The 144,179-nt window shown below is 42.9% G+C and overlaps 3 protein-coding genes across 3 annotated transcripts in view; 2 read left to right on the plus strand and 1 right to left on the minus strand.

Moving 5' to 3' along the window:
- Positions 1-48,026, plus strand: part of LOC109905060 (peroxisome proliferator-activated receptor gamma coactivator 1-beta) — a 93,773-nt gene extending 45,747 nt beyond the window's left edge. Inside the window, exons 2-12 of the mRNA XM_020502208.2 lie at positions 25,789-25,974; positions 27,227-27,397; positions 31,802-31,933; positions 38,129-39,107; positions 39,347-39,392; positions 43,079-43,143; positions 44,453-45,047; positions 46,081-46,156; positions 46,580-46,698; positions 46,841-46,974; positions 47,144-48,026. Coding sequence (XP_020357797.1) covers positions 25,789-25,974; positions 27,227-27,397; positions 31,802-31,933; positions 38,129-39,107; positions 39,347-39,392; positions 43,079-43,143; positions 44,453-45,047; positions 46,081-46,156; positions 46,580-46,698; positions 46,841-46,974; positions 47,144-47,235 — 2,595 coding nt within the window. The 3' untranslated portion in view covers positions 47,236-48,026. The remainder of the gene's footprint in view (positions 1-25,788; positions 25,975-27,226; positions 27,398-31,801; positions 31,934-38,128; positions 39,108-39,346; positions 39,393-43,078; positions 43,144-44,452; positions 45,048-46,080; positions 46,157-46,579; positions 46,699-46,840; positions 46,975-47,143) is intronic.
- Positions 48,027-55,233: 7,207 nt separating this feature from the next.
- pde6a (phosphodiesterase 6A, cGMP-specific, rod, alpha) lies at positions 55,234-77,907 on the minus strand. The gene is made up of 22 exons (XM_020503625.2): positions 77,337-77,907; positions 74,954-75,106; positions 74,779-74,868; positions 74,519-74,659; positions 74,256-74,330; positions 74,044-74,108; positions 73,814-73,880; positions 73,388-73,435; positions 72,888-73,037; positions 69,698-69,841; positions 69,392-69,457; positions 69,049-69,195; positions 68,667-68,774; positions 67,257-67,366; positions 66,890-66,977; positions 65,558-65,658; positions 61,874-61,981; positions 61,238-61,301; positions 60,798-60,872; positions 60,217-60,300; positions 59,919-60,087; positions 55,234-58,130 (listed from the first exon to the last, which is right to left on the minus strand). The coding sequence occupies exons 1-22, from the start codon at positions 77,811-77,813 to the stop codon at positions 58,081-58,083; spliced, it is 2,580 nt and encodes an 859-aa protein (XP_020359214.1). The 5' UTR covers positions 77,814-77,907; the 3' UTR covers positions 55,234-58,080.
- Positions 77,908-100,800: 22,893 nt separating this feature from the next.
- Positions 100,801-113,645, plus strand: slc26a2 (solute carrier family 26 member 2). Its single transcript, XM_020503626.2, has 5 exons — positions 100,801-100,904; positions 103,876-103,970; positions 110,370-110,982; positions 111,821-112,560; positions 112,737-113,645. Exons 3-5 carry the CDS (start codon positions 110,386-110,388, stop codon positions 113,536-113,538), a joined length of 2,139 nt encoding a protein of 712 aa, XP_020359215.1. The 5' UTR covers positions 100,801-100,904; positions 103,876-103,970; positions 110,370-110,385; the 3' UTR covers positions 113,539-113,645.
- The last annotated feature ends 30,534 nt before the right edge of the window (positions 113,646-144,179 follow it).

Raw genomic sequence — 144,179 nt, forward strand, 5'->3', positions numbered from 1 at the left:
CTAGCCGGCTACCACCCAGTACTCTTACCTGCACCTTAGACACTGTCGCTAGCCGGCTACCACCCGGTACTCTTACCTGCACCTTAGACACTGTCGCTAGCTGGCTACCACCCAGTACTCTACCATGCACCGTAGACACTGTCACTAGCCGGCTACCACCCAGCACTCTACCCTGCACCGTAGACACTGTCACTAGCCGGCTACCACCCAGTACTCTACCCTGCACCGTAGACACTGTCACTAGCCGGCTACCACCCAGTACTCTACCATGCACTGTAGACACTGTCACTAGCCGGCTACCACCCGGTTCTCTACCCTGCACCGTAGACACTGTCGCTAGCCGGCTACCACCCAGTACTTTTACCTGCACCGTAGACACTGCCTCTAGCCGGATACCACCCAGTACTCTTACCTGCACCTTAGACACTGTCGCTAGCTGGCTACCACCCAGTACTCTACCATGCACCGTAGACACTGTCACTAGCCGGCTACCACCCAGCACTCTACCCTGCACCGTAGACACTGTCACTAGCCGGCTACCACCCAGTACTCTACCCTGCACCATAGACACTGTCACTAGCCGGCTACCACCCAGTACTCTACCATGCACTGTAGACACTGTCACTAGCCGGCTACCACCCGGTTCTCTACCCTGCACCGTAGACACTGTCGCTAGCCGGCTACCACCCAGTACTTTTACCTGCACCGTAGACACTGCCTCTAGCCGGATACCACCCAGTACTCTTACCTGCACCTTAGACACTGTCGCTAGCCGGCTACCACCCAGTACTCTTACCTGCACCGTAGACACTGTCACTAGCCGGCTACCACCCAGTTATCTTACCTGCACCGTAGACACTGTCGCTAGCCGGCTACCACCCAGTACTCTACCATGCACCATAGACACTGTCACTGGCCGGCTACCACCCAGTTATCTTACCTGCACCGTAGACACTGTCGCTAGCCGGCTACCACCCAGTACTCTACCATGCACCATAGACACTGTCACTGGCCGGCTACCACCCAGTACTCTACCCTGCACCGTAGACAGTCACTAGCCGGCTACCACCCAGTACTCTACCCTGCACCGTAGACAGTCACTAGCCGGCTACCACCCAGTACTCTACCCTGCACCGTAGACAGTCACTAGCCGGCTACCACCCAGTACTCTACCCTGCACCGTAGACAGTCACTAGCCGGCTACCACCCAGTACTCTACCCTGCACCGTAGACAGTCACTAGCCGGCTACCACCCAGTACTCTACCCTGCACCGTAGACACTGTCACTAGCCGGCTACCACCCAGTACTCTACCCTGCACCGTAGACACTGTCACTAGCCGGCTACCACCCGGTACTCTAACCCTCACTGGAGACTGCTGCCCTATGTACTGTACATAGTTATTGATCTCTGGTCACTGGTTATTGATCACTGAATAATTTTACATGATGTTTATTCTTCTTAAATATTTTTTGTAGTTAGGAACAGATAAGATTAGCATTTCTGCATCATTATTTTGTTGACATTTAATTAGATCTCTGAGAAATTAAGCTAATTGGTTCCTCACTTTATATGTACATAGCTCATTCTATATACAGTTGAAGTCGGAGGTTTACATACACTTAGGTTGGAGTCATTAAAACGTCACAAATGTCTTGTTAACAAACTATAGTTTTGGCAAGTCGTTTAGGACATCAACTTTGTGGATGACAGTTACTAGAGATAAGAACTGTCCTGAAGGCAACTCAATCTACAGTTACTAGAGATAAGAACTATCCCTGAAGGCAACTCAATCTACAGTTACTAGAGATAAGAACTATCCTGGAGGCAACTCACTCTAGTTACGAGAGATAAGAACTATCCCTGAAGACAACTCAATCTACAGTTACTAGAGATAAGAACATTCCTGAAGGCAACTCAATCTACAGTTACTAGAGATAAGAACTATCCTGGAGGCAACTCAATCTAAAGTTACTAGAGATAAGAACATTACTGAAGGCAACTCAATCTACAGTTACTAGAGATAAGAACTATCCCTGGAGGCAACTCAATCTAGTTACTAGAGATAAGAACTATCCCTGGAGGCAACTCAATCTACAGTTACTAGAGATAAGAACTATCCTGGAGGCAACTCAATCTACAGTTACTAGAGATAAGAACTATCCTGGAGGCAACTCAAATCTACAGCATCAGATATTTGAGTTACTATAGAGAATTGTATTCATGTTCCTACTTCAACCCCTTGCACTGGTCTTCTATTTTATATTCCTTTCTTATGCATAGATCTCTCCCTGAATGAACCGGCAGACTATCAAAGCCATTTTTGTAAGTACTGAATCCGCTTTCCAATCAGATCCCATTTCTTTCCTACCTAGTGGAGGGAGATTGTGTGCCTGAGAGTGCAGTGCTTTTCTCCCTCCATCTCAGCGCCGCCCGCCTTTTCTTCCACGGGCCGTAGACGTCCTTGAGGCACACTTAATACGAACACTCAGATTTAGTTTGACTGCTAATCTGGAGGAATTAAGAGGGATTTAAAGGGACGTGGAGGCTGTAGTGTTTGGTGACTGCTGAGGGCACCCAAGGAACACACGGTTCCTGTAATAACTTCTCTAGGTCAGAGCACAACTAATATTGGGTCGTCTGTCCGAATCGGATTATGTTACTGTCAGCTTGTGACTGTCAGTCAGGGGTTGGATAGAGGACAGATTATGTTACTGTCAGTGAGGGGTTGGATAGAGGACATATTATGTTTCTGTCAGAGTGTGACTGTCAGTGAGGGGTTGGATAGAGGACAGATTATGTTATTATCAGTGTGACTGTCAGTCAGGGGTTTGATAGAGGTTAGATTATGTTTCTGTCAGAGTGTGACTGTCATTGAGGGGTTGGATAGAGGACAGATTGTTACTATCAGAGTGTGACTGTCAGTGAGGGGTTAGATAGAGGTTAGATGAGTGTTAAGGGATCTATTCTACAAGAGTAAGCAGAGGCCAGACGAAGGGCCCCCAATCCAAACACTGCAATGGTTATAATCCACATTTAATCTCAACAATGTATAAATAAACAGGGTTAAGAAGGTTTCCAAGACAATAGCCCCCAGTTCTACATCGTGAACAAACACAAGAAAACACTCAAAGCAAATGGACAGTTTTGCAAGTGGAACCACAATAGAACTCGCTGAGTCTTGAAAAGCCAACTGTACTGTATTCTTTCGCAAGAAGGACACAACCCAATACATTCTCACTTGTTTTATTTACTTGGCCCTGCAATGAGATGGCCAACCGAGCACTTCCCAAAAAACAATACGCCTTTCTTTATTTTCCTGGAGGCTTCTCCTTGGGTTCTCAAACAGGATGCATATCTAATTGCACCAATCGTCCTGCTGCTTCATGGGAGATTAAATGTGCGCTGAAAGTGAGCCAATGTCTGATGGGAGCGAGAGGGGCACCCAATCAATCAATCAATTGTAGGGCATAAGGACATAAAATGGCTAAACAAAGTAGCAAACTGCCCACTGGACCTATGGGGAATACTTGTATCAGTCCTACTGGGTGATCGCCATGGCAGGAACGTCAGTAATTGACTGTATATTACATGGCTGTCTCCGATCCCCCTTTAACTAGTCTACTTCTAATAATCGACCGTCAGCAGTTCATTGATATTTCCTGTTGGGGGAATGAATGGTTAGAGAGGAGACATCCTTCTTTCAGAGAGGCTTTACATGAAGAACAAATCTAATAGTGAATGACTACAGAGATTGAGGAGTATTATAGAAATGGCTTTCTGTTTGTTGTGGATTTGAAGATGACATTGGTTAGAACCTATCTAATCCATTCATGTACAGTATCAATACAAGTGTATCTCTGTGTATGTGTGTCTGTCAATCTTCCTATCTGTCTAGCTGTCTATGTGTCTATTTCCAGAGAGGACAGGCTGAATAGAGTAGAACCCATCTGCATTTGGTATGGCCACAATATAAACCCTGGCTGGCCCGTCACAAGCAGCTTGATGACAGCATTTATCTATACAGTACCTTCAGAAGGTATTCATATCCACATTCTGTTGTATTACAGCCTGAATTCAACATTTATTAAAATGGTTTTCTCTCACAAATCTAGACACAATACCGCATAATGACAAAGTGAAAACATATTTTTAGAAATTTTGGCAAATTTAAAAAAAATCTTAAATACAGTAAAATCTTATTTACATAAGTATTCACATTCAATACTTTGTGGAAGCACCTTTTGGCAGTGATTACAGCAATGAGTCTTTCTGGGTAAGTCACAAAGAGCTTTCCACACCTGGATTGTGCAACATTTGCCCATCAACATTCTTCAAGCTCTGTCAAATTGGTTGTTGATCATTGCTAGACAACCATTTCAAGGTCTTGCCATAAATTATCAAGTAGAATTATGTCAGAAATGTAATTCAGCCACTCAGGATCATTCACTGTCTTCTTGGTAAGCAACTCCAATGTAGATTTGACCTTGTATTTTTGGTTATTGTCCCGCTGAAAGGTGCATTCATCTCCCAGTGTCTGGTGGAAAGCAGACTGAACCATATTTTTTTATTTTACCTTTATTTAACCAGGTAGGCAAGTTGAGAACAAGTTCTCATTTACAATTGCGACCTGGCCAAGATAAAGCAAAGTAGTTCGACAGATACAACGACACAGAGTTACACATGGAGTAAAACAGACATACAGTCAATAATACAGTATAAACAAGTCTATATACAATGTGAGCAAATGAGGTGGGAAGGGAGGTAAAGGCAAAAAGGCCATGGTGGCAAAGTAAATACAATATAGCAAGTAAAACACTGGAATGGTAGTTTTGCAATGGAAGAATGTGCAAAATAGAAATAAAAATAATGGGGTGCAAAATAAATAAATAAATAAAATTAAATACAGTTGGGAAAGAGGTAGTTGTTTGGGCTAAATTATAGGTGGGCTATGTACAGGTGCAGTAATCTGTGAGCTGCTCTGACAGTTGGTGCTTAAAGCTAGGGAGGGAGATAAATGTTTCCAGTTTCAGAGATTTTTGTAGTTCGTTCCAGTCATTGGCAGCAGAGAACTGGAAGGAGAGGCGGCCAAAGAAAGAATTGGTTCTGGGGGTGACTAGAGAGATATACCTGCTGGAGCGTGTGCCACAGGTGGGAGATGCTATGGTGACCATATATTAGAGCTGTCCCCGACTAAAAAAAATCTTGGTCGACAGAAATTCGTCTTCGATTGGTCGAAATGCTCATTGAGCTTGTCTGATGCGTAAAGCTTACGGTTTGATGAAATAAGACACATGGCTCACAAGGGCGCCAGAGATCTAGATAAACCAGAATTTAAAAAAATTACACGACCAAACTATTCTTCTCCCCTCTCCTGCTGGCTTTCACATATTCTGCCATTTCTCTCCTGAAGTTGCTGGTAATAGGCTACACAAGGAGTCGGGAACGTTTCTCATGTTGAATGCCAATTTATCTTTCTACTAGAGGTCGACTGATTATGATATTTCAATGTCAATACCAATTATTGGAGGACTAAAAAAAGTCGATACCGATTAATCGGATGATTTTTTTAAATGCATTTGTAACAATGACAATTACAACAATTATTATTTCATTATTCATTTTAATAAATAATTAAACATGTTACATTTTTATTTTAAATAATGCAAAAAGAAAGTGTTGGAGAAGAAAGTAAAAGTGCAATATGTGCCATGTAAAAAAGCTAACGTTTAAGTTCCTTGCTTGAACATGAGAACATATGAAAGCTGGTGGTTCCTTTTAACATGAGACTTCAATATTCCAAGGTAAGAGGTTTTAGGTTGTAGTTAATATAGTATTTATAGGACTATTTCTCTCTATACCATTTGTATTTCATATACCTTTGACTATTGGATGTTCTTACAGGCACTATAGTATTGCCAGTGTAACAGTATAGCTTCCGTCCCTCTCCTCACCCCTACCTGGGCTCGAACCAGGAGCACATTGACAACAGCCACCCTTCGAAGCAGCGTTACCCATCGCTCCACAAAATCCGCAGCCCTTGCAGAGCAAGGGGAATAACTACTCACTCCAAGTCTCATAGCGAGTGACGTTTGAAACGCTATTAGCGCTATTAGCTAACTAGCTAGCCGTTTCACATTAGTTACACCAGCCTAATCTCGGGAGTTGATAGGCTTGAAGTCATAAACAGCGCTGTGCTTGCGAAGAGCTGCTGGCAAAACGCACTAAAGTGCTGTTTGAATGAATGCTTACAAACCTGCTGCTGCCTACCATCGCTCAGTCAGACTGCTATATCAAATCATAGACTTAATTATAACATAATAACACACAGAAATACGAGCCTTTGGTCATTAATATGGTCGAATCCGGAAACTATCATTTCGAAAACAAAACGTTTATTATTTCAGTGAAATACGGAACCGTTCGGTATTTATCTAATGGGTGGCATCCCAAGTCTAAATATTCCTGTTACATTGTACAACCTTCAATGTTATGTCATAATTGCGTAAAATTCTGGCAAATTAGGTACAGTCGTGCAACGATTGTGCTTTTTTTTCGCAAATGCACTTTTGTTAAATCATCCCCCTGCATTGCATCGATTATATGCAACGCAGGACACGCTAGATAAACTAGTAATATCATCAACCATGTGTAGTTAGCTAGTGATTATGATTGATTGATTGTTTTTTATAAGATACGTTTAATGCTAGCTAGCAACTTACCTTGGCTTCTACTGCATTCGCGTAACAGGCAGGCTTCTCATGGAGTGTAATGAGAGGCAGGTGGTTAGAGCGTTGGAGTAGTTAGTTAACCGTAAGGTTGCAAGATTGGATTCCGGAGCTGACAAGGTAAAAATCTGTCATTCTGCCCGTGGACAAGGCAGTTAACCCACCATTCCTAGGCCGTCATTGAAAATGAGAATGTGTTCTTAACTGACTTGCCTAGTTAAATAAAGGTGTAAAAATAAATAAAAATATCGGCCAAATTTCCGATTGTTATGAAAACTTGAAATCGGCCCTAATCAATCGGCCTAATTTCTACTGATCTGCGTGCCAGTTAAGGTTTTCAAATGCACGTTTTTGTGAAACAGTTTCATTTAATTTATAATAATGTCTTCATATCTCAAAAATCATTGTCATGTGGTTAATCAAAATTCTATCCAAATCTAAATGAAAATGATACAAACCTAAAAAGTAACTTATATTGCCATTGCCATCTATGTAAAACTAGCCTACTTAAAGCCAACAAATAAAACAAATTCAGCCTGCAGGTAGAAAATATCCTGATGAAAATAAATATCCTATTAATGACATTGGCTACACATGGCCTGTCTGCCACGAACTTGAAACATTGTATAGCCAACTTACAACATCGTATAAAATATTCTGGGCCCTCAGCTTCCCTTAACTCGGGACAGACACAGCTGTAGGCTATTTGCGCAAGGGATAATAAGCAGTGCTTGACTTAGGCAGAAGCTTACCAGAGCTGAGTACCGGCACCTCAAATGTTCTACTGCTTGAGCTCCTGTTCCTCTTATAGAATAGCTCAAAAGTATTGTCGAGCTCTTGCACCTAATTATAAACCCAAAATGAGTACCGGAACCGATTTCAGTCCAAGTGAAGCACTGATAAGATGTAATTAGGTAGGCCTATTTTATGATGTTTCCACTGGGTCAGATCATGACGTTTTTGACAGGAGCTCTCCAAACAAAAGACAATGGCTAAATTGACAAAACTCGTAAATGGAATTAAATAAACCCAAACATTTTTCTCACAAGTTTAGCATAGGTTGTGCACTCTGCAAACAATGAGAATGGGAAGACTGTAATAATAATATTGAATGCAATTCAATAATTGCCATGACCAAAGTAACAAACATTGTAGATTAGAAATTATAAGAATTAAGGGTAAATGTATTGCTGGTGATATATGTAATGGGGAATTGATAGACACTAACAATCAAACGCAAACAATTTAAACAATGAAGTTATGAAACAATGAATGTGCACAAATTGGCGTAAGAGAGCGCATTCTGGAGAAAGAAATGCATTGTGCATCTGGGTGCATGGTCAATCCGATGTCTGCATTGGCCATGCAGCATTTATGGTGATACGGCCTCAGCAGAAGTCAGGGCATTCATACTTCTTGCTCTTCACAGAGCAGTGCAGATCTGTTGTCAAGGAAGTGCGTTTGTATTTATACAGGATGTACCACCCCCACCTACTGGGGATGGTACACCTAATTATGTAAATTCGGAGCTCTACAGAGCCCTCCGCATTGCTACAACATTTACCGCATGGCGATGCGGTACAAAGCTTGATTTGGATTGAATTAAAACATTTATTAATTAAACAAAAAATACTCAGCAATCTACACAATCTACACTCATCCTGACAAAGCGAAAACAGTTACATTTTTATTTTTGAAAATGTATCAAAAATAAAAACAAATACCTTATTAACATAAGTATTCAGCCCTTTTGCTATGAGACTTGAAATAGAGCTGAGGTGCATCCTTTTTCCATTGATCATCCTTGAGTTGTTTCTACAACTTGATTGGAGTCCACCTGTGGTCAATTCAATTGATTAGACATGATTTGGAAAGGCACACACCTGTCTATATAAAGTTCCACAGTTGACAGTGCATGTCAGAGCAAAAACCAAGCCATGAGGTCAAAGGAATTGTCCATAGAGCTCCTAGACAGGATTGGCTCAAATGCATTAAGAAAGAAAGAAATTCCACAAATTAACTTTTATCAAGGCACACTTGTTAATTGAAATGCATTCCAGGTGACTACCGCATGAAGCTGTTTGAGAGAATGCCAAGAGTGTGCAAAGCTGTCATCAAGGGAGGCTATTTGAAGAATTTAAATTATAAATTGTTTAACACTTTTTTGGTTACTACATGATTCCATATGTGTTATTTCATGGTTTTGATGTCTTCACTATTATTCTACAATGTAGAAAATAGTACAAATAAAGAAAAACCCTGTTCTAAAACTTTTGACCAATCGGCCAGTTGTGACATATTATTGTTTTTATGATTATTAATAACAACAGACTGAACAACTTTTGGCCAAGGGATCCGTGGAATAAGTTAAGTGTGTAATACAATCAAAACATTTTTTGGGTTAGTATTTTACCCTCCTCTTTCTCCCCAATTTTGATCTTGTCTCAGCACTGCAACTCCCCAATGGGCTCGGGAGGTGAAAGTCGAGTCATACATCCTCCGAAACATGACCCGCCAAAACGCGCTTTTTAACACCCGCACGCTTATACCGGAAGCCAGCCGCACCAATGCGTCAGAGGAAACACTGTTGAACTGACAACAGAGGTCAGCCTGCAGGCGCCCGGCCCGCCACAAGGAATCGCTAGAGCATAATGAGCCAAGTAAAGCCCCCCCGTCCAAACCCTCCCCTAACCCGGATGATGCTGGGCCAGTAGTGCGCCACCCTATGGGACTCCCGGTCACGGCCGGTTGTGACACAGCCTGGGAACGATCCCGGGTCTACAATTTATGTTCTTAACCCTGGGCAACATGGGCCTGGGATATTGCTTTCCATTGTACTGTAACCAATTCTATATTTTTCAACTCAATACTATTCCCCCAAAATGTTTCTTTATTTTGTTTATTTTTCATCAATGGACTATAATCTTTAAAACTGCAAAGAATTCTCTCTGCGTCATGGCACAATGCGTAGAATTGCAGGATATTAGCTTTAAAGCTGCAACAACAACAACATCTCTCTGCTACATGACAAATGTATAGAATTGCAGGAAATGTCCTTGAAAGGTTAATATTTTCAAATGTTCTTTCCCCTGGCCTGAGACTTGGTTCGTCCAGCCATGCACTGTAGACGTCATACTAAAATTCCTTGTAGACTATTTTTTTGCACTTGATTTGATGATGAGGGGGTCCCTGATGAATTTGCTACCACAAAAGGGGTCCCCGGTCCCAAAACGTTTGAGAACCCCTGCCTAAGATATCAGAGGGCTCAAAGGGAACATGGCACATAGATAAGAGCCTATTAGCTAGCAAGTGCTGGAGATGAATCGGCAACCTGCTAGTTATTTAAATCACAGGACTTGGTAAGTAGTGCTGAATTTCAAGGGTTGCTCATTTTTCCTCCTTCCTCATCAGGAATTCCCAAAGGAGAGATAGTCAGGACATATTGTAACAGGAGCTCTCTCTCTCTTTCTCTCTCTCTCTCTCTCTCTCTCTCTCAATTCAATTCAATTCAATTCAATTCAATTCAATTCAATTCAAGGGCTTTATTGGCATGGGAAACATGTGTTAACATTGCCAAAGCAAGTGAGGTAGACAATATATAAAGTGAAAAACAACAAAAATTAACAGTAAACATTACACATACAGAAGTTTCAAAACAGTAAAGACATTACAAATGTCATATTATATATATATATACAGTGTTCTAACAATGTACAAATGGCTAAAGGACACAAGATAAAATAAATAAGCATAAATATGGGTTGTATTTACAATGGTGTTTGTTCTTCACTGGTTGCCCTTTTCTCGTGGCAACAGGTCACAAATCTTGCTGCTGTGATGGCACACTGTGGAATTTCACCCAGTAGATATGGGAGTTTTTCAAAATTGGATTTGTTTTCGAATTCTTTGTGGATCTGTGTAATCTGAGGGAAATATGTCTCTCTAATATGGTCATATATTGGGCAGGAGGTTAGGAAGTGCAGCTCAGTTTCCACCTCATTTTGTGGGCAGTGAGCACATAGCCTGTCTTCTCTTGAGAGCCATGTCTGCCTACGGCGGCCTTTCTCAATAGCAAGGCTATGCTCACTGAGTCTGTACATAGTCAAGGCTTTCCTTAATTTTGGGTCAGTCACAGTGGTCAGGTATTCTGCTGCTGTGTACTCTCTGTGGAGGGCCAAATAGCATTCCAGTTTGCTCAGTTTTTTTGTTAATTCTTTCCAATGTGTTAAGTAGTTATCTTTTTGTTTTCTCATGATATGGTTGGGTCTAATTGTGCTGCTGCCCTGGGGCTCTGTAGTCTCTCTCTCTCTCTCTCTCTCTCTCTCTCTCTCTCTCTCTATCTATCTATCTATCTATCTATCTATCTATCTATCTATCTATCTCTCTCTCTCTCTCTCTCTCTCTCTCTCTCTCTCTCTCTCTCTCTCTCTCTCTCTCTCTCTCTCTCTCTCTCTCTCTCTCTCTCTCTCTCTCTCTCTCTCTCTCTCTCTCTCTCTCTCTCTCTCTCCTCTCTCTCTCTCTCTCTCTCTCTCTCTCTCTCTCTCTCTCTCTCTCTCTCTCTCTCTCTCTCTCTCTATCTATCTATCTATCTATCTATCTATCTATCTATCTATCTATCTATCTATCTATCTATCTATCTATCTATCTATCTATCTATCTATCTATCTATCTATCTATCTATCTATCTATCTATCTATCTATCTATCTATCTATCTATCTATCTATCTATCTATCTATCTATCTATCTATCTATCTATCTATCTATCTATCTATCTATCTATCTATCTATCTATCTATCTATCTATCTATCTATCTATCTATCTATCTATCTATCTATATTTTCAAGGGCTTTATTGGCATGGGAAACATGTGTTAACATTGCCAAAGCAAGTGAGGTAGACAACATACAAAGTCTCTCTCTCTCTCTGTGAGAGGAGTTGAGTACTTTTAACGCTACATAGAGAAGTTAGAAGATCGACAGTACAAACTTCAGAAGAGTGACGCTTGTGGAGGTCGTAGAGAAAAACCACCAACATGTTCATGTTTGTTAGAGTCTCATTTTTCCAAAGAGGTGTCATAGTTTACAGCGGTAGTAACAGCAGTAGTAACAGTAGTTGTAGCGGTGGTAACAGCAGATGTAGCAGCAGCAGTAGTAACAGCAGTTGTAGTAACAGCAGTTGTAGCAGTAGTAACAGCAGTAGTTGTAGCAGCAGTAACAGCAGTTGTAGCAGTAGTTGTAGCAGCAGTAACAGCAGTTGTAGCAGTAGTTGTAGCAGTTGTAGCAGTAGCAGTAGTAACAGCAGTTGTGCAGTAGTAGTGGTAGCAGTAGTAACAGCAGTTGTGCAGTAGTTGTAGCAGTAACAGCAGTTGTAGCAGTAGTTGTAGCAGCAGTAACAGCAGTTGTAGTTGTAGCAGTAGTAACAGCAGTTGTGCAGTAGCAGCAGTAACAGCAGTTGTTGCAGTAGTTTGTAGCAGCAGTTGTAGCAGTAGTTGTAGCAGTAACAGCAGTTGTAGCAGTAGTTGTAGCAGCAGTAACATCAGTTGTAGTTGTAGCAGTAGTAACAGCAGTTGTGCAGTAGCAGCAGTAACAGCAGTTGTAGCAGTAGTTGTAGCAGCAGTACCAGCAGTTGTAGCTGTAGTTTTAGTTGTAGCAGCAGTTATAGCAGTAGTAACAGAAGTTGTAACAGTAGTTTGTCAGTTCTCCCTGTTCTCACTAGCCTACAGGTTGTCCTTGTATGGTTGTGCTTTGGGAGAGAGAAAGAATCAGGGACCCACACTGCACTGTGTGACTCGTTCCACTGACTTTGAAGCACCTGACTGTGACTGTGTGAGCTTTATATAACACAACACACACTATGGCGAGCTTCCATATGCTGTCTATAATTCGTGTTTTGGGGGATCGATATAGATGTTTTTGACTGAATGGATAGGAACGTGTTGCCTAAGCGAACACACATGGAAATTCAACAAATAGCTCTTTTAATGGCCTCAAGGATCCTGCTCCCTCTCTGTTTTCAAAAGGCCACTATGGATTCTGGACATTTTGTATGCAGCATATTAAGGCTGTTGGCTCTAGAGCCCAAACTAAATGGTGTTTTTTGATCAGATACCAGTTTTAGAGGGGAAATATTCACCGATAACCGATATATCTGCTAGAGGTTGACCGATTATGCCGATACCAATTATTGGTATTGTATTTATTTGTAATAATGACAATTACAACAATACTGAATGAACAATGAACACTTTTATTTTAACTTAATATAATACATAAATAAAATCTATTTAGTCTCAAGTAAATAATGAAACATGATCAATTTGGTTTAAATAATGCAAAAACACAGTGTTGGAGAAGAAAGTAAATGTGCAATATGCGCCATGTAAAAAAGCTAACGTTTAAGTTCCCTGCTCAGAACATGAGAACATATGAAACTGGTGGTTCAATATTCCCAGTTCTTCAAAATTCTCAGTTAAGAAGTTTTAGGTTGTAGTTATTATAGGAATTATGACGCGTCCACTATTTCTCTCGATACCATTTGTATTTCATAGACCTTTGACTATTGGATGTTCTTATAGGCACTATAGTATTGCCATCCTAATCTCAGGAGTTGATAGGCTTGAAGTCATAAACAGCTCAATGCTTGAAGCACAGCAAAGAGCTGCTGGCAAACGCAGTAAAGTGCTGTTTGAATGAATGCTTACGAGCCTGCTGCTGCCTACCACCGCTCAGTCAGACTGCTCTATCAAATATCAAATCATAGACTTATTTATAATATAATAAACACAGAAATATGAGCCTTTGGTCATTAATATGGTCAAATCCAGAAACTATCATTTTGAAAACAAATTATTCTTTCAGTGAAATACGGGTAACAACCCTAAGTCTAAATATTGCTGGTACATTGCACAACCTTCAATGTATGTCATAATTGTGTATAATTCTGGCAAATTAGTTCACAGGTCGAAACGAGCCAGGCGGCCCAACCTGTTGCATATACCCGGACTCTGCTTGCACTGAACGCAAGAGAAGTGACACAATTTCCCTAGTTAATATTGCCTGCTAACATGAATTTATTTTAACTAAATATGCAGGTTTATAAAAAATGTATATTTCTGTGAATTGATTTTAAGAAAGGTTGATGGTGTTGATGGTTGGGTACATTTGTGCAACGATAGTGCTTTTTTGCGAATACGCTTTTGTTAAATCATCCCCTGTTTGGCGAAGTTTAAGTAGGCTGTGATTCGATGATAAATTAACAGGCACCGCATTGATTATATGCAACACAGGACAAGCTAGTTAAACTAGTAATATCATCAACCATGTGTAGTTAACTAGTGATTATGTGAAGATTGTTTTTTTTTTAGGGCTAATACCGGGCTCTGGTTGGCTGTAACAGACATGGACATCGATAAGGAGTGCATAGTTGACATTCCTTCCTGGTTTATTTCTCCCTTGTCACCTTGGTCTTTCTGTTGATGTCACATATTTCAGAGGTGGTGGTGTAGGCTACATGTCCCCATAGCAGCTGAGGGGGAGCGAGAGAACAAGGGGACGAGGAGGATGACAGAAAAGGCAGAACACAGAAATGAAAACAGGAGAACTGAAAGGACGGTGGTGGTGTTCTTGATAGTAGGTTATGGCTGGATTAACAATGATGTGCCAGCCAACATTAGCATAATTATCTCTGTGTGTAGTTTCACACAACACATAACACTGTTTTCATGTCTCAGTTGGCAGTTTCTGATGCCACTTTAGAACACTGACTCATTTCCTTTTAGGTCCACACAAGGCAAAAATATCCACTCTGCATTTGATAGGTTGATTATTATACATAACCTCCTTTGAGTTAGCAACAATTCACACCACAGCTCATAATTACGTGCTTTAGATGATTCCTGCATTGTGATTCCTGGGCCCGTATCCACAATTTATCTCAGAGTAAGAGTGCTGTTCTAGGATCAGTTTAGGCTTTCATATCATAATAAATAAAATTATATCAACAGATCCTAGATTAGAACTCCTTCTATAGAGATTCAGTTCTGGTGAATGGCCACCAGCATGGATCCCCACAGACAGCGTGTAGTATTACTAAATGACAGAGGCCACAGCCACTTCAATTAAGGTGTTGTTGTGGTTCAGTGGTGCGGCTCTGGTTCAATGGTGCGGCTTTGGTTCAGTGGTGCGGCTTTGGTTCAGTGGTGCGGCTTTGGTTCAGTGGTGCGGCTTTGGTTCAGTGGTGCGGCTCTGGTTCAATGGTGCGGCTTTGGTTCAGTGGTGCGGCTTTGGTTCAGTGGTGCGGCTTTGGTTCAGTGGTGCGGCTTTGGTTCAGTGGTGCGGCTTTGGTTCAGTGGTGCGGCTCTGGTTCAATGGTGTGACTCTGGTTCAATGGTGTGGCTGTGGTTCAATGGTGTGGCTGTGGTATGTGATTAAATCTGCTACACGATGCATAACTGCAGTGACTGAGGGGGGAGCGGCCCAAATGCATGTCCATGTCATGAGTGGTGCAGCGATCTAAGACACTGCATCGCAGTGCTAGAGGCGTCACTACAGATCTGGGTTCGATCCCGGGTTGTGTCGCAGCTGGCCGCGATCGGGAGACCAATGAGGCGCCACACAATTGGCCCCGCATCGTCTGGGTTAGGGGAGGGTTCGGCCGGCTTGGATGTCCTTGTCCCATCACGCTCTTGCGACTCCTTGTGACGGCAAGGCGCATGCACGCTGACTTCTGTCGCCAGCTGTACAGTGTTTCCTCCGACACATTGGTGCGGCTGGCTTCTGGGGTAAGCGGGCAGTGTGTTAAGAAGCAGTGCGGCTTGGCGGTCGTGTTTCGGAGGATGCATGGCTCTCGACCTTCGCCTATCCCAAATCCATACGGGAGTTGCAGTGATGGGATATGACTGTAACTATCAATTGGATATCACTAAATTGAGGGGGAAAATAACAAAAAAAACATACTGTACATGCGTGCATATCGGTGTGTGTACATGGGTGCATGCGTGTGTGTGTGTGTGTGTGTGTGCGTGCATGCATGCACTCATGCGTGAGTATTTGCGTGTGTGCCTGACTGTTCTCCCTGTGACCTTAAACCTTCAGAGCCTAAGGATGTTTTTATTGATTGATATCCAGGCGGTCTGCTATGGAGACAAGGGAGGGGAGAAACAGGTCAAAAACACAAAGCCTGCCTGGAAATAAAGAGCTTTGTTCAAATTGATTAGCCTGGCCTCTTATTAGAGAGAGAGAGAGAGCTAAAGAGAGAGCTAAAGAGAGAGAGAGAAAGAGGGCTAAAGAGAGAGAGAGAAAGAGGGCTGGAGAGAGAAAGAGAGAGAGAGAAAATCCAATTTTGATAAACTGGGTGAAATACCACAGTGTGCAGTCACAGCAGCAAGATTTGTGACCTGTTGCCACAAGAAAAGGGCAACCAGTGAAGAACAAACACCATTGTAAATACAACCTATATTTATGTTTATTTATGTAGCGTCTGCTTCCGACTCACACTCTCAAACACGTAGATCCCCTGAACTCAGCTCACTTTCCAGCCCACTTTCCAGCCCACAAAACACATAGATCCCCTGAACGCAGATCACTCTCCAGATCCCAATCACCTGAATTCTGATCACCTGTTCACACACCTGTATGTCATTATCACACACTACTTAGTTCAGTTCATTGCACCCCATCATTGTCAGGTATTTTTTTGTTTTGAAACACGGTCTAGTCGGAGCTCTGTTCATTTCCGTATTAGTCCTCCTGTGTATCATAGTTTTTGGCCATCCTCACTAACGACGCCTTTTTGCCTATTCCCTGCCTGTACTTTTGCCTGTCATCAACCTCTTGCCTGATCTCCCGGACTACGTTATTAGCCTTTCCCTGCCTGTACTGTGACCGTTTTGGACCCCCTGTGTATGACCTTCTGCCTGTCCCTGGACCCAGCTACCTGCCTCTTCCTGTGGTCCTTTGCTAATAAACACCTGCTGTGCCCTGCTCTTGAACCAGCACTCGGTCTCCCATCGTATTAATTACAATTGAACTATTTGCACATCAGTTCAAACCTGTGTATATATATACATGCTATGACATTTGAAATGTCTTTATTCGTTTGGAACTTTGCTAAGTGTTATGTTTTCTGTACATGTTTTATTGTTTATTTCACTTGCTTTGGGAATGTGAACATACATTTCCCATGCCAATAAAGCCCTTAAATTGAATTGAGAGAGAGAGAGATATGCTCAGCAGGCTCTGCTCACACTTACTGGTCTGAGGCCAAACCACACAACTAACAACATTGGACACTTTATGGAACACAAAGCCTTCACTATCTCATCCTGGAATATCTAAGGCCTGAGATACTCTGCCTTTGGCCTAAAGAGCAGGAACCTGGACATGGTATAGAAGAGATGGACCCACTGGTTGTCCTCTAGGTTACAGAGAGCTGCTTGTCCCATCCTCTAAACTACCAGGTGTGAAACAGTGAAGAGACTCAGGGGGTATGCAAATGTGGTACAGAGCAGACTTAACTCACTCTATTAAATTAAACAAAACAGGAACATTAGAAATGATCTCAACAGAGAAAAATGTATCCCCCCCACTAGAATCCCCATACTTTAATGAAGACAGCTTCTCCATCCTGGAGGGGGAAAGCAATAATTTTCAGGCCCAGGGACATGTTCTAGTCTGTTGTGGCCTAAATGCCAGAATTGGACAAGAACCTGACACCCTCAGCACACAGGGGGACAAACATTTACCTGGAGGTGCCAGCATTCCCTCCCCCATATGCCCCACTAGGCACAACTAGGACAACATAACCAGCAAAAAACTGGTCACAACTCCTGCAGCTCTGTCAGACGCTGGGTATGTACATAGTCAATGTTAGGCTTCAAGGAGAGTCCTATGGTAGGTACACCTATAGCTCATCTCTTGGCAGTAGCACTGTAAACTACTTTATTACTGACCTCTATCCAGAGTCTCTCAGAGCGTTCACAGTCAGCCCACTGACACCCCTATCAGACCACAGCAAAATCACAGTCTACTTGATCAGATCAATACTCAATCATGAGGCATCAAAGCCAAAGGAACTGAATAATGCTAGAGATGGAAGGAAAGTAGTGTGAAAACCTAGTAAAAAACAATTAGGCAACAACAAATTCAATCCCTTCCTGGACAAAACGTTCCACTGTAATAGTGAAGGTGTAAACTTGGCAGTAGAAAAAATATACTTTTTAGGTTATCTTCCCTATCAAATCTAAAAATGTCAAACAGAAAACTGAAAATGAACAACAATGACAAATGATTTGATGAAGAATCCAAAAACTTAAAACCTAACCACTTCTGGGAAAATTAAAAAACAATAAACAAACAATAACGCAAAGAGTTATCTATCCAAAACGGAGATGTATGTTTAAACCGCTTCTCCAATCTGTTTGGCCCTATAACAAAGAACAAACAGCAAGAAAATATACATGATCAAATACAAATCTTAGAATTGACTATTAAAGGGTACCAGAACTCACTGGATTCTCCAAATACATTGAATGAACTACAGGACATACCCTCCAATCCAAAAAGGCATGTGGTGTTGATGGTATCTTCAATGAAATGATAAAATATACAGACCACAAATTCCAAATGGCTTTAACTCTTTAATAACATCATCATTGGCTCTTGCATCTTCCCCAATATTTGGAAGCAAGGACCGATCACCCCAATCCACAAAAGTGGAGACAAATTTGACCCCAATAACTACCGTGGGATATGGGTCAACAGCAACTTTGGGAAAAGCCTTTGCATTATCATTAACAGCAGACTAGTTATTTTCCTCAGTGAAAATAATGTACTGAGCAAATGACAAATTGGCTTTTTACCAAATTACCGTACAACAGACCACGTAGTCACCCTGCACACCCTAATTGACAGACATACAAACCAAAACAAAGGCAAAGTCTTCTCATGCTTTGTTGATTTCAAAAAAGCCTTCGACTCAATTTGGCATAAGGGTCTGCTATACAAATTGATGGAAAGTGGTGTTGTTGGAAAAACACAACACATTATAAAATCCATGTACACAAATAACAATTGTGCAGTTAAAATTGGCAAAAAAACACATTTCTTTCTACAGGGCCGTGGGTTGAGACAGGGATGCAGCTTAAGCCCCACCCTGATCAACATATATATCAACAAATTGGCGAGGGCACTAGAACAGCCTGCAGCACCAGGCCTCGCCCTACTAGAATCTGAAGACAAATGTCTACTGTTTGCTGATGATCTGGTTCTTCTGTCACCAACCAAGGAGGGCCTACAGCAGCACCTAAAGTGGGGAGAACAAGTATTTGATACACTGCCGATTTTGCAGGTTTTCCTACTTACAAAGCATGTAGAGGTCTGTAATGTCTATCATAGTTACACTTCAACTGAAAAATCCAGAAAATCACATTGTGACAGGTCTGTGAGAGCCGGAATTCTTACTGGTTGGTAGGTGATCAAATACTTATGTCATGCAATAAAATGCAAATTAATTACTTAAAAATCATACAATGTGATTTTCTGGATTTTTGTTTTAGATTCCGTCTCTCACAGTTGAAGTGTACCTATGATAGACATTACAGACCTCTACATGCTTTGTAAGTAGGGAAACCTGCAAAATCGGCAGTGAATCAAATACTTGTTCTCCCCACTGTAAGTCTTCTGCAGACATGGGCCTTACAGTAAATCTTAGTAAGAAAAACAATAATGTTGTTCCAGGACCACAAATACAAATTCCGTCAAGACACCATTGCCCTAGAGTACTCAAAAATACTATACATACCTCTGCCTAAACATCAGCGCCACAGGTAACTTCCACAAAGCTGTGAACGAGCTGAGAGACAAGGCAAGAAGGGCCTTCTAGCCATCAAAAGGAACATAAGATTCGACATACCAATTAGTATCTGGCAAAAAATACTTGAATCAGTTATAGAACCCATTGGCATTTATGGTTGTGAGGTCTGGGGTCCGCTCACCAACCAAGAATTCACAGAATGGGACAAACACCAAATTGAGACTGCATGCAGAGCAAGCTGGTCCTCTGTTCACAAACACAAACAGAGCCCCATGACAGCAACACAATTAGACCCAACCAAATCATGAGAAAACAAAAATATAATTACTTGACACATTAGAAAGATTTTTTTTAAATGACATTTTTTTATTTATCTTTATTTAGTTAAGAACACATTCTTATTTAAAATGACGACCAAACCCGGATGACACTGGGCCATTTGTGCACCGCCCTATGGGACTCCCAATCATGGTCAGTTGTGATACAGCCTGGATTTGAACCAGGGTGTCTGTAGTACTGAGGTGCAGTGCCTAAGACCGCTGTGCCACTTGGGAGCCCCAAAACATCTGAGCAAACTTTAATGCTATTTGGCCCTAAACAGAGAGTACACAGTGGCAGAATACCTAACCACTGTAACTGACCTAAATTTAAGGAAAGCTTTGACAATAGCCTTTCTATTGAGAAAGGTCGCCATAGGCAGACCTGGCCCTCAGGAGAAGACAGGCTATGTGCACACTGCCCACAAAATGAGGTGGAAACTGAGCTGCACTTCCTAACCTCCTGTCAAATGTATGACCATATTAGAGACACATATTTCCCTCAGATTACACAGATCCACAAAGAATTTGAAAATAAACCCAATTTTGATAAACGTTGTTTACTTTTAATTTGTATTGTTTATTTCAATTTAGTTTTATCTACATCACTTGCTTTGGCAATGTTAACATATGTTTCCCGTGCCAATAAAGCACTTAAATTGAACATGGAGGGAGAGAGGAGTGCTTAAAGGCTCCATCACCCACACACACACTCCCCGCTGGAGTCAGACCTGCAGAAAGGATGGATGGGGGAGGGCCATGTAGAGGGCATTCTCCCCATACTCTCTCCTCTTTACTCCTTCCACATCTTCTGAGATATCAAACCAGCTAGCCTGCCACCACAGCTCTCTCTCTCTGTCTCTCGCTCTCTCGCTCAGCCAGAGAACATTATAATTGAGTTGGCTTGAGTAACCAGTCCGTTGATCATTACAGTGGCACACACACACAACTGTGTTGGCCTACATCTGCAATTTATATAACTTTTATCAATTTATTAACCCCTAATCTTTGATCCAACAAACATAATGTAGAGTTGCTAACATCGCACTAAAGGTTGGTTTCCATCAAAGAGAACACAGCTTTCCTGTGATAAGTTTACAACTCACTAACTAGACAACAAGGCACCGATAGGCTAGTTTATGGCATTTCCATGTCCTGGAAATGTAATGTGTGTTTGAAAAGGTGTGTTTTTTACAGGGACGAAATTACCCTTGTTCTGCTTGTCTCAACAAGACTACTCATCTCATTGTCCACAGAAAGCGTTGTTGGAAGTGATTTCTGATGATTGGTTGTAACCAGGCTGACCCCGGACTAGTTTAATGAAATGAGTGAAATTGGATTGGATTGGTTAGTAGAGGTGGGTGCGACGTGAAACAGAGCTGGAGTATTTAGTGTTAGTCACATTTAATCAAAGATGCTTAGCTAGGGCTCTGTGGCACAGAATATTCAGCTTGTGGTTAGGCTTTGCTAGGGGCCACCTGCAAACCACATTGTCAAAGTCAGGCACACCCTGTATACCAGTGTCCCCCTCTGGCACACCAAAGACAACTATCAGAAACCAGGAATGTAACAAATGTAAAACATTCTTAACTTTTAAACTGCCATGTTTTTATTGTTTAAACAACAAGAAAAAAAATCATAAAATTACATGAATTCACAATTCCGATATGGTCCTGTGTGTGACCGCTAGGGGGCAGTGCTGTTCAATCTACCACAGTCCTGGCTAGCTACCAGAGGTTGTCACTAGTTACCACAGACACAGTCATAAAACCCACCTATTTCTATAATTTATCTTCTTAAAATGAGATTTTCAACCTAACCCTAACCTTAACCACACTGTTCACCTTATGCCCTAACCCTAACCTTTAATTAAGACCCGAAAAGCAACAAACAAACAAATATCATGATTTTTTACAATATGACCAATTTTGAATTTGTTTGTGGTAATTAGTGGAAACTCTACCAGACGGTGCTCACCTTACTGTCGCTTCCTTGCTCTCTGCCATTTTTTCAACTATTAAAGATGTTGACATTCCTGGGGGCTTTATATCCGTGACAAATAATTACAGCACTGTTGCATTAGGTGTTTGTTTAATTTAAATGTTTCCCTTTATGATGATGATTGGGACCTGTTAGTGGTAGTTTTGTATATATATATACATACATACAGTGGGGCAAAAAAGTATTTAGTCAGCCACCAATTGAGCAAGTTCTCCCACTTAAAAAGATGAGAGAGGCCTGAAATTTTCATCATAGGTACACTTCAACTATGACAGACAAAATGAGAAGAAAAAAAATCCAGAAAATCACATTGAAGGATTTTTAATTTATTTATTTGCAAATTATGGTGGAAAATAAGTATTTGGTCAATAACAAAAGTTTATCTCAATACTTTGTTATATACCCTTTGTTGGCAATGACAGAGGTCAAACGTTTTCTGTAAGTCTTCACAAGTTTTTCACACACTGTTGCTGGTATTTTGGCCCATTCCTCCATGCAGATCTCCTCTAGAGCAGTGATGTTTTGGGGCTGTTGCTGGGCAACATGGACTTTCAACTCCCTCCAAAGATTTTCTATGGGATTGAGATCTGGAGACTGGCTAGGCCACTCCAGGACCTTGAAATGCTTCTTACGAAGCCACTCCTTCGTTGCCCGGGCGGTGTGTTTGGGATCATTGTCATGCTGAAAGACCCAGCCACGTTTCATCTTCAATGCCCTTGCTGATGGAAGGAGGTTTTCACTCAAAATCTCACGATACATGGCCCCATTCATTCTTTCCATTACATGGATCAGTCGTCCTGGTCCCTTTGCAGAAAAACAGCCCCAAAGCATGATGTTTCCATCCCCATACTTCACAGTAGGTATGGTGTTCTTTGGATGCAACTCAGCATTCTTTGTCCTCCAAACACGACGAGTTGAGTTTTTACCAAAAAGTTCTATTTTGGTTTCATCTGACCATATGACATTCTCCCAATCTTCTTCTGGATCATCCAAATGCTCTCTAGCAAACTTCAGACGAGCCTGGACATGTACTGGCTTAAGCAGGGGGACACGTCTGGCACTGCAGGATTTGAGTCCCTGGCGGCGTAGTGTGTTACTGATGGTAGGCTTTGTTACTTTGGTCCCAGCTCTCTGCAGGTCATTCACTAGGTCCCCCCGTGTGGTTCTGAGATTTTTGCACACCATTCTTGTGATCATTTTGACCCCATGGGGTGAGATCTTGCGTGGAGCCCCAGATCGAGGGAGATTATCAGTGGTCTTGTATGTCTTCCATTTCCTAATAATTGCTCCCACAGTTGATTTCTTCAAACCAAGCTGCTTACCTATTGCAGATTTAGTCTTCCCAGCCTGGTTCAGGTCTACAATTTTGTTTCTGGGGTCCTTTGACAGCTCTTTGGTCTTGGCCATAGTGGAGTTTGGACTGTGACTGTTTGAGGTTGTGGACAGGTGTCTTTTATACTGATAACAAGTTCCAACAGGTGCCATTAATACAGGTAACGAGTGGAGGACAGAGGAGCCTCTTAAAGAAGATGTTACAGGTCTGTGAGAGCCAGAAATCTTGCTTGTTTGTAGGTGACCAAATACTGATTTTCCACCATAATTTGCAAATAAATTCATTAAAAATCCTACAATGTGATTTTCCGGAATTTTTTTTCTCATTTTGTCTGTCATAGTTGAAGTGTACCTGATGATGAATATTACCGGCCTCTCTCATCTTTTTAAGTGGGAGAACTTGCACAATTGGTGGCTGACTAAATACTTTTTTGCCCCACTCTATATACACAGTTGAATCTGGAAGTTTACATTCACCTTAGCCAAATACATTTAAACTGAGTTTTTCACAATTCCTGACATTTAATCCTAGTAATAATTCCCTGTCTTAGGCCAGTTAGGATCACCACTTCATTTTAAGAATGTGAAATGTCAGAATAATAGTAGAAAGAATGACTTATTTCATCTTTTATTTATTTTCAGAAGTTTACATACACTCAATTAGTATTTGGTAGCATTGCTTTTAAATGGTTTAACTTGGGTAAATCATTTCAGGTAGCCTTCCACAAGCTTCCCACAATAAGTTGGGTGAATTTTGTCCCATTCCTCCTGACAGAGCTGGTGTAACTGAGTCAGGTTTGTAGGCCTACTTGCTCGCACACACTTTTTCAGTTCTGCCCACAAATGTTCTATACGTTTGAGGTCAGGGCTTTGTGATGGCCACTCCAATACCTTGACTATGTTGTCCTTAAGCCATTTTGCCTCAACTTTGGAAGTATGCTTGGGTGGTCTCATGGTGTTTATACTTGCGTACTATTGTTTGTACAGATGAACGTGGTACCTTCAGGCGTTTGGAAATTGCTCCCAAGGATGAACCAGACTTTTTTTTCTGAGGTCTTGGCTGATCTATTTTGAGTTTCCCATGATGTCAAGCAAAGAGGCACTGAGTTTGAAGGTAGGCCTTGGAATACATCCACAGGTACACCTCCAGTTGACTCAAATGATGTCAAGTAGCCTATCAGAAGCTTCTAAAGCCATGACATCATTTTCTGGAATTTTCCAAGCTGTTTAAAGGCACAGTCAACTTAGTGTATGTAAACTTCTGACCCACTGGAATTGTGATACAGTGAATTATAAGTTAAATAATCTGTCTGTAAACAATTGTTGGAAAAATTACTTGTGTCATGCGCATAGTAGATGTCCTAACGGACTTGCCAAAACTATGGTTTGTTAACAAGGCATTTGTGGAGTAGTTGAAAAACGAGTTTTAATGACTTCAACCTAAGTGTATGTAAACTTCCGACTTCAACTGTATATATATAAAAATATATATATATATATTTTAAAAAAATCTAAACTTCAACGGTACCAATTTTGTTTAAACATCACCCCAATCAGAAAAGTACACACACACACACACTCCTCTTCTCCTCCAAGTCCTCTCCAGCTCCATAGCCTATTTCCTGTTCTGTCCCTCTCTTCATGAAATGTGTTTTCCATCTCTCTTCCCAGGGGACTAGAGTCACATCCCTTCACTCTGGCTTATTCCCCAAACCACTACCAGAGGACTGCCAGCACTGCTGCTCTGTAGTAGAATATCCCAGTTTTACTACCAGAGGACTGCCAGCACTGCTGCTCTGTAGTAGAATATCCCAGTTTTACTACCAGAGGACTGCCAGCACTGCTGCTCTGTAGTAGAATATCCCAGTTTTACTACCAGAGGACTGCCAGCACTGCTGCTCTGTAGTAGAATATCCCAGGTTTTCTGGGGCTCATTATCAGATGGTCTCAGTCTCGTGACTCTGGTCTGTTGTGACTCTGGTGCATGTTTCATCACTCTTTCCATTAGTTGTAATGAGCGTGTGCTGAGGGAGACTGTTTCTTTCATAGGGCTCTGTGTCATTGACAACCATACTCTACTGTAGTAGTCTACCCACCTCCATTAATATGATCTTGCTGACAAGCATGGTTTAAGTAGAGGCTGCTGGCCCATTACCCTTCCATTAACCATTACAGCTATTTGATATCAATGGAATTGGTGTAATGTATATTTACATATATTCGATAAGATATCAATGATATCTTCAATGTACTGTATTTCTTAAAAAGGACTTTGATCAAACAAGAGTATAACCTGACCTTTCCTCCCTCTTCACCCTCCCTCCCTCCCTCCCTCGGGTCTCTCTCTCTCTCGCTCTCTTGCTCTCGCTCTCTTTTTCCCTCTCGCTCTCTCTCTCTCTTGCTCTCTCGCTCTCGCTCTCTTTTTCTCTCTCTCTCTCTCTCTCTCTCTCTCTCTCTCTCTCTCTCTCTCTCTCTCTCTCTCTCTCTCTCTCTCTCTCTCTCTCTCTCTCTCTCTCTCTCTCTCTCTCTCTCTCTCTCTCTCTCTCTCTCTCTCTCTCTCTCTCTCTCTCTCTCTCTCTCTCTCTCTCTCTCTCTACAGTATGGGGAGGAGGAGGTCTGCTCGGACCGCTTGGACGCTGACTTCCCTGACATTGACCTCTCTCAGCTGGACGCCAGCGACTTTGACTCAGTCAACTGCCTCAGCGAGCTTCACTGGTGCAACGACAATGCCGACATCTCCCCTGCCTCCATCCAGTACAGCACAGGAGACCCCGAGCTCTTTGAGGTGAGACGCTCGGCCTGCGTGCTCAGGATTCCACTAACCTGGGCCCGAATCAATCAGGTTTTTTTTCCGAGTAGGCGTGCTGATCTCAGATCAGTTTTGCCTTTCAGATCATAATGAATAAGATTAGATGGACAGATCCTAGATCATCACTCCTACTCTGAGATGCATTGTAGATACGGGCCCATATCTGTTTGTTCTGTCTTGGAAACTGATCTGGGACCAGGATAGGATTCCACCAGGACCACCTACCCTATGTAATAGAACTACAACATAGGGACTAGAACTCTTAGAAAAAAGGTGCTATCTAGAACCTAAAATGGTTCTTCGGCTGTCCCCATATTAGAACCCTTTGAAGAACCCTTTTTGGTTGCAGATAGAACCCTTTTGGGTTCCACGTAGAAGAACCCTTTCACAGAGGATTCTATATGGAACACAAAAAAGGGTTCTACTTGGAACCAAAAAGGGTTCTCTTATGGGGACAGCCAAAGAATTTCTTTGGAACCCTTCTAAAATTGTAGGGTTGAAAAATGCCTGGGACTTTCAATAAATTCCCTGGTTTTCCAGAAATCCTATTTGGATGATTCTGGATTTCCCTCCTGACTCCAGGAATCCTCCAACCGGGATTTCGGGAAAACCGGGAATTTATTGAAAGTTCACAGAATTTTGCAACCCTACATTGGACTAGACTAGACAGATTATTGGTAAACTGAAGAGGCTCCAGTCTTAGTCTATGATAAGGTTGTAGACTCCCATTTTACAATTTTTATTGATCAGACTAATGCACAGATGTCATATAATATGTTCATAAACATCACCAACCATGGTAGTGATTGAGTGAGCTGGGCCCCACCACCCAACGCTGTTGTCTAATTTACCATCCACTTGATAATAATCCCTATTTCAGATTGATTTTAGCGGGATAGAGTAGCGATTGGATTGGGATGCCTCCGGGCCTTGTTTTGGATGCCAGTGTGGAAGCCATTGATCTCCCAGCTTAGTTCATTTAACCTTCAGATGGGGGGGCGGGGGGGGGACGAAACCTTGTTTACTTCCCATAGGCTGTCTCCGCTCTGTTATCATCCCACCACCAGACTCTATGCTCTTAGTAACATGGCAGCTGCTAAAACGAACAACACTGTGTATGGATGGATTTCAGAATTCAAATGCAGAGTGCTCTGTGTTGTAACTGACTGTGTTGCAAGTGGGTAGTAGTGTGTTCACTGATGCCCTCTCTCTCTCCTGCCCCCTCCAGATAGAAGATGAGAATGCGGCGCTGCTGGCTGCTCTCACAGACAGCCTGGACGGCATGGTGGAGGACGAGGAGGGGGGGCTGTCTGTGTTTCCCTCGCTGAGGGAGGGGTCCGAGGAGGACCTCCCCTTCCCTTCAGGCTCCCTGAGCCCAGAGACAGAAGATCCGTCTCTAGTAAGAACCCTTCCTCACTGTTTAAGATGGATTTGGATGGGCCTCTGCTCTGACTACCCCACAGCATGGGTATGATAGTCAACAAAGGTCTGAATTTTTCTCATTTTGGGCTTTTCCATTCTTTTTAGCAACCACTACTTCTAATGAGAATGCTTTTTACTGGCAGGCACAGGCAGGCAACCTGGACCACAAACATGTTCTCTTAAAGAAACTGTGGCTCTCACCTCTTTTTGACCCCCCCCCCCCCTCCCCCCATGCAGTGCATTCAGAAACTATTCAGACCCCTGGACTTTTTCCACATTTTATTATGTTACAGCTTTATTCTAAAATGGATTAAATCATTTTCCCCCCTGATCAATCTACACACGAAAAAAAGGAAAAATAACATTTACATAAGTATTCAGACCCTTAGTCAGTACTTTGTCTTATTGGGTATTGTATGTACCCCATAATGACACATTTCATTTAATCAATTTTCAAATAATAAGGCTGTAACGTAACAAAATGTTGAAAATGTACTTTCCGGATGCACCGTACCTCCCCTAACTCTCATTCAATCTTCCTTTTTTCCCTTTCCCCCATTGTTCTATTTCTCTCTCAGTCCTTTGCCATCTTAAAGGGGTGATATACTACTGTCATACCCATGTCTGACTCCTAGGACCCAGCCCAGCATCCTATAGCGCCAGCAGTTACACTGTGACCCCCTCTCCTCTTTTCACACTGTCCTTTGGGATGCCTCTACCCTCTCTCCCCTGCACCCCTCTCAGGAAAAACATGTTTTTATTTTCAACTGTTGTCCCTATCTACTCATGCTTCCTTCCTCCTGTAATATGTCCTTATTCCTCTTGTCCACAATGAAGCCAAAATACTTCCTTCATTTTCCTTAAGTTTGGAAACTTTGGAGCGGGTTTATAGAGACAGAAATCCCAAATGATCAAGGCAAGGGTTACAAAGGTCCGTGTGGATTGCAACAGAAAACTGGTATATTTTACAGAGAATACATGAATAGGATTTCATTACATTGGGAAACATTTGGCCAGTTGATATTCTGTGTGCTCGGATGAGCATGTAGGTAGCTCTGGTACAACAGTGAACTGGGAAGTCTGGTGTAATATACGCCCTCTTATTCCTCCTGTGATATGTCCTTATCACTCCTGTAATATGTCCTTAACCCTCCTGTAATATGTCCTTATTCCTCCTGTAATATGTCCTTATTCCTACTGTAATATGTCCTTATTCCTACTGTAATATGTCCTTATTCCTACTGTAATATGTCCTTATTCCTCCTGTAATATGTCCTTAACCCTCCTGTAATATGTACTTATTCCTCCTGTAATATGTACTTATTCCTCCTGTAATATGTCCTTATTCCTCCTGTAATATGTCCTTATTCCTCCTGTAATATGTCCTTATTCCTCTTGTCCACAATGAAGCCAAAATACTTCCTTCATTTTCCTTAAGTTTGGAAACTTTGGAGCGGGTTTATAGAGACAGAAATCCCAAATGATCAAGGCAAGGGTTACAAAGGTCCTATTGGGTTACAGCGCTGAGGGAAATGAGTTATCTACATACCTACATGGTCTCTACCTCAAGTCACTCTGCCTCTCAGAGATAATTACAATTACAGGAGAACATTCAGACTCTATATATACCCACTGATGGGACATTTTTAACAAATTGATGAAAATTACCCTCATGATGTCCTTAGATAGCTTAAGAATCTTAATGGGAGTTGGTATCAGTTGGTAGTGATAGCAGCAATACAACAAAATGAGTCAAAACTGGTATTCTGTTTATGTTGTTATGCATGCTAGTCAATCAGAGGTAAACGCTGTTGTGCATGCTAGTCATTCAGAGGTAAACGCTGTTGCGCATGCTAGTCATTCAGAGGTAAACGTTGTTGTGCATGCTAGTCAATCAGAGGTAAACGTTGTTGTGCATGCTAGTCAATCAGAGGTAAACGCTGTTGTGCATGCTAGTCAATCAGAGGTAAACGTTGTTGTGGATGCTAGTCATTCAGAGGTAAACGTTGTTGCGCATGCTAGTCATTCAAAGGTAAACGTTGTTGCGCATGCTAGTCATTCAGAGGTAAACGTTGTTGTGGATGCTAGTCAATCAGAGGTAAACGTTGTTTTGCATGCTAGTCAATCAGAGGTAAACGCTGTTGTGCATGCTAGTCAATCAGAGGTAAACGTTGTTGTGGATGCTAGTCATTCAGAGGTAAACGTTGTTGTGGATGCTAGTCATTCAGAGGTAAACGTTGTTGCGCATGCTAGTCATTCAGAGGTAAACGTTGTTGTGGATGCTAGTCATTCAGAGGTAAACGTTGTTGTGCATGCTAGTCATTCAGAGGTAAACGTTGTTGTGGATGCTAGTCATTCAGAGGTAAACGTTGTTGCGCATGCTAGTCATTCAGAGGTAAACGTTGTTGCGCATGCTAGTCATTCAGAGGTTAACGTTGTTGTGGATGCTAGTCATTCAGAGATAAACATTTTGTTGTTGTGCATGCTAGTCATTCAGAGGTAAACATCTGTTGTGCATGCTAGTCATTCAGAGTTAAACATTTGTGGTGTTTTTACTGCTATTATACAGACCCATAGATAATTTGGCTAGAGTAGTGGATTGATGACCAATAAGATGTCATTATATTCTATTATATTATTATATTCATCTGTTTTTAGGCAAAAAAGGCCCATTTATATTTTGAAATGTGACACATAACAGTCCACCTCCCTCCCTTCCTGCCTGTCAGTCAGTCCCTCTCCATCCCAGTGACAGACCAGAGGATTTATTGTTGTGACCCTGGGGGTAACCTCGTCGCACAGCGCAAATAAGCCTGATATATCAACCACTCAAAATTGGCCTTAGTGAGAGTGACCATAGGATTCTATGGGAGTGACCTTACTGAGTAAAGTATTTGTCATCATTTAATATTAGCGAATCACATAACTGTGAGGTGTGGCTCTGTGCTTGTGGTGTGAGAATGTGTTGTGGGAGATGATTTGTTGGTTGAGTTTCTCCCAGCTCTCTGCATTGGCTAACAAATGCCAAGTGTGACGTGTTGGTCCGCTAGACTCATTTGGGCGGAAGTGTCTGGGAACGAGATTACCCTGGGGTGTCATGACTGGTTAGTGAGTGGAGGAGCAGGCCTCCCTCTACTGGCAAGATCTGTAACTGCACCTGACCTCAGTGTGTGTGTGTGTGCGTGTGTGTGTGTGTGCGTGCGTGCGAGCGAGCGAGAGGTTGTGAGCAGCAGAGAACAAGGGCTACATTGAGCCAGGCAGTGCAGGAATTGGTCCAGAGTAGAGTAGTCTGTCATGACATGTGTGGGCCTGGCGCACCAACAGCGTTGTACATAGAGATGGAAACCTTCAGCCCCCCTTCACTTTCCTCAATGAAACACTGAGAGGCACCATTGAAGCCCCTGCCGGGTTGGCACATGCTGACAGGGATGGGCAACTCAATTAGCACTGCTCTTCTCATCTATTTCATCATCTGTTTCAACATGACATATAAGACCAGTCAGTATTAACTAGCAGCCATACATCCTGGAAGCAGGCACATCATTCCCTCACATCTACAGTCAGTATTAACTAGCAGCCATACATCCTGGAAGCAGGCACATCATTCCCTCACATCTACAGTCAGTATTAACTAGCAGCCATACATCCTGGAAGCAGGCACATCATTCCCTCACATCTACAGTCAGTATTAACTAGCAGCCATACATCCTGGAAGCAGGCACATCATTCCCTCACATCTACAGTCAGTATTAACTAGCAGCCATACATCCTGGAAGCAGGCACATCATTCCCTCACATCTACAGTCAGTATTAACTAGCAGCCATACATCCTGGAAGCAGGCACATCATTCCCTCACATCTACAGTCAGTATTAACTAGCAGCCATACATCCTGGAAGCAGGCACATCTACAGTCAGTATTAACTAGCAGCCATACATCTTGGAACCAGGCACATCTACAGTCAGCACTCCCGTGCCATCCTCAGTGTGTTCCAAAACCAGCGCAGCTTAGGGGATTGTTGTTGTAAGCAGATTTATATCATCTGATGATTTCACATGCGATGCCGCTGCCTCAATGTGTAATGAATGAAATGCGAGGGAATAAAATGTCCTTCTGAACTGCAATGCAGCAGCATTACCTCCTGGTTGAAAAGTGACTAGGAGAGCTATAGAATCACATTTCCGTTTGGTCTTATATTCACACAGCTTCCTCCTGTCAGCTTCAGTTTGAACGCTGGTCGGAGGAGCAGAAAGGGGAGGAGGGGTTTTGCGGTGGAATGGACCCTGTCAGGAGTGATGATACTGTATGTTCTGCTGATGGATGGATTGATTGGCAGACGTGTAAATGACAGTTGTCCCAACCTATGTCCCCCTCACTACAGCTGAAAAGGCTCCTGCTGTCCCCCCCTAACGTACCCACGGGCCTGGAGTCACACAAAGAGGGCAGCAGTAGCAGTGTGCATCGCCATAGCAGCCGGAGCCTGCATATGAAACCTGTCAGGCCTTTGGTTAAGGTGAGTGAGTTGGAGGTCTGTGTTCTAGAATAGAGCTTTAGCAGCTCAGAATGGGTACATGAGACACTTCAAGGAAAAATCCACCCAGAACCACTCATTCCTATAAATGTTATATAGCACTAATATGTGAGAACAATATTTTTTTGTGAACAAATGCTTCATTTTGTCGTTGTAATAAGGTTGGTAGCAACATGTGAAAATTGTTGTGGAAATCTATTGTAGCTCAAGTCGACTACAAAATCCACATTGCAATGCTCTCTCTGTGAGCTGGCTAGCTAGTTAGGTAGCAAACGTAGCTACACACAATAATACCAAAGTCAATATCTGCATGTGAAGCAGCTAGTTAGCTATAAAATCACCTAAACAAACTGCTCTACAATCTCACCATGTTCAACCTTCAGATCGATGTGCCTCACAGAGTGGAGTCTGACATTCGCAACGACACCATGCAATGCACCCTGGACTGAAGAGGCAGACAAATAGGAGAAATGTGTTAGATCCTCTGTTAAATTACACATTTCTCCAGGTAGGAATAAAAAATATGATCAATGGCTCATTCGAGAGAAGACAACCTCTCGCGTTATGACATCGGCATATGTATTGAAATCTGACGTGTATGGTAAATGTTTTCACAATATAGTGTAGTGAGAGTTTACTACCTCATCGCAATGCTGCGTCATACCTGCTGAATTTCTGCCTGCTTGAACGGCAATTGCTCAGATACACATGAAATGACCCCAGATATCGAACGTCGCTTGGAGATGCACAAAAACAATACAACATTCAAAATGGGTGAATCTTTACTTTAATGAGTGAGAGAGCGGATGCATAGGCCACACGACAGGAAAGGCTTTCTATATTATGATCCTTAGTTCTATACTATGACCTTTATTTCTATATTAATATCCTTAGTTCTATACTATGACCTTTATTTCTATATTAATATCCTTAGTTCTATATTAATATCCTTAGTTCTATATTAATATCCTTAGTTCTATATTAATATCCTTAGTTCTATATTAATATCCTTAGTTCATATTAATATCCTTAGTTCTATACTATGACCCTTAGTTCAATATTAATATCCTTAGTTCTATACTATGACCTTGATTTCTATATTCTGGTTTGCCGGGGCCGAGGCATGTGACATCTTTGGAGTGACAGATGGCTGTAGTCTTGATCAGGGGAAGGGCACCTCTTTCTCTCTCTCTCTCTCTCTCTCTCTCTCTCTCGCTCTCGCTCTTGCTCTCTCTCTCTCTCTGTCTCTCTCTCTCTCTCTCTCTCTCTCTGTCTCTCTCTGTCTCTCTCTCTCTCTCTCTCTGTCTCTCTCTCTCTCTCTCTCTCTGTCTCTCTCTCTCTCTCTCGTGATACTTGGAACTTTCGTATGCGGAAGGTAGCGTAGTGATTAGGGAGGGGAGCCAGGAACCGGAGGGTTTGCCATTTCGAATCTCAGGTCTGGTGGGAAAAAAAATCTGTCATGAAGTGAGCTGGTAACCAGCGTGCTGTTGGTATCAAATCCTAGATGAGCTGCTCCAACAGCTGCTCCACGGGCGCCCAGTGTGGCAGCCCCCTGCTCCAACCTGTATGTGTGTCTTTTGGAGGCTGGGATAAAGAAGTCAAATTTCAGATGGACCTTTTGTACATTTAATATGCATAAAGTGATTATAATCTTAATTCATATGGGGGGGGGGGGGGCTTGTATAACTTTTGCAAATTGTCACAATCACAAAGAAGGGTCTCTGTTGGTTTTGGTTGCTCATGAGTTGTTCACTCTGTACGGTATGTAGTCATGAGTTGTTCACTCTGTACGGTATGTAGTCATGAGTTGTTCACTCTGTATGGTATGAAGTCATGTGTTGTTCACTCTGTATGGTATGTAGTCATGAGTTGTTCACTCTGTATGGTATGTAGTCATGAATTGTTCACTCTGTACGGTATGTAGTCATGAGTTGTTCACTCTGTACGGTATGTAGTCATGAGTTGTTCACTCTGTACGGTATGTAGTCATGAGTTGTTCACTCTGTACGGTATGTAGTCATGAGTTGTTCACTCTGTAAGGTAAGAAGTCATGAGTTGTTCACTCTGTATGGTATGTAGTCATGTGTTGTTCACTCTGTATGGTATGTAGTCATGAGTTGTTCACTCTGTACGGTATGTAGTCATGTGTTGTTCACTCTGTACGGTATGTAGTCATGAGTTGTTCACTCTGTAAGGTATGTAGACATGAGTTGTTTACTCTGTACGGTATGTAGTCATGAGTTGTTCACTCTGTAAGGTATGTAGTCATGAGTTGTTCACTCTGTATGGTATGTAGTCATGAGTTGTTCACTCTGTACGGTATGTAGTCATGTGTTGTTCACTCTGTAAGGTATGTAGTCATGAGTTGTTCACTCTGTATGGTATGAAGTCATGAGTTGTTCACTCTGTACGATGATAGGTAGTCATGAGTTGTTCACTCTGTATGGTATGTAGTCATGTGTTGTTCACTCTGTATCAAATCAAATCAAATCAAATGTATTTATATAGCCCTTCGTACATCAGCTGATATCTCAAAGTGCTGTACAGAAACCCAGCCTAAAACCCCAAACAGCAAGCAATGCAGGTGTAGAAGCACGGTATGTATGGTATGTAGTCATGAGTTGTTCACTCTGTATGGTATGAAGTCATGAGTTGTTCACTCTGTAAGGTATGTAGTCATGTGTTGTTCACTCTGTATGGTATGTAGTCATGTGTTGTTCACTCTGTATGGTATGAAGTCATGAGTTGTTCACTCTGTATGGTATGAAGTCATGAGTTGTTCACTCTGTACGGTATGAAGTCATGTGTTGTTCACTCTGTAAGGTATGTAGTCATGTGTTGTTCACTCTGTACGGTATGTAATCATGAGTTGTTCACTCTGTACGGTATGTAGTCATGTGTTGTTCACTCTGTACGGTATGTAGACATGAGTTGTTCACTCTGTATGGTATGTAGTCATGAGTTGTTCACTCTGTACGATGATATGTAGTCATGAGTTGTTCACTCTGTAAGGTATGTAGTCATGAGTTGTTCACTCTGTACGATGATATGTAGTCATGAGTTGTTCACTCTGTACGGTATGTAGTCATGTGTTGTTCACTCTGTACGGTATGTAGTCATGAGTTGTTCACTCTGTAAGGTATGTAGACATGAGTTGTTTACTCTGTACGGTATGTAGTCATGAGTTGTTCACTCTGTAAGGTATGTAGACATGAGTTGTTTACTCTGTACGGTATGTAGTCATGAGTTGTTCACTCTAAGGTATGTAGTCATGAGTTGTTCACTCTGTATGGTATGTAGTCATGTGTTGTTCACTCTGTATGGTATGTAGTCATGTGTTGTTCACTCTATGGTATGTAGTCATGAGTTGTTCACTCTGTATGGTATGTAGTCATGAGTTGTTCACTCTGTACGATGATATGTAGTCATGAGTTGTTCACTCTAAGGTATGTAGTCATGAGTTGTTCACTCTGTACGATGATATGTAGTCATGAGTTGTTCACTCTGTACGGTATGTAGTCATGAGTTGTTCACTCTGTAAGGTATGTAGACATGAGTTGTTTACTCTGTACGGTATGTAGTCATGAGTTGTTCACTCTGTAAGGTATGTAGTCATGAGTTGTTCACTCTGTATGGTATGTAGTCATGAATTGTTCACTCTGTACGGTATGTAGTCATGAGTTGTTCACTCTGTACGGTATGTAGTCATGAGTTGTTCACTCTGTACGGTATGTAGTCATGAGTTGTTCACTCTGTACGGTATGTAGTCATGAGTTGTTCACTCTGTAAGGTAAGAAGTCATGAGTTGTTCACTCTGTATGGTATGTAGTCATGTGTTGTTCACTCTGTACGGTATGTAGTCATGAGTTGTTCACTCTGTACGGTATGTAGTCATGAGTTGTTCACTCTGTATGGTATGTAGTCATGTGTTGTTCACTCTGTACGGTATGTAGTCATGAGTTGTTCACTCTGTAAGGTATGTAGACATGAGTTGTTCACTCTGTACGGTATGTAGTCATGTGTTGTTCACTCTGTACGGTATGTAGTCATGAGTTGTTCACTCTGTACGGTATGTAGTCATGAGTTGTTCACTCTGTACGGTATGTAGTCATGTGTTGTTCACTCTGTACGGTATGTAGTCATGAGTTGTTTATTCTGTAAGGTATGTTGTCATGTGTTGTTCACTCTGTACGGTATGTAGACATGAGTTGTTCACTCTGTATGGTATGTAGTCATGAGTTGTTCACTCTGTACGATGATATGTAGTCATGAGTTGTTCACTCTGTAAGGTATGTAGTCATGAGTTGTTCACTCTGTACGATGATATGTAGTCATGAGTTGTTCACTCTGTACGGTATGTAGTCATGAGTTGTTCACTCTGTAAGGTATGTAGACATGAGTTGTTTACTCTGTACGGTATGTAGTCATGAGTTGTTCACTCTGTAAGGTATGTAGTCATGAGTTGTTCACTCTGTATGGTATGTAGTCATGAATTGTTCACTCTGTACGGTATGTAGTCATGTGTTGTTCACTCTGTACGGTATGTAGTCATGTGTTGTTCACTCTGTACGGTATGTAGACATGAGTTGTTCACTCTGTATGGTATGTAGTCATGAGTTGTTCACTCTGTACGATGATATGTAGTCATGAGTTGTTCACTCTGTACGGTATGTAGTCATGTGTTGTTCACTCTGTACGGTATGTAGTCATGAGTTGTTCACTCTGTAAGGTATGTAGACATGAGTTGTTTACTCTGTACGGTATGTAGTCATGAGTTGTTCACTCTGTAAGGTATGTAGACATGAGTTGTTTACTCTGTACGGTATGTAGTCATGAGTTGTTCACTCTAAGGTATGTAGTCATGAGTTGTTCACTCTGTATGGTATGTAGTCATGTGTTGTTCACTCTGTATGGTATGTAGTCATGTGTTGTTCACTCTGTATGGTATGTAGTCATGAGTTGTTCACTCTGTATGGTATGTAGTCATGAGTTGTTCACTCTGTACGATGATATGTAGTCATGAGTTGTTCACTCTGTAAGGTATGTAGTCATGAGTTGTTCACTCTGTACGATGATATGTAGTCATGAGTTGTTCACTCTGTACGGTATGTAGTCATGAGTTGTTCACTCTGTAAGGTATGTAGACATGAGTTGTTTACTCTGTACGGTATGTAGTCATGAGTTGTTCACTCTGTAAGGTATGTAGTCATGAGTTGTTCACTCTGTATGGTATGTAGTCATGAATTGTTCACTCTGTACGGTATGTAGTCATGAGTTGTTCACTCTGTACGGTATGTAGTCATGAGTTGTTCACTCTGTACGGTATGTAGTCATGAGTTGTTCACTCTGTAAGGTAAGAAGTCATGAGTTGTTCACTCTGTATGGTATGTAGTCATGTGTTGTTCACTCTGTACGGTATGTAGTCATGAGTTGTTCACTCTGTACGGTATGTAGTCATGAGTTGTTCACTCTGTATGGTATGTAGTCATGTGTTGTTCACTCTGTACGGTATGTAGTTATGAGTTCTTCTTTCTATGTTGCAACTTGCTCAGAAAAGACAAACTAGCTGTTTGCTGATGTAAGAAACACAAACTAATAGTGTCCTTATAGAACGCTAGTGGATTTATATTCAGAAGCAAAGTGAAAACAGCATTGTTGTCATCAACATTGTTGCATGTGCTGCATTGACCATGCAGACTGAATGCAAGTGTCTGGTGGTTGAGGAACATCAAATGTGCTCTGAGTGACAGGGGGCGTGGCTAAGTCTGTGTGGAAAGTGGCATGGAGAGAAAGAGCAGAGAGAGATGACTCAAATAGCGAAGTAAACTATAAAAATTGACATTACACATGGCGTATCACATTTAGCAAACTAAATATTCAAATACCGGTATAGAAGGTGAAGTAAAAACCCTAACCGGTCCCGGTATATTGTAAAATATGGTATATCGCCCAGCCCTAGTATGTAGTCATGACTTGTTCACGCTGTACGGTATGTAGTCATGAGTTGTTCACGCTGTACGGTATGTAGTCATGAGTTGTTCACTCTGTACGGTATGTAGTCAAAGACTAGACGTAGAAGTTATTCCTTAATCTCTTGGATCATGCGGTGCACAGAGACTCACCAAGGTCATGTTGGCAGGTAGTAACCCATCTCTTTCTCTCTGTTTCTATCTGCAGCGTGAAAGCACACATCATGAGCGTAAACCCCGAGCGGTGCGACCAGCTGGACGTCTGTGCACAGAGCTCCACCGGCACCTGACCACCACACAGGAGGCCGAGGATACTCCTTCAGCTGACACAGAGGAGGATGGGGAGGAGGAGGAAGATGATGATGAGGAGGACAGTGAGTCCGAGCAGGAAGAAGAAGAGGAGGAGACCTCGAGCAGTGAGGGTGAAAGCTCCACCCCGCCTGAGCCCTCCAAGCCCCAGTTCTCCTCGGAGAAAGAACTGCACTCTGTGGTGGAGCTCATCAAGTACATGCACACATACTGCCTCCCCATGCGCAAGCAGGCCATCTGGGAGCGCAAGGAGCGCGAGTGCCCAGGCCAGGTACGCAGGGCCAGGCCTGAGTACCCTCCTGCTCGTATCTCCCCAAACTGTCACAAGGCTGCAACCCAGGCCCAGATCTGCGCCCCTCGGCCGCGCCACGCCTTCACCCGCAGACGGGAGTTCAAAGCCAACTCTCTTCTGCGCGAACTGCTCGAAACGGTCAAATCCTTTAATGTGAGCAAGCCTTACAGACTCCACAGCCCCCCCTACACCCATAACAGAGGAGCTATCCCCAAAGCAGCGCAGGACAGAAAGACTGAGACCCCCAGTCCGGCTGCCCGTTCGACCAAACCAGAGCTTAGAAAAGACTCAGAGAGCGACAGGTCCCTAGAGGCCCCTAAGAGCCCCGATCTGGAGGACGCGTCTTTCTCTGTCCGCCGCTCCCGCAGGCTCGCCTCTTTCCCCAGCCGCTTCGCCAAGAAGGTGCGTGCGGGCCGGATGAGGGTGGAGCCTGTGTCGGGAGCCGGGCACCTTGGCGAGGAGGACATGGCGGTCAAACACCCCATGGGACACGACCTAGAGAAAGACACCACCACCCCTAACAACAGTACTTCTTCCCAAACCACGGCAGACACAGCTGAGTCCGATAACATCTGCTGTCAAAACGGTAAGTAAGATGAGGTCCTAAGCCCTCTACAACAATCCTGTTGTGTTAGTCCACATGACTCCATCATGCAGCATCTTTGTTCAATTTGACGTGAATGAAAAATGGAGAGCCCCAGCATTGTTACACAGCGTGCTAAGCAAAAGGCTGTTTCTACACCTGCTAGATCTGCTGTGGTGTTCTCTGACCATGCATGTAATCACTGGTACCATTGACTCTTTCTGTTGTTTTCCTTATTGCAGTGAAACGCAGCTGCCTCTGTCTGCCGCTGACTCCCATATCTACAGGGTTTGTTTTCGATACTATATTCCTAAACACTACAACACATACAGTTGAAGTCGGAAGATTACATACACCTTAGCCAAATACGTTGAAACTCAGTTTTTCACAATTCCTGTCAATTAATCCTAGTTAATATTCCCTGTTTTAGGTCAGTTAGGATCGGCAATTTATTTTAAGGATGTGAAATGTCAGAATAATATTAGAGATAATGATTTATTTCAGCTTTTAATTCTTTCATCACATTCCCAGTGGTTCAGAAGTTTACATGCACTCAATTAGTATTTGGTAGCATTGCCTTTAAATTGTTTAACTTGGGTCATACGTTTCAGGTAGCCTTCCACAAGCTTCCCACAATAGGTTGGGTGAATTTTGTCCCATTCCTCCTGACAATGCTAGTGTAACTGAGTCAGGTTTGTAGGCCTCCTTGCTCGCACACGCTTTTTCAGTTCTGCCCACTAATGTTCTATAGGATTGAGGTCACAATACCTTGACTTTGTTGTCCTTTGGAAGTATGCTTGGGGTCATTGTGCATTTGGAAGACCCATTTGCGACCAAGCTTTAAATTCTTGACTGATGTCTTGAGATGTTGCTTCAATATATCCACATAAATTTTCTTTCCTCATGATGCCATTTATTTTGTGAAGTGCACCAGTCCCTCCTGCAGCAAAGCACCCCCACAACATGACACTGCCACCCCCACAACGTGATGCTGCCACCCCCGTGCTTCACGGTTGGGATGGTGTTCTTTGCTTGCAAGCCTCCCCCTTTTTCCTCCTAAACATAATGATGGTCATTATGGTCAAATAGTTCTATTTTTGTTTCATCAGACCAGAGGACATTTCTCCAAAAAGTACGATCTTTGTCCCCATGTGCAGTTGCAAACCGTAGTCTGGCTTTTTTATGGCGGTTTTGGAGCAGTGGCTTCTCCCTTGCTGAGCGGTCTTTCACGTTATGTCGATATAGGACTCGTTTTACTGTGGATATAGATACTTTTGTACCTGTTTCTTCCAGCATTTTCACAAGGTCCTTTGCTGTTCTGGGATTGATTTGCACTTTTCACACCAAAGTACGTTCATCTGCGTCTCCTTCCTGAGCAGTATGACGGCTGCTTGGTCCCATGGTGTTTATACTCGCGTACTATTGTTTGTACAGATGAACATGGTACCTTCAGGCATTTGGAAATTGCTCCCAAGGATGAACCAAACTTGTGGAGGTCCACAATTTTTTTTCTGCCATCTTGGCTGATTTCTTTAGATTTTCCCAAGGTAGGCCTCGAAATACATCCACAGGTACGCCTCCAATTGACTCATATGATGTCAATTAGCCTATCAGAAGCTTCTAAAGCCATGACATCATTTTTTTTTAAATTCCAAGCTGTTTAAAGGCACAGTCAACTTAGTGTATGTAAACTTCTGACCCACTGGAATTGTGACACAGGGAGTTATAAGTGAAATAATCTGTCTGTAAACAATTGTTGGAAAAATGATTTGTGTCATGCGCAAAGTTGATGTCCTAACCGACTTGCCAAAACTATAGTTAGTTAACAAGAAATTTGTGGAGTGGAGTGAAAACCTAGTTTTAATGACTCCAACCTAAGTGTATGTAAACTTCGGACTTCAACTGTATACTGCTAGCCCATCTCAGTCAAGCAATCACAAAGCTCTTTTTAATGTTCACTTCTGGAACTCTTCCATGTGTTGTTCTGTGGTTCTCAGAGTTTGTTGCTTCTTTGTAGACTCTGTAATATCTCCAAAGCACTCCACAGAAGCCTTTCATGGTAACACAGACCGCAGATAGCCCTCAATAGGAGACGTAGCTTGTACTGTATTACCAATCACAGACGGCTGTAAAGAAAAACGTGACAGGAAAAAGGGAATGCTCACATACGCAATGAAAATGTAATACAAACTTCAAACATGAACCTTCATAAACCCTACTAACCCCTCATAAACCCTACTAAACCCTCATAAACCCTACTAAACCCTCATAAACCCTACTAAACCCTCATAAACCCTACTAAACCCTCATAAACCCTACTAACCCCTCATAAACCCTACTAAACCCTCATAAACCCTACGAAACCCTCATAAACCCTACTAAACCCTCATAACCCCTACTAAACCCTACTAAACCCTCATAAACCCTACTAAACCCTCATAAACCATACTAAACCTACTAAACCCTCATAAACCATACTAAACACTCATAACCCCTACTAAAACCTCATAAACCATAGTAAACCCTCATAAACCCTACTAAACCCTCATAAAACCTACTAACCCCTCATAAACCCCACTAACCTCTCATAAACCCTACTAAACCCTCATAAACCCCACTAACCTCTCATAAACCCTCCTAAACCCTCTTAAAACCTACTAACCCCTCATAAACCCTCCTAAACCCCACTAAACTCTCATAAACCCTACTAAACCCTCATAAATCCCACTAACCTCTCATAAACCCTACTAAACCATACTAAACCCTCATAAACCCCACTAACCTCTCATACACCCCACTAACCTCTCATAAACCCTACTTAACCCTCATAAACAATACTAAACCCTCAAACTATACTAAACCCTCATAAACCCTACTAAACCCTCATACACCCTACTAAACCTCATAAACCCTACCAAACCATCATAAACCCTACTAAACCCTCATAAACCCTACTAACCCCTCATAAACCCTACTAACCCTACTAAACCATACTAAACCCTCATAAACCCTACTAAACCCTCATAAACCATACTAAACACTCATAAACCCTACTAAACCCTCATAAACCATACTAAACCCTACTAAACCCTCATAAACCCTACTAAACCCTCATAAAACCTACTAACCCCTCATAAACCCTCATAAACCCCACTAACCTTTCATAAACCCTACTAAACCCTCATAAACCCCACTAACCTCTCATAAACCCTACTAAACCCTCTTAAAACCTACTAACCCCTCATAAACCCTACTAAACCCTCATAAACCCTACTAAACCCTCTTAAACCCCACTAACCTCTCATACACCCCACTAACATCTCATAAACCCTACTTAACCCTCAAACTATACTAAACCCTCATAAACCCTACTAAACCCTCATAAACCCTACCAAACCATCATAAACCCTATAAAACCCTACTAAACCCTACCAAACCATCATAAATCCTACCAAACCCTCATAAACCCTACTAAACCCTCATGAAACCTATTAAATCCGCATAGCACCTTAAGAAATCCTAAAGAAACATCAATTCAGCACTCAGTGGTATGCTTTGTCCCCCCTCCAATCCCCTCTTCCCCAACTCCCACACCCCTTCCCCTGGCCTTGATGATGACTCTGTAATCTTTCTCTCTCTCTCTCTCTCTCTCTCTCTCTCTCTCTCTCTCTCTCTCTCTCTCTCTGTCTCTCTCTCTCTCTCTGTCTGTCTCTCTCTCTCTCTCTCTCTCTCTCTCTCTCTCTCTCTCTCTCTCTCTCTCTCTCTCTCTCTCTCTCTGTCTCTCTGTCTCTCTCTCTCTCTGTCTCTCTCTCTCTCTCTCTCTCTCTCTCTCTCTCTCTCTCTCTGTCTCTCTCTCTCTCTGTCTCTCTCTCTCTCTCTCTCTCTCTGTCTCTCTCTCTCTCTCTCTCTCTGTCTCTCTGTCTCCCTCTCTCAATTCAATGAAATTAAATCTATCTCTCTCAACCCATGATCAGAGAGACCCAGTATGCCAACAAGCCATTTGAGCAGACTCTCAGCGTGGACCTGTGTGGCACAGCAGGTAATGTTGGGGCTTTGAGTCAGTGTTGATCATTGTGACGTCTTTTATACCTTGACTTCACGAGACTGGATGGGGGCAGGAGTTTGGATGTATATCCTATTGTGTCTGTCAGAAGTAGCATGTAACATAATGCACTGTAGACCAGTGTATCTAGTGTAGATATAGTACTGTAACATAATGTACTGTAGACCAGTGTATCTAGTGTAGATATAGTACTGTAACATAATGTACTGTAGACCAGTGTATCTGGTGTAGATATAGTACTGTAACATAATGTACTGTAGACCAGTGTATCTGGTGTAGATATAGTACTGTAACATAATGTACCGGTGACCAGTGTATCTAGTGTAGATATAGTACTGTAACATAATGTACTGTAGACCAGTGTATCTGGTGTAGATATAGTACTGTAACATAATGTACTGTAGACCAGTGTATCTAGTGTAGATATAGTACTGTAACATAATGTACTGTAGACTGTAGATATAGTACTGTAACACAATGTACTGTAGATATAGTACTGTAACATGTGCTGTAGACTGTAGATATAGTACTGTAACACAATGTACTGTAGATATAGTACTGTAACACAATGTACTGTAGATATAGTACTGTAACAATGTACTGTAGATATAGTACTGTAACAATGTACTGTAGATATAGTGCTGTAACAATGTACTGTAGATATAGTACTGTAACATAATGTACTGTAGACTGTAGATATAGTACTGTAACATAATGTACTGTAAATATGTACTGTAACATAATGTACTATAGAGATAGTGTGGCTAACAGCTTAGTAGTAGAGTGGTAGAGGAGAGGGAAAATATATTTGTATTGTGTTGGAAAGAGCATGACTTCACTCTATTCCTGGGTAAATGTCATCTTGGGTAAATGTCATTTGCTTCCATAGCTACTTGGGTAGCAGAGAAAACAGATATTACAATGCAGTGACTGCCACTGATATCGTCCTCATAATCCATAACATTTAACAATTGAAATTCAAATATTGGGGTCAAAAGGAGATTGTGTGCCTGCCTTGTGCCATAACAAAGATGCTGTGTTACTGTAATGTTTACGATGTAACAGCATCAAAGCAATTTGTTCTATTAGGAAAGCCATTGAAAGACAGCTATTCTGCAATATCGCTGTCATAATCAGACAGTTACTCAGTTCAGTAACAGATAGTACAACCAGTAACAGTTGACCATTAACATTCACTGTCTGTGAATCGTTGATGTTTCTCTGATGTTAACCCATCAGAGCTGTTTGAAACCACATGACTTATGAGAGTGGCGTGTGTTTTCAGGCCTCACCCCTCCCACCACCCCCCCTCACAAGCCTGTGGAGGATGAGCTGTTCAAGCCTGAGGGGAAAGGAGAGTCCCCCCCGAAGGGTTCTTGGCTCTCCCGGGCCAACTCCCGCAAGTTCCCAGAGCAGACCGAACTCTACGCTCAGCTCCACAAGATGGGCCAGGCCAGCGATGCAGATCCCAAAGTCCACCAGACGTTCGGAGACCACGACTACTGCCTGCTGAGCCTGGGGGAGCGTCGGAAGAGAACCGCCGCCATGCTGTCCCACTCTCTGTTCGGACGCTCTTCATCTGAAGGGCCAGAGCCTAAGGGGGAAAAGGCGCTGGGGGGCGAGAGGCATGGACATCAGCGTGAAGACAAACTCTTCTCCAAGGTACCAGAGTACCTGAGTAACGGTACCAGGGCTGACAGCAAAGGGGACGGACGGAGGGCGACCGCGGCATCACCCCAATCAGGATCGCCCCTTGCTATATCACCCCACAAGTCAGATGAAGAGGGGGAGCGCTCCTCCCTCTGCTCCCGCTCTCCCTCCCCCATCCTCCACTCCAGCTTCTGCCTGCCCCACTCCCCTAGCAGTAAGCCTGACATCAGGTGAGAATATAAGCCAAAGATATAAGGATTTACATTAGTAAAATATGTCTAGTGAGATCTATCTCTCTTCAATATCAGATTTGCAACTTTTCTGTTTACACTAGTCTTGGATGTGGTGTGGCCCAAGCCACATTCCTGCCTCGTGTGTGTGTGTTGTGTGTGTGTATCTATTAGCATACCGTAAATAACGTAGTATATAGACAAACCAAATAGGAATAGCAATTCAAACTATACAGGAGCTTCTCATATCAACCATATTGCACGTAGTGTTGCACACTTGATTAATGCAGTGATTCACAAATGTGAGGATATTTTAAGCCTTTAATTTTCAATTTGGCTAACAGTAAAAATGCTGTCTACTGGTATTAAGGTTATTCCTGCAGGGACATGTGGGACATGCATCCGGTAGATGTCTACCTCTGGAGGTAGTGTGGGAGACATCTCTTGAACGTCCATTGCATCTGCTTTGCCTCAATATCAAATCATTTCTGGGTAACAATTAAGAGCCTTACTGTGATTATTTTCAATTAAAATTGTCAAAAATAAACGAAAATAGCTTCTTAGCAAAGAACAATTTCTCAAGCAATAATTACTAGTAGTGGGGAGGGGAAAACTGAAAGCGATCTGTTATTGGCAGATAGGTTTGGAACTCTGTTTCTTATTGGTCTATAAACTATTTTACCGCCTGGTGATGTCACCAGGCAGGCCAAAACTCCATCCCATCAAACAGCTCTTACTCTAAAAGGGCATTATCACCACTTTCACAGTATTATTCCAACCTCATAGTGTGGAAATATATATAAAACACAGGAAAATAAAGTGTTTGACTGCACTGGGCCTTTAAAGAGAGATTTGAATCTAGATCAGACTCTTTACCTAGTTTGAGTCATCAAAATAGTGTTGTGTAAAGAGTCCCTGATCATTCTGATTAGCAGTCAGCCAGGAGTCCTGTGGCTCTTCTCATTGTTATGTGACTCAGGTTCTTCCATTCGCTCCTGTCTAATATCTCTGCCTTGTGTCTCTCCCTCGTCAGCTGCGAGAACTCTGAGACGTGCCACGGAGACAAGCAGGGGAACAAAATCTCCAAGTCTGGGATTCAAATTGACGAGGTAACATCAGTTATTCCATTATGAGTTTTGACAAAGTCATACAACCCTGTTATGTACACTGAATTAACATGTAAATGCAACATGTAAAGTGTTGGTCCCATGTTTACATGAGCTGAAATAAAATATCTCAGAAATGTCCCATACACACAAAAAGCTTATTTCTCTAAAATGTTGTGCTCAAATGTGTTTACATCCCTGTTAGTGAGCATTTCTCCTTTTCCAAGATAATCTATATGTGGCATAGCAAGAAGCTGATTAAACAGCATGATCATTGCACAGGTCTACCTTATTTTGGGGACAATAAAATGGCACTCTAAAATGTGCACCCCAAGTTTTTGAACAGTAGTGTATGTGTGAAGTAGGCGTGCTTTGCCACTGCAGCAAGTGTCTTGTTCTGACGGTTACCATGGTGTCGTTGCCTAGGACAACTGCCAAGTGTTCTACATTCACAACCTGCCGAGCAGCGTCACACAAATTATGCTGCGCAAACGCTTCGAGGCCTTTGGCGACCCAGAGGACTGCAAAGTCATCACCAAAAACGAGTAGGTCCTTTTTATCTGCCTGTCTGCCTGGCCTGTCTGCCTATCTGCCTGCTTGGCCTGTCTGCCTGGCCTGTCTGCCTATCTGCCTGCCTGGCCTGTCTGCCTGAAACGCATCTTTCTGTCTTTGTGTGTGTGTCCATAGGGAGCGCTGTGGAGTCATCAAGTTTCGTCAAGCGCCCAGTGGCCAGCAGATCCAGAAGCACAGACGAGAGCCGCTCTTCCAGAACAGAGGGGGTGGCATGCACAGGCTCAGCAGGAAGAGATACATTGATCTGGGTATGCAGAGATACAGTCACAACATGAATGTAAAATGTTAAGGAGTGTGAACTGTTGGCAGTGCTAAGATACTTCATGTGTAGTATCTATTTCTCTCTCTCTGTAACATTGATGTAATGGAGTTGGATGTAGCCATGATGCCTGTTCTAACAGAGCTTTTTCTGTCCAGACGAAGCGGGACCAGGGCCCGTAAAGAGCAAGTATGACGCCCTGGACTTTGACACCCTGCTGAAGGAGGCCCAGAAGAGCCTGCATCGCTGACGGGGACTCGGCTGGCCTCGCCTTAGAACCCCCAGACTTGCCTCAGTACCTCAACCAAGGCACCTCGTCATGTTTACATTTTTAACATTGGAATAAGAAACGGACCTTGTCTCTTTTGACTGAGGATACTACCGAGGAAGCTAGCGGGGGTTGGAGGGATGGAGGGAAAAGCAACCAAACAACATAGAAACTCTCTGAACACAAAAGCTGCTTCCTGTCTGTGTTCATGACTTATTCGTGACTCGTTCTCGCACCATTGGGAGTGGGCGTGCAGGCGGGCGAGACCTTTGTAGCAAAAGTTTCTCCCTCCGTTGGTCATTGTGGTGTGTGTGTGTCTGCGTGTGTGTCGTTTTTTTGTACCCCCTTGGTCACTACTGGTGCAACTGCAAGCTCAGCTGTATTGGCCGTTACGTCGTACAGTATATAACGAGCCTGCTCTATATTAGCAAACTTGTGGATGTTAAAACTATGTGTGTTATGACATAAAATACAATAGCAGAAAAATAATTTTAATAACTTAAGAGTTTACAAATCGAAAATGAAAAGAAAAAAATCTTGTTTTATGTCATTTTAGTGCTTCCTTAATTTAATCTATGCACTCATAACGAGGTAATACTGTTTCTTCTCTCGACTTGTTCCCCCTACTCTGCCTGCTTTACTCTGAAGGTTCCCACTGCTGAAGAGATAGACAACCTGCTAACACAGCGTTTCCCAAACTCGGTCCTGGGCCCCCCCTGGGTACACATCTAGTTTTCTGCCCCTAGCACTACACAGCTGATTCAAATAACCAACTCATCCTCAAGCTTTGATTATTTGAATTATCTGTGTAGTGCTAGGGGCAAAAAACTAGATGTGTACCCAGGGGGGGCCCAGGACCGAGTTTGGGAAACGCTGTGCTAACGCTAATCTAGGATGGTAGTCACCTCCTATCCTGCCAACACATAAATGGGGTTATGACAACCAATGCTATTATGTCATAAAGTGAAGTTCAAGGCATATTTACCCTATGAAAACGCACTCACTCTCTGAAGAAAATCACAAAATCCATCTTTGTACTGTTGGAACATGTGACTCAGTCAGTAAGTCAACTTATTCAAGCACAGAGTAGAATCAGACATTTACTACAAGTTCCAGATATACCCTAAACTTTAGTAATGGAATGTACACCTGAATGATCTGAATGTAGAGCCCCTGCCTGAATCCAAATGATTATTATTAGGATTATTGTTATTATATGAATCCAAGCCTCTGTATTCTTTAATAGAGCTCTAAAGCAGCCTGTGTCTTTTGTGATGCAGCCAGCAGTGTAGCTGAGGGAGAGCGAGTCCGAGGCTCACCGTACAGGGGAACTACCTCTGTATCTGATGATGGTAGAGGTAATACTACCATTAACACCTGAGAGAGAGGGGTGGTGGGATATCAACCCTGTTGAAGTTTGTTGAAATTTCCCAGAGGTATGGATGGTACTACATCAGTCAAGCACGTCAACCCCATTTGCTCTCCTTCCCCCTTCCCTCTCCTTCCCTCTCCTTCCCTCTTACCTTTCCTTCCTTCCCTCTCCTCCCCTCTCTTTCCCTCTTCCCTCTCCTTCACCCTCCCTCTCTTTCCCTCTCCTTCCCTCTTCTCTCTCTTTCCGTCTCTTTCCTCTCCTTCCCTCTTTCCTCTCCTTTCCTCTTCCCTCTCCCTTCCCTCTCCTTCCCTCTTCCCTCTCCTTCCCTCTTCCCTCTCCTTCCCTCTTCCCTCTCCTTCCCTCTCTTTCCCTCTCCTTCCCTCTTCTCTCTATTTCCTCTCCTTCCCTCTTCCCTCTCTTTCCCTCTTCCCTCTACTTCCCTCTTCCCTCTACTTCCCTCTACTTCCCTCTTCCCTCTACTTCCCTCTTCCCTCTCCTTCCCTCTCTTTCTCTCTTCCCTCTACTTCACTCTCCTTCCCTATTCCCTCTCCTTCCCTCTCTTTCCCTCTTCCCTCTACTTCCCTCTTCCTTCTACTTCCCTTCCCTATTCCCTCTCCTTCCCTCTCTTTCCCTCTTCCCTCTACTTCCCTCTTCCCTCTACTTCCCTCTTCCCTCTACTTCCCTCTTCCCTCTACTTCCCTCTTCCCTCTACTTCCCTCTACTTCCCTCTTCCCTCTACTTCCCTCTTCCCTCTACTTCCCTCTTCCCTCTACTTCCCTCTTCCCTCTCTTTCCCTATTCCCTCTCCTCCCCTCTCCCCTTTCCTTCCCTCTTCTTCTTGGGTTCTCTCTCCCACTTTTTACTCTCTATCTTCCTTCTACTCTGAAACACTTGTTTACTTCTCCCAAACTCTCTGATAGGTGAAGGAGGTCAGCTTGGTTTCCCCGCTAAATCTCCCACTTCTCGCCTCGTGGCTAAAAACTCAAAATAGATTGTGTGTCAGTTTTTAGAGTCAGTCTCGACCGTGTATCCAATGTGTACCTGAGTGAGTCTTCTGTCTGTGTCTCGTGTTTGGGTGAGCGCTGCCATCGCTGGGGATCCCAGGGGGACCCATGGCCCTCTGGTGTGCTGGGAGACTGAAGACCTCTTCTCTCCCCCTCTTTTTCTTGTTTTCTTAAAGGACCAGGTCCCCCTGTCCTCTGGTCCCTCAATACTGTGCAGCCTTTCTGTGTGTGGGCATGGGGCCTCGTGCTGCCCCAGCCTTGGCAAACCCCCTTTCCTTTTTTTCTAAGGTTTTATCCCTGTCTCTCTCTACCCCACATTTATCTAATCTCCTCCTCTTTACCACATGAAGCTGAATGTTTACATCACTGAATTCTCCTTCCACTTTATTAGAGCGCACACTAAGTACAAAGACGCCTTATATTAGAGAGTATCCTATCAGGATATGCCTTCTTGGCTTACCCTAGAAGGTGTACTGAATTTTTTTTAAATGTCAATTTAGTGCTATACATACTGATTGAGAAATGAGTTGTCATCTGAAAACCCCCTTACTAATCAAAATAAAAAAATCTGAAAGAGTATTTGTGCTTAGTATGTATACTACTAAACAGTGAGAGAATGTGCAGGTTTACACAATACAATATATATGATATAATATGTGTATATATGATAGAATATGTGTATATATAATATGTGTATATAGCACTATGTCTAGTGTAAACATGAAATGTGTCGTTGTGTCTATACAGCGTGCATTATAAAGGTGGTGGGTCACGATCGCAAATCAGACTGGCAAGGATCAACTGTTTTAGGATGCAAGGTTGAACAATACAGGGAGTCATTTATTCTGAAATGACTTGACTCAAGGCAAACACTGTTGTATAATGTTATCCCTTTAGATATGCTAAGGTTTTATTTCTTTTATTTTTTATGACAAAATATTTTTGATGATTTTTCTTTTTTTTAACGCAATTGAGATGCAATACATATATCTATGAGATTGGAAGGGGTTATTTCAGTGGTTGGTTGTTAAAATATGACAGGAATTGGAAGGGGTTATTTCAGTGGTTGGTTGTTAAAATATGACAGGGGCAATCCTTGAAAACAGATCCTGTAAATTGACAAATAATAACAATGTGGTCAGTAATTGCTGACATCCAAAAAGTAATGAATCAAAACATTAGAACATGAAAAAAGCCCCAAATAGTGAAATATCTATTCACAACTTATCATGAAGGGAACTCTATCTATTACACATGTTGTTGGGACACAGGTCGTTCAACATGTTACATTTCAGTGGACACTTAATAATTGGTAACTTGTGAACATGTAAAACTCATTTTGGAGAGGGGGAAAGAAAGTCCATGTGCGTTTAGCCCCTTTTGTATTTTCGGAATACTTGATGCCAGCAGTGTGCTTCCATCAGTAGAACTGAATGACAGCAAACAGACGATTCTCATGAAGAGAGCCTTAAAACAATAAGGAATCTATCACTGTTATTACTGCTCTAGCTCCTTTCAAATCCAATGTGTTTTATTCCTTACTGAAGTAATTAAACAGAAAACTTTTTCCAATACATACAGCCATATTATAAAAGATACAGTGCATTCGGAAAGTATTCAGACCCCTTCCCCTTTTCCACATTTTGTTACGTTACAGCCTTATTCCAAAATGGATTAAATAAATAAAAATCCTCACCAATCTACACACAATAGCCCATAATTAAAGCAAAAACAGATTTCTAGAAAATGTTGCAAATGTATTTTTAATTTAAAAAAATCAGAAATATTTGTATTTTATTAAACTAAGTATTCAAACCCTTTGCTATGAGACTCAAAATTGAGCTCAGGTGCATCTTGTTTCCATTGATCATCCTTGAGATGATCCTACAACTTGACTGGAGTCCACCTGTGGTCAATTCAATTGATTGGACATGATTTCGAAAGGCACACCTGTCGATATAAGGTCCTACAGTTGACAGTGCATGTAAGAGTAAAAAACCAAACCATGAGGTTGGACGAATTGTCCATAGAGCACCGAGACAGGATTGTGTCGAAGCACAGATCTGGAAAAGGGCAAAAAATGTCTACAGCATCGAAGGTCCACAAAAACACAGTGGCCTCCGTCATTCTTAAATGGAAGTAGTTGGGAAGACTCTTCCTACATCTGGCCGCTAGGCCAAACTGAGCAATCGGTGGAGAAGGGCCTTGTTCAAGGAGGTGACCAAGAGCTCGATGGTTACTCTGACAGAGCTCCAGAGTTCCTCTGTGGAAATAGGAGAACTTTCCAAAAGGACAACCATCTCTGCAGCACCCCACCAATCAGGCCTTTATGGTAGAGTGGCCAGATGGAAGCCACTCCTCAGTAAAAGGCACATGACAGCCCGCTTGGAGTTTACCAAAAGGCACCTAAAGACTCTCAGATCATGAGAAACAAGATTGTCTGGTCTGATGAAACAAAGATTGAACTCTTTGGCCTGAATGCCAAGCGTCTGGAGGAAACATGGCACCATCCCTATGGTGAAGCATGGTGGTGGCAGCATTATGCTGTGGGGATGTTTTCAATGGCATGGGCTGGGAGACTAGTTGAAGGAAATATGAACAGAGCAAAGTACAGAGAGATCCTTGATGAAAACCTGCTCCAGAGCTGGGGAAAAGGTTCACCTTCAAACAGGACAACAACACTAAGCACACAGCCAACACAATGCAGCAGTGGCTTTGGGACAAGTCTCTGAATGTCCTTGAGTGGCCCAGCCAGAGCCCGGACTTGAACCCGATCAAACATCTCTGTAGAGACCTGAAAATAGCTGTGCAGCAACGCTCCCCATCCAACCTGACAGAGCTTGAGAGGATCTGCAGAGAAGAATGGGAGAAACTCCCAAAATACAGGTGTGCAAAGCTTGTAGCGTCATACCCAAGAAGACTCAAGGCTGTAATCGCTGCCAAAGGTGCTTCAACAAGGTGCTGATTAAAGGGTCTGAATACTTGTATAAATGTAATATATATATATATATATTTTTTTTTTGTGCTAAAATGTCCAACTGTTTTTGCTTTGTCATTATGGGGTATTGTGAGTAGATTGATGAGAAAGAAAATTATTTAATTTTAGAATAAGGCTGTAACATAAAATGTAGAGAAAAGGGAAGTTCTGAATACTTTCTGAATGTACTGTATATACATATGAATATATATTTGTGTTTGTGTAGATATTTAGATGATTATATACTTTCTTATTGAAAACTTTGATGTTGACCATTTTCCTCAGTGTTTCAGAGCACTTCGACACATTTCAACAACTAGCCTGCTATCCGTCTAGGATTTGTTAGATTGAGAGATGATCCAAATTGAACTCCTTCCAAAGGGAACCCTCATCAGAACAGAATGCAATACTTTCTTCCCAATCTTCATTTCAGAAAATAGCAAGAAATAAACTTGAGGCAAATTGACCTCTTCCTAGGTTTTGGCCTTTCTAGGGAGCTTTTCCTAGCCAACGTGCTTCAACACCTGCATTGCTTGCTGTTTGGGGTTTTAGGCTGGGTTTCTGTACAGCACTTTGAGATATCAAAGCTGGGCTATATAAATACATTTGATTTGATTTGAAATTTGATTTGATTGACCAAAAACTATATTTGATGTTGGCTTGAAATTTAATTTGGAGTACCTCGTCAGGTTGATTTTCTAAATGTCATATGTCCAGCGACATGGCCCACACAAATACACAATATATACAAAAGTATGTGGACAATCCTTCAATTTAGTAGATTCGGCTATTTCAGCCGCACCCGTTGCTGACAGGTGTATAAAATCAAGCACACAGCCATGCAATCTCCATAGACAAACATTGGCAGTAGAAGGGCCTTACTGAAGAGCTCAGTTACTTTCAATGTGGCACCATCATAGGATGTCATCTTTCCAACCAGTCAGTTTGTCATATTTCTGCCCTGCTAGAGCTGCCCTGGTCAACTGTAAGTGCTGTTATTGTGAAGTGGAAACGTCTAGGACCAGCAACGGCTCAGCCGCTAAGTGGTAGGCCACACAAGCTCACAGAACGTGACAGCCAAGTGCTGAAGTGCGTAGCGCGCAAAAATTGTCTGTCCTTGTTTGCAACACTCACTACCACGTTCCAAACCTTCTCTGGAAGCAACGTCAGCACAATAATTGCTGACTATTTGTCGGGAGCTTCATGAAATGGGTTTCCATGGCCGAGCAGCTGCACACAAGCCTAAGATACGCAATGCTAAGCGACGACGGACAAATCTGGGTTTGGCGGATACCAGGAGAACGCTACCTGCCCCAATGCATAGTACCAACTGTAAAGTTTGGTGGCGGAGGAATAATGGTCTGTGGCTGTTTTTCATGGTTCTAGCTAGAACCCTTAGTTCCAGTGAAGGGAAAGCTTAACGCTACAGCATACAATGATATTATAGACGATTTTGTGCTTCCAACTTTGTGGCAACAGTTTGGGGAAGGCCCTTTCCTGTTTCAGCATGACAATGCCCCACTGTTCAGTGTGGAGGAACTTTACTGGCTTGTACAGAGCCCTGACCTCAACCCCATCGAATACTTTTGGGGTTGATTTGGAACGCGTCTGCGATTTGGAACGCGTCGATGAACAGGTGTCCACATACTTTTGGTGATGTAGTGTACATATTTCAGTTTTGACAAAAATATTGTGTCTTTAAACTCCCCACCATGTTAATAAAACACCCTATGGACAGAAAGTGCTTGCCATACTGGTCCTATATAGACCATTGAATCACCACGGATCACTGTATTCTGGATGTAAATGATTGTGTCTGCACTACTACTAGTCGTGTGTATCAATGTTTTTTTGTATCTTAGGCAGACAGATGGGAACGTGATGTAAATGGTTACTTCGGGTGCTGCAAACTGTCACAATCTAGCTAGCTGTGTGTGGGTCTTTGGTGGAAGAAAAACAGACACAAAAGGGCACACATTGTTTGTTTTGTGTTTTTATTTTTTATTTCTAGTTATTTTTGTTCTATTTACATCTAATGACTATAAAAATCATTTTTTAACTTAGTTTTTGGTATATGGTAAATACTAGTAAGATTTTATATTTTTACATATGTTTGTTGTACTTTGCGTTTATTCTTTTCTATTTATACACCACTTAGTTTGGATGTCTTTTTCTGTTTTGTGTGATTTCCTATGTGTTGAGAATGTAGAGACAAAATGCATTTCAGTATTTTTGAATTGTTAAAATCTAGTTTCATAGATACATTTATCTATAGGGGAAATTATCTGATGTTATAAATTATATTTTAATTCATGTAAATAGACTATGGCTTCCTTTTAAACTGAATACATTTCTCTTCAGAGATTGTTTACATTATTAAACTGTAGAAATGTTACTCATATACTGTAAAAAGTACATATTCATTGATTTGCCTCCCAAAAATAAAATCCTAATGAACAACGTCAAGGTTTGGACATGACATTACATGAGTTGTGCATTCATTGATGTGTCAATGGTTGAGCCGGTGTTCATGTAGTACATGGAGCGAAGGAGGTCTTAACAGATCAACTTTCGCTGTGGCACTATGATGTGTTACAGTACACCACAAGAATGAGACATCACACAACATCAGTAATTCAACTAGTTTAATATCTTCATCTTTCTTTCTGTGGCGCATATTCAGAACGTATACATGCAGTGCCTGACTTTGTAGCAGGGCTCCATACTAGGCTGCACATTCTGACCTACAGTAGTCAGTAATGACAACACATGAAAGCAAGAAAATGGTATTTCTCTATTGAAAGGCTTACACAGCAAAGCAATATCAACCTTTTCCCACTGATTTTTACAAAGAGAAACATCACATCTGACACAAGCATATTTGGTATGATTCTATAATTTGTTGTTTTGATGCAGTGGTTTGGGAGAGGGGGGGGGGTGGTTGCTTAGTGTACAGTGTCTGTGTCCTCAGTTATCCTTGCTAAGGGGACGTATCTAGCTAGCCTAGCGGACGGACGGACGCACTGACTGATTAGGACTTCCCCATTAATGGTGTCTCTTAAGGAGCCACTCAGCCTGCCTGTGATTCATGTCAGTGTGACGCTCTCTAACTGGCTGTCTCTCATCCCCCTGCAGCCTCAGCCTCTATGCGGCTACGAGACAGTAGGAGCCTCACTGAGCACCACAGCCCTATAGGGTCAACCCTGACTGCAGAACTCCCCTATTGGTTAAACAGAGAGGCAGCCCGGTCAGTGCGGTGCTCAGCACAGTGCTCAGCACAGTGATTACCTATGTCACCTACTGTGTTGTGTAGTGGTGACGCATGGCTCTTCGCAACAGTAAAGGAAAGCCCGCCCCCTCTGATTCCATCTGCCAATCAGTTCTCATTCTCCGTGCTCAATTAGGTCGGGCATCTTTCTGTGTTTTGTAAGACTGTTATGTATGATCCCAGTGGGATAGTTAACACACACACCTTGTACACACACTGTAACACTCACTACTCATGAGGGTGATGCTGATGCTGTGGACTTAATTCTGCAGTGAGGGAGCAATGCAGAGTACCGGTTTATTTACATAATTAATAACAATAGGATAGGGTAGCATAGGATCTATATCAATTTAAATATAGGGATACACTGCTGAATTCAAGGATAGTCTACTACTGTACATATACAGTGCATTCAAAAAGTATTCAGACCCCTTGACTTTTCCCACATTTTATCATGTTACAGCCTTATTCTTAAATGGATAAAATGTTTGTTTTTTCCCTCATCAATCTACATACAATAACCCATAATGACAAAGCCAATACTTTTTTTTAAACATCTTTGCAAATGTATTAAATGTAAAAACTGAAATATAACATTTACATAAGTTTTCAGACCCTTTACTCAGTACTTTATTGAAGCACCTTTGGCAGTGATTACAGCCTCGTGTCTTCTTTGGTATGACGCTACAAGCTTGGCACACCTGTATTTTGGGAGTTTCTCCCATTCTTCTCTACAGATCCTCTCAAGCTCTGTCAGGTTGGATGGGAAGTGTCGCTATTTTCAGGTCTCTCCAGAGATGTTTGATCGGGTTCAAGTCCGGGCTCTGGCTGGGCCACTCAAGGACATTCAGAGACTTGTGCCAAATAGAGTGGTCTGACAGTCTTAATGTGCCTTTTGGCAAACTCCAAGCGTGTTGTCTTGTGCCTTTTACTGAGGAGTGGCTTCCAGTCTGGCCACTCTACCATAAAGTCCTGATTTGTGGAGTGCTGCAGAGATGGTTGTCCTTCTGGAAGGTCACCTCCCTGACCAAGGCCCTTCTCCCCCAATTGCTCAGTTTGGCCGGGCAGCCACCTCTAGGAAGAGTCTTGATGGTTCCAAACTTCTTCCATTTAAGAATTTCGGAGGCCACTGTGTTCTTGGGGGCCTTCAATGCTGTAGACATTTTTTGGTAACCTTCCACAGATCTGTGCTTCGACACAATCCTGTCTTGGAGCTATATGGACAATTCCTTCGACCTTATGGTTTGGTTTTGGTCCCACAGTTGACATGCACTGGACCTTTTATAGACAGGTGTGTGACTTTCCAAATCATGTCCAATCAATTGAATTTGCCACAGGTGGACTCCAATCAATTTGTAGAAACATGTCAAGGATGATCAATAGAAACAGGATGCACCTGAGCTCAATTTCAAGTCTCATAGCAAAGGGTCTGAATACTGATGTAAATAAAGTATTTCTGTTTTTTATTTCTAAAAGCCTGTTTTTGCATTATAGATTATTGTGTGTAGATTAATGAGGAAAACATGTCATTTTATACATTTTAGAATAAGGCTGTAACATATCAACATGTGGCAAAAGTTAAGGGGTCTGAATACTTTCAGAATACAGTGTATGTTTAGCCTATGGAAATGATACCCAACCTTTTTTTGCTAACTGAATTCCGTATTTCTAAGGAAGTCAATTTCACATTGCCAAATTAATGAGTGTGTAAGTACATGGTAAATTCCAGTAAAATACCTAAATATTTACATTCATTGCACAGGAATAGGCTGTGTTTGAATTTGTCCATGAACTGCTTCATCCTGTGGATCCTCTGGCTTGGTACCATATATAGGTCAATGTACAGCACAGTGCAGTATACTGTAAGGCTATGCTAAGCTAATGCTATCCGGCTCTAGTTATGTATACTGTCATGCTAAGCTAATGCTAATTGGTACTAGTTATGTATACTGTAAGTCTACGCTAAACTCATGCTAACTGGCTCTTGTTCAGTATACTGTAAGGCTATATTAAGTTAATGCTAACCCACTCTAGTTATGTATACTGTAAGGGTATACTAAGTTAATGCTAACCGGCTCAAGTTCAGCATACTGTAAGGCTACGCTAGGCTAATGCTAACCAGCTCTAGTAGACTGATATCTGGTACAGGAACGTAAAACTCCTGTCTTAGTACAGTCACTTTGGTCCAGGACTGGTATCTCTCAAGTCTAGTTGACAACACAGGTCTTTGACTGGGGCGCTGCTTCAGCTGCACTCGCTGTGTGAGAGAGGGAACAACACAGGGTTAGAGTACAGGGTCCATATTCACAAAGCGTCACATAATAGATGTGCTGATGTAGGATCAGGTCCTCCTTGTCTATATAATCGTATTAATTATGATCTAAAATGGAAAACTGATCCTAGATCAGCACTGCTACTCTGAGACACTTTATGAATATAGATCCTGATCTCACATTTATGAAGATGAATGAGCCCCAGAGCTTAAACTGTACATTGTATCAAGGAGAGACAGTCCAAGTTTATGTCAGTCTGCTGTGTTTTCCTCTAGGGTTTTGCCTGTCCCCATAGAGACATGCTCTTAGTACACTGAAGAAAAATATAAAAGCAACATGTAAAGATCCCAGAAATGTTCCATAGGCACAAAAAGCTTATTTCTCTAAAATGTTGTGCTCAAATTAGTTTTGCATTCCTGTTAGTGAGCATTTCTCCTTTTCCAAGATAATCCATCCACCTGACAGGTGTGGCATATCAAGAAGCTGATTAAACAGCATGATCAGTACACAATAAAAGGCCACTCTAAAATGTGCAGTTTTGTCACACAACACAATGTGCCACAGATGTCTCATATTTTGAGGGAGCTTTCAATTGGCATGCTGACTGCAGGAATGTCCACCAGAGCTGTTGCCAGATAATTGAATGTTAATTTCTCTACCATAAGCCGTCTCCAACCAGCTTCACAACCGCAGACCACTTGTAACCAACCAGGCCAGCCCAGGACCTCCACATCCGACTGCTTCACCTGCAGGATCGTCTGAGACCAGCTACCCGGCCAACTGATGAAAGTGTGGGTTTGCACAACTGAGGAATTTCTGCACAAACTGTCAGAAACTGCCTCAGGTAAGCTCATTTGCGTGCTCGTCGTCCTCACCAGGGTCTTGACCTGACTGCAGTTCAGCATCATAACCAACTTCACTTGACAAATGCTCACCTTCGATGGCCACTGGCACACAGAGAAGGTTTGCTGATGTCAATTTTGTGAACAGAGTGCCTACGGTGGCGGTGGGGTTATGGTATTGGCAGGCATAAGCTACGGACAAAGAATACAATTGCAATTTATTGATGGCAATTTGAATGCACAGAGATACCGTGACGAGATCCTGAGGACCATTGTTGTGCCATTCATCTGTTGCCATCACCTCACGTTTCAGCATGATAATCCTGGTAGCTGAAAACGTCCCAGTTGGCCTGCATACTCATCAGACATGTCACCCATTGAGCATGTTTGGATGATCCGGATCAATGTGTATGACAGTATGTTCAAGTTCCCTTCCAATATCAATAAACTTCACACAGCCATTGAAGAGGAGTAGGACAACATTCCACAGGCCACAATCAACAACCTGATCAACCCCTTTTTAAGGTATCTGTGACTAACATATGCATATCTGTATTCCTAGTCATGTGAAATCCATAGATGAGGGTATACTGGATTTATTCCAATTGACTGATTTCCTTATATGAACTGTAACTCAGTTCATTTATATTTAAGTTCAGTGTAGTTTCCACCATGTATCCAGAGTGGCGCATCGGTCTAAGGGACTGCAGCTCAGTGCTAGAGGTGTCACAACAGACCCTGGTTTGATTCCAGGCTGTATCAGGCGCGCAATTGGCGCGCAATTGGCCCAGCATCGTCCGGGTTTGGCCAGGGTAGGCCGTCATTGTAAATAAGAATTTGTTCTTAACTGACTTGCCTCGTTAAATAAAGGTTAAATAAAAAATAAAATGTCTAAAGAGGAAGTGTGGAGTATCTATTAATGTGCGTTACCCTGCTTGGCTGCGGTGGCTGTAACAGCTGCCTCCTCCTTGACTGTCTTGGCCTCCTCCAGAGCAGCCAGCTTAGCTTCATGTATCTCCTTCAGAGCATTCCACTCCTTCCTGTTGTTCAGCAGCCGGTCCAGCATGGGAGTGATCTCCACATGGAAACGGGAGAACTCCTAGAGGAGGTGGGGGGAGATGGCGAGGAGGTGGAAAGTGTAAGTTCAAAATCCTAGCTAGATCTAAGTTACTTGGTATCCAGTGCCAACTACTAGTTATTTATTTATGATGGAGACACAAGGACTCACCTTGTACACAAAAGCACAGACAAAATCGATGAAACCACACTGCATCTTGGGAAGATCAGCTGATTTAGTCCTGTCCATCATGGGCTGGGGAGGGGGTGGGTGTGGGGGTTCATGGGATTAGTAGAACAAATGTACTAAAACTTGGCACTGCTTGACTTCAGCTAAAGCAATCAAATCAAAAACCTAAACTACATTTTCCCGTTCTGACACAAATGCTGTTATACTCCTAGGAATCTTGCTGGGTAAAATGGTGTGTCAGTTGACTCGGCTGTAGTGACCACATCTGAATCACCACGTTACATAATAGACATCACCACATGCCCTATGGGAATTCTCCCTTACTCTCTCTCTCCCTTTCTCTCTCTCTATCTCCCTTTCTCACTCTCCATCTCTCTCCATCTCACTCTCCATCTCTCTCCGTCTCCCTCCCTTTCACTCTCTCTCCCCCTCTCTCTCTTGCTCTCTCCCCTATCTCTCTTGCGCTCTCTTTTTCTCTCTCGCGCTCTCCCTCTTACCCCCTCTCCTCTCTCTCTCTCTCTTTCTCTTTCTCCTCCTCCTCAAGTCTCCCATTCAGTTCTTACAATAGGCTGCTGTTCCAGTACAGTCCTCTCCAGGTCACCCTGCTCCCAGAACTCTGCAGCCACAGACAGCGCCACCTGCAGGCCCACACAGGAATGGTCACACACACACAACACTCACAGACCAACATTATGAAACTTACAGAATGATGATGTCCATAGCAACAAGAGTACATTTGCACTGATGTGAGTTTGTGCTCACTTGCCTCAACGGAAATATTCTGTTACGATTTAATAGATACTGTAGTATGAAAGGTCTGCTTCTGATGCAATCCAGAGCTTACAAGAAACATGGCATTACAGAAATGCTATTCCATACTAATTGCTATTCCTCTCACATCCTCTTCTGTTTTCAATGTGGCCTGCTGAAAGCCACATGTTCTAAGATGCTGTGTCGTTATGAGAAAAGCAGCACAACTTAATCCTTCAAACATCTGTGTTACCTTGCTCTGGATGTCCCATGGTTTGGCAATAGCAGACAGATCGCAGGCCGTCATCATCATAGCCCTGTGTATGTAGAGGACAGATAGGGTGTGAGTATAAATCAATCAATCACATTTATTTATAAAACCACTTTTACATCAGCAGATGTCACGAAGTGCCAAAAACCCCAAAGAGCAAGCAATGCAGATGTAGAAGCACGGTGGATAGGAAAAACTCCTTAGAAAGGCATGAACTTAGGAAGAATCCTTGAGAGGAACCAGGCTCTGAGGGGTGGCCAGTCCTCTTCTGGCTGTGCCTGGTGAAGATTATAAGAGTACATGGCCATTAAGGCCAGATCGGTCGAAGGTCAGCGAGAAAATCAGTTGTGACAGGAGTATAATTATTTTCTCCACACCTTAGTGAACCCATATTTTTTTACGGATTGTGTTGAAGTCTAATATAGTCTTGGACCTGTAAAGACCTCCATAGATTATATTTGTCTTAGTGTCTGTCCTGTCTTGTCTTAGTTTTGTCTTAGTTTCTGCCCTGTTACGTTTGAAAAGTGAAATCTTACAAAGACCTCCATAGTTTCCTCCACAGGGCAATTACTACCCTCATATGCCTAGACCTACAACTCTCCTATGGAATTCACATACATGACTATCTCCTTGCGAGTGGTCTGCTGCGTCATGTACGTGGTCCACTCATCCCAGGTCTCGTAGGTCTTCGATTGGTCCACGATCTTCTGGAACATGGTTCTTTTCCTATAGACAGGAGGAAATCATCCTCAGTTACCGTGACACAGTATGCTTCCCATATGGCACACTATTCCCTATATAGGGCACTACTTTTGACCAGGCTGATCACAAGTAGTGTACAATGTAGGAAATAGGGTGCCATTGGTATTTGGGATTGGTATTTTATTAGGATCCCCATTAGCTGTTGCGAAAGCAGCAGCTACCTTTCCTGGGGTCCACACAAAACATGAAACATTACATACAGTTGAAGTCAGAAGTTTACATACAATTAGGTTGGAGTTCTTAAAACCTTGTTTTTCAACCACTCCACAAATGTCTTGTTAACAAACTATAGTTTTGGCAAGTCAGTTAGGACATCTACTTTGTGCATGACACAAGTGATGTTCCCAACAATTGTTTACAGACAGATTATTTCACTCATAATTCACGGTATCACAATTCCAGTGGGTCAGAAGTTCATATACACTAAGTTGACTGTGCCTTTAAACAGCTTGGAAAATTCCAGAAAATTGTGTCATGGCTTTAGAAGCTTCTGATAGTCTAATTGACATCATTTGAGTCAGTTGGAGGTGTACCTGTGGATGTATTTCAAGGCCTACCTTCAAACTCAGTGCCTCTTTGTTTGACATCATGGGAAAAGGAAAATAAATCAGCCAAGACCTCAGAAAAAATTTTGTAGACCTCCACAAGTCTGGTTCATCCTTGGGAGCAATTTCCAAACGCCTGAAGGTACCACGTTCATCTGTACAAACAATAGTACGCAAGTATAAACACCATGGGACCACGCAGCCATCATACCGCTCAGGAAGGAGATGCGTTCTGTCTCTTAGAGATGAATGTACTTTAGTGCGAAAAGTGCAAATCAATCCCAGAACAACAGCAAAGGACCCTGTGAAGATGCTGGAGGAAACAGGTACAAAAGTATCTATATCCACAGTAAAACGAGTCCTATATCAACATAACCTGAAAGGCCGCTCAGCAAGGAAGAAGCCACTGCTCCAAAACCGCCATAAAAAAGTCAGACTACGGTTTGCAACTGCACATGGGGACAAAGATCGTACTTTTTGGAGAAATGTCCTCTGGTCTGATGAAACAAAAATAGAACTGTTTGGTCATAACCATCATTATGTTTGGAGGAAAAAGGGGGAGGCTTGCAAGCCGAAGAACACCATCCCAACTGTGCAGCACGGGGGTGGCAGCATCATGTTGTGGGGGTGCTTTGCTGCAGGAGGGACTGGTGTACTTCACAAAATAGAAAATTATGTGGATATATTGAAGCAATATCTCAAGACAGTTAAGTTAAAGCTTGGTCGCAAATGGGTCTTCCAAATGAACAATGACCCCAAGCATACTTCCAAAGTTGTGGCAAAATGGCTTAAGGACAACAAAGTCAAGGTATTGGAGTGGCCATCACAAAGCCCTGACCTCAATTCTACCAAAAATGTGTCTGCAGAACTGAAAAAGCGTGTGTGAGCAAGGAGGCCTACAAACCAGACTCAGTTACACCAGCTCTGTCAGGAGGAATGAGTCAAAATTCACCCAACTTATTGTGGGACGCTTGAAAGGCTACCCAGAACGTTTGACCCAAGTTAAACAATTTAAAGGCAATGCTACCAACGACTAATTGAGTGTATGTAAACTAAAGACCCACTGGGAATGTGATGAAAGAAATAAAAGTAAATAATTATCTTTACTATTATTCTGACATTTCACATTCTTAAAATAAAGTGGTGATCCTAACTGACCTAAGACCGATAATGTCAGGAATTGTGAAAAATAAGTTTCAACGTATTTGGCTGAGGTGAATGTAAACTTCCGACTTCAACTGTAATAGTTAAGAACAGCTCAAACCCAGAACTACATACATTTAAAACAATCACTTCACAATCTCTATGCTCTCATGTACTCATGTGCCTTTTCATAAGTAGGGATTAACATTTAAAATACTCTGTCAAAGTAGAAGATACATATATTTGTCTTCATGTATGAAAAATAAAACACTACTGTATCTTAATTAGATAAGTATTAATCCCGCTGAGTCAAAACATGTTAGGAACACCTTTGGCAGTGATTAATTTCTGGGTAAGTCTCTAAGACCTTTACACACCTGGATTGTGCAATATTTCCTCATTATTATTTTAAAAATGTTCTAGCTCTGTCAAGCTGGTTGTTGATCATTGCTAGACAGCCATTTTCAAGCCTTGCCATAGGTACAGTGGCTTGCGAAAGTATTCACCCCCTTGGCATTTTTCATACAACCTGAAATTAAAATGTATTTTTGGGGGGTTTGTATCATTTGATTTACACATTATTTTTGATTGTGAATCAAACAAGAAATAAGACAAAAAAAACAGAAAACTTCAGCGTGCATAACTATTCACCCCCCCCCCCAAAGTCAAGACTTTGTAGAGATACCTTTTGCAGCAATTACAGCTTCAAGTCTCTTGGGGTTTGTCTCTATAAGCTTGACACATCTAGCCACTGGGATTGTCCTGCTGGAAGGTGAACCTCTATGCCAGTCTCAAATCTCTGGAAGACTGAAACAGGTTTTCCTCAAGAATTTCCCTGTGTTTAGCGCCATCCATCATTCTTTCAATTCTGACCAGTTTCCCAGTCCCTGCTGATGAAAAACATCCCCACAGCATGGGGATGGTGTTCTCGGGCTGATGAGAGGTGTTGGGTTTGCGCCAGACATAGCATTTTCCTTGGTGGCCAAAAAGCTACATTTTAGTCTAATCTGAACAGAATACCTGCTTCCTTATGTTTGGGGAGTCTCCCTCATGCCTTTTGGCGAACACCAAAGTAATGGCTTTTTTTCTGGCCACTCTCCTGTAAAGCCCAGCTCTGTGGAGTGTACGGCAGTGGTCCTATGGACAAATATTCTAATCTCCACTGTAGCGCTTTACAGATTCTTCAGGGTTATCTTTGGTCTCTTTGTTGCCTCTCTGATTAATGCCCTCCTTGCCTGGTCCGTGAGTTTTGGTGGGCAGTCCACTCTTGGCAGGTTTGTTGTGGTGCCATATTTTCTCAATTTTTTAATAATAGATAAAATGGTGCTCCATGGGATGTTCAAAGTTTCTGATATTTTTATAACATGAAATCCAAATAAAAATCAATTTAAATTACAGGTTGTAATGCAACAAAATAGGAAAAACGCCAAGGGGGATGGATGCTTTTGCAAGGCACTGTATTTTTCCTCAAGGATTTTGCCTGTGCTCAGCTCCATTACGTTATGTTTTTTCATTATGTTTTTTTGTAACAAGCATACCCATGACATGATGCAGCCACCACCATGCTTGAGAATATGGAGAGTGGTACTCAGTGATGTGTTGTGTTAGATTGAACCCAAACATTAAGTTAATTTCTTTGCCACAAGGACAAAAAGTTAATTCCTTTGCCACATTTTCTGCAGTATTGATTTTGTGCCTTTTTGCAAACAGGATGCATATTTTGGAATATATTTTATTCAGTACAGGCTTCCTCCATTTTAAATTCAGGCTGTAACAATGAAATGTGTAAAATGTCAAGGGGTGTGAATACTTTCTGAAGGCACTGTACAACAGTTGGACAGTAGCTACTCACTTAAAGTAGAGAGCGAGGTCAGTGGCGATGATGGCGATGTCCATCAGATGAATGACATGCTCGTGCTGAGCACGACTGAGATTCTGATAAATATTTAAGGCCTGAAACAGATGAACAGATATCAACATAGATATATATTTGAATGTGATAACATATTCATATTTAACATGTACTGTTGAATCCGCAAATACCAACAAAGATGTATAGTAAATCAAATGTATGATTAACAAATAACAAACATGAGAAGCTGCTGCCTGCCACAGTTCATGGTTAGTGATAATGTGAACATTGAAAGGTTGCCTAATTATGGGATTGCTGGTGGGCAGATTCTCCCAGGCACTTTCTGTGCCATCAGAACTGCATCATTCACAGTATGACTTCTCCAAGAGAGAAACCAACCCCTCTCAGGTCAGAACTTCTAGAACAGGGATCATCAACTACATTTGGCTGAGGGCATGGTCCGAGGGCGTAACATAATTACAAATAATTGTAGACTGAAAATTGACTGCAAGAAGCCGAAACCGATGTCATATTTGACTAAAATATAACAATGTCAAACCTTGCTTACATTTATATACGATCACATACACTGAGTACATCAAACATTAGGAACATCTTCCTAATATTGAATCGCACCCCTTTTCGCCCACAGAACAGTCTCAAATTATTGGGGCATGGACTCTACAAGGTGTCAAAAGCATTCAACAGGGATGGTGGCCCCTGTTGACTTCAATGCTTCCCACAGTTGTGTCAAGTTGGCTGGATGTCCTTTGGGTGGTGGACCATTATTGATACACACAGGAAACTGTTGAGTGTGAAAAACCCTGCAGCATTGCAGTTCTTGACACAAACCGGTGCGCCTACTACCATACCCCGTTCAAAGACACTTACATTTTCTGTCCCAATCTTTCACAATCACCCTCTGAATGGCACACATACACAATCCATGTTTCAATTGACTGAAGGCTGAAAAATCCTTCTTTAACCTGTCTCCTCCCCTTCATCTACACGGATTGAAGTGGATTTAACAAGTTACATCAATAAGGGATCACAGCTTTCACCTGGATTCACCTGGTCAGTCTATGTCATGGATACTCAGTGTAGATCTCTACATTATGCGTTGTAATACTTGGGAACAGATTTCCAAAATTAAAATCACTTGGAGCTGATGTCCGGGTGTTTTTCCATGTCAGAACATTTTTATTATTTTAATTGTATTTATTGCTCAGAAACCTTTTTTGGGGGCGCTAAATAAAACCACCCACTGGCCAATTTCAGCCCATGGTGACTATGTAGGGAATAGGGTGCCATTTGGGAAGAAACCTCACTCACAGGGTCTCTCAGCAGGGTCTTCCCAGTCTCCAGATGGTGTCTCTCCAGGATGGAGGAGCCGTGGAGCTTTGCGAGAGGGTTTCCAGACCTGACAAACACAGAAGATTGTGTTAAAAAAATTGATTAGCCATTGGTAGGTAATGAGTCATTGCTTTCTCTTTTGATGTTTCTACAACTTTCCAGGTATCACTGTTGGGAGCATATCTGGGTTATAAAAGTCTTTGTTTACCTTCAAACACATAAGCTATGATTGATTGAGCTTACCTGGCATATACCCCACCCTTTTGGTACTTTAGACAGGCTCAAATCAAACAGTCAAACTATTTGAAAGAAAACCCCAAAAATGTAAACCCAGTCATTCCCTTACTTCATCTGGTAGAGGTTGTTGGTGCCTCTGTGGTCGACATCGTGGCATAAGCCAGCTGTTACCATGGCCATGGTCTCTAGCTCTGTGTAATAACGCTTCAGGTCACCTGTCTAATGCAATAATACAGGAAGTTAGGTTTGGTCACATGTCTAATGATACAGGAAGTTAGGTTTGGCCACATGTCTAATGATACAGGAAGTTAGGTTTGGCCACATGTCCAATGATACAGGAAATTAGGTTAGGGTCCAGGATTCATGGGGCTACCACCAGGGGCTATATGGAGCCACACATGGGCCTCTTACTAAGTCCCCTCTCCCCTCCTGCTCCTATGGAGATGGCTGGCTCTGGAGGCCTCATTAGAAGCAATAAAGCCTGGACCGAGCTGAGCCACACAGCCACGCAGAAGAGTACTGCTGATAATGAGCCTGACCCCCCTCCCTTATCCTCCTTCCGCTGTGAGTTAAGTTACTGTACGTCTGAAGAGTTCCCTGTGGTTATAGGAAAGCAGCGCTGGAAAAAGTACCCAATTGTCATACTTTTGTAATAGTAAAGATACCTTAATAGAAAATGACTCAAGTAAAAGTGAAAGTCACCCAGTAAAATACAACTTGAGAAAGTCTTCAAAGTATTTGGTTTTAAATACACGTACGTATCAAAAGTAAATGTAATTGCTAACATATACTAAAGTATCAAAAGTAAAAGTATTAATGATTTAAATTTCCTTATTAAGCTCACCATTTTCTTGTTTATTTATTTCCGTATAGCCAGGGCCACACTCCAACACTCAGACATCATTTACAAACGAAGCATGTATGTTTGGTGAGTCTGCCAGATCAGAGCTATTCAGGATGACCAGGGATAAGTGCATGAATTGGACCATTTTCCTGTCCTGCTAAGCATTCAAAATGTACTTTTGGGTGTCAGGGAAAATGTATGGAGTAAAACGTACATTATTTTCTTTAGGAATGTAGTGGAGTAAAAATAAAACTAGTCAAAAATACAGATACCCCGAAAAATGACTTAAGTAGTATTTTAATGTATTTTTACTTCAGTACTTTACACCACTGTAGGAAGGAACAATGTAGAAAGGAAGGGTCACACTTGGAGAACTCATTTACATGACAGGGGAGGAGGGTATCAGTGTAAGGGGTTCAGTAGAGATAGATCACCTGGCCACCACAGCTTGAAGATATATTACATGTATCAACTGTCATGGTATCATCCATGGTGTCAGTGCAAGGTATTGTAGGTGAAGTGTTTATTCCTGAGGGTTTGTGTACTATAAGTATTTTTGCATCCAAAAGGGCGCACTATTCCCTATATAGTGTACTAATTTTGATCGGGGCTCATCGGGCTCTGGTCAAAAGTAATGCACTATATAGGGAATAGGGTGCCATTTGAAGTACTCACCATGAGCAGAGTGAACATGGTCTGGCCCACATTGAAGCCATGACTCCAGTTATGGTAGGTGATCTGCCTGTAGCCCTTACTGAGGGAGTAACAGAACCTGGTGAGGGTCTGAGAGACACATATAGGACAGGCATAGTTACAGACCAGATAGCTCTCAACAGCTAGATGGTTTTTGGCACACTATGTTAATACATGTTGTACATTAGGAGAGTATATAATCATTATCTATATTAACATAAACTGTCATGATGTAGTTATTAAATGTTACTCATGCAATTGTTAAGCCTTTAATTGTGTAGCCTTGCTTTATAACCCACTGCCGTGGCAATAGTGTGGGCCATATGTCTCTTGCCAAGATGCTTCTTCATCAGTGATGTCTCACCTCACGGGGGACGTGGAACTTGTCCACCACTCCCAACTCATAGTACATCTTAATGCCTAACTTGACCAGGTCTAGATGACTGTGCTCAAAGTCACAGAAGTGAAACTCAAAGAGCTCCGACTTGGAAGAGGGTGGTAGAACTTCCGACTGTATGGAGACAGGGAAACAAAATGCATTATGGGTTCTACCAAGGCAGCTAGCCAGCCAATCAGTCAGCCAGTCAGCCAGTCACTCCACCAGCCAGCCAGCCAGTCAGCCAGTCACGCAACCAGCCAGCCAGTCAGCCAGTCAGCCGACACAAGAAGCAAGTAGAAAATAGATGTTAGTTAGAATAGTTGTTTACCAGGATTGCTTCCAGTTCCACCTCCTCACACTCATGTGGTTCCTTTCCATATCTATCCCTGGTATTCTAAAAGCAAAGCACACCATCAGTTTTCACCTTAGATGAAACAGCATTATATCAATCCATTTCTGAATTTCCTGGAAAACCTTGGTTATTTCTCAGTAAATAGCTCTCAGTCTAAATCTCACAGATGGTAACTAGCGTTCCACTATTGACTGACTACCTAATATCCAGTATGACAGGCTTTTTCCCATGTTATAAATGCACTTTTCATCTGGTGTCTATGAATAATGTTACTTTACCCACCAATACATTCTGGGTCTCATCCGTCCTGCACTTGATGTGGTACAGCACCATGTCCTGGAAGATGTCCTTCCTGTTCTCCAGCTTGTTCCACTTGTCATAGGTGTCTGTGTTGAGCACAGACCAGCCAAGGAACTGGGTGAGAGACTGCCATGACCAGAGAAAGAGTTAGACTATTGCATTTCAGTCCTTGGTCAACATAATAAGTATACACTCAGTATACACTCAGTACACACAGACACGATCAAATGGTATTGAGAGGGGGATGTGGTACAAGCTATCATATAGAATGGATTACTGTAACTGACAATGTTATTGATAAGTATCTGAAATGGCCCTATGAAGTAGTATTATGTGTTAACTGGCATTATCTCAAATGCAAGAGTGGATGAGAGTACAGATGTAGGATCTTAATTTGATCACTATTTTGTTGCTGAGTTTTTCTATTTTGTTGCTGAGAAATGAAAACTTGGAGTATATTTGAGTTTTAAAAAGGCTTCTAATGTTTGTAATTTCCAAAAAGTTGACAAACCCTTACAAAATGTCCATTCATTATAATCCACATAACAATTCACACTTCCTGTTGCTGCAGCAAGAAGGGGCCTTAACTCTCAGTCTGCATCCAGAAGACGCTTTAACTCTCAGCTCTCACCTAGAAGTAGCTTTAACTCTCAGCCTTCATCCAAAAGTAGCTTTCTCCCAGCCCTTATCTAGAAGGAGCCTTAACTCTAAGTCTGCATCCAGAATAAGCTTTAACTCTCATCCCTCATCCAGAAGGAGCTTTAACACTCAGCCCTCATCCAGAAGGAGCTTTAACTCTCAGCCCTCATCCAGAAGGAGCTTTAACTCTCATCCCTCATCCAGAAGGAGCTTTAACTCTCATCCCTCATCCAAAAGGAGCTTTAACTCTCATCCCTCATCCAAAAGGAGCTTTAACTCTCATCCCTCATCCAGAAGGAGCTTTAACACTCAGCCCTCATCCAAAAGGAGCTTTAACTCTCATCCCTCATCCAGAAGGAGCTTTAACACTCAGCCCTCATCCAGAAGGAGCTTTAACTCTCAGCCCTCATCCAGAAGGAGCTTTAACTCTCAGCCCTCATCCAAAAGGAGCTTTAACTCTCAGCTCTCATCCAGACGGAGCTTTAACACTCAGCCCTCATCCAAAAGGAGCTTTAACTCTCAGCCATCATCCAAAGGAGCTTTAACTTTCAGCCCTCATCCAAAAGGAACTTTAAATCTCAGCCATCATCCAAAAGGAGCTTTAACTCTCAGCCCTCATCCAAAAGGAGCTTTAACTCTCAGCTCTCATCCAGAAGGAGCTTTAACTTTCAGCCCTCATCCAAAAGGAGCTTTAACTCTCAGCCATCATCCAAAGGAGCTTTAACTTTCAGCCCTCATCCAAAAGGAACTTTAACTCTCAGCCATCATCCAAAAGGAGCTTTAACTCTCAGCCCTCATCCAGAAGGAGCTTTAACTCTCAGCCCTCATCCAGAAGAAGCTTTAACTCTCAGCCCTCATCCAGAAGGAGCTTTAACTCTCAGCCTTCATCCAGAAGGAGCTTTAACTCTCAGCCCTCATCCAAAGGGAGCTTTAACTCTCAGCCCTCATCCAAAGGGAGCTTTAACTCTCAGCACTCATCCAAAGGGAGCTTTAACCCTCAGCTATCATCCAAATGAGCTTTAACTTTCAGCCATCATCCAAAAGGAGCTTTAACTCTAACCAATACACAATGCAGATACTGCCAATGGCCTGTATTTATTTATACAGCAGTTACACAGTGGTGTCTCTCTCTACCTCCCCCTCAGTAGCAGCAGCTCTGAATTCAGTGCTGTCTCTCTCTACCTCCCCCTCAGCAGCAGCATCTCTGAACTCAGTGATGTCTTTTCTTTACCTCCCCCCCAGCAGCAGCATCTCTGGACTCAGTGCTCTCTCTCTCTACCTCCCCCTCAGCAGCAGCATCTCTGAACTCAGTGCTGTCCTCTCTCTACCTCCCCCTCAGCAGCAGCATCTCTGAACTCAGTGCTCTCTCTCTCTACCTCCCCCTCAGTAGCAGCATCTCTGAACTCAGTGCTCTCTCTCTCTACCTCCCCCTCAGTAGCAGCATCTCTGAACTCAGTGCTCTCTCTCTCTACCTCCCCCTCAGTAGCAGCATCTCTGAACTCAGTGCTGTCCTCTCTCTACCTCCCCCTCAGTAGCAGCATCTCTGAACTCAGTGCTCTCTCTCTCTACCTCCCCCTCAGTAGCAGCATCTCTGAACTCAGTGCTGTCCTCTCTCTACCTCCCCCTCAGTAGCAGCATCTCTGAACTCAGTGCTGTCCTCTCTCTACCTCCCCCTCAGCAGCAGCATCTCTGAACTCAGTGCTGTCCTCTCTCTACCTCCCCCTCAGCAGCAGCATCTCTGAACTCAGTGCTGTCCTCTCTCTACCTCCCCCTCAGCAGCAGCATCTCTGAACTCAGTGCTGTCCTCTCTCTACCTCCCCCTCAGCAGTAGCATCTCTGAACTCAGGTGCTGTCCTCTCTCTACCTCCCCCTCAGCAGCAGCATCTCTGAACTCAGTGCTGTCCTCTCTCTACCTCCCCCCCAGTAGCAGCATCTCTGAACTCAGTGCTCTCTCTCTACCTCCCCCTCAGTAGCAGCATCTCTGAACTCAGTGCTGTCCTCTCTCTACCTCCCCCTCAGTAGCAGCATCTCTGAACTCAGTGCTCTCTCTCTCTACCTCCCCCTCAGCAGCAGCATCTCTGAACTCAGTGCTGTCCTCTCTCTACCTCCCCCTCAGCAGCAGCATCTCTGAACTCAGTGCTGTCCTCTCTCTACCTCCCCCTCAGCAGCAGCATCTCTGAACTCAGTGCTCTCTCTCTCTACCTCCCCCTCAGCAGCAGCATCTCTGAACTCAGTGCTCTCTCTCTCTACCACCCCCTCAGTAGCAGCATCTCTGAACTCAGTGCTCTCTCTCTCTACCACCCCCTCAGTAGCAGCATCTCTGGACTCAGTGCTCTCTCTCTCTACCTCCCCCTCAGTAGCAGCATCTCTGAACTCAGTGCTCTCTCTCTCTACCTCCCCCTCAGTAGCAGCATCTCTGAACTCAGTGCTCTCTCTCTCTACCTCCCCCTCAGTAGCAGCATCTCTTAACTCAGTGCTGTCTCTCTCTACCACCCCCTCAGTAGCAGCAGCTCTGGACTTTACAGTAGCATACCTCCATCAGAGTTTCATCCTGCTCGTCAAAGGGTTTCCCATCTTTCCTGTTGTAGAAGGTGGCTACTGCGACTATTTCCTCTTTCTTATTCACGATGGGGAGGGACAGGACGTTCTTAATGATCCAGCCGGAGCTATCCACGGGCCCTTTCTGAACAGGACAAGGAAACAGGAACCACCTGACGTCAATGACTTCGCAATAGGTTCATAGCATTACAAAAACAATATTTGTTGACTTAAACCTGCCATACATGCCTTTGAATGTGTTAATTCACAGCAGTGCATGACTTGACTACTAATATTTACAGTACTTTGTATGGGTAAGTCTTTGCCTCAGTGTTGGAAATAGCAGGATTAATCGGATTGAATTGTGTCTAGGCCTGTCTACTATAATGGAAGTCTACTTGGCCACAGGACACTAACCCCTTCAGTAGCAGAGATGAGATTTGTTTAATTTCTGCGTTCAACAGCACTGAACTAATCATGGAGAACGGATCTTACTTGGAAGCTGAAGAAGTCATCTTGTGCCGCGTTCATAATGTTACAGATCTGGAGGGGAGAAGAAGAAAGAGGGAAGAGAGGAGAGGGGAAGAGAGGAGAGGATAATCACGCTCGCTCAGATGGAAAAGCACTGCATGATTAGTTACAATGTCCACAAAATTGCAATTATCCATCATTTCAGTGCAAGAGCACATTTCATTTCCAGGCTGTGTGTGTTTGACAGCTGCATAATAAACTGTAATGGCTTTCTGGTTGTGTGATGCCCATGAATACCGCGTACAGGGAAGGGAAGATATGGGCTGCATACAAAATGGCACCCTATAGTCCCTATGGGCCCTGGTCAAAAGTAGTGTGCTATATAGTGAAAAGGGTGCAATTTCGGACGCATTCATTCTTCATTTAGGAAGGGAAGGATTCCCAGCTCACCAGTCCCTCCTTAGCCACGTAGGTGGGCAGGCCACTGACCAGAGCCCAGTGGTCCGGAGCAGGGTTGCTGACAAGGACAGGGGGAGAGGGAGATTTTATACTATTACTATTTTAAAAAGTACCAAATCAAATGCAGTAATATGTGCACCTAAAAGGGTGTAAAAGCAGCACATACATAATAAGGTGATATATATAATTCCATTTTCCACATCATTGATGAAATGACTCACGGTAAAACTTTGATCTCCTCTTTTCCATGTAAAATGTAGTCAATCACTTTGTAGAAGTTTATTTCCTGAAGAAAAATGAGTTACATGTAATTGGAATGAGATTGAATACTGATAACGTATCAAATGACATACATTACCATTATTCATGTTTGAGTTGTCTCAGATCTGTCTGGGTCATTTGACTGTTGTCCGTTAAGTCACCAGTCACTCACTCTGCCATCAGGAGTCTTGGGTCCATCGTATTGAGGCACTTCTCCCATTAGCACAGGCCAAAGGTCATAGAATTCCTGCAACACACAGGGTTATTTCATTGAATCCTTCTCAAATACAAGGGGAACACATTAACCCACATCAATCAACATGTTGAATTAAACATAACAAAAGGTCAACTGAACATGACGAGATAATGGTGAGTGGTTCCTGAGCATTAGCATGCTGATGTTTTTAGCAGGTTGAGATTCATGTCCGACCTCACCTTAGTCTTGGTCATGTCCAGGAGGCCAACAGAGTAACGTTCACAGTTAAGGAACTCCCTGATGGTATAGAGGGCCTTGTGGAACTGTCTCTCAATATCTGTCATCTCCTCAAACACTTTGCTGGCAGACCAGAGCAGGACCTAGAGGGTGGGAGATGTCAGAGACAGCACAGTCGTAGCAGGGAAAAATATGTAATTTCTGAAATATAAGCAGGCCTCATCGTCAATAAACTCATCAATAAAATCAAGAGAGGTCTTACCTGTCCTCTTCTGGTCTCACAGTTGTGAAGGTAGCTCAAATGGAACACTCTTAGGATCAGGTTGGCAAAGTTGAGATACTTCAACAGAGTCTGTTGCAGAAACATCTACGTTCAGTATAACTGAAGGGAGAGGTTAGGGTTGGAGATTAGAGGTTAGAGGTTAGGGATAGGTTACCTCCTCATCCTGCTTAGTGAAGTGTGGAGCTCCAATCTTGTTCACAGCCATCATAACAGCCACCATGTCCTTGCCGTTCATGATAGGGGTAGCCAAGACACTCTTGGTCTGGTATTCTTGGATCTGGTCCACAAAGTCACTGTAGTGGCTGCTCTGGAGGAAGAACCACAGGAAAGTATTTAGAATTTATAAACAAACATTTATCAATGTGCTGTAGCTTGATACATTCAATTGACACTTTTGACCATAAATACATTGATGAGATCATCCAACTTGCACATCACAGTGAAACAATACACAACAAAAGGTGCTATATGGAACCAAAAAGGGTTCTTCGGTTCTCCCCATAGGAGAACCCTTTGAATAACCCCTTTTGGTTCCATGTAGAACCCTTTTGGGTTCCATGTAAGAACCCATTCCTGAGAGGGTTGTACCTGGAACCAAAAACGATTCTCCTATAGGGGACAGCAGAAGTGTAGTCCCAAAGGTAATAAAAGGTCAATTATTATTTGATTATGTAAAAACTCTCTTTCAGAACACTACTAAGGGGAGGGGAACTTGCTCAATGTTAAAAACAGAATATGCTTTTGTTATATTCTATTAATCCAGGAATAGATTAATTCACTGCCTAACATATCATCTAACGCTAAGAATGGTTTGATCTCTGTATCATTGTGGGCTATTCTTGACTGGTGAATATATATCATGATTAAAACATGTGGATTAAAGGAGAAAGGACATTACAGGTCAACACTAAATAGAATAAAGGTGAGTTCTCTTGTTATTCCGCTGACTTGAGGAAAATGGCTTTGTGCTATGACCTTTAGAAATAATCCAGGATCGCTCTAATTCAGCTGAGATTAAAGGCCTTATCCCTTGCAGGCCGAGTAACACCCAGCAGCCCTGCCTGCATGACCGACCAACGGGGGAGGGGACTGCCTTGCTGTAATCCCACACCACACTTACATATCGCAGTAATGGTGGCTCTGCCTTTCACTAGGGAAAAGAAAGACCCAGAGCTCGATCCATCCTCTCCCTAATTACCATTTTAAAAAATCCAGGCAACTAGAGCGATCTGACAGTCTCCGTCAGTGGTTGAACTCTGTAATCCTTGATATGAGTCATATGTCTCCCTTTACCACACACTGCTACATATGAGCATAACTATGAGCAGGACTATGAGCAGGGCTATGATAGGAAACATTTTCTAATCATGATGATACTTTGGCTGTACTACTCTGTATTATTAAGGATATTGTATCAGTGAGAGTTTGTGGTATTTGGTATAAGTATATTTTATCAGTGAGAGTTTGTGGTATTTGGTATAAAGATATTCTATCAGTGAGCATTTGTGGTATTTGGTAAAGGATATTTTATCAGTGAGCTTTTATGGTATTTGGTAAAGGATATTTTATCAGTGATCATTTATGGAATTTGCTAAAGGCTATTGTATCAGTGAACGTTTGTAGTATTTGGTAAAGGATATTTTATCAGTGATCATTTATGGTATTTGGTAAAGGATATTTTATCAGTGATCATTTATGGTATTTGGTAAAGGATATTTTATTTAGTGATCATTTATGGTATTTGTTAAAGGATATTTTATCAGTGATCATTTATGGTATTTGGTAAAGGATATTTTATCAGTGAGTATTTATGGTATTTGGTAAAGGATATTTTATCAGTGAGTATTTATGGTATTTGGTAAAGGATATTTTATCAGTGAGTATTTATGGTATTTGGTAAAGGATATTTTATCAATGAACGTTTGTAGTATTTGGTCAAATGAATAACAAGATTAAAGATGTGTCTGTATCACAAGAAAGTCTACTGGATAATAGGAATGTGACTATAATAAAATATGTAAATGGTTTTATATGAAAGCAGAATAAATGTATTCGTTTTAGGCCAAATCATTTAATACAGGTATTGACAGTGATGGCCATCCACTGTGTTCAAGTTCAAGTCTAATTTGTCACATTGCCAAGTACAGTGAAATGCTTACCTTGCAAGCCCAACCCAACAGTGAGGATACGGAGTAGAGTGACAAACATGTTAAGTATGAAAATAAGCTTGGCAATCACTTCCAAATGTCAAATGAATTGGCTCTAGTAAGATTGACCTGGCAGTAGTATCACAAATAGGATGGTCTTATGCTGCCCTCTAGAGGCAGTAGGACACTAGGCCCATGCGTCTGAATCTGACTGGAGCGCTACAGTCAGTTCTCATTTCTTCACTGGAAAGGAATTTCTTGGAATGAACATGACCACTTGATAAGGTAACACAAACGGGCAGGTAAACTGTAGTTGCCATATCGCTATTGGGAATGTGAACCTTTAAGTGCAAGATTTCTCCACAATGATCTATAGCCTTGTATGTTTACCTGTGAGACATCTGGGATGTTGACAGTCTTCTTGGTGGTGGCCACATGGCCCACAATACCGATGTCCATGGGAAAGACTATCTCACTGTCTGGCTGGACCAGGCACTCCTCCAAGGTGGCATCCTTGTGCACGTTGAAGAGTCTCGTGGCCAGCTCGGCCGTGCCGTTACGCATCCGGTACATGAACAGGCTCATCTTCTCTGACCGTATCATGAAGCTGAGATGTTTCATGAAGTTGAAGATAGCCTTCTCCATCTGGATGTTGTCCTGCAGGTCTCTGACCATGTCAAATATGATCTCACTCTCCTCCACTGTGCTCAGCTCGTGGAAGCTGCTGGTGTTCACCTGGGAAGTCGTGTTGTCTTTGAAAAGGTCCGAGATGACCTTCGGGCGGAACTTGGTATCGTAGTACTGCTTGGCAAAGTCAGGGTTGCTGTCCAGAAACTTCTCAGCCACGTCTTTGTCCACGGCTGCCATTTTTCAGCTGATGTGTGTCTATATGCTATAGCTCCTCAAAGAGCTGGAAGTGTCTCTCCTCAGCTCACTGTGCTGGTTAGCCCTGTGCTGTGTGGCTACACTGTCTGCAGGTGGCTGAGAAGAATAGGGATTAGCAGGATTGTTTTAAATGGTCATGTGTGTTGATAAGCCTGAATCCAATTACACACAGATTACGATAAGTTATTCTCACACGTTGTAATGAATTATAGACCCACCTGGAGTGTCTCCTCACTCAACAACCTTTTGTAGGCCTACAGTACTTGTGGACTACAACAGAAATAAGTATTTTGACTTTTTTGTGGATTGAACATTTTGGTAAACGTATCTGTTGCCTAGTGTAACATTTTATTTATTTCGAATTTTCAAATCAAATCAAAATGAAATATGTGGGTAATATGATGTGAACTGATTTAGTGTATCAGCCTCCTGCAGTTGAGCTAATAAATAAACAGAGGAGGGGTACAGTAATCTGATGTGAACTGGTTTAGTGTATCAGCCTCCTGCAGTTGAGCTAATAAATAAACAGAGGAGGGGTACAGTAATATGATGTGAACTGGTTTAGTGTATCAGCCTCCTGCAGTTGAGCTAATAAATAAACAGAGGAGGGGTACAGTAATATGATGTGAACTGGTTTAGTGTATCAGCCTCCTGCAGTTGAGCTAATAAATAAACAGAGGAGGGGTACAGTAATCTGATGTGAACTGGTTTAGTGTATCAGCCTCCTGCAGTTGAGCTAATAAATAAACAGAGGAGGGGTACAGTAATCTGATGTGAACTGGTTTAGTGTATCAGCCTCCTGCAGTTGAGATAATAAATAAACAGAGGAGGGGTAGAGTAATCTGATGTGAACTGGTTTAGTGTATCAGCCTCCTGCAGTTGAGATAATAAATAAACAGAGGAGGGGTACAGTAATATGATGTGAACTGGTTTAGTGTATCAGCCTCCTGCAGTTGAGCTAATAAATAAACAGAGGAGGGGTACAGTAATATGATGTGAACTGGTTTAGTGTATCAGCCTCCTGCAGTTGAGCTAATAAATAAACAGAGGAGGGGTACAGTAATCTGATGTGAACTGGTTTAGTGTATCAGCCTCCTGCAGTTGAGCTAATAAATAAACAGAGGAGGGGTACAGTAATATGATGTGAACTGGTTTAGTGTATCAGCCTCCTGCAGTTGAGCTAATAAATAAACAGAGGAGGGGTACAGTAATATGATGTGAACTGGTTTAGTGTATCAGCCTCCTGCAGTTGAGCTAATAAATAAACAGAGGAGGGGTACAGTAATCTGATGTGAACTGGTTTAGTGTATCAGCCTCCTGCAGTTGAGCTAATAAATAAACAGAGGAGGGGTACAGTAATCTGATGTGAACTGGTTTAGTGTATCAGCCTCCTGCAGTTGAGCTAATAAATAAACAGAGGAGGGGTACAGTAATATGATGTGAACTGGTTTAGTGTATCAGCCTCCTGCAGTTGAGCTAATAAATAAACAGAGGAGGGGTACAGTAATATGATGTGAACTGGTTTAGTGTATCAGCCTCCTGCAGTTGAGCTAATAAATAAACAGAGGAGGGGTACAGTAATCTGATGTGAACTGGTTTAGTGTATCAGCCTCCTGCAGTTGAGCGAATAAATAAACAGAGGAGGGGTACAGTAATCTGATGTGAACTGGTTTAGTGTATCAGCCTCCTGCAGTTGAGCTAATAAATAAACAGAGGAGGGGTACAGTAATATGATGTGAACTGGTTTAGTGTATCAGCCTCCTGCAGTTGAGCTAATAAATAAACAGAGGAGGGGTACAGTAATATGATGTGAACTGGTTTAGTGTATCAGCCTCCTGCAGTTGAGCTAATAAATAAACAGAGGAGGGGTACAGTAATCTGATGTGAACTGGTTTAGTGTATCAGCCTCCTGCAGTTGAGCTAATAAATAAACAGAGGAGGGGTACAGTAATATGATGTGAACTGGTTTAGTGTATCAGCCTCCTGCAGTTGAGCTAATAAATAAACAGAGGAGGGGTACAGTAATATGATGTGAACTGGTTTAGTGTATCAGCCTCCTGCAGTTGAGCTAATAAATAAACAGAGGAGGGGTACAGTAATCTGATGTGAACTGGTTTAGTGTATCAGCCTCCTGCAGTTGAGCTAATAAATAAACAGAGGAGGGGTACAGTAATCTGATGTGAACTGGTTTAGTGTATCAGCCTCCTGCAGTTGAGATAATAAATAAACAGAGGAGGGGTACAGTAATCTGATGTGAACTGGTTTAGTGTATCAGCCTCCTGCAGTTGAGATAATAAATAAACAGAGGAGGGGTACAGTAATATGATGTGAACTGGTTTAGTGTATCAGCCTCCTGCAGTTGAGCTAATAAATAAACAGAGGAGGGGTACAGTAATATGATGTGAACTGGTTTAGTGTATCAGCCTCCTGCAGTTGAGCTAATAAATAAACAGAGGAGGGGTACAGTAATCTGATGTGAACTGGTTTAGTGTATCAGCCTCCTGCAGTTGAGCTAATAAATAAACAGAGGAGGGGTACAGTAATATGATGTGAACTGGTTTAGTGTATCAGCCTCCTGCAGTTGAGCTAATAAATAAACAGAGGAGGGGTACAGTAATATGATGTGAACTGGTTTAGTGTATCAGCCTCCTGCAGTTGAGCTAATAAATAAACAGAGGAGGGGTACAGTAATCTGATGTGAACTGGTTTAGTGTATCAGCCTCCTGCAGTTGAGCTAATAAATAAACAGAGGAGGGGTACAGTAATCTGATGTGAACTGGTTTAGTTTATCAGCCTCCTGCAGTTGAGCTAATAAATAAACAGAGGAGGGGTACAGTAATATGATGTGAACTGGTTTAGTGTATCAGCCTCCTGCAGTTGAGCTAATAAATAAACAGAGGAGGGGTACAGTAATATGATGTGAACTGGTTTAGTGTATCAGCCTCCTGCAGTTGAGCTAATAAATAAACAGAGGAGGGGTACAGTAATCTGATGTGAACTGGTTTAGTGTATCAGCCTCCTGCAGTTGAGCGAATAAATAAACAGAGGAGGGGTACAGTAATCTGATGTGAACTGGTTTAGTGTATCAGCCTCCTGCAGTTGAGCTAATAAATAAACAGAGGAGGGGTACAGTAATCTGATGTGAACTGGTTTAGTGTATCAGCCTCCTGCAGTTGAGCTAATAAATAAACAGAGGAGGGGTACAGTAATATGATGTGAACTGGTTTAGTGTATCAGCCTCCTGCAGTTGAGCTAATAAATAAACAGAGGAGGGGTACAGTAATATGATGTGAACTGGTTTAGTGTATCAGCCTCCTGCAGTTGAGCTAATAAATAAACAGAGGAGGGGTACAGTAATCTGATGTGAACTGGTTTAGTGTATCAGCCTCCTGCAGTTGAGATAATAAATAAACAGAGGAGGGGTACAGTAATATGATGTGAACTGGTTTAGTGTATCAGCCTCCTGCAGTTGAGCTAATAAATAAACAGAGGAAGGGTACAGTAATCTGATTTGAACTGGTTTAGTGTATCAGCCTCCTGCAGTTGAGCTAATAAATAAACAGAGGAGGGGTACAGTAATATGATGTGAACTGGTTTAGTGTATCAGCCTCCTGCAGTTGAGCTAATAAATAAACAGAGGAGGGGTACAGTAATCTGATGTGAACTGGTTTAGTGTATCAGCCTCCTGCAGTTGAGCTAATAAATAAACAGAGGAGGGGTACAGTAATATGATGTGAACTGGTTTAGTGTATCAGCCTCCTGCAGTTGAGCTAATAAATAAACAGAGGAGGGGTACAGTAATCTGATGTGAACTGGTTTAGTGTATCAGCCTCCTGCAGTTGAGCTAATAAATAAACAGAGGAGGGGTACAGTAATATGATGTGAACTGGTTTAGTGTATCAGCCTCCTGCAGTTGAGCTAATAAATAAACAGAGGAGGGGTACAGTAATATGATGTGAACTGGTTTAGTGTATCAGCCTCCTGCAGTTGAGCTAATAAATAAACAGAGGAGGGGTACAGTAATCTGATGTGAACTGGTTTAGTGTATCAGCCTCCTGCAGTTGAGCGAATAAATAAACAGAGGAGGGGTACAGTAATCTGATGTGAACTGGTTTAGTGTATCAGCCTCCTGCAGTTGAGCTAATAAATAAACAGAGGAGGGGTACAGTAATCTGATGTGAACTGGTTTAGTGTATCAGCCTCCTGCAGTTGAGCTAATAAATAAACAGAGGAGGGGTACAGTAATATGATGTGAACTGGTTTAGTGTATCAGCCTCCTGCAGTTGAGCTAATAAATAAACAGAGGAGGGGTACAGTAATATGATGTGAACTGGTTTAGTGTATCAGCCTCCTGCAGTTGAGCTAATAAATAAACAGAGGAGGGGTACAGTAATCTGATGTGAACTGGTTTAGTGTATCAGCCTCCTGCAGTTGAGATAATAAATAAACAGAGGAGGGGTACAGTAATATGATGTGAACTGGTTTAGTGTATCAGCCTCCTGCAGTTGAGCTAATAAATAAACAGAGGAAGGGTACAGTAATCTGATTTGAACTGGTTTAGTGTATCAGCCTCCTGCAGTTGAGCTAATAAATAAACAGAGGAGGGGTACAGTAATATGATGTGAACTGGTTTAGTGTATCAGCCTCCTGCAGTTGAGCTAATAAATAAACAGAGGAGGGGTACAGTAATCTGATGTGAACTGGTTTAGTGTATCAGCCTCCTGCAGTTGAGCTAATAAATAAACAGAGGAGGGGTACAGTAATATGATGTGAACTGGTTTAGTGTATCAGCCTCCTGCAGTTGAGCTAATAAATAAACAGAGGAGGGGTACAGTAATCTGATGTGAACTGGTTTAGTGTATCAGCCTCCTGCAGTTGAGCTAATAAATAAACAGAGGAGGGGTACAGTAATCTGATGTGAACTGGTTTAGTGTATCAGCCTCCTGCAGTTGAGCTAATAAATAAACAGAGGAGGGGTACAGTAATCTGATGTGAACTGGTTTAGTGTATCAGCCTCCTGCAGTTGAGCTAATAAATAAACAGAGGAGGGGTACAGTAATCTGATGTGAACTGGTTTAGTGTATCAGCCTCCTGCAGTTGAGCTAATAAATAAACAGAGGAGGGGTACAGTAATCTGATGTGAACTGGTTTAGTGTATCAGCCTCCTGCAGTTGAGCTAATAAATAAACAGAGGAGGGGTACAGTAATATGATGTGAACTGGTTTAGTGTATCAGCCTCCTGCAGTTGAGCTAATAAATAAACAGAGGAGGGGTACAGTAATATGATGTGAACTGGTTTAGTGTATCAGCCTCCTGCAGTTGAGCTAATAAATAAACAGAGGAGGGGTACAGTAATCTGATGTGAACTGGTTTAGTGTATCAGCCTCCTGCAGTTGAGCTAATAAATAAACAGAGGAGGGGTACAGTAATCTGATGTGAACTGGTTTAGTGTATCAGCCTCCTGCAGTTGAGATAATAAATAAACAGAGGAGGGGTACAGTAATCTGATGTGAACTGGTTTAGTGTATCAGCCTCCTGCAGTTGAGATAATAAATAAACAGAGGAGGGGTACAGTAATATGATGTGAACTGGTTTAGTGTATCAGCCTCCTGCAGTTGAGCTAATAAATAAACAGAGGAGGGGTACAGTAATATGATGTGAACTGGTTTAGTGTATCAGCCTCCTGCAGTTGAGCTAATAAATAAACAGAGGAGGGGTACAGTAATCTGATGTGAACTGGTTTAGTGTATCAGCCTCCTGCAGTTGAGCTAATAAATAAACAGAGGAGGGGTACAGTAATATGATGTGAACTGGTTTAGTGTATCAGCCTCCTGCAGTTGAGCTAATAAATAAACAGAGGAGGGGTACAGTAATATGATGTGAACTGGTTTAGTGTATCAGCCTCCTGCAGTTGAGCTAATAAATAAACAGAGGAGGGGTACAGTAATCTGATGTGAACTGGTTTAGTGTATCAGCCTCCTGCAGTTGAGCTAATAAATAAACAGAGGAGGGGTACAGTAATCTGATGTGAACTGGTTTAGTGTATCAGCCTCCTGCAGTTGAGCTAATAAATAAACAGAGGAGGGGTACAGTAATATGATGTGAACTGGTTTAGTGTATCAGCCTCCTGCAGTTGAGCTAATAAATAAACAGAGGAGGGGTACAGTAATATGATGTGAACTGGTTTAGTGTATCAGCCTCCTGCAGTTGAGCTAATAAATAAACAGAGGAGGGGTACAGTATCTGATGTGAACTGGTTTAGTGTATCAGCCTCCTGCAGTTGAGCGAATAAATAAACAGAGGAGGGGTACAGTAATCTGATGTGAACTGGTTTAGTGTATCAGCCTCCTGCAGTTGAGCTAATAAATAAACAGAGGAGGGGTACAGTAATATGATGTGAACTGGTTTAGTGTATCAGCCTCCTGCAGTTGAGCTAATAAATAAACAGAGGAGGGGTACAGTAATCTGATGTGAACTGGTTTAGTGTATCAGCCTCCTGCAGTTGAGCTAATAAATAAACAGAGGAGGGGTACAGTAATATGATGTGAACTGGTTTAGTGTATCAGCCTCCTGCAGTTGAGCTAATAAATAAACAGAGGAGGGGTACAGTAATATGATGTGAACTGGTTTAGTGTATCAGCCTCCTGCAGTTGAGCTAATAAATAAACAGAGGAGGGGTACAGTAATATGATGTGAACTGGTTTAGTGTATCAGCCTCCTGCAGTTGAGCTAATAAATAAACAGAGGAGGGGTACAGTAATCTGATGTGAACTGGTTTAGTGTATCAGCCTCCTGCAGTTGAGCTAATAAATAAACAGAGGAGGGGTACAGTAATATGATGTGAACTGGTTTAGTGTATCAGCCTCCTGCAGTTGAGCTAATAAATAAACAGAGGAGGGGTACAGTAATATGATGTGAACTGGTTTAGTGTATCAGCCTCCTGCAGTTGAGCTAATAAATAAACAGAGGAGGGGTACAGTAATCTGATGTGAACTGGTTTAGTGTATCAGCCTCCTGCAGTTGAGCTAATAAATAAACAGAGGAGGGGTACAGTAATCTGATGTGAACTGGTTTAGTGTATCAGCCTCCTGCAGTTGAGCTAATAAATAAACAGAGGAGGGGTACAGTAATATGATGTGAACTGGTTTAGTGTATCAGCCTCCTGCAGTTGAGCTAATAAATAAACAGAGGAGGGGTACAGTAATATGATGTGAACTGGTTTAGTGTATCAGCCTCCTGCAGTTGAGCTAATAAATAAACAGAGGAGGGGTACAGTAATATGATGTGAACTGGTTTAGTGTATCAGCCTCCTGCAGTTGAGCTAATAAATAAACAGAGGAGGGGTACAGTAATATGATGTGAACTGGTTTAGTGTATCAGCCTCCTGCAGTTGAGCTAATAAATAAACAGAGGAGGGGTACAGTAATATGATGTGAACTGGTTTAGTGTATCAGCCTCCTGCAGTTGAGCTAATAAATAAACAGAGGAGGGGTACAGTAATCTGATGTGAACTGGTTTAGTGTATCAGCCTCCTGCAGTTGAGCTAATAAATAAACAGAGGAGGGGTACAGTAATATGATGTGAACTGGTTTAGTGTATCAGCCTCCTGCAGTTGAGCTAATAAATAAACAGAGGAGGGGTACAGTAATATGATGTGAACTGGTTTAGTGTATCAGCCTCCTGCAGTTGAGCTAATAAATAAACAGAGGAGGGGTACAGTAATCTGATGTGAACTGGTTTAGTGTATCAGCCTCCTGCAGTTGAGCTAATAAATAAACAGAGGAGGGGTACAGTAATCTGATGTGAACTGGTTTAGTGTATCAGCCTCCTGCAGTTGAGCTAATAAATAAACAGAGGAGGGGTAGAGTAATCTGATGTGAACTGGTTTAGTGTATCAGCCTCCTGCAGTTGAGCTAATAAATAAACAGAGGAGGGGTACAGTAATCTGATGTGAACTGGTTTAGTGTATCAGCCTCCTGCAGTTGAGATAATAAATAAACAGAGGAGGGGTACAGTAATCTGATGTGAACTGGTTTAGTGTATCAGCCTCCTGCAGTTGAGATAATAAATAAACAGAGGAGGGGTACAGTAATATGATGTGAACTGGTTTAGTGTATCAGCCTCCTGCAGTTGAGCTAATAAATAAACAGAGGAGGGGTACAGTAATATGATGTGAACTGGTTTAGTGTATCAGCCTCCTGCAGTTGAGCTAATAAATAAACAGAGGAGGGGTACAGTAATCTGATGTGAACTGGTTTAGTGTATCAGCCTCCTGCAGTTGAGCTAATAAATAAACAGAGGAGGGGTACAGTAATATGATGTGAACTGGTTTAGTGTATCAGCCTCCTGCAGTTGAGCTAATAAATAAACAGAGGAGGGGTACAGTAATATGATGTGAACTGGTTTAGTGTATCAGCCTCCTGCAGTTGAGCTAATAAATAAACAGAGGAGGGGTACAGTAATCTGATGTGAACTGGTTTAGTGTATCAGCCTCCTGCAGTTGAGCTAATAAATAAACAGAGGAGGGGTACAGTAATCTGATGTGAACTGGTTTAGTGTATCAGCCTCCTGCAGTTGAGCTAATAAATAAACAGAGGAGGGGTACAGTAATATGATGTGAACTGGTTTAGTGTATCAGCCTCCTGCAGTTGAGCTAATAAATAAACAGAGGAGGGGTACAGTAATATGATGTGAACTGGTTTAGTGTATCAGCCTCCTGCAGTTGAGCTAATAAATAAACAGAGGAGGGGTACAGTAATATGATGTGAACTGGTTTAGTGTATCAGCCTCCTGCAGTTGAGCTAATAAATAAACAGAGGAGGGGTACAGTAATCTGATGTGAACTGGTTTAGTGTATCAGCCTCCTGCAGTTGAGATAATAAATAAACAGAGGAAGGGTACAGTAATCTGATGTGAACTGGTTTAGTGTATCAGCCTCCTGCAGTTGAGCTAATAAATAAACAGAGGAAGGGTACAGTAATCTGATGTGAACTGGTTTAGTGTATCAGCCTCCTGCAGTTGAGCTAATAAATAAACAGAGGAGGGGTACAGTAATATGATGTGAATTGGTTTAGTGTATCAGCCTCCTGCAGTTGAGATAATAAATAAACAGAGGAAGGGTACAGTAATCTGATGTGAACTGGTTTAGTGTATCAGCCTCCTGCAGTTGAGCTAATAAATAAACAGAGGAAGGGTACAGTAATATGATGTGAACTGGTTTAGTGTATCAGCCTCCTGCAGTTGAGCTAATAAATAGTGTTATTAATGAGATGGAGTGTGACTTACCAAGCTCTTATGTTCAACTATTTCCCAGAGTGTGAGCTTACATTGTGTGATGTGCTTGCCTCATGAAAAGCTTACACTAAGCCTTGAGTTTTGACAATATTTGTATCAAATACTCCTAACCCATATTCTCCAATAGTGCTTGTCGTGTGCTGTGTATCAATGTACCAGCCTATAAGGAGGAATTGGTCCATGTACCAGCCTATCAGGAGGAACTAGTCCATGTACCAGCCTATCAGGAGGAACTAGTCCATGTACCAGCGTATCAGAAGGAACTAGTCCATGTACCCGCCTATCAGGAGGAACTAGTCCATGTACCAGTCTATCAGAAGGAACTAGTCCATGTACCAGCCTATCAGGAGGAACTAGTCCATGTACCAGCGTATCAGAAGGAACTAGTCCATGTACCAGCCTATCAGAAGGAACTAGTCCATGTACCAGCCTATCAGAAGGAACTAGTCCATGTACCAGCCTATCAGGAGGAACTAGTCCATGTACCAGCCTATCAGGAGGAACTAGTCCATGTACCAGCCTATCAGGAGGGACTAGTCCATGTACCAGCCTATCAGGAGGAACTAGTCCATGTACCAGCCTATCAGGAGGAACTAGTCCATGTACCAGCCTATCAGGAGGAACTAGTCCATGTACCAGCCTATCAGAAGGAACTAGTCCATGTACCAGCCTATCAGGAGGAACTGGTTCATGTATAAAAAATAAAGAAAAACCCTTGAAGGAATATGTGTTTCCAATCTTTTGACTGGTACTGTAAGTACAAGTGGTACCAAAGAGCCTGCTAAAGTTCCATTGTTAAAGACAGTCACTATTTTGTTATTGGTTTCAGAATTGGGATGGCTATAAACCCAAGCCTAGATGAGATGGATAACACTGTGAAGCAGCTGGACGTGGGGGAAGTAGGATGAATGTCACCTGGGAGGAACAGGCAAGTCAGCCGTTGATCCTGGAGGGCCCATACTAGGATAGCTTGCTCCTGGCCAGTGGAGGGTTTTCTCTTCACCAGACCACACAGTGCAACCTGGAAGGTGCGGTGCCTTGTCGTCCTACACAGCGGCATGGTAGTGGTCAAAGGAATGAGGTACCTACCCAGACAATGAAGGTTTGCCCGCTACAGAGGAGTGGAGCTCTGGGAACCCTACCTAGCCCAGTTTCAGCTAGCTGCGTGGCAAAATAGATGGACTGAAGAGGATATGACAATCTGGACCCTCTATTTCTGAAACTATCTGCCACCATTGTCGCAACCCCTATTACCAGCCTGTTCAACCTCTCTTTCATCTCGTCTGAGATCCCCAAGGATTGGAAAGCTGCCGCAGTCATCCCCCTCTTCAAAGGGGGAGACACCCTGGACCCAAACTGTTACAGACCTATATCCATCCTGCCCTGCCTATCTAAGGTCTTCGAAAGCCAAGTCAACAAACAGGTCACTGACCATCTCGAATCCCACCGTACCTTCTCCGCTGTGCAATCTGGTTTCCGAGCCGGTCATGGGTGCACCTCAGCCACACTCAAGGTACTAAACGACATCATAACCGCCATCGATAAAAGACAGTACTGTGCAGCCGTCTTCATCGACCTTGCCAAGGCTTTCGACTCTGTCAATCACCATATTCTTATCGGCAGACTCAGTAGCCTCAGTTTTTCGGATGACTGCCTTGCCTGGTTCACCAATTACTTTGCAGACAGAGTTCAGTGTGTCAAATCGGAGGGCATGCTGTCCGGTCCTCTGGCAGTCTCTATGGGGGTGCCACAGGGTTCAATTCTCGGGCCGACTCTTTTCTCTGTGTATATCAATGATGTTGCTCTTGCTACGGGCGATTCCCTGATCCACCTCTACGCAGACGACACCATTCTATATACTTTCGGCCCGTCTTTGGACACTGTGCTATCTAACCTCCAAACAAGCTTCAATGCCATACAACACTCCTTCCGTGGCCTCCAACTGCTCTTAAACGCTAGTAAAACCAAATGCATGCTTTTCAACCGGTCGCTGCCTGCACCTGCATGCCCGACTAGCATCACCACCCTGGATGGTTCCGACCTAGAATATGTGGACGTCTATAAGTACCTAGGTGTCTGGCTAGACTGCAAACTCTCCTTCCAGACTCATATCAAACATCTCCAATCGAAAATCAAATCAAGAGTCGGCTTTCTATTCCGCAACAAAGCCTCCTTCACTCAAGCCGCCAAGCTTACCCTAGTAAAACTGACTATCCTACCGATCCTCGACTTCGGCGATGTCATCTACAAAATGGCTTCCAACACTCTACTCAGCAAACTGGATGCAGTCTATCACAGTGCCATCCGTTTTGTCACTAAAGCACCTTATACTACCCACCACTGCGACTTGTATGCTCTAGTCGGCTGGCCCTCGCTACATATTCGTCGCCAGACCCACTGGCTCCAGGTCATCTACAAGTCTATGCTAGGTAAAGCTCCGCCTTATCTCAGCTCACTGGTCACGATGGCAACACCCATCCGTAGCACGCGCTCCAGCAGGTGTATCTCACTGATCATCCCTAAAGCCAACACCTCATTTGGCCGCCTTTCGTTCCAGTACTCTGCTGCCTGTGACTGGAACGAATTGCAAAAATCGCTGAAGTTGGAGACTTTTATCTCCCTCACCAACTTCAAACATCAGCTATCTGAGCAGCTAACCGATCGCTGCAGCTGTACATAGTCTATTGGTAAATAGCCCACCCTTTTCACCTACCTCATCCCCGTACTGTTTTTATTTATTTACTTTTCTGCTCTTCTGCACACCAATATCTCTACCTGTACATGACCATCTGATCTTTTATCACTCCAGCGTTAATCTGCAAAATTGTAATTATTTGCCTACCTCCTCATGCCTTTTGCACACATTGTATATAGACCCCCCCTTCGTTTTCTACTGTGTTATTGACTTGTTAATTGTTTACTCCATGTGTAACTCTTTGTTGTATGCTCACACTGCTATGCTTTATCTTGGCCAGGTCGCAGTTGCAAATGAGAACTTGTTCTCAACTAGCCTACCTGGTTAAATAAAGGTGAAATAAAATAAAAAATAAAATATGGCTGAACTGGACCTGGAGGGGAGTGACTTACAGGCCCTACTAGATCTTACCTCTGACCAGGGGAGGGACTACACTTCCCTAACTACCTGTCACAGGCAGGCTCATAGCCTGTGGCAAAAATAAGGGGACGCGAACAACAGGAGAATCAAAAAGGTTCTTTATTGTAAACCAAAACGATTAACTTTAAACAAAGAAAAGGGAATGAGGTGTGAAAGTATCATAATGTAAGGTGTATGTAAAGTGCATGGATGCGTGAATCTGTGTGTGTGAATGACTGAGTGAAAACTATGCAAAACTACAAAGGAACAAACAAAACAGGATCATACCTGGAGGAGCAGAGAGAGAGACAAGAGTGATTAGTGAAGCCGTTCAAATACCCTGAGCCCAGGTGACTCCAATCACTAACGACTCTCCTTTGCCTGCAGGAGGAACTGCCCCTGCACTGCAGAGGAGGGGCCGTGACAACCACCCTGAGGGACTACACTGCCCTAACTACCACCTTGAGGGAATACACTGCCCTAACTACCACCTTAAGGGACTACACTTCCCTAACTACCACCTTGAGGGAATACACTTCGCTAACTACCACCTTAAGGGACTACACTGCCCTAACTACCACCTTAAGGGACTACACTGCCCTAACTACCACCTTAAGGGACTACACTGCCCTAACTACCACCTTGAGGGACTACACTGCCCTAACTACCACCTTAAGGGACTACACTGCCCTAACTACCACCTTAAGGGACTACACTGCCCTAACTACCACCTTAAGGGAATACACGGCCTTACAGTAACTACTACCCTGAGGGACTACACTTCCCTAACTACCACCTTGAGGGAATACACCGCCATACAGTAAATACCATCGTGAGGGACTACACTGACCTAACTACCCCCCTGAGGGAATACACCGCCCTACAGTAAATACCATCGTGAGGGACTACACTGACCTAACTACCCCCCTGAGGGACTACACTGCCATAACTACCACCCTGAGGGACACTTCCTCCTGGACTTGACACCAGTGAGGCTCTAATAGCATGTTCTCCGTGCCACACTGAGGCCCTGGAAAAGAGCCGAGTTACCCCAAGGGCATGGCGGGTAGAAATAGAGTTGGAGACCAAGATCTCAGATGAGGTGGTCTGTTAAGCCAAAGTGGAACACCGGCAGTGGACTCCACGAAGGTCCACTTCAAGAGGTCAACACCAGCCTGCCTGTGCGCAGAAAGGTCACTTCGCTAGCTATTGTGAAGCCCCACCTCAGCCCTTGCCTGCCCCTGAGTTGACGGGAAAACCTAGGGGGATGATGAAGTGAGGGGAACACCATTTCAGTCCCCTGATGACCCCGTTGAGCCGGAACATCAAGTTGGTTGTTTGGGCCATATGCATGGCCTCTACCTTCCATGCAGCATCAGTGGTGAGGCCTGCCAGGCGTTGATTGACATCCTTGTTCAGCCTGGTGTTCTTCCAGATACAGTGGGCCCTTCCCCTCCCGGCAATGTCTCATTGGAGCACGAGTTCTGGTTGGCCATTATCCAAGATTATGTTGCGTTTGTCCGTTAACCCAGGGCTTTGAAATACAAGTGTGAATCCTTAGCCCAGTTGGATTTCCTGAGGGTTGGATTTCCTGAGTCAAGCAGGGTCATGCCTAGATGTTGGAACACGGAAACTCCAGATGAAACACTCCGTCGTGGGACTTTGGGGCAGTGGAAGAAGACAATGGCAGCCACAGGTGGCAGACAGCCCCACAAAGATCCTTCCTCCAGATGAGGAGCAGCTGGAGGAAGAACAACTACATTGTTCTTAACCCCAGGCTATCTTGGTCCCATGCTAGACTAGCCCTGAGCTAGCTTAGCTTGTGTTCACACAAGCATTTGTTAACCCTGGGCTAAGGATTCACAACCCACAGCCCTGGGCTAACGGACAACCAACATTCTATACCAATGTATACGCAATAAGACATTAACACATCATTTCTTCCTGCTTCTGGACTAGCATTTGATTTCCAGCAGTGATGGTTTGTATAAACCTTCCTTGTCTGTCTGTCGACATCGTAATTGTTCTTATATTTTATTTTATTTAACCTTTATTTAACTAGGCAAGTCAGTTAAGAACAAATTCTTATTTACAATGATGGCCTACCCCGGCCAAACCCTCCTTTAACCCGGACGACACTGGGGCAATTGTGCGCCACCCTATGGGACTCCCGATCACGGCCTGTTGTGATCGGGTCTGCACTGCGATGCAATTACTTAGACTGCTGTGCCACTCAGGATCCCAAAATACCTCAGGAAATAATGTTTCACCAAAGAGTTTTATCTGTGGTTTCAGTTTTAAAAGTCGATATCACCCCTTTACAGATGCTGTGAACTAAAATCTTTTCCAGGCATTTTGCCTGATCCAGGCAAAATCATGCAACAATATTATTATCATGGATATATGCAATTAACTGTCAATAGAAAACCTATGAAAACTGAGGAAAATGTAGCCTTTGCTGCCCTTCCAGAAGTAAAGTTTGTAACTTTAGTTGGCTAAGTGAGAAGAAGTGAGCCAGCCTGCATAGCACCTGTTTTTGTTAGACATAGCAACCAATGTTTTTGTTAGACATAGCAACCAATGTTTTTGTTAGACATAGCAACCAATGTTTTTGTTAGACATAGCAACCAATGTTTTTCCACGGATGAAAGTATTTTGTTTCTTGTCCTCAGATGGTAGGATTAATAGTATGAATTTCCTTGTCAAAACAAGGTGCAGAACGCATTACAGGCATCACGAGCATATGTAAATCAAGTAAACATGCAGCTTTTGTGATTGGACAGTGAGCATTCTAGGCATTGTTCTTGACCTCATTTGTCACATATACTCCCTCTCTGGCCTCTAGGTCATCAGGCTGCTGATTATCCCACACATCTGTCACCATGGTCTTGCACACCTGCACCTCATGACACTCACCTGGACACCATCACCTCCTTGATTATTTTTCCTATATCTGTCACTCCCCTTGGTTCTTTCCTCAGGTGTTATTGACTCTGTTTTCATGTCTGTGCGCTGTTTGCGTTTCGTGTTCATTGTTTCTTTTATTTATTAAAACACTCACTCTCTGAACTTGCTTCCCAACTCTCAGCGCACTTGTTACATAATTTCACCTTAGCTATTTTGGCACAGAGTTTCTGGGGCTAACCCCGTAAATTCGGTGCTAACCCTGCTCTGGAGCAGCACTAGCTAGCCTGGGGCTAACATGGTGCTAGGCTAGCCCACTTCAGTATGTGCAAGTGTGAACAGACGCTTAGCCCTGAGCTAAAATCTCCCTTAGCCCAAGGAGGGTCTTAGCCCTGGGCTAAGGTGCATTATGAACGTGTCTATTCATGGACAGTTAGTTAGATAGCTGTTACCCACTCATTTGTCCTGGGAAATTAACATTGCTGATTGGGATCTTATTTTCCCTGAAATGCATATGGTTCTTGTGTTAGCTGTAGGTTTTGACCAGGAGTCATACAAAATCATGTGTCTCTAGTCCGATGAATGACTACTGTAAATTAACAGTATATTTTTTGTTTAAAAGTTATTTTAAAATAAATTGTGTGTGGGTACAGATGTCCATCTTAATTTGATCACACTGTTTCAGGAGAAATGTTCCTGCACTGCAGGAAATGCCTACATTTAATGTATTTGAGGGTTAAAAAGGCTTCTAAAGATTGTAATTTCCACATTAAAATGTTATACTTGATTTCCCCTAATGAAAAATGTATCGACCCCTACAACAATGTCCATGAATTATAATCCACATAATATTCACATTTCCTGTTGCTGCACATTTCCAGCTGTCGGAAAATGGTCGAACGATCAGACATCTGTCTGTGGGTGTGTCTTATAAAAAATGATTATGATTATTTTAATTTGTTTGTAAATTAGTTGACCAATTTGATTTGATTAAATATGAATATGTTTCATTTGGATTATTTGTTTGTAATTAAGGTATTATGATTTATAACATGTTTTCTTGTGATTGTTATGCACATTAGTAGCCTAACTTTTGTCGTCCTCCAAACTACAGTGCATTGGGAAAGTATTCAGACCCATTCCCTTCTTTCAAAATGTTGTTACGTTGCAGCCTTATTCTAAAATGGATGAAATAAAATGTTTCCTCACCAACACACAATACCCCACAATGACAAAGCGAAAAAAGGTTTTACATTTCTTTAGCAAATTTATATTTTTAACAGAAATACCTTATTTATATAAGTATTCAGACCCTTTGCTATGAGATACGAAATTGAGCTCAGGTGCATCCTGTTTCCATTGATCATCCTTGAGATGTTTCTACAACTTGATTGGAGTCCACTTGTGGTAAATTGATTGGACATGATTTGGAAAGGCACACATCAGTCTATATAAGGTCCCACAGTTGACAGTGCATGCCAGAGCAAAAATGAAACCATGAGGTCGTAGTAATTGTCCATAGAGCACCGAGACAGGATTTTGTCGAGGCACAGATCTGGGGAAGGCTACTAAAACATTTCTGTATTGAAGGTCCCAAAGAACACAGTGGCCTACATCATTCTTAAATGAAAGAAGCTTAGAACCACCAAGACTCTTCCTAGCCACCCGTCAAACTGAGCAAATAGGGGAGAAGGGCCTTGATCAGGGAGGTGATTAAGAACCCCATGGTCACTCTGACAGAGCTCCAGAGATCCTCTGTGGAGATAGGATAATCTTCCAGAAGGACAACCATTTCTGCAGCACTCCACCAATCAGGACTTTATAGTAGAGTGGCCAGATGGAAACCACTCCTCAGAAAAAGGTACATGACAGGCCACTTGGAGTTTGTTAAAGGCACCTAAAGGACTCTCAGATCATGAGAAACAACATTCTCTGGTCTGATGAAACCAAAATTAAACTCTTCGGCCTGAATGCTAAGTATCACATCTGGAGGAAACCAGGCACCACTCATCACCTGGCCAATAACATCCCTATGGTGAAGCATGGTGGTGGCAGCATCATGCAGTGGGAATGTTTTTCAGTGGTAGGGACTGGGAGACTAGTCAGGATCGAGGCAAAGATGAACTGAGCTATATACAGAGAGATCCTTGATAAAAACTTGCTCCAGAGCGCTCCGGACCTCAGACTGGGGCAAAGGTTCACCTTCCAACAAGACAACGACCCTAAGCACACAGACAAGACAATTCAGGAGTGGCTTTGGGACAAGTCTCTGAATGTCCTTGAGTGGCCCAGCCTGTGCCTGGACTTGAACCCGATCAAACATCTCTGGAGAGACATGAAAATAGCTGTGCAGCAATGCTCCACATCCAACCTGACAGAACTTGAGAGGATCTGCAGAGAAGAAACCTAGTTAAATTGCCTGGTTAAATAAAGGTTAAATTCAAAATATAAAATATAAAAAGAATGGGGAAAACTCCCCAAATATAGGTGTGTCAAGCTTGTAGCGTCATACCCAAGAAGACTCAATGCTGTAATCGCTGCCAAAGGTGTTTCAACAAAGTAAAGGGTCTGATATTTCAGGTTTTTATTTGTCATAAATTTGCAAACATTTCTAAAAACATTTTTTCCCTTTGTCATTTTGGGTGTAGATTGATGTAATCAATTTTAGAATAAGTCTGTAACGTAACAAATGTCAAAAATGTCAAGGGGTCTGAATTCTTTTCGAAGTCACTGTACAGTATATCTACAGAAACATATCTTTATACACAACATAAACATATATAAAATATCTCAAACAGCATAAATCACAACCAATATTGTTATTGTGCCTAAAGGAAACATATGAAAATGTATCCAAAAAGCTGTGCTTATTGCACGATTAGAATTTTTTGATCTGAAAGTTGAATGTCATGTTTACAGTATAGCTATGTAATCTTAATCTTGATCTTGTCAGACTGTGAACCAAAATGAACTTTCTGTTACAATCTCATCTAAGACAGAATGCATTGTCAAGTTTTAGGACTCATTTTTTTAAGCAAATTTCGGTCCTCTCGCTGTGACACCATGATTTAGCACCCATTTTCCCCTCCATGTTTGTTTCTTGTTTAAACAGTGGGAATGTTACTTTTGTTGACATTTTCGATCCTTTGTTACCACAGCAAAAGTAGAGCTGGTGTCAACAAGATGAATGGTTATAGAGTAAGGGGGTGTTATCTGTTTTGAATGCGGTATGAGAATGTGTCAGTTATAAATTATACATGATTGTTTTTCAGTTGCAACTTGTGGTTAAAGTAGTGATTGATAAATGTGTTGTCTTAGCTTTCTGGAATGTAAGAAGTTTATTAACAGTAGAAAGTAATTTTTTAGGTAGAAAAACACCTCTATGGATCTTTACACTTACAGCCTTCCAGACTGCTGCTCAGAGACACTCCCAGAATCCTTCACTCCAGCCAGTTTAGGCCATGCCAGAAGTTTTCAATAACTCAAAGTTTCAGTTTATATCAGAAAGATTTGTTCACATCAGTCCAAAATGACAAAATGTTATTAACATTTTTAATCAAACCTCCTTTGTGCTTTCAGGGGTTTGATACCTTAATGCTGTATGTTTCTTTTGTATTTATGTTCTTATGGTCCTTTAGCCATAGCAGTATATATTTATGGCTACATTTGACTAAAGTTATGCTAGAGTCAGTAATCAGTGCTGGGGAAGAGTGTTACCGTCTGCTTTAGTTTATTGCAGTTGTAAAACTGTTATATTTGCATGTAGAATAAAGAGACAATCAATGTCGAGATCATACGAGATCATCAGATGGGAAATATTTATTACTGGAAATTGTAAATGTTCTCCTGTACTTTCAAGTGCCTCTGAAATGATATAATATCATGTTTAATGAAGTGCCTTTCTGAATGTCCCTATATTTATATACTCTGTCAGTAAATGTATGTAAGTAAGCCAGTCTCTGCTCGTTATTTCTGATTGTTAGGTGGTCTGATATACAACTGATTTACTCCTTTCCTCCTTCAACATTTTGATGCAAGTCATTTTTGCATTACCGTTCAACACTACTCTGACTCAGGACAGGTTAGTTGATTTAGATGAAAAAAACGATCTAGAAAAATGAAATCCATTTTTCCCAAAATGCCATGCCCAAATACCAGCGCCATTCAAGAATTGCCACTTCACTAACATGAATAACTGCTCTAATAAGCAATGTATTATTGCCTTTAATAAACAAGGATACTGCTTTGTGAATGATTTAGTTCATGTTAACTACAACATAATTAAAAAGTGTTATGAAAATGAATAACTGAGAGACTAATCAGGATCGAAAGGAAGATGAATGAGCAAGGTACAGAGAGAGCCTTGATGAAAACCTTCTCCAGAGCACTCGGGACTCATACTGGGGCAAATGTTCACTTTCCAACAAGACAACAACCCTGAGAACACAGCCAAAACAACGCAGGAGGGGCTTCGGGACAAGTCTTTGAATGTCCTTGAGTGGCCAAGCCAGAGCTTGGCCTTGAATCCTATCTAACAACTCTGGAGAGGCCTGGAAATAGCTGTGCAGCGACTCTCCCCATCCAACCTGACAGAGCTTATGAGGATCTGCAGAGAAGAATGGGAGAAATTCCCCTAAATACTGTATATATACAGTACCAGTCCAAAGTTTGGACACAACTACTCATTCAAGGGAATCATGTAGTAACCAAAAAAGTGTTAAACATATCAAAATATATTCTATATTTGAGATTCTTCAAAGTAGCCTCCATTTGCCTTGATGACAGCTTTGCACACTCTTGGCATTCTCTCAACCAGCTTCATGAGGTAGTCACCTGGAATGCATTTCAATTAACAGGTGTGCCTTGTTTTAAGTTAATTTGTGGAATTTCTTTCCTTCTTAATGCATTTCAGCCAATCAGTTTTGTTGGGACAAGGTAGGGGTGGTATACAGATGATAGCCTTATTTGGTAAAAGACCAAGTCCATATTATGGCTAGAACAGCTCAAATAAGTAAAGATAAATTACAGTCCATCAATACTTTAAGACATGAAGGTCAGTCAATCCGGAAAAGTGCCGTCGCAAAAACCATCAAGCGCTATGTTGAAACTGGCTCTCATGAGGACCGCCACAGGAATGGAAGACACAGAGTTACCTCTGCTGCAGAGGATTAGTTCATTAGAGTTATCATCCTCAGAAATTGCAGCCCAAATAAATTCTTCACAGAGTTCAAGTAACAGACACATCTCAACATGAATTGTTCAGAGGAGACTGTGTGAATCAGGCCTTCATGGTCAAATTGCTGCAAAGAAACCACTGTCCTTTGGTCTGATGAGTCCAAATTTTAGGATTTTGTTTCCAACCGCCGAGACGCAGAGTAGGTGAACGGGAATCTCTGCATGTGTGGTTCCCACCGTGCTTCGCTGGTGACACTGTAGGTGATGTATTTAGAATGCAAGGCACACTTAACCAGCATGGCTACCACAGCATTCTGCAGCGATACGCCATCCCATCTGGTTTGCGCTGAGTGGGACAATCATTTGTTTTTCAACAGGACAATGACCCAACACACCTAAGGCTGTGTAAGGGCTATTTGATCAAGAAAGAGAGTGATGCAGTGCTGCATCATATGACCGGGCCTCCACAATCACCTGACCTCAACCCATTTGGGATGGTTCGGGATGAGTTGGACCACAGAGTGAAGGAAAAACAGCCAACAAGTGCTCAGCATATGTGGGAACTCCTTCAAGACTGTTGGAAAAACATTCCATGTGAAGCTGGTTCAGAGAGTGTCAAGAGTTTGCAAAGCTGTCATCAAGGCAAATGGTGGCTACTTTGAAGATATTATCAGGAATATTATCAGGAATCAAGGTAAGACCCAGATGCAGACTGTCGAAGTAACACTGTTTATTGTAGCAACAGGCGCAGACAAAGACAGGTCAAGGCAGGCAGGGGTCAAAAATCCAGGGAAAGGCCAAGGTACAGGACAGCAGGCGGACTCAGGGTCAGGGACAGGCAGGGTTCAGTAATCCAGAGGTGGAGCAAAGGTACAGGATGGCAGGAAGGCTCAGGTTCAGGGTCAGGCAGAGATGTCAGGCAGGCAAAGGTCAATACTGGGAGGACTAGCAAAGAGAGGCTGGGAAACGATAGGCGCTGACAGGAAAACTGCTGGTAAGTTTGAACGAACAAGACGAACTGGCAACAAACAGACAGAGAACACAGGTATAAATACCAAAGGGCATAATTGGGAAGATGGGCGACACATGGAGGGGGGAGGAGACAAGCACAAGGACAGGTGAAACAGATCAGGGTGTGACCAAAATATCATCTGTTTTGATTTGTTTAACACTTTTTTGGTTACTACATGATTCCATATGTGTTATTTCATAGTGTTGATGTCTTCACTGTTATTCTACAATGTAGAAAATAGTACAAATAAAGAACAACCCTGGAATGAGTAGGTGTGTCCAAACTAATGACTGGTCCAGTATATATATATATATATTATTTTGAAATGTTTTCCTTTCTTATTTTCACCTAACCGTACAATCCCTCCCCTAATTGGAGTAAACTAATGGACAACGACAGTTCTACTTCCAGCTTATGTATACTACATACATATTACGGACACAGTATATTTACATGTGTTATCTTTTTTTCCCCATCCTTCAGCTACCCTCAATCCCTCCCATCTATCTATGAAGATCATTCGGGTTTTTATTTCTATTTGTCATATATTTCTCAAAAGCGCTGTGATGTTTCACAAACGTTCTGAACCTATATACATTTTACAGACAAAGTATATTTTACATTAGTTATCTTGTTTTTTTGTTGTTTATAGTCCCACCCTTCAATAATATTTACTATCATCACTCATCATTGTCCTTATCAAGACAAAACAGATGTAAGGAGGAAGGGCAGGCAGGCAGGTGTCTAGAAAAGCTGTTGTATATAGGATATAAAGACAGGCTATTTCAGTTTAAGGTCTAATCTGTATTCCTCCATAAAAACATTACATGCAAATAAAACATAGAATAAAAAATAACATACATTACATATTGGCCCACAATCTAATTCATTAGTGGGTGAAATGTAAACCCTGAACAAAGTTATTTGGATTGTTGTGTAAATCTCACCATGCATTGTTATATTAAATTCGTCACAGATGAACAGGTGAAGCCATATTGATTCGGTCAAAGCATTTACGGGTGCATTGAAAACATTGGATACTGTACGACCAATCTGTTGTTGAAAATGTATGATATGGCCAACCATTATACCAGTATCTGAAAGTAAGATATCATACCAAACCGGTAAAGGCATACTGGTGCAATGATCACTGGTGTTTACGCACAGAATATTCCGAAATGCTCTGATACCAGGTTGCACCCAACTGTGGCATGTCAAAGTTACACTTCATGCCATTTGGTTGCACTAAAGAGAAGTCGTTGCATCACTATATAGTTTCTCAACTCGACACATCATCAGTGATATACGGTGTGATATATGGTGTGATATATGGTGTGATGTTTTCTGACTGTTTTCTTCCTAGATTCAGAAGAGAATGCTACTCTTTTTAGAGAATTTGAGAACTTGTGTGCGTGTGCTGTCACGTGAAAGGGGTTTCCTGTAGCATATCATGTGATTGGGGTGTTCGGGTTAGGCTTCAAACGTCATTACGTACACGCGCCGAGCGCTACAAATCTCCGGCTGAACGATACAAAAAGTATCCAATGATTTTGTTACTAATAACTTGATAAATGGAGAGCAGTAACAGTCTCAGGTGAGTAATGTTCTGCAATTGAATAGACCGAATTAATAGTAACCGAAGAGAATGATTTGTTAGATATGTGCGTGCATGTTGTCTAAACTGCTGTCAACAAAGTACTGTACAGTAGGCAACCTGGTGATGTACACGTTGACAACCTGTTCACAATGGTCCTCATTCATAACCTAATGTAACCTAAATTTGCCGTTGTATAAGTTATTGACAAATATTTTAGGCTATTTCATATTTAGCTATAACAACTTTATAACAAATACTTTCTTGACTTCATCGATTAGGCCTACATATATTTTTTTACGAGGTTAATGTCGTTTAAACCATTATGTACAGGGTTAAAAAGAGTAACGTTAGGTCTAATTATATCTGAAGACAGTAGGACTATCAAAAAAGATGGCACATGCACAGTAGTGGAAAAAGTACCAAGTTGTCATACTTGAGTAAAAGTATAGATACCTTTATAGAAAGGTAGTAAGTAAAAGTGAATGTCAGCCAGTAAAATACTACTTGAGTAAAAGTCTAAAAGGTTTGAAATATACTTAAGTTTCAAAAGTACATGTAATTGCTCAAAAATACTTAAGTATCAAAATTAAAAGTAAAAGTATAAAATCACTTAAAATTCCTTATATTAATCAAAGCAGATGGAACCATTTTCTTGTTTTTAAAATGTATGATAGCCAGTGGAACACTCAGAGATTATTTACAAAATATGAATTTGTGTTTAGTTAGTCTGCCAGGCCAGAGGCAGTAGGGGTCACCACGTGTTCGCTTGGTAAGTGCATGAATTTGACAGTTTTCCTGTCCTGCTAAGCATTCAAAATGTAACGAGTACTATTGGTTGTCAGGGAAAATGTATGGAGTAAAAGTACAATATTTTCTTCAGGAATGTAGTGAGGTAAAAGTAGTCAAACATAAATAGTAAAGTAAAGTACAGATACCATAAAAAACGACTTAAGTAGTACTTTAAAGTATTTCTACTTAAGTACTTTACACCACTGCATATGCATGACATGCACTTTTGCCTTGCTATAGCTATGTAGACTAGCTACTATAGGCAATACCACATATGACTTTCTCTCAGTCGGTCTGTTGCATGACGCATTAATCCTATAGATCGGTGCTTTATGTATGCCCTATATGCACAGTGACAGTCGTTACCGTTACTGTATGCATTAGTGATGAGTGGGTTGACTCATAACCGGGGGGCGAGCGGGTTTAGGTTCATGAAATAGTCTATTGTGTGGATGAAGGGCAGGAGGGTGGTGGGCTGGTTGAATGAAGATAAAATAATAAGTCAAAAATCCATAACAATTATAATTCTTGTGCAATTTATATCTATATCGTCTACGTGCGCCATCGCGCTCATGTTGATTTTGTCCACCCACATCAGACGCGATCAGGACATGCAGAAAGAAGTATCAAAATAAACTCTGAACCAACTCTATTAATTTGCGGATAGGTCGAAAATCATTAAACATTTATGGCAATAGCTGGCTAGCTTGCTGTTGCTAGATAATTTATCCTGGGACATAAACATTGAGTTGTTATTTTACCTGAAATGCACATGGTCCTCTACTCCGACAATTAATCCACAGATAAAAGGGTAACGTTAAACAGAGTTAGTCTCCTCATTCAGGCTTCTTCATCTTCTTTGGACTTTATATGGCGGTTGGCAACCAACTGGAGTGTGAACCTCAGTTCATCTTTCAATCACCCACGTGGGTATGTGCTCCTAAAAACCAATGAGGAGATGGGAGAGGCGGGACTTGCAGCGCGTCAAGCATCACAAGCAGAACCAATTTCTATTTTAGCAACTGGCAACGCGGACACTCGTTGACGTGCGCGAGCAGTGTGGGTGCAATGATTGAATAACATGTATGTGTAAATTTATCTTGCAACGCTCGTGCACGTGACGCAAGCGGTGTAGTCAGCATGTAACATGGAACCCAAAGCGGCTGCACGCGTGCGTTATCGTGCGCTAACGTGCATACATTTATTTTGCCTGCCCACACCAAACGCGATCACGACACGCAGGTTAAAATATCAAAACAGACTGAACCAATTACATTAATTTGGAGACAGGTCAAAAAGCATTAAACATGTATGGCAATTTAGCTAGTTAGCTTGCACTTGCTAGCTAACGTTAATGTGTCCTATTTAGCTAGCTTGCTGTTGCTAGCTAATTTGTCCTGGGATATAAACATTGAGTTGTTATTTTACCTGAAATGCACAAGGACCTCTACTCCGACAATTAATCCACACATAAAGCGGCCAACCGAATCGTTTCTAGTGATCTCTCCTCCTTCCAGGCTTTTTCATTGTTTAATTTATATGGTGATCCATCTAAACTTTCATTGTATTACCACGACTACTGGCAAAACAGTTCATCTTTCAATCACCCACGTGAGTATAACCAATGAGGAGATGCACGTGGGTACCTACTTCTATAAACCAATGAGGAGATGGGAGAGGTAGGACTTTCAGCGCGATCCGCGTCAGAAATAGAAATGACTTCTATTTTAGCCCTTGGCAACGCAGACGCTCGTTGGCGTGCGTGGGCACTGTGGGTGCAATAATTGAATAACATGGATTTCTAAATTTATTTTGCGAATCTCGCACACGCAACGTGTCCGGTCTGGTCAGCATGTAAGGCTAAACTTTATGGACTAAACTGTACACGCCCCAAATAGCCTACACGGCCATCACCAAATGCTTTTAGGAAGTGGCAGAAAGTTAACATCGAACCACGAAGGCTAAAAGGACAATGTCGGAGTTTAATTCAATAAGATAAAAGCTGCGAAATGGAGAGTTGAAAATAAGAGAAGGGAGGGCCAGAAAAGTCATGTTTGGAAAAGATTTAGATGAAGTAGTAAAAGAGGATGATAGCATGTTATGTGTGATGATTGTGAGGCACTATATGACCCCTCTACGGAAATATGAAACTCACGTGTTCTCCATTTTTCTATTTTAGGATCCCCACATGTGTCACGCGTCTGAAGGTAACCTGGTAATGGGGCCGAAAAATGTATGGAAGTGAATAGGGCATTTCCACGTCAAGATATACGGGTAATTCCTGAGCTTTCTTAATATCTCTCAAGTGTAGGGACAGACACTTCAAAACATTCTTCCTTTTGATTACATTTCAGTTTTTCCATGTATGAATCTGTTATTCATTGTGTTTCTATGGGCTAATAGCAGTAAAGCCAAATTCAATGTTTCATCAATATATAGTACAAATAAAGAAAAACCCTTGAATGAGTAGGTGTGTCCAAACTTTGACTGGTACTGTGTACACACCTACTCATTCAATGTTTTTTTCTTTATTTGTACTATTTTCTACATTGTAGAGTAATAATGAAGACATAAAACTATGAATTAACACATACTGTATGGAAACATGTTGTAACCAAAAATGTGTTAAACAAATGAAAACATTTTAGATTTTAGATTCTTCGAAGTAGCCATCCCTTTCCTTGATGACAGCTTTGAACACTCTTGGCATTCTCTCAACCAGCTTCACCTGGAATGCTTTTCCATCAGTCGTGAAGGAGTTCCCACATATGCTGAGCACTTGTTGGCTGTTTTTCCTTCACTCTGTGGTCCAACTCATCCTGAACCATCCCAAATGGGTTCAGGTCAGGTGATTGTGGAGGCCAGGTCATATGATGCAGCACTGCATCACTCTCTTTCTTGATCAAATAGCCCTTACACAGCCTTAGGTGTGTTGGGTCATTGTCCTGTTGAAAAACAAATGATTGTCCCACTCAGCACAAACCAGATGGGATGGCGTATCGCTGCAGAATGCTGTGGTAGCCATGCTGGTTAAGTGTGCCTTGCATTCTAAATAAATCACCTACAGTGTCACCAGCGAAGCACCATCACACCTCATCCTCCAGGCTTCATGGTGGGAACCACACATGCAGAGATTCCCGTTCACCTACTCTGCGTCTCACCAGCTTCACATGGAATGCTTTTCCAACAGTCTTGAAGGAGTTCCCACATATGCTGAGCACATGTTGGCTGTTTTTCCTTCACTCTGTGGTCCAACTCATCCCAAACCATCTCAATTAGGTTGAGGTCATGTGATTGTGGAGGCCAGGTCATCTGATGCAGCACTCAATCACTCTCCTTCTTGGTCAAATAGCCCTTACACAGCCTAGAGGTGTGTTTTGGGTCATAGTCCTGTTGAAAAACAAATGATAGTCCCGCTAAGTGCAAACCAGATGGGATGGCGTATCGCTGCAGAATGCTGTGGTAGCCATGCTGATTAAGTGTGCCTTGAATCCTAAGTAAATCACAGACAGTGTTACCAGCAAAGCACCCCCACACAATCACACCTCCTCCTCCATGCTTCACAGTGGGAACCACACATACGAAGATCAACCATTCACCTACTCTGCGTCTCACAAAGGCACGGTGGTTGGACCAAAAAAATCACACCATCACACCTCCTCCAGGCTTGACGGTGGGAACCACACATGCGGAGATCATCTGTTCACCTACTCTGCATCTCACAAAGAAACGTTGGTTGGAACCAAAAATAAAAAATTTGGACTCATCAGACCAAAGGACAGATTTCCACCGGTCTAATGTCCATTGCTCGTGTTTCTTGGCCCAAGTAAGTCTCTTATTCTTATTAGTGTCCTTGCAGAAATTTGACCATGAAGGCCTGATTCATAGTCTCCTCTGAAGAGTTGATGTTGAGATGTGTCTGTTACCTGAACTCTATGAAGCATTTATTTGGGCTGAAATCTGAGGTGCAGTTAACTCTAATGAACTTATCCTCTGCAGCAGAGGTAACTCTTCCTTTCCTGTGACGGTCCTCATGAGAGCCAGTTTCATCATAGCGCTTGATGGTTTTTGCGACTGCACTTGAAGAAACTTTCAAAGTTCTTGAAATTTTCCGGATTGACTGACCTTCATGTCTTAAAGTAATGATAGACTGTCGTTTCTCTGGACTGTCGTTTCAGCTTATTCGAGCTGTTCTTGCCATAATATGGACTTGGTCTTTTACCAAATAAGGCTATCTTCTGTATACCACCCTACCTTGTCCCAACACAACTGATTGGCTCAAACGCATTAAGAAGGAAAGAAATTCCACAAATGAACTTTTAACAAGGCACACCTGTTAATTGAAATGCATTCCAGGTGTTTACCTCATGGAGATGGTTGAGAGAATGCCAAGAGTGTGCAAAGCTGTCATCAAGGCAAATGGTAGCTACTGTGAAGAATCTGAAATATAAAATCTATTTTCATATGTGTAACACTTTTTTTTCGTTACTAAATGATTCAATATGTGTTATTTAATAGATTTGAAGTCTTCACTATTATTCTACAATGTAGAAAATAGTAAAAATAAAGTAAAACCCTTGAATGCGTAGGTGTGTCCAAACTTTTGACTGATAGTGTATATATATATATTTTTATACCTGCAGGGGTTCTAAAATTCAAAATAAATAGCTAACTTATCCTTGGTATGACCTTCTTAAAACAAATCCATATGTAAGCTTAGTAGTAGTTACCATACCTCTTACCATACCACGTTGCTGTCACGCCTGGAGAATTTTGTATTGCATAAATGGTTTGAATGGTCCGCTGGCTCCCAATGGCAAGATTTTGATTGGATGTTACATTTCAAGAACCCTCCCCCACATGCCCGTTGGTGCTACGTGTTATGTTCGTCACTGTTTTCAGACCGGGAAGGACACATTTTGCAGAGTTGTTCTGCATTTTAGTTTTGCAACATTGCAGAAAATGGAAGAAAACCTGGAGGTAAAACAATTCTGTTTTGTCAGAAATGTACTCTATACACAAAATAGACATATTGTACATCACACAGGAGGCTGCTAAGGGGCGGACGACTCATAATAATTGCCGGAACGCAGCAAATGGAATGGCATCAAACATATTGAAGCCATGTATTTGATACCATTCCACCTAGTCTTTACCACAAGCCTGTTCTCCCCAATTAAGGTGCCACCAACCTCCTGTGGTACATCAACATATTTTGATGGGGTTTTAATCTGCGATTTCCTGGCCATCCTCACCATAGACTGTAAAAATAATCGTCATACACTGTTGCACCTACTACACTAATCTTGTGAGCGCTATTGGAGCTCTGCCAACGTAAGGCATTTGATGGGTTTGACGTGGAGTGAGGCGCTGATTTACACATGGTCTCCACCCCTATTTGGCTATTTTTATGAACTTCCCTAGGCTTACCCGTATTAGGGAAGCCTGGTTCTCAACAAGGCTAGCTTAGTAGAAACCCAGCCCTGATCTTTAGACTCTAGGCGGGGGGGATACAGGTGCTGATAAGAGGCTCAGACTGGTCTCTGCCTGGGGCCTCCAAATCACGAGGTCCACCCCTGTCGACAGTCACAACACAGGGACTTCAAATAGGCCCCAACAACAACTGCTTCCTGGGCGCCGATGACGTGGATGTGGATTAAGTGACTCCCCCACACCTCTCTGATTCAGAGGGGTTGGGATAAATGCGGAAGACACATTTCAGTTGAATAACAGGTCAAGGGAACTGTAGCCAACTGTTCAGATGGGTTAAATGGAAACTGAAATGTGCACACTGACTGTAGGTCTATAACCTCCCACAGAGCCTTAATATTAACTCCTGAAGGATGAAGCATTTCTTGCAGTAAAATGATGCACTAAATGTGGGATAAATCTGAACTTGGGAACAAGGGTGGAGAAATATAATTTTGTTCAGCATCTTGAGAGAATATGAATGTGCAGTAAGAGTGCACCTCTACAGATGCTATCTTTATCAGCATCATTAAACCTGACAGTGAGTTTCAACCACATTAAATATGCATCCAAGCCGAACTGAAATCTTATCAGAAATGTGTTGGGTCATTTTCACAGCTTTCTATTTCCTTACAAACTGATGTCATTTGGATATTTTGCACAGAATATATATATATATAAAAGCGATAAACATCTCTCCCCTCGATAGAGGCAGAGATGACAGAGAAACGTTACCCGTGTCAACTAGATTGAAGCATTCATTATATCGATTTATGACATTCTGTTAGCAAGGGTTTATTTAGTCTCCTAGGGCAACATATAATGACAAAAGAGAAGCTGCATGTATCTAATTATAGATAAATTGGCTAACAAACAGCCCACTAAATATTGAAAATTATAAGCATGAACATATCTAAATCAGGCACTCAAACAATCGTTCCGCTGTAGCCTACATGCTAATTTTCTATATTTCGGTGAGGACCTCAGATTTTCACTTAAACACAGTTAGGCGGTTGTGGATGGGTTATTGGACATTTGCGGGCAGGTGCGGGTCAGCTGACCCGAGCACTGCTAGTATGTCTTTATGGCTACAGCCTAACATCCTCGTTGCGATTTCATCTCCAGGAAGTGGAACTCCAATATTTGGACAGTCAATCATTTTCCAAATTGTTATGGCAAACACTCCCGCACCCAACAATTGCCTTTGACACAACCAGAGAGATTTTAGGTTGTGAAAGACAAATTATAACTTATGTTATAACGTTCCTGTTACTGTGCAATGTAATGCAACTAAACCTACATCATTAACAGTCAATGTATAGTAGGGTAACAATGAATACTTAGAATACTTGTTACACTGTACCGTACTTACAGAGTTATTACACAAGTAACTTGTTCCATTTTCTGGATATGACATGTCAAGAGTATATTGAGAACACTGGTAAGTAAATGAGTTGTCAATAACCCTGTGACGCCAAACATCTTGGCCCTTTCTGTTTTCTCTGTAGTTATTGATCGTTGGAGTCAGTTGATTATAACTGTCAAGCTTGGTGACATGATGTCAACGACTGATTAGGTAGCCTAGAAGTTGCCGGCCGATAGCCTAGCGGTTAGAGCAGGGTTCCCCAACTGCATCATATCGTCAGGGAGCCTAGCGGTGGGCGGCCGATAGCCTAGCGGTTAGAGCAGGGTTCCCCAACTGAATCATATCTTCAGGTAGCCTAGTGGTGGGCGGCCGATAGCCTAGCGGTTAGAGCAGGATTCCCCAACTGAGTCATATCGTCAGGTAGCCTAGCGGTGGGCGGCCGATAGCCTAGCGGTTAGAGCAGGGTTCCCCAACTGAATCATATCGTCAGGTAGGCTAGCGGTGGGCGGCCGATAGCCTAGCGGTTAGAGCAGGGTTCCCCAACTGAATCATATCGTCAGGTAGCCTAGCGGTGGGCGGCCGATAGCCTAGCGGTTAGAGCAGGGTTCCCCAACTGAATCATATCTTCAGGTAGCCTAGTGGTGGGCGGCCGATAGCCTAGCGGTTAGAGCAGGATTCCCCAACTGAGTCATATCGTCAGGTAGCCTAGCGGTGGGCGGCCGATAGCCTAGCGGTTAGAGCAGGGTTCCCCAACTGAATCATATCGTCAGGTAGGCTAGCGGTGGGCGGCCGATAGCCTAGCGGTTATAGCAGGGTTCCCCAACCGGCGGGCTGGTTGTTTTATTTGGTTTGTGATTATGTTCTGGCCCCTCTACCATTCACTCAACATGGCTGAATCTAGTGATGATCCCTGGGTTAGAACGTTGTGCCAGTAATCAAAAGGTTGCTAGTTCAAATCACAGAGCCTACTAGGTGAAAAATCTGTCGATCTGCCCTTGAGCAAGGCACTTAACCCTAATTCTCCAGGGTTGCCGTCAATAATGGCTGGTCCATGCCATGACCCCACTCTCTGAAGGTGTGTCAGGGGAAGTGGGATATGCAAAAAAACACATTTTCATTTCACACCACACACTTTTACATGTTACTCACTTGTATATGTGTGAAACAGGGCAAATAAAGCACCCACTATTTGACATTAGGATTAAATATCAGTTTGGTTAACAGTTGCCATCTTTAATCTTAAGAGTCTAATCTAAGTAACACAAAAAAAAGATCAAAATCTGTCAGTTTAAGCTAGAGATATCACCTTAAACTGGGCTGTGTCTCAATCCACCACATCTGCCTATGTTGGCCTTCCGCATCTGCGGTGGAAGGTGGCGGAGCTACAGCGGTGTTTGTCTGACCATGAGACATCCAAAAATCGGTCTTCTCACAAAACATTTGTAGTTTCTGAACAGTTTGGCCTACAAAACTATTATGAAAGGGGAGACTCTCGAATACGAGGGTATTCACTGTTTGCTCTATGACCCCTACAAGTGTCAAGAGACTAATCTGAAGTCGGTGACGCTGATGTGCCAACTTCTGTCTGTAGGGTCCAAACTATTTGAGCTACAAACTAACCCCACTATGGAAAGGTTTTGCTCTACGACCCCCACAAGTGTCACGGGATTGGTCTGGAGGTAACTCATACAAACTAATAGAAGTATGGAGGTAGTTTTGTGCCCAAAAAATAAATAAACAATTTATGATATGACCACCTACATTTTTTTCCATATGTTAGATTAGTACCGCCGCTCCCAACGACTGACTTTTTGAACTGTCTTTTTTTCTGTGTAAAGTGAAGGGGGGCCTGCTATGATGGCTCAAGAGTACTGCTGTGCCTCAGCAGATGAGGGAGCAGAGAGCGGCCCACACGTCCCATTCGTGCTGGAGAGAAGGGAGAAGGTGGAGGAAAACTGGAGGACAGCCGTTTCTCACCAACTGAAAAAGCAGTGCACATGCAGCTCAGAGCGAGCCAAAGCCCAGGTTCTAGGGTTCGTCCCCATCCTAAAATGGCTTCCACGCTACCAGCTCAAAGAATGGATCCTGGGTGACATCATGTCAGGGTTGATAGTGGGCATCCTGCTGGTGCCCCAGTCCATTGCCTATTCTCTGCTGGCAGGCCAGGACCCTATCTATGGCCTCTACACCTCCTTCTTCTCCAGCATCATCTACACCCTGCTGGGCACCTCACGCCACATATCTGTGGGCATCTTCGGGGTGCTGTGCCTGCTGGTGGGCCAGGTGGTGGACAGGGAGTTGGCACTGGCAGGGTACATCACAGAGAGTATCAGGAACAACGCTACCCTGGGACTGGGCATGGGGAACAGCACCGGAGGGCCGGTCTGTGATAGGAGCTGCTATGCCATAATGGTGGGGACCACAGTCACATTTACAGCAGGGGTCTACCAGGTAAATGTGTGTAGAGAGGGAATGGTGTAATGTCTCGTGTTGAAAATCAATGACAAACATAATTAATTCATGTTATAACAGGTTGATTGTCATTGGCCCTGACAAGTATGACTTTTACTGTTTTTCTAGAGCCGTTACTCCCTCTCAGTTTTTCTAAAGCCGTTACTCCCTCTCAGATTTTCTAGAGCCGTTACTCCCGCTCTGTTTCTCTAGAGCCGTTACTCCCTCTCAGTTTTTCTAGAGCCGTTACTCCCTCTCAGTATTTCTAGAGCCGTTACTCCCTCTCAGTATTTCTAGAGCCGTTACTCCCTCTGTTTTTCTAGAGCCGTTACTCCCTCTCAGTTTTTCTAGAGCCGTTACTCCCGCTCAGATTTTCTAGAGCCGTTACTCCCGCTCTGTTTCTCTAGAGCTGTTACGCCCTCTCTGTTTTTCTCGAGCCGTTACTCCCTCTCAGTATTTCTAGAGCTGTTACTCCCTCTCAGTATTTCTAGAGCCGTTACTCCCTCACAGTTTTTCTAGAGCCGTTACTCCCTCTCAGTTTTTCTAGAGCCGTTACTCCCGCTCAGATTTTCTAGAGCCGTTACTCCCGCTCTGTTTCTCTAGAGCCGTTACTCCCTCACAGTTTTTCTAGAGCCGTTACTCCCTCTCAGTTTTTCTAGAGCCGTTACTCCCGCTCAGATTTTCTAGAGCCGTTACTCCCGCTCTGTTTCTCTAGAGCCGTTACTCCCTTTCTGTTTTTCTAGAGCCGTTACTCCCTCTCTGTTTTTCTAGAGCCGTTACTCCCTCTCTGTTTTTCTAGAGCCGTTACTCCCTCTCTGTTTTCACTCTGTGGTTTTAGGTGTTGATGGGCCTCCTGCAGGTGGGCTTTGTATCCGTGTACCTGTCAGACTCCCTCCTGAGCGGCTTTGCCACGGGGGCCTCTCTCACCATCCTGACCTCCCAGGTCAAGTACCTCCTGGGACTGGAGCTGCCCCGCGCCCAGGGCTGGGGTTCCCTCGTCAAGACCTGGGTCAGCCTTTTCCAGAACCTGGGCCAGACCAACCTCTGTGACCTGGTCACCAGCATGGTGTGCCTGGCGGTGCTGGTCCCCACCAAAGAACTCAACGACCGCTTCAAGGCCAAGCTCAAAGCCCCCATCCCCTTCGAGCTGTTTGTTGTCATCGCTGCCACTCTGGCCTCCCACTTCGGCCACTTCGAGGAGGAGTACGGCTCGAAAGTGGCCGGCGCCATCCCCACGGGCTTCCTGCCCCCCCAGCTCCCGTCCTGGTCTCTGATCCCCAACGTGGCGGTAGATGCCTTCTCCATAGCCATTGTGGGCTTTGCCATCACCGTCTCCCTGTCTGAGATGTTTGCCAAGAAGCATGGCTACGTGGTGGATCCCAACCAGGAGATGTACGCCATAGGCTTCTGTAACATCCTGCCCTCCTTCTTTCGCTGCTTCACCACCAGCGCTGCTCTGACCAAGACCCTGGTGAAGGAGTCTACAGGCTGCCAGACTCAGATGTCTGGCCTGGTCACAGCCCTAGTGCTGCTGCTGGTGCTACTGGTCATTTCCCCCCTCTTCTACTCTCTGCAGAGGTAAGATCATGCTATTCTCTGTGTAACACTTAGCTTTACAATATATATTCATCTCATGAGATCTAAACCTCCACTACACATAGTTTGCTCGCATTGAAAATGTTTGCCAGAAAATAATGTTCCACCTGATTTGATGATGACTTTATTGACTTGCTGTGTTTCCATGTCTTCTCCAGGTGTGTGCTAGCAGTGATCATCTTGGTGAATCTCCGGGGAGCATTGCTTAAGTTCACAGACGTCCCGCGGATGTGGCGTGTGAACCGCTTGGACACCGCCATCTGGCTGGTGACCATGGCAACCTCAGCGTTGATAAACACAGAGCTAGGCCTGCTGGTGGGGGTTATGGTCTCAGCCTTCTGTGTGTTGGGGCGCACCCAGAGAGCCCAGGCCTTAGAGCTGGGCCGGGCTGGCCATCGGGAGCTTTATGAGGACCTGGCCTCCTACAAGGGCCTGCAGTCCCAGCCTGGAGTGGCCATCTTCCGCTACGAGGCGCCCATCTACTACGCCAACCAGAGCCTGTTCAAGAAGGCCCTGTACCGCTGCCTGGGCCTGGATCCCGTCAAGGAGAAGGCCCGGCGCAGGAAGCTGGAGAAACATAGGAGAAAGCAAGAAGAAGTAGCCATGACGACAGGAGGGGAGGGCGGGACTAAGGGTAAAGAGAAAGAGTTGACCACCAAAGTCTTCCTACCAAATCAAGTCAACTTCCACTCTGTGGTGATAGACTGCAGCCCGGTGCTGTTCCTGGACACAGCAGGGGTCAATGCGTTGAAGGAGGTGTATAAGGATTATAAGGAGAATGGGGTACAGGTGTTCCTGGCCCAGTGTAATACCTCAGTACTGGAGTCACTGAACAGTGGTGGTTACTACCCAGAGAAGGGTATGGGAGAAAAGGAAAGAGTGTTTTTCACCATCAGTGATGCCGTCCTCTATGCACAGAGCCTCTCATCTCAGAATGGTGACTGTGACACGTCCTGTTAACAAGAGCTTTAAAGATTGTACAGTGCCTTCGGAACGTATTCAGACCCCTTAACTTTAACCACATTTTGTTACATTACAGCCTTATTCTAAAATGGATTACATAAATACAAATCCTCAGCAATCTACACACAATACACAATAATGACAAAGCAAAAACTGTTTTTTAGAAATTCTAGCAAATGTATTAAAATGATTAAACAGATATATTGAGACCCTTTGCTATGAGACTCGAAATTGAACTCAGGTGCATCCTGCTTCCATTGATTGATCCATTGTTTTGGAAAGGCGCACACCTGTCTATATAAGGTCCCACAGTTGACAGTGTATGTCAGAGCAAAAACCAAGCCAAGAGGTCAAGGAATTGTCTGTAGAGCTCCGATACAGGATTGTGTTGAGGCACAGAGCTGGTGAAGGATACCAAAACATTTCTGTATTGAATGTCCCCAAGAACACAGTGGCCTCCATCATTCTTAAATGGAAGAAGTTTAGAACCACCAAAACTCTTCCTAGAGCTGGCCACCTGGCCAAACTGAGCAATTGGGGGAGAAAGGCCTTGGTCAGGGAGGTGATCAAGAACCTGATGGTCACTCTAGAGTTGATGGTCACTCTAGAGTTCCTCTGTGGAGATGGGAGAAACTTCCAGAAGGACAACTATCTCGGCAGCCCTCCACCAATCAGGCCTTTATGGTAGAGTGGCCAGACGGAAGCCACTCCTCAGGAAAATGGCACATGACAGCCCGCTTGGAGTTTGCCAAAAGGCACCTAAAAATATTCTCTGGTCTGATGAAACCACGATTGAACACTTTGGCCTGAATACCAAGTGTCACATCTGGAGGAAACCTGACACCATCCCTAAGGTGAAGCATGGTGGTGGTAGCATCATGCTGTGGGGAAGTTTCTCAGCGGCAGGGACTGGGAGACTAGTCAGGATCGAGGTAAAGATGAATGGAGCTATGTACAGAGATATCCTTGATGAAAACCTGCTCCAGAGCATTCAGGACCTCAGACTGGGGCAAAGGTTCATCTTCCAACAAGACAACGACCCTAACCACACAGCCAAGACAATGCAGGAATGGAGTCTCTGAATGTCCTTGAATTGCCCAGGCTGTGCCCGGACTTGAACCTGATCTAACATCTCTGGAGAGACCTGAAAATAGCTGTGCAGCAACTCTCCCAATCCAACCTGACAGAGCTTGAGAGGATCTGCAGAGAAGAATCCTTGTTAAATTGCCTGGTTAAATAAAGTACACCTATATTTTTTATATAGGTGTGCCAAGCTTCTAGCGTCATACCCAAAAAGACTGTAATCGCTGCCAAAGGTGCTTTAACAAAGTACTGAGTAAAGAGTCTGAATACTTAGGTAAATGTGATTTTTCGATGTTTTTTTTGTCATAAATTTGCAAACATTTCAAAAAATATTTTTGGGGGGTCATTATGGGTGTTGATAGATGTGGGGGAAAAAACTATATAATACATTTTAGAATGAGGCCATAACGTAAGAAAATGTGGACAAAGTCAAGGGATCTGAATTCTTTCCGAAGGCACTACAGAAACATATCTTTATACACAACATAAACATATATACAATATCTATCTCAGACAAATCACAACCAATATTGTTATTGTGCCTAACAGAAACATATGTAAATGTATCCAAAAAGCTGTGCTTATTGCACGATTACAATTCTTTGATCTGAAAGTTGAATGTCATGTTTACAGTATAGCTACAGTGGGGAGAACAAGTATTTGATACACTGCCGATTTTGCAGGTTTTCCTACTTACAAAGCATGTAGAGGTCTGTAATTTTTTATCATAGGTACACTTCAACTGTGAGAGACGGAATCTAAAACAAACATCCAGAAAATCACATTGTATGATTTTTAAGTAATGCATCAGAAAAGCAGAACTTAATATTTGGTACAGAAACCTTTGTTTGCAATTACACAGATCTTACGTTTCCTGTAGTTCTTGACCAGGTTTGCACACACTGCAGGGATTTTGGTCAACTCCTCCATACAGACCTTCTCCAGATCCTTCAGGTTTCGGGGCTGTCGCTGAGCAATACGGACTTTCAGCTCCCTCCAAAGATTTTCTATTGGGTTCAGGTCTGGAGACTGGCGAGGCAACTCCAGGACCTTGAGATGCTTCTTACGGAGCCACTCCTTAGTTGCCCTGGCTGTGTGTTTCGGGTCGTTGTCATTCTGGAAGACCCAGCCAAGACCCATCTTCAATGCTCTTACTGAGGGAAGGAGGTTGTTGGCCAAGATCTCGCGATACATGGCCCCATCCATCCTCCCCTCAATATGGTGCAGTCGTCCTGTCCCCTTTGCAGAAAAGCATCCCCAAAGAATGATGTTTCCACCTCCATGCTTCACGGTTGGGATGGTGTCCTTGGAGTTGTACTCATCCTTCTTCTTCCTCCGAACACGGCGAGTAGAGTTTAGACCAAAAATCTCTATTTTTGTCTCATCAGACCACACGACCTTCTCCCATTCCTCCTCTGGATCATCCAGATGGTCATTGGCAAACTTCAGACGGGCCTGGACATGTGCTGGCTTGAGCAGGGGGACCTTGCGTGCGCTGCAGGATTTTAATCCATGACGGCGTAGTGTGTTACTAATGGTTTTCCTTGAGACTGTGGTCCCAGCTCTCTTCAGGTCATTAACCAGGTCCTGCCGTGTAGTTCTGGGCTGATCCCTCACCTTCCTCATGATCATTGATGCCCCACGAGGTGAGATCTTCTATGGAGCCCCAGACCGAGGGTGATTGACCGTCATCTTGAACTCTTCCATTTTCTAATAATTGCGCCAACAGTTGTTGCCTTCTCACCAAGCTGCTTGCCTATTGTCCTATAGCCCATCCCAGCCTTGTGCAGGTCTACAATTTTATCCCTGATGTCCTTACACAGCTCTCTGGTCTTGGCCATTGTGGAGAGGTTAGAGTCTGTTTGATTGAGTGTGTGGACAGGTGTCTTTTATACAGGTAACGAGTTCAAACAGGTGCACTTAATACAGGTAATGAGTGGAGAACAGGAGGGCTTCTTAAAGAAAAACTAACAGGTCTGTGAGAGCCAGAATTCTTACTGGTTGGTAGGTGATCAAATACTTATGTCATGCAATGAAATTCAAATTAATTACTTAAAAATCATACAATGAGATTTTCTGGATTTTTATTTTAGATTCTGTTTCTCACAGCTGAAGTGTACCTATGAGAAAAATTACAGACCTCTACATGCTTTGTAAGTAGGAAAACCTGCAAAATCGGCAGTGTTTCAAATACATGTTCTCCCCACTGTATGTAATCTTAATCTTGATCTTGTCAGACTGTGAACCAAAATGAACTTTCTGTTACAATCTCATCTAAGACAGAATGCATTGTCAAGTTTTAGGACTCTTTTTTTTAAGCAATGTTCGGTCCTCTGGCTGTGGCACCATGATTTAGCACCCATTTTCCCCTCCATGTTTGTTTCTTGTTTAAACAGTGGGAATGTTACTTTTGTTGACATTTTCGATCCTTTGTTACCACAGCAAAAGTAGAGCTGGTGTCAACAAGATGAATGGTTATAGAGTAAGGGGGTGTTATCTGTTTTGAATGCGGTATGAGAATGTGTCAGTTATAAATTATACATGATTGTTTTTCAGTTGCAACTTGTGGTTAAAGTAGTGATTGATAAATGTGTTGTCTTAGCTTTCTGGAATGTAAGAAGTTTATTAACAGTAGAAAGTAATTTTTTAGTTAGAAAAACACCTCTATGGATCTTTACACTTACAGCCTTCCAGACTGCTGCTCAGAGACACTCCCAGAATCCTTCACTCCAGCCAGTTTAGGCCATGCCAGAGGTTTTCAATAACTCAAAGTTTCAGTTTATATCAGAAAGATTTGGTCACATCAGTCCAAAATGACAAAATGTTATTAACATTTTTAATCAAACCTCCTTTGTGCTTTCAGGGGTTTGATACCTTAATGCTGTATGTTTCTTTTGTATTTATGTTCTTATGGTCCTTTAGCCATAGCAGTATATATTTATGGCTACATTTGACTAAAGTTATGCTAGAGTCAGTAATCAGTGCTGGGGAAGAGTGTTACCGTCTGCTTTAGTTTATTGCAGTTGTAAAACTGTTATATTTGCATGTAGAATATAGAGACAATCAATGTCGAGATCATACGAGATCATCAGATGGGAAATATTTATTACTGGAAATTGTAAATGTTCTCCTGTACTTTCAAGTGCCTCTGAAATGATATAATATCATGTTTAATGAAGTGCCTTTCTGAATGTCCCTATATTTATATACTCTGTCAGTAAATGTATTTAAGTAAGCCAGTCTCTGCTCGTTATTTCTGATTGTTAGGTGGTCTGATATACAACTGATTTACTCCTTTCCTCCTTCAACATTTTGATGCAAGTCATTTTTGCATTACCGTTCAACACTACTCTGACTCAGGACAGGTTAGTTGATTTAGATGAAAAAAACGATGTAGAAAAATTGACCATAGTTCTGTTATTTTATTCTTTGTTTTAGTATGGTCAGGGCGTGAGTTGGGGTGGGCAGTCTATGTTTGTTTTTCTATGTTGGTTTTTGTGTTCGGCCTAGTACGGTTCTCAATCAGAGGCAGGTGTCGTTAGTTGTCTCTGATTGAGAATCATACTTAGGTAGCCTGGGTTTCACTTTTGGTTTGTGGGTGTTTGTTTCCATGTGAGTGTTTTGGCCACACGGTACTGTTGGGGTTTTGTATATTCACGGTGTTATTTTCTGTTTAGTGTTCTGAGTTTTATAAAAAATCATCATGAACACTTACCACGCTACTCTTTGGTCCGTTCCTTCCTCCTCCTCAGACGAAGAGGAGGAAATCCGGTACACAAATGAAATCCATTTTTCCCAAAATGCCATGCTCAAATACCAGCGCCATTCAAGAATTGCCACTTCACTAACATGAATAACTGCTCTAATAAACAATGTATCATTGCCTTTAATAAACAAGGATACTGCTTTGTGAATGATTTAGTTCATGTTAACTACAACATAATTGAAACGTGTTACCAAAGTAGATAATCAAAAGTTAAACTAACTTAGTTTGCTCGCTGCCATTTGTAAAATGTCACTTTAAATGTATTTTCTGTTGTCCACAGTGAGTCAGATGTACGTGCAGACGGCGGCTCTATCATCTTTCTATGTGGGGCGGCAGGGTAGCCTAGTGGTTAGAGCATTGGACTAGTAACCAGAGGAGGTTCAAACCCCCGAGCTGACAAGGTACAAATCTTTCGTTCTGCCCCTGAACAGGGAGTTAACCCACTAGGCCGTCATTGAAAATAAGAATTTGTTCTTAACTGACTTGCCTAGTTAAATAAAGGTAAAATAAAATAAAAAAATGTGTCTATGATCAGGACTACCTAAACAATGTGAAATCCTTACTATAATCTATGGTTGTACTTCTATCACCGTCAATGCATTTCAACTGTTAACATTTCCGAGTATTCAACTCGACTGTTACTCTTTGCATGTATTCACAGTAAATGAACAATTCACTCTAATGCAAGCATTAAGCATTGTTTTGTCTCAATTGAGTATACAGTCGTCTTTAAGACAACCGTCCCTTGTTTGGAAGTCTTTTTTTGTAGTCTGTGAGATAACTCACAGAGTTATGATGCAGGCTGTCTGTTACACCTAGTGGGGTACGTTTGTAGTGGTGGTGTGACACCAACAGTGTCATCATCATCATCATCATACTTAGATGAGGAGTCGTGTATCTCTGGGTTGAGCTTCTGGAAGAATGAGGAGTTACTTGTGATGCAGTGTCCATTCCTCATGGCCGGTTCCTTTGAGCCTTTGACCTTTGACACAGTGTAGTGCTCTGTGTTGCAGGGTGGTGTGAGTTGTGCTTGAGTTGGCGTTGTAGCATGATATCACCTGGAGTGAGACGATTGGGCGTGGCGTGTCTGAGTGAGTCTTCATCTTTGTCTCTCTGTCGGATTGAAACATCAGTTCAGCGGTTGATGTTTCTGTGGCTGTGTGGTTTGGAACTGTACTCACGGAGGAAAGTGTTGAGGTACTGTCTCCATGGAACAACTTCTATTCCTGCCTCACAGATGGTTTTGCCTAGAGTATCAGAGCTGCTACTCTATTCTAGTCTATCAGAAATGACACTCTACTCCAGTCTATCAGAGCTGCTACTCCATTCTAGTCTATCAGAACTGCTACTCTACTCTAGTCTATGAGAACGGCTACTCTACTCTAGTCTATCAGAACTGCCACTCTACTCTAGTCTATCATAGCTTCTACTCTACTCTATAAGATATTATACTCTACTCTATCAGAACTTCTACTCTAGTCTATCAGAACTGTTACTCTAGTCTATCATAGCTTCTACTCTACTCTATAAGATCTTCTACTCTACTCTATCAGAACTTCTACTCTACTCTATCAGAACTTCTACTCTAGTCTATCAGAACTGTTACTCTACTCTAGTCTATCAGAACTGTTACTCTACTCTAGTCTATCAGAACTGTTACTCTACTCTATCAGAACTTTTACACTAGTCTATCAGAACTGTTACTCTACTCTATCAGAACTGTTACGCTACTGCAGTCTATAAGAACTTCTTCTCTACTCAAGTCTATCATAGCTTCTACTCTACTATACTCTATCAGATCTTCTACTCTACTCTATCAGAACTTCTTCTCTAGTCTATCAGAACTTCTACTCTACTATATCAGAACTGCTACTCTAGTCTATCAGAACTGCTACTCTACTCTTTCAGATCTTCTACTCTAATCTATCAGAACTGCTAATCTAGTCTATCATAGCTGCTACTCTACTCTAGTGTATCAGAACTGCTACTACACTCTAGTCTATCAGAACTGCTACTCGATCAGATCTTCTACCCTACTGTATCATAACTTCGACACTAGTGTATCAGAACTTCTACTCTACTCTGGTCTATGAGATCTGCCACTCTACTCTATCAGAACTTCTACTCTACTCTACTGTATCAGAACTGCTACTCTAGTTCTCTACTCTGTCAGAGCTTCCACTCTACTCTACTCTATCAGATCTGCTACTCTCCTCTATCAGAATTGCTACTCTACTCTATCAGAGATTCTACTCTAGTCTATCAGCACTTCTACTCTAGTCTATCATTGCTGCTACTCTACTGCAGTCTATCAGAACTGCTACTCTACTGTAGTCTATCAGAACTGCTACTCTGACACCATTTAGCTGAACGTGTCTGTGGCTGTTTAACACTGTCACTTAACTACAAACACCTAGGCATCATCACTGCTTGATGAGTTTGGCCTCCCACCTCCACTATGTGTTGCATCTACTTGGTTGACTCTCTGGCGTGATCTGTCTTTAGCATTGGCTCTGGTATCCGTGTGTTGCTCCTGCTTTGGCTTTGAGCTGCACTGCTTTGCAAAGGGATTTTGTTTCCCACAAGCTTTGCACTCCTTTTCTCTCATGCTACAGTCTCCATAATGTGGGTATTTACCTCCACAATTCCTGCACTGGTTGTTTGATTTAGCCCTTTCCGTGTGCTTGTTGGCAGCTGGCTGCTTGTTGCGTTGCTGCTGATCCACTGTATTGACTGTAGTACTATTTATCCACCATGAGGTGTCGTATTAGGTTGGTGTTGTCGTAAACAATTGTTGGTCTTCCTGCACGATCGTGCCTGAACATTACAGTATCTGTGACCAACAGATGCATATCTGTATTCCCAGTCATGTGAAATCCATAGATTAGGGTCTAATGAATTTATTTCAATGGAACGCTTTCCTTATATGAACTGTAACTCAGTAAAACGGATGCATGTTGTGTTTATATTTTTGTTCAGTGTAGATACATGTTGAATGGAAGATAGACAATAGGAAAATACCATGAAACAAATCAAGTGGAAGACAAATCTGTATTTCCACATCATGTAACTTAGTCTTCTGTTCTCTCTGAGGATACATAAAGACCGTATTGTTCTGCTCCATCTCCACAGAGGAACTCTGGATCTCTGTCAGTGTCCATCTGGTTCTTAGTCACCTCCCTGACCAAGGCCCTTCTCCCCCGATTGCTCAGTTTGGGCAGGTGGCCAGCTCTAGGAAGAGTCTTTGTGGTTCCAAACTTCTTCCATTGAATTAATTATGGAGGCCACTGTGTTCTTGGGGACATTCAATGCTGCCTGATTTTTTTGGTATCCTTCCCCAGATCTGTGCCTCGACACAATCCTGTCTCAGAGCTCTAGGGACAATTCCTTCGACATCATGGCTTGGCTTTTTCTCTGACATGCACTGTCAACTGTGGGACCTTTTATATAGACAGGTGTGTGCCTTTCCAAATGATGTCCAATCAATTGAATTTACCACAAGTAGACTCCAATCAAGTTGTAGAAACATCTCAAGGATGATCAATGGAAACAGGATGCACCGGAGCTCAATTTCAACTCTCATAGCAAAAGGTCTGAATACTTACGTAAATAAGGTATTTCTGTTTTTTATTTTTAATACATTTGCTAAAATTAAAAATAAAGCAGTTTTCGCGTTGTCATTATGAGGTATTGTGTGGAGTTTGCTGAAGATAAAAAATAATCCATTTTGGAAGATGGCTGTAACGTAAAAATGTTGAAAAGGTGAAGGGGTCTGAATGCCACTGCCACTGCCTACCTCATGTGTTCATTTAACAAGACAGCTCATAATCCAGGGCCTTTATTCACAGTCAACACACCTATATTGTTTATTTAATGAGCTTTAAAAATGCTACATTTTATCTCAGCCTCATGGCAAAATGTGTAGAATAGCATGTGACGAGCTTTATAACAGCAACATTTTCTCTAAGCCTCATGGCAAAATGTATAATATAGCATGAGGTCAGCTATATATCTGCACATTATTTGGGGGGGGACCCAAATGTCTGCAGGCCCACCCATCAACAAATGTCTGCAGGCCCACCCATCAACACATGTCTGCAGACCCACCCATCAACACATGTCTACAGGCCCACCCATCAACACATGTCTGCAGGCCCACCCATCAACACATGTCTGCAGGCCCACCCATCAACACATGTATGCAGGCCCACCCATCAACACATGTCTGCAGGCCCACCCATCAACACATGTCTGCAGACCCACCCATCAACACATGTCTGCAGGCCCACCCATCAACACATGTCTGCAGACCCACCCATCAACACATGTCTGCAGGCCCACCCATCAACACATGTCTGCAGACCCACCCATCAACACATGTCTGCAGACCCACCCATCAACACATGTCTGCAGGCCCACCCATCAACACATGTCTGCAGACCCACCCATCAACACATGTCTGCAGGCCCACCCATCAACACATGTCTGCAGGCCCACCCATCAACACATGTCTGCAGGCCCACCCAATCATTATTATGCAGTTATATCTTTTCACCACTGGAGAGCAGCATAGCCATGAGGATCTTGAGTAAATATCATTGAGTAGGCTATGTTGAAATGTGGAGTCTGACGGTAAAAACAATGGAAAGAGAGATACAAGAGCCAGTAGATAATTGTCTAAGTGCATTTGTTTACTTAATTTCCCCATGCAACAATATTAAATTACTTTTTTTTTTAAAAGGTCAAATCCTGAAATGAACAAGGACAGTATAGTCCAGAAGGGTCTATTGCATTCTATTGAGAAATATAGATGAAACTGACAAATGCCATGGTCAAATATGTGGGCATACTGAATTATTGTGTGTCTGAAATAAGTTGGAGGAAATGGTTTTCTAGGTTCATTGAGTTAAGAAGGAATGAATATCTCCCCATTGTCACAAAATGGATAGATCCCATTCTTTCCAGCAGATGTTTGCATGGATACCAGACCCAAATTTTACACACAATTTAACCCATCAATTCTATAATTCACAGTCATCCTTATGCTTGATTTTCCATTGAGAACATAGATGTATGAAGCAAAGCAGTTATCTTTCAGTAGTGCATTGGTTTTCAAGATCCTAACTCTCCGTGTAGGATCATTTCTATATTTGATCATGTCAGTTCAGATAGAGGAACCAGGATTGTACGTTTGCTGTCAATGAGCATTTTATCCTTCTCATCTTTTGGCACTGTCTGTCTATACCCCTATTTCTCTCTTCCAGGCACTTTTTCACTTCTCAATGACACCAGCAACAGCAGCAGTGAGGCTATTTCTCCTCTCCTCTCCTCTCCTCTCCTCTCCTCTCCTCTCCTCTCCTCTCCTCTCCTCTCCTCTCCTCTCCTCTCCTCTCCTCTCCTCTCCTCTCCTCTCCTCTCCTCTCCTCTCTCCTCTCCTCTCCTCTCCTCTCCTCTCCTCTCCTCTCATTGTTGTGGTGTTTTGGACATCAGTCTCTTCTGACGCCTGGCTGACAATGAACCCCCTCTCATCTCCTCCCCTCTTCTCTTCTCTTTAAGGAGGACCCATAGGAAGGTTATGTGTGCTGATTAGGGAGACTGGACTAATGTGTCTGTGCCAGCAGAGTGGCTAGGACTGAGGATTCACCATTGATTTTCCCCTACAGGTGCTGTGGGGCTTAGCCCTTTAATGAAGTGTAATTGTAATTTAAATTGATTAGTGGTCATGAGCTGTTCTGTCCACAGAGCTCTGTTCTGGATCATATTAATTAGGCACCAAACAGAAGAAATACACTTAAACAGGAAGTGACTAACTGTCCTTTTCCAATAAGAAACTCTCGTTTTTGTTTCCCATTGCGAAAAGTTAACCTACGGTGTGCTGTAATGAATACGACCCGGATCTGACCCTCCCTCTCCTGGGTCTGTTCGGGGCTGTGTAACATGAGCTGAGGTGAGACTCAGTCTTTAGTCAGACAACAAAACAGCTGGTTCCTTTTCCCTTATTACTACCACAGAATCGATGGACAAGAGAAATCAGCTATTCTGTGGTGTTTAAGGGAACAAAAGCATGTGATTGGGCATGGCCCAGACTGTAAAAATGTCAATCAAAGCACCGTGATTCACACTGACACTCAGAACCACCATTTTGTAGTGAGCCCTGGTTCCAAGAAACGTTCAGGTAAGAAGATAAGGAATGATTTGTTTGTAGTTTGCCTCATATCATAGACATGGGTGACAATGAAATGTATTTCCAAAAGGTATGGTTTAGGGACACTATGTATGTTCTGAGAACATGTTGCACTGGGCCCACCACCTAGCAGCACCTTCGCTGTATTCTCACTGATTTCTCTCACAGCAGGGGCAACATTAAAGAGACACTGAGCACGCCGATTGGCATGATTTTTCCGTTGCTTATTACAAAATTCTTATTTCAGTCTTGGAGGTGTGTCTCCTGGCCGATTCCACGTTTGGTTACTGATGTTTGTCCCCCATGTGACACTGTAGACGCGGAAGCCTATTTCACTCAAGAAATGTGATAACTCAAGAAATGTGTAATTCATTTTGAGGTGTTTGGTGCAGGTATTTCTCAAGTGAAAAAATTGCAGATGTTCACCCTATGTTCGTCGTCAAATTCAAAACCCAACCTTCATTTACCCGTTGTGACTCACAGATGCTCCAAACTCCGTTTTTAGACCAGACTGACTTTATGACCAACATAATACTATTTACACGTTGTAGTCAATTCATTTTGACACTAGAATAACTGTTTCTGACTTGTATCGATGCCACATAAGCCGTTTTCAAAGGGATTCATTGCTTTTTAAAGGTAGTCGATCTTTAAGTGAGCAGACATTTTCCATAATAGCTTACAGATGGATATGATTTCAGTTGTCTACAGGTTGACTCTACCGAGGTTAGAAGAGCTACCATCCACCAAGGCACCAAATGAGCCCCACTGTCGTCCTGTCACCCTCCCTGTTGTCTGCGTGATAATCTCATCAAAGGAGGTAGTCTACTCAGCATTCAACTGTGCTTCATGAGCTGTCATTGGCAGTACACACCCTCATTATCAACTAAACCCGCCCCTGTCAACACTGAAGTATTAAGCTTACAGTAACATATTATGGTGTTTTTGTTTGATTTGGTCTTCGGCAGGTTTTCTTTCGGGTTGTTCGTGTACACCGTTGTTTCTTGAGGCAAGTCCAGGATGGATGGCCGAAGTCTATGCCCCTTCTTCAGTGATTGGTCAACAGTACCACTCTTAATAGGAGAAAGAACATGAAGTGTTTATGAGAGATGATTCGTTTTAATGCAAATGTTTTCTCCAGAGAAATACTACACCAGACATCTTAGCTGTATGGAGCATTGCATGACTAAGACCTCCTACTCAAAAACCGTCAAAATGATTGACACATTTCTGGATTTGTCGTAGATTAATTCAGACTATTTTGAGCAAGTGTTTCTGGCTACGTTGTTTCTACAGTGGCTCAAGAGGGACAAACAACTGTAATAATGCCGCTTTTTTCTCATTTGTCAAGGTCTTTAGGGAAGTATGAGAGCCCAGAGGATCGCTTCAATCTGCTAAGAACAAACCAAACCTATGTATGCGGATGCCTCAATAGGCTGAGTTTGTTAACATCTTTCTGTGCTCCATTACTTGTACACCATGTTGAGTCTCTTTGAGGGGTATTCTGACCAGATTCATTGGTTGGTAGATATCTGTGATCAATGCCTGTGCTGTTGCCGATGAACCCCCTCATTATGAGTCGGCAGATGAACAAGTGTTCCTGTTCCTGTGTGGGGTCACTGTCTGGCAGCCCTCTCATTCTGTTCCTGTTCCTGTGTGGGGTCACTGTCTGGCTGCCCTCTCATGCTGTTCCTGTGCCAGTGTGGGGTCACTGTCTGGCTGCCCTCTCATGCTGTTCCTGTGCCAGGGTGGGGTCACTGTCTGGCTGCCCTCTCATGCTGTTCCTGTTCCTGTGTGGGGTCACTGTCTGGCTGCCCTCTCATGCTGTTCCTGTGCCAGTGTGGGGTCACTGTCTGGCTGCCCTCTCATGCTGTTCCTGTTCCTGTGTGGGGTCACTGTCTGGCTGCCCTCTCATGCTGTTCCTGTGTGGGGTAACTGTCTGGCTGCCCTCTCATGCTGTTCCTGTGCCAGTATGGGGCCACTGTGTGGCTGCCCTCTCATGCTGTTCCTGTGCCAGTATGGGGCCACTGTGTGGCTGCCCTCTCATGCTGTTCCTGTGCCAGTATGGGGCCACTGTGTGGCTGCCCTCTCATGCGGTTCCTGTGCCAGTATGGGGCCACTGTGTGGCTGCCCTCTCATGCTGTTCCTGTGCCAGTATGGGGCCACTGTGTGGCTGCCCTCTCATGCTGTTCCTGTGCCAGTATGGGGCCACTGTGTGGCTGCCCTCTCATGCTGTCCTCCACCGTCTGCTGGGGAAGCAGTGTTCACTCCCTGGCCACCCAGACTCTTCTACAGGGCACATGTGAGGCACAATCCTGCCCAAACCTCCTTCCAGCTATACGCCTCAGCCTCCAAGAAGAGAAGTATGTCCGACAGCCGGACCAGACCGGGCCTGTTCCTTGTGTCTCTCAGGACCAGAGGGCTGCTCAGCTGGCATGCTGTTGGCTAGGGTGTGAATGTGAAAGCTGCAGAGGAGGGGAGAGACAGAAGGATAGAGGAGAGGGAAGTAGATGACAGCCTTGTGGTGGTAAAAAGGACAGAGAAGCTTCTCAGATCAGATCATTCCTGGTTCTATTACAGTCATGTCCTCCCTCTCCATAAAGCATGGAGATCAACTCCTCTCTCCATAAGGCATGGAGATCAACTCCTCTCTCCATAAGGCATGGAGATCAACTCCTCTCTCCATAAGGCATGGAGATCAACTCCTCTCTCCATAAGTCATGGAGATCAACTCTCTCCATAAGGCATGGAGATCAACTCCTCTCTCCATAAGTCATGGAGATCAACTCCTCTCTCCATAAGGCATGGAGATCAACTCCTCTCTCCATAAGGCATGGAGATCAACTCCTCTCTCCATAAGGCATGGAGATCAACTCCTCTCTCCATAAGGCATGGAGATCAACTCCTCTCTCCATAAGGCATGGAGATCAACTCCTCTCTCCATAAGGCATGGAGATCAACTCCTCTCTCCATAAGGCATGTAGATCAACTCACCTCTCCATAAGGCATGGAGATCAACTCCTCTCTCCATAAGGCATGTAGATCAACTCATCTCTCCATAAGGCATGGAGATCAACTCCTCTCTCCATAAGGCATGTAGATCAACTCCTCTCTCCATAAGGCATGGAGATCAACTCCTCTCTCCATAAGGCATGGAAATCAACTCCTCTCTCCATAAGGCATGGAGATCAACTCCTCTCTCCATAAGGCATGGAGATCAACTCTTCTGCTTGGTCAGCTCCATTAAGTGGAAGAAGCAGAGTAGCAGACACCCCCTTCTCAAATAAGAATGACAAATGTATTTTATGAGCACGCCCATGTTCCGGCTTTCCAGTGATCATCACATTTCTTCCTGGAAAAGTCATTTACATTCATCCAACACAGGCAAGTCTACAGTAGTGAGATAGTCAGTGTCTCAGGAGCTTTCAATATTTTTTTGCCCATTATCAACACTGTGACAATTGATGACTGACAGGCATGCTTAATAACCCATACTTGTGCAGTCGTCAAGTATTTAATGGTACAGATGTAGGATCTTAATTTGATCGCTCTTTTGTTGCTGAGAATTTTCCTGCACTGCAGGTAAAAAAATAAATTTTAAAATGTAAAAAAAATGCACACTTGTAGTGTAGTTAAGGTTTAAAAAGGCTTCTAAAAGTTTGTAATTTCCGCTTTAAAATGTCACGATTGATTTCCCCTAAAAAAATGAATCAACCCCTACAAAAAATGTCCATTAATTATAATTCACATAATAATGCAAATTTCCTGTTCGTGCAGGATTATATTCCTGCTGTAGCAAACTGGCTCAAATTGAGATCCTGCATCTGTTCTCGTATATTATACCTATCCAGGAATAAAAAAGACAACTCTTGTATCCGAAGTGGCTGATACAATAAGTCTGTTTTACAAGGACATTCTGTTCAGGATTTATTTGTGTATTTGTTCAGTTCAGTCATTATCAAACACTGTGGAGGAAGGTGCAGAGGAGGGTGAACCGAGACGCAGATGCTTCAAATGAACTACTGCCAAATGTAATCAGCGGTGAGTGCACTGTAAGTAGATCCATCAGTCTGCAGGAGTCTTAATCTGTATACTGACATCACTGTGACTGGATCAATTAGGAGTCAAGCCTTGTACCCATGTGTTCCTCGTGGAGATAACAGGGTAAAATACACACGGTCAAGAAATAAAGGAAGATAAATACCCTCCAACTGGCATTCTGTTGACTTGTCAAGCCCTTATTTGGTTATATTGTCTGTGAGCTACATTCAGTCAGTACATCTTTACAAAACCGCTTAGGTGCAGGCAGCAGGGGAAAGGGATATACAGTGGGGAGAACAAGTATTTGATACACTGCCAATTTTGCAGGTTTTCCTACTTACAAAGGATGTAGAGATCTGTAATTTTAATCATAGGTACACTTCAACTGTGAGAGACAGAATCTAAAACAAAAATCCATAAAATCTCATTGTATGATTTTTAAGTAATTCATTTGCATTACCGGAGGAGTAGGATGAGGGTACGGCTAAAATGTGGAAGAAGTAAAGCAGTCTGAATACTTTCCGAATGCACATACAGTCCCCTTTAAAATAACCAATCTCAGTTCTCTTTAAAATAACCAATCTCAGTCCTCTTTAAAATAACCAATCTCAGTCCTCTTTAAAATAACTGATCTCAGTTCTCTTTAAAATAACCAATCTCAGTCCTCTTTAAAATAACCAATCTCAGTCCTCTTTAAAATAACCAATCTCAGTCCTCTTTAAAATAACCAATCTCAGTCCTCTTTAAAATAACTGATCTCAGTTCTCTTTAAAATAACCAATCTCAGTCCTCTTTAAAATAACCGATCTCAGTTCTCTTTAAAATAACCAATCTCAGTCCTCTTTAAAATAAGCAATCTCAGTCCTCTTTAAAATAACCAATCTCAGTCCTCTTTAAAATAACCAATCTCAGTTCTCTTTAAAATAACCAATCTCAGTCCTCTTTAAAATAACCAATCTCAGTCCTCTTTAAAATAACCAATCTCAGTCCTCTTTAAAATAACCAATCTCAGTCCTCTTTAAAATAACCAATCTCAGTCCTCTTTAAAATAACCAATCTCAGTCCTCTTTAAAATAACCAATCTCAGTCCTCTTTAAAATAACCAATCTCAGTCCTCTTTAAAATAACCAATCTCAGTCCTCTTTAAAATAACTGATCTCAGTTCTCTTTAAAATAACCAATCTCAGTCCTCTTTAAAATAACCAATCTCAGTTCTCTTTAAAATAACCAATCTCAGTTATCTTTAAAATAACCAATCTCAGTCCTCTTTAAAATAACCAATCTCAGTCTTCTTTAAAATAACCAATCTCAGTTCTCTTTAAAATAACCAATCTCAGTCCTCTTTAAAATAACCAATCTCAGTTCTCTTTAAAATAACAACTCTCAGTCCTCTTTAAAATAACCAATCTCAGTCCTCTTTAAAATAACCAATCTCAGTTCTCTTTAAAATAACCAATCTCAGTCCTCTTTAAAATAACCAATCTCAGTTCTCTTTAAAATAACAACTCTCAGTCCTCTTTAAAATAACCAATCTCAGTCCTCTTTAAAATAACTGATCTCAGTTCTCTTTAAAATAACCAATCTCAGTTCTCTTTAAAATAACCAATCTCAGTCCTCTTTAAAATAACCAATCTCAGTCCTCTTTAAAATAACCAATCTCAGTCCTCTTTAAAATAAGCAATCTCAGTCCTCTTTAAAATAACCAATCTCAGTCCTCTTTAAAATAACCAATCTCAGTTCTCTTTAAAATAACCAATCTCAGTCCTCTTTAAAATAACCAATCTCAGTCCTCTTTAAAATAACCAATCTCAGTCCTCTTTAACTTCTTAGAGATAGGGGGCAGCATTTCCACTTTTGGATAAATAGCGTGCACAATTTCAACTTCCTGCTACTCATGCCAGGAATATATTATATGCATATGATTAGTAGTTGTGGATAGAAAACACTCTGAAGTTTCTAAAACTGGTTCAATCATGTCTGTGACTATAACAGAACTTATGTAGCAGGCAAAACCCCAAGGAAAAACTGTTCTTAGGGATAGTGAGACGCTAGCATCTCAAGTGGCCAATAGCCTCTTCTCACACTATTTAAACTCCACAACCCAATAAATAGCTTATGAAGCTCTCTTAAACCAAATATTGCAAATAAATAATCTTAACATTGTGTCAGTACAAAACTTCACACATATTTTGGAATTTCTGTGCATTCTTGACAAAATCAAATGAGAAAAAACAGCACTTTTTTCCCCACGAACCTGCACATTCATATTCTCTATGGTGGTACCAATGTGAGGGGTTATGTCAGGGGAAACAGTGTTGCAGTATTCTAGTGTGTGGTGCAGGAATAATGACATGTGTACCTGGGGAGCTTTGTGTTCACATTTCCCTAAAAAGGGAACCGGATGCGGAATTAAAGCGAACCAAACTCAGACCACCTTTCGAGATGGTCTCATTTCGGTTCAGGGTGCTTTGAGGGGTCTGAGTTCCTTTGGAGTGTTCACACTGAACAAGAAATTTAGAGAACAGCACTTAGTTCACAAAAATTGGTTGAATGGGACTAAGTCTAAGGCTGTGTTTCAACAAAAAAATATTTTGACCAATCACATCAGATCTTTTCACATCATATCTTTTTCATAGCTGATCTGATTGGTGAAAAGACCAATTAGTGAAAAAAATATCTGAATTGGTCTGCCCGTCTAATGGAAATGGAGAAGAAGCAGGCCATTTAACAGCAAATTCCGTTCAATTGTATTCCCACTGATATTTTTACCGGTTTCAACGGACATGCTACCTTGTCCCGGACTAGGTGTTTCGACTCTCTCTCCCGCTCTCCCGGACCTGCTGTCTCGACCTATGAATGCTCAGCTATGAAAAGCCAATAGACAGTTGCTCCTGAGGTGTTGGACTGATGCACCCTCTATAACCACTGTGGTTATTATTTTGATGTAAAAAGTGCTTTGTAAAATGCATTTGATTGATTGTTGGCTGTGCTGCATTTTGGTGTGTATTTAATCTGCAATTTAACCTCTGGCACGATGTAGATGCGCTGTTGGTTTGTGAACTGTAGCAACTACATGGACACCAGGCTGAGGAGGTGACATGTTTCCACAAATATGAAGTGGGAGCCGCCAGTAAGGAAGACCGCTGATGGCACCAACAGATTCCCTGCAAACAACTTCCCACTCTGGTCTGGGACTCCCACTGTCATGGTTCCTACGGGCACCAGAGGGCGACAGAGACCGCCCTAGAGACTTTCTTTGTTACTCAGGTGTTGCTTATCATTTCATCATGATTTCCCTTTTAAAAGAGGTGTGCTTTCTGTTCTTGTTTGCAGAAGCTGATTTTCTCTGTCTGTCTGTCTGTCTGTCTGTCTGTCTGTCTGTCTGTCTGTCTGTCTGTCTGTCTGTCTGTCTGTCTGTCTGTCTGTCTGTGTCTGTCTGTCTGTCTGTCTGTCTGTCTGTCTGTCTGTCTGTCTGTCTGTCTGTCTGTCTGTCTGTCTGTCTGTCTGTCTGTCTGTCTGTCTGTCTGTCTGTCTGTCTGTCTGTCTGTCTGTCTGTGTCTGTCTGTCTGTCTGTCTGTCTGTCTGTCTGTCTGTCTGTCTGTCTGTCTGTCTGTCTGTCTGTCTGTCTGTCTGTCTGTCTGTCTGTCTGTCTGTCTGTCTGTCTGTCTGTCTGTCTGTCTGTCTGTCTGTCTGTCTGTGTGTGTGTGTGTGGAAAATGTTGTCATTGGGGATGGACATTTCTGAATTTTTGGTGGCTTTCCTAAGCCAGGATTCAGACACGACTAGGACATCAGGGTTGGCAGAGTGTGCTAAAGCAGTGAATAAAGCAAACTTAGGGAGGAGGCTTCTGATGTTAACATGCATGAACCCAAGGCTTTTATGGTTGCAGTCAGTAAATGAGAGCGCCTGGGGACACACAGGGCCTGGGTTAACCTCTACATCATCGGAGGAGTAGGATGAGGGTACGGCTAAAGGCTATAAGAACTGGTCGTCTAGTCCTTTGGGAACAGAGAATAAAAGGAGCAGATTTCTGGGTGTGGTAGGATAGATTCAGAGCTTGTGGCAGGAATCGCGTGATGTAGTGGGAAAGAAAGCAGTCCGATATGCTCAGGGCTGATATCGCGCTGTGCAGACTGGCAGGTATTACCCTCGGCTAAAGCAGCTGGTGTCTGTGCTAAAGGTAAAGACTGCTAGCATTGGCTAACAATGACTAAATAGCTAGCTGCGATGGCTAGCTTCTGATGGAGGTTCCAGTACAAAGAATGTAGATCCGTACCACATTGGGTGAGGCGGGTTACAGGAAGGTATATTTAATTTGAAAAGGGAAAAAAGAGATTGAAATGTATACACATTTTTTTTTAAAGACTGAGTATTTACATGGGACAAAAACAAATATGTCTTACCGCTGCGCCATCTTGTAATCTTGATGATAGTGATTCTGAGCTCTCAGGTTCATACAGAGAGTCCTGGTCTTCACTGATCTCACTCTCTGTCAGCTCCATCTGTGGTGTATAGGGGCAGGACTCGGTTGTATACTGATGGTTGTGCAGACTTCACTACCCTCTGGAGAGCCTTACGGTTGTGGGCGGAGCAGTTGCCGTACCAGGTGGTGATACAGCCCGACAGGATGCTCTCGATTGTGCATCTGTAGAAGTTTGTGAGTGCTTTTGGTGACAAGCCAAATTTCTTCAGCCTCCTGAGGTTGAAGAGGCGCTGCTGCGTGTGGGTGGACCAATTAAGTTTGTCTGTGGTGTGTACGCCGAGGACACATCACTTAGACAAGGTGTTCTGTCAACATTCTTACAACATTATAGGAAAGTTTTGTGCACACTTATACAAACATTATCTGAATGTCAGCACAACCGGGCAGTTTCAGTGTTTTGGGAACCTATCGCTGTTGATATATCCACACTGTTCCCACAATCTAATTAAATGTTCTGGGAACCTTTTAAAGTACAGACAAAATGTGTTCTGGGAACATTCTTGTATCGTCAGGTGAATGCTTTTTGCACCCTAAAAGAAGGATGACACAACTCCCATTTCAACCACAATAGTATGTCTGATTTAGATCAAGAGGAACCAGGTTTTATCAGTCAAAACACTCACCAAACACTGAGAACTTTGCGATACAGCTACTCTCTCTATTGTCCAAAAACACCCACAAAAAATGTTGTTTTATCGACACAATTTCTCCTTATATGATGTTGTATGACTCAGAATTGAGTATGACTCAGAATAGACGACCCGCTTCAGGGGAAATTAAACCATTAATTGTTTCTAACGCGAAGCATCATAACCCTTAATTAGCAACTGGTCTCTGGAAAAACCCTTAAAAGCATTCTCTGAAATGCATGGTCTTTAGCGATGCAAAAACACTCTAATAATGAGTGCCCAGGTCTGGCATCTCTATTTATTTCTCCTTCATACCTGCAATTCCTTTTCAGTTAAATGATCCCATCATTCAAGGTCATGAATCATCATTCTACAAGCCATACACAGAGTGACACTTTTATATCCCAAGGATGGTCAGATGATGCATAATAATTATGCATAAGAACCTTATAGCACCAAGTTAAAACTTTCAGAAGTAATCATTTCTTTTTCGTAAATTGACTTTACATTTTTTTGGGGGACATATATCTCACATGTGAAGGACCAACTAATGAGCAACACATTTTTTACCCAGATTTCAGATTTCCCAAGGTCACGAAGTGAGTCATCTTTCTGTCACTGAGAAAATATATTTTTATTTTGTTGTTTAGTTAAGAACCTCTCTGGGATATGTGGGACGCTAGCGTCTTGCGCAAAGTGACTACAAAATATCTCAAAAGTTACCTGTAAACTTTGCAAAACATTTCAACTTTTGTAATACAACTTTAGGCATTTTTTAACGGAAATAATCAATAAAATTGAAGATGGGATGATCTGTGTTCAATACAGGAGGAAAACAAACTGTAGCTAGCTTTCTGGTCACGGCCCTCTATCTAGCAGTACACTTCAAGTGACCCTCGTTCAATATGGCCATACTTCTTCATTACACAAAGGAAAAACCTCAACCAATTTCTAAAGACTGCTGACATCCAGTGGAAGCGATAGGAACTGCAAGAACTGAATGGTTTGTCCTCGGGGTTTCGCCTGCTAAATAAGTTCTGTTATACTCACAGACATGATTCAAACAGTTTTAGAAACTTCAGAGTGTTTCCTATCCAAATCTAATAATATGCATATCTTATCTTCTGGGGATGAGTAGCAGGCAGTTGAATTTGGACATGCATTTCATCCGGACGTGAAAATACTGCCCCCTGTCACCAAGAAGTTAAATCAGCCTGTTTTTCAAAATGTTTTCCTTCTCTGTTTCTCTCTTTTTCTCTCTTTTTCTCTCTCTGAGTGAGAAAGTTTCAGAAGGTCAAGGTCACACCCCCAAGACATGCTAACCTTTCACCATTACCAATAACAGAGAGGGTTAGCATGTCTTGGGGGTATGATATTTGTGTGTCTGTAACATTGTCACTCATCATTATTCACAATGAATGGTAGCATATACATGTAGAAGTATTTAGAAACATAATCTATTCTTACATTTAAAGTGACTCCAAAATGACACAATACATTATTTACCATGCATCCAACAGGTCACAAGCTTGATGTAGTCAATGTGTGTTAGGAATTTCTGACCAAATACTAAACTGTTGACTACTTTATTGATAAGTGTATTTAGGGATGTCAATCATTTTCACCCTTAACATTTTGAGGCAAAACAATATTACTTGTTTTTATTTATTTTATTTCACCTTTATTTAACCAGGTAGGCTAGTTGAGAACACCTTTATTTAACCAGGTAGGCTAGTTGAGAACACCTTTATTTAACCAGGTAGGCTAGTTGAGAACAAGTTCTCATTTGCAACTGCGACCTGGCCAAATCTCTTTCTCTGATGCAATTGTATTAGTATAAAATAATATAATTTCCCCATTTCTTTCAGCATACAATATAGCTCAGTATTTGTGTAATTTATTTTATACAGTCATTATTGCTCATCTTTATCAAGGGTGTCAATAATTTTGTACCCCGCTCTATATACACATCAGTTTACAGAAAGAAAAAATATAGAAACTGACTGAATTCTCTTAGGTGATTGAAATCAACTGCTTGACTTCATCAGAGGCATCTGACCTCAGCTCGCCTCTTCTGCTCATCCCTCACATTCTTTAGAGACTATGTAAACTCACTCTCCCCATATCTGTCCAATCACATAACATGGTGTTCAGCACAACACAGCTAACTCCCTGACACTGGACCGGACAGCAACCTCCTTTTTTGGTGAGGTTCGGACCTGCTGACCAATAATCGTCCAACAGTTTCCATTCCTCCCAATCCCTAGACTGAGATAGACTTTATCCTCTGTCACGCCTCAGTGGAAGTTATTGGGCAACAGCTAATGACTTGGGTATAATCAATCAATGTAGTAAAGATTATGTCACTTTTCACGCCTTCGACCACGTCTGCCATTGTCATTATACCTCCCTAATAATGTCTAGGTTGGTTCCATGGGCCTACTCCCCCTGAATGAAACATGATGGGCCTACTCCCCCTGAATGAAACATGATGGGCCTACTCCCCCTGAATGAAACATGATGGGCCTACTCCCCCTGAATGAAACATGATGGGCCTACTCCCCTGAATGAAACATGATGGGCCTACTCCACCTCAATGAAACATGATGGGCCTACTCCACCTGAATGAAACATGATGGGCCTACTCCCCCTGAATGAAACTCGATGGGCCTACTCCCCCTGAATGAAACGCGATGGGCCTACTCCCCTGAATGAAAAGCGATGGGATCTACTCCCCCTGAATGAAACTCGATGGGCCTACTCCCCCTAATGAAACATGATGGGCCTACTCACCCTGAATGAAACACGATGGGCCTACTCCCCCTGAATGAAACACGATGGGCCTACTCCCCCTGAATGAAACATGATGGGCCTACTCCCCCTGAATGAAACATGATGGGCCTACTCCCCCTGAATGAAACATGATGGGCCTACTCCCCCTGAATGAAACATGATGGGCCTACTCCCCCTGAATGAAACATGATGGGCCTACTCCCCCTGAATGAAACATGATGGGCCTACTCCACCTCAATGAAACATGATGGGCCTACTCCACCTGAATGAAACATGATGGGCCTACTCCCCCTGAATGAAACTCGATGGGCCTACTCCCCCTGAATGAAACACGATGGGCCTACTCCCCCTGAATGAAACATGATGGGCCTACTCCCCCTGAATGAAACATGATGGGCCTACTCCCCCTGAATGAAACATGATGGGCCTACTCCCCCTGAATGAAACATGATGGGCCTACTCCCCCTGAATGAAACATGATGGGATCTACTCCCCCTGAATGAAACATGATGGGCCTACTCCACCTCAATGAAACATGATGGGCCTACTCCCCCTGAATGAAACATGATGGGCCTACTCCCCCTGAATGAAACATGATGGGCCTACTCCCCCTGAATGAAACATGATGGGCCTACTCCCCCTGAATGAAACATGATGGGCCTACTCCACCTCAATGAAACATGATGGGCCTACTCCACCTGAATGAAACATGATGGGCCTACTCCCCCTGAATGAAACTCGATGGGCCTACTCCCCCTGAATGAAACACGATGGGCCTACTCCCTCTGAATGAAACGCGATGGGCCTACTCCCCCTGAATGAAAAGCAATGGGATCTACTCCCCCTGAATGAAACTCGATGGGCCTACTCCCCCTAATGAAACACGATGGGCCTACTCACCCTGAATGAAACACAATGGGCCTACTCCCCCTGAATGAAACACGATGGGCCTCTACCTCCTGAATGAAACACGATGGGCCTACTCCGCCTGAATGAAACACGATGGGCCTACTCCCCCTGAATGAAACACGATGGGCCTACTCCCCCTGAATGAAACACGATGGGCCTACTCCCCCTGAATGAAACACGATGGGCCTACTTCCTCTGAATGAAATACGATGGGCCTACTCCCCCTGAATGAAACACAATGGGCCTACTCCGCCTGAATGAAACACGATGGGCCTACTCCCCCTGAATGAAACACGATGGGCCTACTCCCCCTGAATGAAACACGATGGGCCTACTCCCCCTGAATGAAACACGATGGGCCTACTCCACCTGAATGAAACATGATGGGCCTACTCCCCCTGAATGAAACTCGATGGGCCTACTCCCCCTGAATGAAACACGATGGGCCTACTCCCCCTGAATGAAACATGATGGGCCTACTCCCCCTGAATGAAACATGATGGGCCTACTCCCCCTGAATGAAACATGATGGGCCTACTCCCCCTGAATGAAACATGATGGGCCTACTCCCCCTGAATGAAACATGATGGGATCTACTCCCCCTGAATGAAACATGATGGGCCTACTCCACCTCAATGAAACATGATGGGCCTACTCCCCCTGAATGAAACATGATGGGCCTACTCCCCCTGAATGAAACATGATGGGCCTACTCCCCCTGAATGAAACATGATGGGCCTACTCCCCCTGAATGAAACATGATGGGCCTACTCCACCTCAATGAAACATGATGGGCCTACTCCACCTCAATGAAACATGATGGGCCTACTCCCCCTGAATGAAACTCGATGGGCCTACTCCCCCTGAATGAAACACGATGGGCCTACTCCCTCTGAATGAAACGCGATGGGCCTACTCCCCCTGAATGAAAAGCAATGGGATCTACTCCCCCTGAATGAAACTCGATGGGCCTACTCCCCCTAATGAAACACGATGGGCCTACTCACCCTGAATGAAACACAATGGGCCTACTCCCCCTGAATGAAACACGATGGGCCTCTACCTCCTGAATGAAACACGATGGGCCTACTCCGCCTGAATGAAACACGATGGGCCTACTCCCCCTGAATGAAACACGATGGGCCTACTCCCCCTGAATGAAACACGATGGGCCTACTCCCCCTGAATGAAACACGATGGGCCTACTTCCTCTGAATGAAATACGATGGGCCTACTCCCCCTGAATGAAACACAATGGGCCTACTCCGCCTGAATGAAACACGATGGGCCTACTCCCCCTGAATGAAACACGATGGGCCTACTCCCCCTGAATGAAACACGATGGGCCTACTCCCCCTGAATGAAACACGATGGGCCTACTCCCCCTAAATGAAACACAATGGGCCTACTCCCCCTGAATGAAACACGATGGGCCTACTCCCCCTGAATGAAACACGATGGGCCTACTCCCCCTGAATGAAACACGATGGGCCTACTCCCTCTGAATGAAACACGATGGGCCTACTCCCCCTGAATGAAACACGATGGGCCTACTCCCCCTGAATGAAACACGATGGGCCTACTCCCCCTGAATGAAACACGATGGGCCTACTCCCTCTGAATGAAACACGATAGGCCTACTCCCCCTGAATGAAACACGATGGGCCTACTCCCCCTGAATGAAACACGATGGGCCTACTCCCTCTGAATGAAACACGATGGGCCTACTCCCCCTGAATGAAACACGATGGGCCTACTCCCCCTGAATGAAACACGATGGGCCTACTCCACCTGAATGAAACATGATGGGCCTACTCCCCCTGAATGAAACTCGATGGGCCTACTCCCCCTGAATGAAACACGATGGGCCTACTCCCCCTGAATGAAACATGATGGGCCTACTCCCCCTGAATGAAACATGATGGGCCTACTCCCCCTGAATGAAACATGATGGGCCTACTCCCCCTGAATGAAACATGATGGGCCTACTCCCCCTGAATGAAACATGATGGGATCTACTCCCCCTGAATGAAACATGATGGGCCTACTCCACCTCAATGAAACATGATGGGCCTACTCCCCCTGAATGAAACATGATGGGCCTACTCCCCCTGAATGAAACATGATGGGCCTACTCCCCCTGAATGAAACATGATGGGCCTACTCCCCCTGAATGAAACATGATGGGCCTACTCCACCTCAATGAAACATGATGGGCCTACTCCACCTGAATGAAACATGATGGGCCTACTCCCCCTGAATGAAACTCGATGGGCCTACTCCCCCTGAATGAAACACGATGGGCCTACTCCCTCTGAATGAAACGCGATGGGCCTACTCCCCCTGAATGAAAAGCAATGGGATCTACTCCCCCTGAATGAAACTCGATGGGCCTACTCCCCCTAATGAAACACGATGGGCCTACTCACCCTGAATGAAACACAATGGGCCTACTCCCCCTGAATGAAACACGATGGGCCTACTCCCCCTGAATGAAACACGATGGGCCTACTCCCTCTGAATGAAACACGATGGGCCTACTCCCCCTGAATGAAACACGATGGGCCTACTCCCCCTGAATGAAACACGATGGGCCTACTCCCCCTGAATGAAACACGATGGGCCTACTCCCTCTGAATGAAACACGATAGGCCTACTCCCCCTGAATGAAACACGATGGGCCTACTCCCCCTGAATGAAACACGATGGGCCTACTCCCCCTGAATGAAACACGATGGGCCTCTACCTCCTGAATGAAACACGATGGGCCTACTCCGCCTGAATGAAACACGATGGGCCTACTCCCCCTGAATGAAACACGATGGGCCTACTCCCCCTGAATGAAACACGATGGGCCTACTCCCCCTGAATGAAACACGATGGGCCTACTTCCTCTGAATGAAATACGATGGGCCTACTCCCCCTGAATGAAACACAATGGGCCTACTCCGCCTGAATGAAACACGATGGGCCTACTCCCCCTGAATGAAACACGATGGGCCTACTCCCCCTGAATGAAACACGATGGGCCTACTCCCCCTGAATGAAACACGATGGGCCTACTCCCCCTAAATGAAACACAATGGGCCTACTCCCCCTGAATGAAACACGATGGGCCTACTCCCCCTGAATGAAACACGATGGGCCTACTCCCCCTGAATGAAACACGATGGGCCTACTCCCTCTGAATGAAACACGATGGGCCTACTCCCCCTGAATGAAACACGATGGGCCTACTCCCCCTGAATGAAACACGATGGGCCTACTCCCCCTGAATGAAACACGATGGGCCTACTCCCTCTGAATGAAACACGATAGGCCTACTCCCCCTGAATGAAACACGATGGGCCTACTCCCCCTGAATGAAACACGATGGGCCTACTCCCTCTGAATGAAACACGATGGGCCTACTCCCCCTGAATGAAACACGATGGGCCTACTCCCCCTGAATGAAACACGATGGGCCTACTCCCCCTGAATGAAACACAATGGGAATATGTTGTAGCGTTTCAGCAGAAGGCCAAGGGAGACTAAGTTACATTATGAAAGTGTAGTTTGTGTGCATGCATTATGACTAACCCCTTCGCCTCATGGGCATTTTAGTACATCACATTTATATAGAGTAGAAATAAAAGCGTCCTAAAATCACAACCAATCCGAGGCCTATGAATCACCTCAATGGTTATTGTCAAGGAAATTCTCCTGAACCAGGTTACAAGATTTGTTTGTTTATTTTTGTATTTTCTTTCTGCTCTCCCATTGACTTTATAAAAGTACATGTTTATCGGCTCTACGTGACACAACACACTCTGAGATAACCCTGAATTTGAGAAATCAGTGTTTTGCATCATACTGTTTTCACCGGTGAGGGTTTGAGCTGTTGCCATGACTACAAGAGCTTGACTCAGAACAATAAAAACATGGAGGGGGTAGAAACTGATGTTAAACTGAAAGATACGATTTTCTGAGGTGTTCAGGAGACATACCGAGAAGACTCATTCTATAAAAGGAAAGTCTGTAATTCATCTGGAGAAAGCAACAGGTCTATTAACTTCCCCCTTTTGGAAATATGCCTTTCAATCATGTATACCTGACACCCACTGCCCTGTGAATTATCTTGACGTGAACAAGACATCCATTGGCTTTGGCTGCAGGAAACTAGCCCTGGTATTTGACAAAGCTCAGTCATTAGAGTATGACTCATTCCCTTGCGCAAGGAGCTGGTGATATCAGGGTCCTGCAGAAGCAGCAAGACTGTCACAGACCTTTTCCGCTGAGCCATATGGGGGAGAGGGGATGCTGGGTGGATGGGGCTGAAGCTGGGGGGTTGTGCTGGGAACTGGTGGGTGGATCTGGGTTCTGGAGGTGGGGGGTGGAGCTTGTGCTAGATCAACACACACGCTAATGTCTGATTCTTTTCACTGAAAGGTAATCCATTGTACCAGCTCAAAATGTCAGATGGACTTAGCTTCCGGAACCTCAACAAAGTTTTAATTAAACCACAGTGCGATTTCCTACCTAGTTCAACTTTTTATACCAAATCCCCCCTATCAGACCATTCAGTGGCTACTCAATCTGACTAATTCAATTACTATCAGTACATTAAATACAGATTTAACATTCTCAAACTATTCTCCTATGTATTGAGATAATGAGGTACATTATGGCTGTGGACAGTAACAAATAAATAATATCTGGTCTACTGGTCTGCTTCAACGGATGCAAATGAGCCGATTTCAGCTCAGTGACTAATGGTGACAGGCAGGCAGCATATGGGAGAAGGCACCTTTGGTTTTTCCTGCCTGCCACAACACACACAGCAAGTGGTCCACCGGGGCAATAGGCAAAGTCCTCCACTCACAGTAGGACAGCTGTGGCTGTGGGAAACAGACACACGGACTGGCTAGCTGCTAATTTGCTTCCTAGGAGTTTGGCCTGGTGTATGTGTGCGCATGCTTTTGTATGTGTGTGTGTGTGTGACTCCTGAGGGTTGCACAAACAGACTATTTCTGGGGGGACCAATGGGTTGCACATGCATCACGAGTGGTAAAACCAGGTTAATGTACATTACACAGGTTCACTGTCATTAACCTTATGCTACAACATTATTAAAGGCCCAAGGCAGTCCAAAATGTGATTTTCCTTTGTTTTATATATATATTCACACTATGTTGGAATGTTTGAAAAGACTGCCTGAAATTTCAACATACTTTGGTGGGATGGAGTTTTGGCCTGCCTGGCGAATTGTTTACCATTTGAATTGAAAACAATCACAGTAAGGGACTTAACTGTTACCCAGAACTGATTTGATATTTAGATAAAACAGCTGCACTGGACCTTTAAGCACTTGAGAAAGTCAGCCAAGTAGAATTCACTATCTACTATATCATAAAAACATGTTGTTGTTTGTTTTATTAACTATACACAACTTGTGTAATGTCTGTGATGATTTACAACAAGAATAGCCAGCGGGGAGCAGGCTGCAGGAGAGCCCATTGGAGTCAAGCCTCAGGCTGCATCGTTAAAAGCCTCTGCTGTGAAGTATGTCAGTTCATTCAGCTCAGTCCTTTGTGAGCCCTTGGTTTTGTGTCTGGAGTGCACCAGGAGAGGCTGTTACAGTCCTTTATTACCCCTGACATGTCTGGAGTGCACCAGGAGAGGTTGTTACAGTCCTTTATTACCCCTGACATGTCTGGAGGGCACCAGGAGAGGCTGTTACAGTCCTTTATGACCCCTGACATGTCTGGAGTGCACCAGGAGAGGCTGTTACAGTCCTTTATGACCCCTGACATGTCTGGAGTGCACCAGGAGAGGCTGTTACAGTCCTTTATGACCCCTGACATGTCTGGAGTGCACCAGGAGAGGCTGTTACAGTCCTTTATGACCCCTGACATGTCTGGAGTGCACCTGGAGAGGTTGTTACAGTCCTTTATGACCCCTGACATGTCTGGAGTGCACCTGGAGAGGTTGTTACAGTCCTTTATGACCCCTGACATGTCTGGAGGTTACCAGAAGAGGCTGTTACAGTCCTTTATGACCCATGACATGTCTGGAGGGCACCAGGAGAGGTTGACACAGTCCTTTATGACCCCTGACATGTCTGGAGGTTACCAGAAGAGGCTGTTACAATCCTTTATGACCCCTGACATGTCTGGAAGGCACCAGGAGAGGTTGTTACAGTCCTTTATGACCCCTGACATGTCTGGAGGGCACCAGGAGAGGTTGTTACAGTCCTTTATGACCCCTGACATGTCTGGAGGTTACCAGGAGAGGCTGTTACAATCCTTTATGACCCCTGACATGTATGGAGGGCACCAGGAGTGGCTCTTACAGTCTTTTATGACCCCTGACATGTCTGGAGGGCACCAGGAGAGGTTGACACAGTCCTTTATGACCCCTGATATGTCTGGAGTACACCAGGAGAGGCTGGTACAGTCCTTTATGACCCCTGACATGTCTGGAGGGCACCAGGAGAGGTTGACACAGTCCTTTATGACCCCTGACATGTCTGGAGGGCACCAGGAGAGGCTGTTACAGTCCTTTATGACCCCTGACATGTCTGGAGGGCACCAGGAGAGGCTGTTACAATCCTTTATGACCCCTGACATGTCTGGAGGGCACCAGGAGAGGCTGTTACAGTCCTTTATGACCCCTGACATGTCTGGAGGGCACCAGGAGAGGTTGTTACAGTCCTTTATTACCCCTGACATGTCTGGAGTGCACCAGGAGAGGTTGACACAGTCATTTATG

This window comes from Oncorhynchus kisutch, linkage group LG15, assembly GCF_002021735.2.
Source record: "Oncorhynchus kisutch isolate 150728-3 linkage group LG15, Okis_V2, whole genome shotgun sequence".
NCBI classification, from domain to species: Eukaryota; Metazoa; Chordata; class Actinopteri; order Salmoniformes; family Salmonidae; genus Oncorhynchus; species Oncorhynchus kisutch.

Excerpts from the sequence above, each read along its gene's own strand:
- pde6a (XM_020503625.2), bottom strand. The coding sequence starts at position 77,813 with ATGGCAGCCGTGGACAAAGACGTGGCTGAGAAGTTTCTGGACAGCAAC. Across the intron at positions 66,978-67,256 it reads AACAACCTCTACCAGATGAA|GTCTGGAAACCCTCTCGCAA; the intron begins GTAAGGGAATGA and ends TGTGTTTGTCAG. Across the intron at positions 60,873-61,237 it reads CATGGGACATCCAGAGCAAG|GTGGCGCTGTCTGTGGCTGC; the intron begins GTAACACAGATG and ends GTGGGCCTGCAG.
- slc26a2 (XM_020503626.2), top strand. The coding sequence starts at position 110,386 with ATGATGGCTCAAGAGTACTGCTGTGCCTCAGCAGATGAGGGAGCAGAG. Across the intron at positions 110,983-111,820 it reads TTACAGCAGGGGTCTACCAG|GTGTTGATGGGCCTCCTGCA; the intron begins GTAAATGTGTGT and ends CTGTGGTTTTAG. Across the intron at positions 112,561-112,736 it reads CTCTTCTACTCTCTGCAGAG|GTGTGTGCTAGCAGTGATCA; the intron begins GTAAGATCATGC and ends TGTCTTCTCCAG.